Below are 121,896 nucleotides of genomic sequence, written 5' to 3'. Positions count from 1 at the left end.
ATTCGAGGATATTACAGATTCCTGGCACTGCTAACCAGATGAACAAAATAAATTATAGTAGATTTGAATCATAGTAGATTTGGGGAAAATACTATTGCTGATTTAGTTACACTACAGATATACTCCTTTTGTTGCTGTTGTTGATAACTTTGCAAAATATAGGAAATGGGAGTTGGTAGGTGTTTACAATTTGAAGTCAACTGTAGCAGAGCAAGGATGAGTTAAATGTCTTTTCTTGAAATAATGCATTTATGGGGTTTGACACAAAGAAAAATAGCTAAGATTCTACAACTCAGAAGAATCAAGAGATACTGCAGTAACACAAAATTGACTTTTAATGTTTGTTTACCAGTTCATTGTATCTTACAGAAAATGAAAACATTTTTTTTTTTTTTGTAATACAGATATGGTTCTTCTCAGATTTGTACTCAGTAGGTATTAAATGCCTTTAAATACTGACTTCCTTTTAATCAGGTGGCTTAATAATGACTTTTGTATTTTTCATTTCTTTCATTGTACATCACTGCTGTGCTGGCAGTAGTGAGCTACGATACAGTTAACTTCTCAACACAACTATGTCAGTTATCCACTGATCATTCTTTATGTATTCTATGCTGAGAATGAATAAGTGATTCCCTTTTCATCCTTCCCTCCTTAGTGGTCAACTACTCCTTGAGACCACCATATTCTTTGGAGCACTGAAATCAAGAAACCCAGTATGGCTGCCAGCAACCAAATTGGAATCTCCTTTGAGACTACTTCTAATTGCCAAAATAATAAGCGACTATATTTTTGCATAAAATAAAACTTTAACAGGTACCGGCCCCCTTTCTATGAAAGAAAGTTTAAATTTACAAATACCATAGTTGACTAGAAATTACTGTGATAAAACATGGCAGCAGTTGGTAAAAAATGGCTTCCAGTGTTAATGTAACTGACTTGTTTTCATTCTTATACTGCCTTTTATAGGTATCATTTCTTCTTGTCTATTTTTTCAAATGTAGGCTTGTCAGTGAAATATGCAGATATACTTTGTTCCTTAAATGGGCCAAGTGTTAATTATGAACGAAATGATCAAAGCAAGATTTCCTAACCAGACTCCCATCTCATCCCTCTGTTGTTCTTAGTACCCAAGTCTGAGTAGCAATTGTTGAATTAGCCAGTGTAAGCCAGTGTTGTACCAACTTTCCATTAGGAACTATGCTAGTATAACCTTTTTTTTCAGACACTCTCAGTGAAATATCTTGAGGAATGAAATAGGAAAATAGATATTTGGTGAAAATGGCAAAATAAGAACATTAAAAAGAAACTCTTATTCAAGGAGGAGTCCAAAAGGGTATGGGAATTCTGATCCTTTGGGAGAAGTCAGAAGATAAAAATTCTGCCCAGCAGTATTCATTCTGTTAAGATTTTTTTTTTTTCCCAAGCATGGAAAAATGGTGTGCAGTCAGTATAGACCTTAGTCAGCTAACAGTCACTCCAAAGATTATCAGCACCAATTCCTATACTAGTAAGTATTCAAAAGTTAAGAAATGTTACTATGCTTAATATTATAAAGGTAGAGTGTTGCAGCAATAACTGAAATTTGTATATCTGCTTCAGTAGAAATTTCTTTCCACGTGTACTTCCAATAATATTCTTGTAATGTGAGTAATTATCATTCAAGTATGGATTTCCTCCAGTGAGCTGACCCCACTTTTGAGTCACTGTTTTGGAGATAGTCCCTCTTTAAATAATATATTCATATTATCTTAGACCATTCAGGTATTTTTAATTTAGAAATTTGAATTCTATTTGTATCAGCAGTGTTTGAGTTAAACTACACAATCTCTTTGGATTTATATTTTTGTACAATTTGCATATCCAACCTACTGTAAAAATGTGCATGCATACATTCTCATCTTTTAATAGTAAAGCATCTGAAAATTTCCAGATATGCTTTTGACAGAAGAAATGATCTACTTTTATTTACAATATTCTGCCTAGATAATATATGAGTATAGTTATGGTTTCATGGACTTCCAATTGTCCTATACCTTCCACACACATAACTCTACATTTATAGAGTAAATTTATTAGAATTATTACAGAGCTTTGAAGGCAACCACAATCAATTCAGGAAACAGATTTATTTACTCATGTTCATGGGAGGAAAATCTACATAAAAACATTCATGAAAGCATATCAGCTATTTCATACTTGGATTATTATACTAAATCCCATTTATTAGAACTCATTGTGAAACAATGGGAAACCATGAAATGTAATTTGAATACAAATATTGGTCCCTGTGGGGTTTCAACACTCATAAAAATATAGGAAAACCGAGCTTTATTTAAGATTGGAGCTGCTAATGGGGAAAGTTGTTTTTTGAAGCTGGTCTTACCCTTTCATATAAAGCCCTGAAGATTTTAGTGTAAACTCTTTGACAGCTTCAGCATTTCATTTAAGCCTGATGATGATTAGCAAGAAAGTGACATCCATCACTGTTCACGTTTTCTATACGAGAAAGGTTAAAACTACTTTGTTGACTTTTTTACCCAAACACAGGCACCAGTTGGACTTCCTAGTCTATATACAAATAGGAATAATAAGAATTCTGAAAGTTGGGTTCTTATTTCTTGGTTAGGCAAGTATAGTTATTTATTCCTTCTATGATTTAAATTTTTGTCATGTCATGTAAATAAGAAGGAAATATTAAATATTTTAAAGTTAATTTTATAGGACAGTAACACTTCATAGGCTAACATAAAATCAAGCTGCTAAATTTTACAATTTTTCTGTCCAGCAGTTTATCTATATAACTGCCCTGAGTAGATGCTAAATGCTGCTTAGCAAACGGCCCTTAGAATTTAAATATAATTCAGTAAAGCTACTCAAAAGAAAACAGTTCTTCTCAGGCATATATAATTTTAATTAGAAGAAGGTAGGAATCTCTCATTGGTTAAATGTGATCTCCTTATTTTCATTTCATACTTCATATAAATGGGGGTCTTACGGGGTTTTAACTGTGCTTGTCATACATTGGAGTCCATCTGCTTTTTTTTTTTTTTTTTGGTCAGAAAGGCAGGATTTTAAAGAGTAAAATATTCTGACTATCGGAGCTTTGAAATATTTTAGAAAAGTGTAGATTGTTCCCTTGTGAAACTAAGTGTTGTGCAACCTCTCAGAACCTCAGTTTATGTAAAGAAGCCTATATTTCAAATCTCTTGTCTCTAATCTGTTTATTGTAGTGCATTTCAAAATTGTACAAACGTGTAAAATTTGTGCTTGTGGCAGCTGCTGCTCTGAGTAGCTTTACTTTCCTTAGTTTAATCCTAGCAATCCTCAAGCTATTGCATGCCCCGATCATGAAAGGATACTTCACTGGGATGATGTAGCCTAAACAGTTTGGCTCTAAAACCTCCATATGTAGTGCTTCCCTTAAAATTATATTAATTTATAATATATATTGAATGATAATAGCTTTACAAAAACAAATTAATGAATTGGTCTTTATGAAAATGACTTTTTACAGTAAGTAAAAAAGGGTTATCACAGTTTTGGTAACTTGCATGAGTTCATTTTGGAAAAAAAAAAAAACCTTTCACTTCACATGTTCTTAATGACTTTCAAACTGACGTGCTTTAGGGTCACGCTCAGTTGTATGCTCTGAAGCAGTAGACACCATACAGCTTATGCTTTTTATCTGGGAAACCCACGAAGCGCACTGCAGCCTCGCTAGGACTGCAGCGCCTTCTTGGCCTAGAGATGGGGTAGCGGACACTGCCGTCCGCCAACCAGCCTGCATCGCAACGGTCATATCCCAGAAGTTTCCAGGCAGCGAATATCTGGCCCACTTTAGCAATCTGAGCACCATCATTGAGACAAGCCTGCACCGCTTCGTCGTAGGTCAGCTTGGTGGGGTGGATCAGGTAGTAAAATCGGCCTGCAGAGAGAAGGAAAGAGGGTCAGTGGGCCTGTCTGGAGCTTAGCCCAAGAGAGATGGAAAGAGCCCCAAATGGAAGTGTTTCTCAATGCGAGGGGATATAGAGCAGTGTCTGTAGAGGTTCTGAAGCATAGGCTAGTCAGTTAAAGGCAGTAACCCTAGATCTCTCTCCATTAAATTAGTTTTTTCCTTGCCCCTTAATGTGTGTTCAGACATGCCCTTTTAGAGTGGTGAAAAAGAAAAGGGAAATGACAGATGCAGTCTCTGTTAGCCAATTAGTGGCTAAAAGGGCCCTTCTGTGGCATTAGAGAAGACAGAATTCCATGTTAAAAGCAAGAGCTATTTAAATTCTAGCTGTAGCAAGACTGAAGCCCAGCACAAGTTTCTGGAGAGGCAAAATTTGAATGTGAAAGGATCAAAAAACATTCCTGACAGAAAAGTCCATTTAAAAAAAATCAAAAGCCCTCAAGTCCTTTTCATTACAGGTATCAATAAGGCATTATTCTTATTCAAAGACTACAGTATGAAAATGCAAAACATACAGGAAGTCACTTGCCATAAATAGTGTGGACTTAGAATGTGAACCCAGTCTGTTCACTCACTAGCAGAGAGGAAAGGAGTAAGTTGTTTTTTCCAACTTCCCTCTGTGGGAGCTCTGACACCTAACCATTTCTTGATTTCACAAAAAAGAGCAAGATAGCCTCAACCACTTACCTCAGTAGTGTTCATGACCGAGATTCCTTCAATTTGTACTAAATATGCATAAAAAGTATAAAATATGACACCAACTAACTAAAGTCATAGTCACCTACCAGTGCAAACTTTTAGTTTCAGGTAGAATAGGGTCAGACTCTTACAGGTTACACATTGTCATGCGATACCCTCCTGAAAAGTGAAAGTCCCTCAGTCATGTCTAACTCTTTGGGAGCCTGTGGACTATACAGAATACTGGAGTGTGTAGCCTTTCCCTTCTCCAGGGGATCTTCCCAACCCAGGGATCAAACCCAGGTCTCCCACATTGCAGGTGGATTCTTTACCAGCTGAGCCACAAGGGAAGCCCAAGAATACTGGAGTGGGTAGCCCATCCCTTCTCCAGTGGATCTTCCCGACCCAGGAATCGAACCAGGGTCTCCTGCACTGCAAGTGATCCCATGGGCAGAGGACCCTGGTAGGCTGCAGTCCATGGGGTTGCTAAGAGTCGGACACGACTGAGTGACTTCACTTTTACTTTTCACTTTCATGCATTGGAGAAGGAAATGGCAACCCACTCCGGTGTTCTTGCCTGGAGAATCCCAGGGACAGGGGAGCCTAGTGGGCTGCCTTCTATGGGGTCGCACAGAGTCGGACACGACTGAAGCGACTTAGCAGCAGCATACAAAGCTACATGAAGTAGTTGCAACAGAGAGCATATGGCCCACAAAGCCAAACATATTTACTGTCTGACCTTTTGTTGATCCCTGATTCCTTTCTGTTTTCCCCATAGCATATCAACAGGCAACTAAAATGTAAAATAATGGGACCTGGGTCAGCCTCATGGGTTTGAAACCTGCACAGTTACATTGGGCCTCATGCTTGATTGAATGTTCTACTGTGTCATCTTAAAATTTTTAATAGTTTTTTTTTAACAAGAAGCCCACATTTTCATTTTGCACTAGGCCCCACTGTCACATCACTGGTTTTGGAAGAAGCAAGATAGGGTTGGGAATTGTGCTGAATTCAACTGATCAGTCATCAGTACTGATGCAACCTAGATCTCTCACTTCTGCTTTTGCCTCCAGTGTTATTTCTACTTAATTTTCTTGCAGAGTTCTCTTAATCAGAGCTCTCTCTTTATCCAAGCTCTCTATCCTGAGGTTTGCTGATGATCTATGAATAAATTGACATTGTAATTTAAAGAAGAGCATGACACTGAGGCCATCCTTACTTCAGTGGAGAGATCTATATCCTATGGAAGGCACACAGTGGCAGCACCATCTTTGGCAGTAAGAAAAAGACTCCATAAAACATGACAAACTATTTCACAGCAACAGTTGGATGCAATAAAACCAAAGAATCATGGAAATATGTACTTGTGCTTGGTATCTGTGTGGATTTTTTAAAATCATGACATTACAGAGCTTCTTTTATATGAAGCAATACTTCAAAGATTTTTCTTTTTTCAAGTAGATAAGATTAAAATTTTAATGTCATATCCTAGTATGTATTGGTCTCTGGGATAGTAAACAAGGTAGTGTGGTTAATATCTTACCATTGAAATTGGATGTAAAACAGAAGACATCATATCTGCTTTTATCTTTGTCCCAAAACCCGTAGTTCCTGACACCAGGCACTGTGTTCTGGCCTCCACAGGGTTCTCTGGGTTTTGTGATGGGATATTGCACAGACCCATCACTGAGCCAGCCAGCATTGCACCAGTCCAGCCCACTCCGCCAGGCATCATACAGCTGATCAAAGGAGGCAATCACAGCATCCTGGTCCAGACAAGCCTGCTGTGCCTCATGAAAATTGAGATTGTAGCGCCCCAATCTTGGAAAATAAGGGAACACTACACCTGTCCAAAGGAGAAAGCAAGGACTCGTTAGTGACACAAATAGTAAGAACTATAAGCAAATCCCACTTGGGTGGGGAAAACAGAATCACCATCAGATGAAATAGCAGCTTTTTGTTCAATTTGCAGTGTTTTCTAATGGTCCCATTTCCCTTCAAATAGACTCTCAGCTCTGAGCATTTCACAATGAGCTATTTGGTGTGGTAACTTCAGTGATTTACCTGTTTTGTTAAGCATTCAACTCAAGCCTCATAATTCTCCTTTCTGAAATGATTCATCTGCAAATTATAGTTTTCAAGTTGCCCGCCCGGTGAACTTACCTTTTGCATATCTAACAAAAACCTAATTAAGAAGTCTTATTTCATATTAATAGGGTAATTTTTTACAGTGAGGCACTTCCATAAAAAACATCCTGGCTCTCTTATTCATTTGTCTCAGCTTTTACTGTAGCTTAACTTAATCTTATTTTTTTCTCTCCTTGAACAATACAACTAAAATAAGAGCTTTCATTTTAAAATATTTCTATTACTATTTTTTCAGCTTCTGTATTCATGCATTGCAAACTGAAACTAAGCTTTTCTAAACATTGGTATTGGAAATAGAAAACAAAAGCCTTTAGAAGCTTGTCCTATACAAGGTAGGTACAAAACAGACATCTGCCAAAGAATTAAATATTTTAGAGGACAAAAACCCTTAGTAAATGTAGCACTTGGTGAAGATTTGGCGCTTGACTTTGCCTGGGAATATGCAACAGTTTTCCAAAGCATTTCTTTAGGTTGGTTCAAATCAGATTATTACGGGAGGTGACTGAGCTGTCTCACAACTTTCCGCACAGTTTCTTTAAAGAATAAGGGTTGCATCATAAAAATGCAAAGTTGTATCATTTGTTGGACTTTATGAAGGACCACTGAGTCAAAATGTCTCCTCCATGGTTACTAAAAGAAAATTAATTTTGCCTTGAATTTTTTATTATAATGAGTAATAATTCATATTTTAGCATGTGGAATGTAAAAACCTGTCTGACTCACCCAGTAATTTGGTGGATTATACCAAATGTGCTGTTTTATGAGACTGCAGACTCTGTGCAAGATGATGCACAATCTACTAATAGTGTAACCAGTTGCACAGGAAATGTTCTTTTCTATCAATTGTCCTGGAATATTCTACAGGAAGAAATTTCAAGAGCCTAAATCCAGTCATGTCCACTGAAGGCCTCTGCAGGACACCTTTGTCCCTGCAGGGCAGTCCAGCTGGCACCATCCACTAGAGGCAGAGATCCAAGAAGGCTTCCTGATCTCATCCTGCCTTCTCAGGTTCTTGGCTGAGAGATCTGTAAGCTGACTTGGAGCCAAAAGTAAGGAGGAAAAGACTCTCTTGGTTGCCTCTGCCCCATGTAGAGATGGGGGGATGGGGGTGGGGAAAGCCTGGAGGTGACTCCTTCTAAGAAGGGCTGTGCCCAGGCATCCAACCAAGAGCCCAGACAGCACTGAGAAGGAAACGCTTTAGTGTTCCCAGTCCCCTCATGCTTTACGTCCTCTTTTCTCAGCAAGCCCAGGAATGCCAATGGAAAGGAAAATATTTCATTTTTCCAGTAGAGCTTTCCTTGGCAGCTAGACCTTAAGTGAGAGAAAATCTCAACATATACAAACCTAGATTCAACCATTTAGGTTGAATTCCATTTCCCAAATAGCTTGAGATGGTAACAGTGGAGAAAGCAGGCTATTTTAATTTGTAATAGTTTTAAAGACCTAGGCAACCTCTCAAGTTTTAATTCACCAGACTGATTTGGTGAACTCCCGTAGGCATTGAGGAAATTTTTTCTTTAGTCGTTTGTCCTTGATTAACCATTCAATTATGTTTGATTTAGTTCCAAAAACAGTGTAATATATTTTTGAGTTCCTTTTACATTTAACATAATTTTACGCAATCATTTCTCAAAGTCAAAGTGTAACCCTATATTAAAATTTCACCCTTTTTCAATGGTGAGAGTAAATGGTCAACTTACAGTAACTCAAAAAATTTACTTAGCAGATTTTGATCAATGTTGATGCTGGAAAGAACAAATTCTGAGTAAATCAAGGTCAATTTCCACATCCTCACCAACATTTTAAAAGTTTCAGTTTATTATACACATTCCAACAATCAGATGTTTTGTACAAGTGGGGGCATTTCTGGAACTGTTTGTTAGTATTTATTTATTTACTCATTTTACTTCCAGCTAGTTAAGATTTCAACATCTAAGACTATAACTGAAGAAACTTTCTTGGTTCTGTGGAAAAATGTGCAATTCCTACAGTTGAATTATGGAGCAAATGGTGATTACTTTCATCCAGCATTACAAAAATAAGAAAAGTTAAACTTTCATGAGTGAGAAAGAGGGTATATGATTATTTTCCAAGTATGATTATTTTATACTTATATGTCAAAATATAATCAAAAGCTCTTTACTTTTCCCTGAAAGGCTGGTATGCATTACTACAAAGGGGATTAATAAGAAATATCCATCACATGGAAAAGGATAATATCAAGTGATGTGAGTAGTTTAGAGAATTGAAATATGTTTTAAAAGCACGTTCTTTAAGACTTATAGTTGCACAGTCCAGTTCATCTTAGTTGTTGGCAAATATCAATTTGTTGGTATGTGAAAGAGTTTCATGCCATGGTGCATATTAAAGCTAAAGGAAATTTCAGTAACTCCATAAAGTAAATATTTTTAATAATAAAAAGGTAGATGCCATGCAGAACAATTTTACTTTCCACTGTATCTCTCAGAATGCCTTTCAGTGTTACATACATATATGAAATTAGCTTTCTATTTCTAAAAGTTCTCAGATCATACTTTTGTGAATTGGCCCCATTTTCATCAGTGGAAGACCAATAATACAGTGGAAGATTGGAAGTACAAATATCATGTTTTTCATATCATTATCTATATATTTATCAATTGCTCAAATGAATTCTGTAAGCCAAGCTACTCATGAATTTCTCGGGACACTCTCCTTGTCATATAAGGCTTATCTCTTGCTGAATGTTGTTTCTAGCAGTGTGGGTAATTTGGTAGTAATCAGAGGGCTTTACCCTATCCAAGATTCTACATGAAAAAAATTATGCTTCCACAGCTAATTCCAACTCATATGTAGGCCATTTTTTCAAAAGAGTTTACTTAAAAAAAAAAATCAGTGTGATTTGAAAAACAGACTTTAAAATACAACTAACAGCAGGCATTATACTGAGTACTCTAGGATACCTTGAGTTTGGGGTGTGGTGTCTTTCTGCAAAAAGTCTATGACTGTATGTGTGTATACACACACACACACACACATAAAAATATGACTCCAAGACAGAATGCTGCTGCTGCTAAGTCGCTTCAGTCATGTTTGACTCTGTGTGACCCCATAGATGGCAGCCCACCAGGCTCTCCCATCCCTGGGATTCTCCAGGCAAGAATACTGGAGTGGGTTGCCATTGCCTTCTCCACCAAGACAGAAGAGAATCTTATAAATACAAACCATACAATTTTGGCATCTTGAAATAGAGCGATTTTTTTTTCTAATTGGGAAAATTCTTTGAACGACATAGCATTTAATCTGGTATTAAAGGGCCAATATGATTAAAGACATTGTACAATTACAGTTGGAAAGGCAGCTTAATTATGAGATTTAAAATGATACACTTCCTTGGTCTTATTTATGCATGTTAGAACATTGACAAGGAGCATAAGCAGAACTTGCCTGATTGCGTGATGACCCTATGTAAGCATGTAACTGATAGTGAAAAAAGGTCAGAACCTGGAATAAGAGCTAGTAAATGATAACCACAAGGTATCTCTTCTGCTGCATGTGGTTTACCATAGCCTTCCAATTCTTATGTATATAATTGCTGCACTGTGAGCAAGACTCAGATAACCATTATATCTACTACTGTGGGCAGGAATCCCTTAGAAGAAATGGAGTAGCCATCTGGTCAACAAAAGAGTCTGAAATGCAGTACTTGGATGCAATCTCAAAAATGAAAGAATGATCTCTGTTTGTTTCCAAGGCAAACCATTCTATATCACGGTAATCCAAGCCTATGCCCCACCCAGTAACGCTGAAGAAGCTGAAGTTGAACATCCTTTGAAGACCTACAAGACCTTCTAAAACTAACACCCAAAAAAGATGTCCTTTTCATGATAGGGCACTGGAATGCAAAAATAGGAAGTAAGAAACACCTGGAGTAACAGGCAAATTTGGCCTTGGAATATGGAATGAAGCAGGGCAAAGGTTGATAGAGTTTTGCCAAGAGAACTCACTGGTCATAGCAAACACCCTCTTCCAACAACACAAGAGAAGACTCTACACATGGACATCACCAGATGGTCAACACCGAAATCAGATTGATTATATTCTTTGCAGCCAAAGATGGAGAAGCTCTATACAGTCAACAAAAACAAGACGGGGAGCTGACTGTGGCTCAGATCAAGAGCTCCTTATTGCCAAATTCAGACTTAAATTGAAGAAAGTAGAGAAAACCACTAGACCATTGAGGTGTGACCTAAATAAAATCCTTTATGATTATACAGTAGAAGTAAGAAATAGATTTAAGGGACTAGATCTGATAGATAGAGTGCCTGATGAACTATGGATGGAGGTTTGTGACATTGTACAGGAGACAGGGATCAAGACCATCCCCATGGAAAAGAAATGCAAAAAAGCAAAACGGCTGTCTGAGGAGGACTTACAAATAGCTGTGAAAAGAAGAGAAGTGAAAAGCAAAGGAGAAAAGGAAAGATATAAGCATCTGAATACAGAGTTCCAAAGAATAGCAAGGAGAGATAAAGCCTTCCTCAATGCAAAGAAATAGAGGAAAACAACAGAATGGGAAAGACTAGAGATCTCTTTAAGAAAATTAGAGATACCAAGGGAACATTTCATGCAAAGATGGGCTTGATAAAGGACAGAAATGGTATGGACCTAAAAGAAGCAGATGATATTAAGAAGAGGTGGCAAGAATACACAGAATAACTGTACAAAAAAGAGCTTCACGACCAAGATAATCACAGTGGTGTGAATAACTCATCTAGAGCCAGACATCCTGGAATGTGAAGTCAAGTGGGCCTTAGAAAGCATCACTACGAACAAAGCTAGTGGAGGTGATGGCATTCCAGTGGAGCTATTTCAAATCCTGGAAGATGATGCTGTGAAAGTGCTGCACTCAATATGCCAGCAAATTTAGAAAACTCAAAAGTGGCCACAGGACTGGAAAAGGTCAGTTTTCATTCCAATCCTAAAGAAAGGCAATGCCAAAGAAAGCTCAAACTACCACACAATTGCACTCATCTCATGCTAGTAAAGTAATGCTCAACATTCTCCAAGCCAGTCTTCAGCAATACGTGAACTGTGAACTTCCACATGTTCAAGCTGGTTTTAGAAAAGGCAGAGGAACCAGAGATCAAATTGCCAACATCCGCTGGATCATGGAAGAAGCAAGAGAGTTCCAGAAAAACATCTATTTCTGCTTTATTGACTATGCCAAAGCTTTTGACTGTGTGGATCACAATAAACTGTGGAAAATTCTGAAAGAGATGGGAATACCAGACCACCTGACCTGCCTCTTGAGAAACCTATATGCAGGTCAGGAAGCAACAGTTAGAACTGGACATGGAACAACAGACTGGTTCCAAATAGGAAAAGGAGTACATCAAGGCTATATAATGTCACCCTGCTTATTTAACTTACATGCAGAGTACATCATGAGAAATTCTGGGCTGGAAGAAGCACAAGCTGGAATCAAGATTGCCAGGAGAAATATCAATAATCTCAGATATGCAGATGACACAACCCTTATGGCAGAAAGTGAAGAGGAACTAAAAAGCCTCTTGATGAAAGTGAAAGAGGAGAGTGAAAAAGTTGGCTTAAAGCTCAACATTCAGAAAACGAAGATCATGGCATCTGGTCCCATCACTTCATGGGAAATACATAGGGAAACAGTGGAAACAGTGTCAGACTCTATTTTTTGGGCTCCAAAATCACTGCAGATGGTGAATGCAGCCATGAAATTAAAAGACACTTACTCCTTGGAAGGAAAGTTATGACCAACCTAGACAGCATATTAAAAAGCAGAGATATTACTTTGCCAACTAAGGTCCGTCTAGTCAAGGTTATCGTTTTTCCAGTGGTCATGTATGGATGTGAGAATTGGACTGTGAAAAAAGCTGAGTGACGAAGAATTGATGCTTTTGAGCTGTGATGTTGGAGAAGACTTTCGAGAATCCCTTGGACTCAAGGAGATCCAACCAGTCCATTCTAAAGGAAATCAGTCCTGGGTGTTCATTGGAAGGACTGATGCTAAAGCTGAAACTCCAATACTTTGGCCACCTCATGCAAAGAGTTGACTCATTGGAAAAGACTCTGATGCTAGGAGGGATTGGGGGCAGGAGGAGAAGGGGATGACAGAGGGTGAGATGGCTGGATGGCATCACTGACTCGATGGACATGAGTTTGGGTGAACTCCAGGAGTTGGTGATGGACAGGGAAGCCTGGCGTGCTGTGATTCATGGGGTCACAAGAGTCGGACACGACGGAGCGACTGAACTGAACTGAAGTGAAGTTGCTCAGTCATGTCTGACTCTTTGAGACCTCATGGACTGTAGCCTACCAGGCTCCTCTGTCCATGGGGTTTTCCAGGCAAGAGTTCTGAATTGGTTTGCCATTTCCTTCTCCAGGGGATCTTCCCATCCCAGGGATTGAACCCAGGTCTCCCACGTTGTAGGCAGATGCTTTACCGTCTGAGCCACCAGGGAGCTGAACTGAGGTGGAAATTGTCAAGTCCCTCATAGTGTCTGTTCTTAGCAATCACGGTTCGTCAGATTTTGTTCTATGATGGCACTGCGGCTATCGTTAAAATTTTTGTAGTTTTATTTTTAAATGAATTCTTATCTCAAGTTGAAATATACAGATAAAATAATACCCTGGATTTTTCTTGAAAATTATTCAGTGGGTGTAGATAAAGCAGGCTAAAGTAAGATTGGCTATCTGATGACACTTTTTGAAGCTGGATGATTATATATAGAGACACATTATACTCTCCATCATAGTCTTTCTCCTCTTTCAAACATTTGAAATTGGTGATAATGAAAAGTAAAAAAAATGTATCCCACCCTAGAGCCTTAAATCAGTCAAACTGGATGCTAACTACCTGTGGCATCTGTTACTCACATTTTGGCCTTTGAAGAGTTTCTCCTTCAACCTGTGATGTTCTCTTTCCCATTTTGTCATGCTATCTATGCTATGAAGGTACAAAGTTCACCTCTCACGGTCCATATCAAGTGTCTTCCTTTAGAGTGCTTTCCATTGCATGGCCCTTCCTTTGCATGCAGACTTTTTTGTATTGAAAGTATAAACCCATTGTATCAAACATTCACTCACTTATAAACTATTTACTGGAGAAGCGAATGGCAAACCACTTCAGTATTCTTGCCTTGAGAACCCCATGAACAATATGAAAAGGCAAAAAATATGACACTGAAAGATGAACTCCCCAGGTCAATAGGTGCCCAATATGCTTCTGGAGAAGAATGGAGAAACAACTCCAGAAAGAATGAAGAGATGGAGCCAAAATGAAAACCATGCCGAGTTGCGGATGTGACTGATGACAGAAGTAAAGTCCAATGCTGTAAAGAACAATATTGCATAGGAACCTGGAATCTTAGGTCCGTGAATCAAGGTAAATTGGAAGTGGTCAAACAGGAGATGGCAAGAGTGAACCTTGACACTTTAGGAATCAGTGAACTAAAATGGACTGGAATGGGTGAATTTAACTCAGATGACCATTATATTCCATTTAGCAGGTGAAAAGTGAAGTTGGACAAATTTGTAAATATTTACCCAAAAAAATGTGATTAGAGTTACAGTAGAAATCTGTGGTCTGAGAACATCATAGCTGGGGGTGGAGGGGATAAGGCTTAGGGTAGCATTGGTCTTTGATCTTATTTTTGATCTTATTTTTAAAGGATTGCATTGTCTCCAGTTGTTCATAAATGGATTCATGTAAATAATGTTAAATGTGGAAATGTCAGTCACTTTAAGGCAGTTCCTCTGGTTAATGACTGTTTCTACTCTTCCTATAGTACACAAGAAGATGGAAAAACACTCTGCAATGAAGGGGATTTAGCAGCTGTAATAGACATACCAATTAACGCAGTATGACTAAAAGACAGTCCCTTGATCATCTCCCAAATAACTTTGGGGCCTTTAAGAATCTTTAGAAAGTTTCAGAAGAACTGAGGCTGTCAAACACCAATGCCTTTCTGAAACCTCTACTCTTTTACTGCAACAGAAACTTTCTTCTTACTGCAAACCCCCAGATCATAGTAGATAAAAACAATGACTTCATTGAGGGCCCTTGAAATCAAATTCTAGTCCTAGCTCTTACTCCTAACCATGTTACCTTTGGAAAGGAGTTTCCCCTAAGTTTCAGCTGTCCAGGGGCATTACTGAAAGTGAGCAAAATAAATATGGATATGATTAGAGCAATTTGTACCTACTTACTTTAACAAGTTCCACCTTATTTTAAAGTACTTACTTTTGAAAGTATCTTAGAATCTTTAATGGACTGTAAGATTGTTCAATGAAAGGAACCATGTTTTAGAATTTTTTGTTTCTCATGGTACAAAAACAGCACTTTAAAAAATATTTATCAATTAAATTGGTTTCTTGGGCACATTTACTTAGCTCATATGCATATGAGTTATATGGTAAAGAAGTATCCTGAAAACATGGAAAACATGGAGATTTGGGAAGGTGCAGGGCTTGTATAGGAAAAATTACTCTTACAATTCCCCTTCAACATATCTAAGTATGTCTTAAAGGAAGTCTCAGTTTGACTATCAAGTGTATTATCCTCTAAAATGTGCTAAATCTCTTTTTCAAAGGGACAGCAGGCTTCATACTCAAAGCCATCATCAAGCAGTTATAATTTAGAAAGACCTTATATTCATTGTACTTATTTTTCTGGTTTCCTTCTATTTCTGGCAAGTTATGTTATTTTCTATTTATTTAAAATTTATTTTTAAGTAAGTATAAGGAGATAACAAATATGGGCATAGGAGTTACTTAAGTTTAGGAAATACTGTGGTATATAAACATGGACTTTAAGAAGAAAAACTACCAACTGATAATATAGTTCAAGCTATTGTGCATAGATTGGAAGCCAATGTACAATACGGATAAGTAACTTGATCTGGTTACAAAACATATACTGACAAAGCTGGGACTAACATAAGCATCTTAGAGTTTCCATTGCCTGATGCCCCTTTAATAAAGAAAGTGACCCTCAATTAATATTTGATGATTACTGTCTTCTCTAAGCCAACTGCTGCTTTCATCTTTAATAATGCCAGTGTTCATGGATGGTAAAGTGAATCAATAAACACTCTAAGTATAAGGTGGCATGCAATCAGGCGCCAAGAACTACAAGTAAGAAAAGGTCACAAAAATGCACATTACAACATCAAGCAATGTATCAGACACACAAAGCTGATAAATCTGTACGCATGTAATGGTACTCTATCGGATTCAGAAAGTCACATCTTCAGTCGTATGCTAGTGGACAAAATAGATATTTTTCCAAAAGCCACAAATATGTCCTAGAATGTAAAGGAACTTATAGCAAACACACACCTATGGTTTACATAAGGAAGGACTATTCCATTAATGTAGTCAAAATTTGTTCTCTCATGTAAAGAAATGCTCAAATTCATGAATGAAGAGTGTCTAGAGATATATCATCAACTAAGGAGAAGTGTAGAGGGTTTTGGTAGAGGCAAGATGGCACATTTTATTGTTTAGCTTTGTATACATTTTGGTCTTTGAACCTACTAAGAGGGTTGAGAGTGTTAGTTGCTTAGTCGTGCCTGACTCTTGGTGACCCCATGGATGGTAGCCTGCCAGACTCCGCTGTCCATGAGATTCTTCAGGCAAGAATACTGGAGTGGGTTGCCATTCCCTTCTCCAGGGGCTCTCCCTACCCAGGGATCGAACCTGGGTCTCCCACATTGCAGGCAGATTCTTTACTCTCTGAGCCATCAGGGAAGCTGAACTTACTGAAAGTATTGCATATTTAGAAATAAAACTCCCTCCAAAATGCCTTGACCATTTGCTATTCAGTATCTAGGAGACTCTGGACCATTAAAAAATTTACTTCTTTACAAGAATATTTAAATAAATCTAGAGGTTACTTTTTGTTAAATTAAGTTTTCACAGTTATTTTATAGAATACAACTAAATTTATTTCAGTTAGCAGATGTCCTTCACAAACTTGCCATTATTTTGAAACTGAGACAATTTTAGAAACATAATAAAAAGCCTCCACTCTGCATTTCTTAATAACTATGTAATGAGATTTAAATTTTGAATGGCACAAGGCAATTCCTGAATATTGCTAATTCAGTTACACTGCACATTTCTTCTTCTTGCAAATAGCTTCAATTTTGCATATAACCATTGTGTATAAATTTCAAATGTGAAAGCTTGATTTGTAGACAGACTGCAAATTATAGAAAAACATGCTTTACATGGGCTTTTGGTTTCTCACATCAGCACTGGGGTAACCACTGGACATTACTTGTCATGAAAAAAAAAGCAATGATTGACTATCATTCCTAAGTTTAACACGATACTTACCTTGTAAATCTAATGCTACCACAGCAGTATCATCTTCTAATCCTTCAATCACCTCACACTTATATCTCCCATAATCCTCTAGAGTAAGGTCTGTGATCACCAGAGAAGCATCATTATCACTGCCTCCTTTCAGAAACACTCTACCATGGTAGCCTCCATAGGTTTTCTTGTGGTATCCCATGGAAACAAAGACATCCACTTCCTTGAGGTAATCTGAAGTTAGCTTGGTCCACTTAATCCGGATTTTGTGGGTTCCTGAGCCAAATGCTGTAGGGTCTCGGTAAAATTTACATGGCAGTGTAACATTGCCACCTCTACGTGAGAACACCTTGGCTTGTTCTGCTTCCACCAGTAGACGGGGGCCATTTTCTGCTATAATTGAAAAAAAAAGAGAAAAAATATGCTTTTAGACTTTTATAATATGAAATATACTACCTATACAGGGTATCTGGTGAAGAGTAGCATTGACGATAAGCTTCTCTGCCTTGTTGAGCAGTGACCTCCTTTGAATTACAGAGAAAGGTACCTCTAGTATGTAGTGGGGTTCTACAAGGTAGTCATGTTTTTTAAGCCACTGAAGAAAGGGAAAGTTGTACACGACAATCAATGAGAAATACTGGCTATAAGATTCTATGGTCATCTGAAGTTTGAGGATGTCATCATAAATTCTATTTTTCTTCTATATTTAAATATAAAAATGTAGAAATAAGACCAAGAGAAGTGATGGGGAACTGTAATTATTTCATCACTATAAACCCCAAAATTCAAACTGGATAAATTGATCTTTCCTTAGCTGAACTTTCTAATCCAATAAGTCTGTATTGTATTTAGGGAAAAGTTTATGGCAACATATTAACATTCACTGAACTTTTCTGACCAAAGAACTTAGAATGTTCTCCCATCTCTGCCTTCCGATACATATCTGTGATATGCCATTCTGGAGCATTTCAAGCAACATGGATGTATTTTATTTTCACACAAAGGCTAGACCTCAGAAAGGCATTTTTAGTGAATGTTTTTTAAAAAGCTCCAGATTTTGAAATATATTCCTCAAACTTTGAATGGCGAAAGTGTATCCAAAGTTATATTTCTTTTCTAATTAACCAGATAGTTATTTGTTTCTTTATTCCCTTAAATCTCCTTGTACTGTCCCTCTGCTCTTTCTGTGTCTTGGTTTACAGAATCTTCTCACTTCACTTCTGCCTTGACTTGCCCTTTAGTTTCCTTCCTCCAAGGACTTTATTACCTTCCCAAGAGCACCACGATATTCCTAGCCTGCCAAATCAGCAGGGCTGCCAGGCTCTGGATAGCCAGCTGTTATTTTCAGATCTTGGCTTTCTCTGGGGTTCCCCCTGGTTCGCTCATTGTGCTTTTGACCTTGATGAGCTCTCTTGAGAATGTGCAAGCTTTGAAAATGAGAAAGCGCTACAAGAACTCCTGGATGCACATACCCTCTCATCTACACACAGCTTTCAAAGGCTGCCAAAGCTGCCTTTCAGGCAGTCTTTCCTCCTTTAGGCTGGGGGTTCTGAATCAACCTTGGTCATGAATCATTAATGGTATACAGGTCATCAGGCAGAGTAGTTGGTCATCTCCAGACAGACCTCAAAACTTAGTTATTTAATGGCATATGTAACCTTCAGATTTTAAAATAAAGTGTCCAAGAATGGACACACTGGTTCCATTTTTATTATAAAGCAATCAAAATATTAAAAAAATAAGTATATTTAATTTATGTCAGCTCTAATCTTCAGAAACAGAATAGTTTAACCACTTTTAAAGCCATCAGTGCCCTATCTTGAATACTTTTTTAAAAATGAAAGGATAGAGACTTAATTATCCAGCTTAAAAAATCCAGCTTATTAAGCATTTCCTTTGATTCTCTTCACCTTCTTATTTAGGCCCATAGATTCATAAGGCATAACAGGTAAATCTATTCAGCTCTACTGTATGTATGATACTCTCCCTGCAATATCCTCAATGACCACACCCATGTTCTACTTAAATATTTCTAGTGTCTTCTTTCTGGGAGGAGGAAAAAGTGCTGTTTAGTAAGTTGCTCAGCAATGCCTGAGGCCCTACATGGATCTACCCAGTACCTTGGGAGGACACCTAGAGCTGGGTCTTTCCATGATGGGACTTGAGACATGACATGAAAGTGAAGTGAAGTCAAAGTCACTCAGTCGTGTCTGACTCTTTGTGACCCCATGTACTATACAGTCCATGGAATTCTCCAGGCCAGAATACTGGAGTGGGTAGCCTTTCCCTTCTCCAGATCTTCCCAACCCAGGGGTTGAACCCAGGTCTCCCGCATTGCAGGTGGATTATTTACCAACTGAGCCACAAGGGAAGCCATATAAGACCTTCAAAAAGTTGAAGTTACCTGATTATCTCGTTTTTTTTTTTTTAAATCTTTTATCTTATATTGGAGCATAATTGATTAACAATGTTATGACAGTTTTGGGTATACAGCAAAGTAATTCAGTTATATATATACATGTATCCGTTCTTTTTTCAAATTCTTTTCCCATTTAGATGGTTACTTAATATCAAGCAGAGTTCTCTGTGTGATAAATTAGGTCCTTACTGGTTATCCATTTTAAATATAGCAGTGTGTACATGTCAATCCCAAATTCCTTAACTATCCCTCTTCCCTCCCCTCCACCATAAGTTCATTCTCTAAGTCTGTGAGTTTGTCTCTATTTGTAATTAAGTTCATTTGTATCATTTCTTTTTAGATTCTTCATATAAGTGATATCATAAAGATAGTTCTTTGTCTTACTGTCTTATGACAATGTCTATGTCCATCCATTTTGCTTCAGATGGCATAATTTCATTCTTTTTAATGGTTGAGTAATATCCATTGTGTATATATACCACATCTTCTTTATCCATTCCTTATTGGATATTTAGGTGGTTTCCAAGGCTTAGCTATTGTAAACAGTGTTTCAGTGAACATTAAGTGCCTTTTGGACCATGTTTTTCTCTGATATATGCCCAGGAATGGGGTTGCTGGATCATATAGTAGCTCTACTTTTAGTTTTTTAAGGACTCTCTATACTGTTCTCCACAGTGGCTGTACAAATTTACATTCCTGCCAGCATTCTTTCCACACCCTCTCCAGTATTATTGTTTGTGGATTTTTTGATGATAGCCATTTTGACTGGTATGAGGTGATATCTCATTGTAATTTTGATTTTCATTTCTTTAATAATTACCAATGTTGAACATCTTTTCATGTGCCTCTTGTCCATCTTTATGTCTTCTTTGGAGAAATATCTATTTAGGTCTTCTGCCCATTTTTTTCATTGGATTGTTGATTCTCTCATGCTTTTTACTTTGAAGTCAAAGCTAATGCCCAAATGGATTGGGTTAAGGGGGTATTACAGTAGTTAGGAACAAGGGCTTTGATGCATTAGAGACCTTGTTGTAACCTCACCTCTTTAGGTTTCTAGCTCTTTAGCTTTGAGCAAGGTGTGTAACCCCCAAGCTTCAATTTATTTATATGTGAATTAGAGATAGTAATATCTACTATGTATAGTTGACATAAGAGACCCTGAAAGCACTTAAAATAATGGATGACCAAACTATTACTCTGCATAGTTTTTCCACTATATTTTTCCAGTATGATACTGCCTGATATTACATATAATTTTGACTTATATTAACCTTCCATGGTTCCATTATAAAGTTTTGAACCATGTGGAGTAAAAAAATATACACAATGCCACCTGTGTTATATAGGAAACTTGGAAATTATTGTGTGGTTTAGCATAATCATAAGGTATTCCAGAATGAATACAAGGCCTGAGTGTTTTATAAATTAAAGAGTCAAAGTACAGATCAAAAGTCTTGTCTAAGGGACTGAAACTTCTAATTTTTTTTCTGAGGTTAACTATAAATCATCTTGTAGTGTTTTAGAAGTATAAACTTCTGATTTTTTTTTTAGGTACTATTTACTTATACTCTAGCATTGTGAGTAGATGATAACTTATGTGGTATAATGGTGAGAACTAAGCAGACACCAAAAATAACTTTTCTAACAAGACTGCTAGAATATACAAATTTCTACCATTCTTATTTTTTGGACAGCTGGGGTGTTGAGGTAAAAGATGCCAGAAGCCCTGGCTGAAATTCAAAACACCCTATGAAAAATATGTAATGTATAACATGTTGAGTCACTGAAGGCCATTAGAGTTCATTAATCTAAATCCCCACCATGACCTTTAGAACAATGCATTTTATTAGTTTGCTTGCTTTTAGAAGTTCAACACTGCAGATTATAAAGTATTGAACACTGCTGGTGGGAGTAGCCTATTGCAGAGCAGGTAAGATGTAGGAAAGAGCTCTGGCCATTGAGTCAGGAACCCTGGGTTCTGTTGCAGGCTCTCGTAGGGCTTAGCTGTTTGAGTGACAGGTTTATGTCATGAGAACATTGAGCTTTAGATTTGTATCTAGCTGCCTTTGGCAGGTTGTCATGACAGGGATCAGCCAGGAAACATACTAAGCTGGAGATGGGGACGGCAGGAACAAAGGGAACCTATAATGCTGAAGACAAACTGCACAGTCGTGCCTAGAGTAAGATTTCAATCTGATTCTTGGATTCAAAAATGTGAACTAGTTTGAAATAAATGTTTAAATCAAAACTATTCAATCAACAGAGTACTTGAAAAGCAAATCAAATGCAAAAGGTAAAAATAAACCTTGATCATCAGAATGAGTATTGCTTATCCCTTAAAATTTTTCTTTAACTAGAAAAAACTAAGCAGCATATATGTGCTCATTTTAGGGGCACCGAATTTTTTTAAAAGTCTATCTGTAAGTTACAGGAACTTCATATTTTTATTAGTGAGTGTCAATGACATTGACTTGAAAAGATTTGATGACCTTCAAGACCATAGTTGTCTCCAGGGGAAACAGCAGGGCTTCATTATTATTTTATGAAGTCTGCTGTGAAGTCTAGAGGACATCATTCAATTTCATGAAATTATGAAAGCAATGGCATGACTGAACAACTGATCTCTGTGTCACTCTGTAATTTAGAGGAAATCTTTTAAACAATAGGACAAAAACAAATAGTTGCAGAAAAACTGTTTAGAAATATGGTATGGGAATATTACCTATTGTTCTTAGTTCTATTAAAAGTGTAATCATGGAGGGGGGGCAGTTCATTGCTAAGGAAATAGAGATAATAGAAAAGAAAAGGTGTTATGAGTCAGAGTTGGTCCTTTTAAAATAAATAACTTTTGGATTTTAGAAAACAACCAGTTTTGGTATCTGTTACTTTCTCACTGGTGTATAATGAAGGAGCCTCCAAACTTTTGGATTTTCTAGACCAATAAAATGTAAAAAGAATCCAAAGAGACAAATGGAGGAATATATTTCAGATGGCTAAACAAGAACAGAAAAACACTCCCAAGGAAAAATTCTACCACCATCATTTGATTTTTTATTTTTTACATATAACATAAAATTTGCGATTTTAACCATCATTAAGTGTACAGTTAGCGTTATTAATTACTTTCACACTATTGTGCAACCACCGCCACCATCTATTTTCAAAACTTTTCATCACTTCAAGCACAAAACTAATTCCTCCCTTATATCCGAAGCTAGTCGGCAGACACTCAAGTGCCAGCTCCACAATGAGTCATTTGAAAATGCTGCATAAGGGTTTAAAAATGGTTCCTTATTTTTGTGGTATTTGTTATCACTGTGATAGGTTGAGATGTGTAAGACAACACTTTGGAAACTGTTACTTCCCTTAGGCTAGCCAGCCTGCCCAAGGATGAGCAACCAGGCTGGATTTGTATCCTTATGCCTGTGCTTACCACAGTCTACTGAAAACAGTCATTCTGTCTGTTTAATGACAATCTCTCTAGTGCACATCTTGTTATATTGTTCCTCCAGCATCAAAATAGTGCCTGGCCTGTGATAAGTGTCTATGACTGAATCAGACTAGTGCTGCCCGGAGCCTGCACTCAGCTGTGGTAGTAATGGACCCCTGCACATGCTTTATACCATAATATAGCTCTAAGATGAAAACACTTTTATAAAAACAGCTAGATATATGTATTAAAGACACAGTATTTAAAAAGAATACATAATTTAGACATTTATCTCTCATGGTATCTTACACATTACATTTGAGTAGGATATATAATTTAGGAAAAAATTATCTTACTCATTAACCTTTAACTCTTTATAATTACAGTCAGTCCTCCATGTCTGGGTGTGCCTCTTTTGAGATTCAGCCAGTTGGGGATAAAAACTGTTTTTAAAAAAATGCCAGGAAGTTCCAAAGAGCAAAATTTGAATTTGTTGTGTGCCCAGCAAGTATTTACATCACATTTACATTGTATTTAGAGCTATTTGTCATGAATGGATTTGAATGTTGGACTGTGAAGAAAGCTGAGCGCCGAAGAATTGATGCTTTTGAACTGTGGTGTCAGAGAAGACTCTTGAGAGTCCCTTGGACTGCAAGGAGATCCAACCAGTCCATCCTAAAGGAGATCAGTCCTGGGTGTTCATTGGAAAGACTGATGCTGAAGCTGGAGCTCCAGTACTTTGGCCACCTCATTTGAAGAGTTGACTCATTGGAAAAGACCCTGATGCTGGGAGGGATTGGGGGCAGGAGGAGAAGGGGACGACAGAGGATGAGATGGCTGGATGGCATCACCAACTCGATGCACATGAGTTTGAATGAACTCCGGGAGTTGGGAATGGACAGGGAAGCCTGGCGTGCTGCGGTTCATGGGGTCGCAAAGAGTCAGACATGACTGAGCGACTGAACTGAACTGAACTGAGAGCTATTTGCATAATATTTATATTGTTTTAGGTATTATACATTATCTAGAGGTGATGGAAAGTATAAGGGGATGATGCCTACAGGTTAGGTGCAAGTACTGTAGCATTTTATATAAGGGACTTTGAGAATCTGAAGATTCTGGTATCTCAGGTGAGTCCTGGAACCAACCCCGGTGGATACTGAAGGAAGATTGTATTTTGTTTCCTTCAGACCAGAATAAACCTAATTGTTTCTGAAGTTGCTTACTGGGGGTCAGAAGCTCCCATCGTTTGGTCTTGATTCTGATCTGTCTAGTAAGCTTTGCATCAAAAACTTTCACAAGTTTCGCCCCCACTGTCGCCACCCTCCACTCCCCCACCTCCCCACCCATCCAGCCTTTACTGCCCTTTCAGAGGGCTAATTGCTTTTAGTTTATCAGAGACAGAGCTTTAGTTTCTTCCCCAGCTCTTCCTGACTGTAAGAACTCTGAGTCTCTATGACTCAGCGCTTCAGGAAGGACAACCTGATGAGGGAAAGAAAGAGGCTCTAAGGAAGATCATGTCTGCCCTCTGCACTCAACGAGTTGATCCGAGTTTGAAATCCGATTGGATTTATCCCTAGCCCATCTTTACTTTCATCTGGAGTTCAAACACTGATCTGAAGACGTGTAAGATCATGGGTATTTCTTACCATTTGTGTGAATTCAAAAGAAAAAAATATATATATTTGCCTAAACTAAACTATACCTGAAGGAAGCATTGGAAGCTCAAGAAACTAATAACCATGATAGCCTGTGGGAAGATAAGTAGCTGTGTGGGTAGAGACTCCTGAGAGATTGTCACGGTGTATACTATACTTTCATATTTTAAAAACTTTTGAACTGTGTGTGTGTATCACCTGCTCACACACTAAACAGAAATGGTATAAAAATACATAAAATGGCTGAGGGAATTTAATTAACAAAATAAACAAAAAACTTTGCCTAGAAATACACACAAGAAGCTGGTAACTAGAATTGTAGTATACTGTTATAATTGCAGGATTATAATTTTGTATAAGACTTATGGCTCTGTTATTTATAATGTTATCTTTAAACAGGTCTTCAAAATGTGTAAGTTTTATCTCATTTTTTCTCCTCATCCTTTAAGATGCTGCTGACAAAGGTACTGACTGTCATCTAGTTTCGACTATAAAGGAAGAATCCAAAGCTGAAGATAAGGTAAGTGAAGGTTACTTTTGCTCTGAAGTGATTACTGCTGTTTCTCACCCTCTGTAACCCTGCCTTTGGTCTCACAGGCTACAAGAACATACTCCTGTCAACACCCCTCCACTCTCTGCCAGTACCTACCTGTTCTCTAACCACTGTAGAGTCTTTGTGCCTTGCTAGTTCCTGTCACTCTACAGCTGAACCAGATTACCTAGAATTGTGTTTTCAGTTTCCTTAAATGCCGTGTGAGCTGTATTATCTGATGTGATGTGCTGTGGAGCATTCTCTTAGGTATTGACCACTTCCATCTTCCTTCCTGTTATGTTCAGGCCACTCAAGATGGCTGTTCTCTTGCTCTCTGTATATCCCCAGTGCTGGCTTCATCTACACCCTACTCCCATGACTGAGCCTCCTACATAGCTACCCCAGACCCCAGCTAATGATTGCTTTAGCTTTAGATCAGAATGTCTCCACCATGATAGCTTATCAAAGGGGAGGTGAGAGGCATTCCCCTCTGCTGGTTTCCCTGGTAACTAATGAACCAACCTGATTTTACTTCCCCGTATAACTGATAACCTTCCCTTACCTTACCCCTGGGAGTGAAGATTACAGCCAGGTCCTGTCCACTCTCTGCCATACACAGTGGGGTGTTGCTCCAGGACCTTGCTTCAGACATGTAAGCTCCCTCATCCATTAAACCATTGATGACTTTATTGCTGATTCTGGGCTCTTTCTTCAATCTTGAGGCTGGGCAAGTGCAGGGCTTATAAGCCTATGAAATTCAGACCAACACTTGCCTTAGAGCTAAAGCAATTCTGTGATGGGTGCCCAACACCAGAATATAGTATTGTTTGGGTGATGTTGATCATGTATGTGTACCACGTTATTCTCATATCCAAGTTTTATAGTGAAAAAATAACGGTTAGAGCCTATAGGTTTTTTTCAGAGACAGTGGAAATCCCACCCCCCCAAAAGGATAACTTAAACAAATTTTTGCCATAAAAAATAGGCATCAAGAGCCTCCAAGTAGCTCGAGGGCATCCATTGAACATAGTTCAAACATCTGTGTTCTGAAATGTAAGCCCAAAACTGTTACTATCTTGAAAAACATTGTCTCTTTTTAATTACTTTTTCTTCATCTGTTTTGACCAGGAGTGAGAAGTGTGGTGAGGGTGTTTAGCTCTGTTCTGCTGACTAAGTTCTTTGTGGGCTTTTGTCTTTTCACTTTCATTCTTGTTTCATCTGTTATCTCAGAAGCTGTAGTTTATTGATTAAGCCTATGAATTATGCCTCTTACATTGTATCACTTAACCTTTATGGCCTCAGTTTCCTCATCAGTAAAACAGAGTTAAGTCACCTTCCTCCCAGGGTTCTCATGAGGATTAAAGGTCATACACTGAGAGCTTAGCCTGGTACCTGGCACCCTGAGTGCCCAGTAAATGTTGGCTCTTAGTCGAAAACACTTACTTAGTGTCCCAAGTGTGCTAGGTATGCAAACCAGCTTCTGTCTTCAACATTGTCTTCTTTCCTGTGCTCTTTCAGAAGACAGTTCCTAGAAAGTACTGATTCCCAAAAACTTGCACCACATCAACTTATGGTGATTTTCCTAGTGGTTCTTAACAGCATAGGAGCTTAATTCAGGACCACCACTTTAAAGCCTTAAAAACAAAACAAAACCTATATCTATATAATCTGACTTCTTCCTGCCTCTTCCTTAGTTTTCTCTGGGGCTCCAGACATTCTTCATCTGGGAGTAGGGGTGGAATGTGCATATATGTAGCTGTCATCCCCACCTTGCTCCTCGAACTTCTCTTCAGAATTTCTACAGCAGCCTGTGAGACAAGTTTCTCCAAGGCTCGAGACCAGATCTTTTCTCACTGTGATTTAATTTCTCCTGGAACAGAGGTATATCAATTGAATGGAACAAGATGGGAGCCGTTTTTACCTACCACTTTGCTCAAAAGTTTTTAAGAGAAGGCTTAGATGGAGGTTGTATGATTCCTGGTGGGTTAGGAGCACAAGAATCAGCCTGCCTGAATCTGAACATCAGTTTTACCACTTAATAGCCAAATGACCAGGAGTAAGACGCTTTCTACAGACGCTACAGACGCTTTCTCAGTTCAGTGAGGATAACCACTTTTATATAGCATGGTGGGGAGGACGGACTGAGATGATCTAGGTAATGCACATTCTATTGTGCATTCTGTATTCTATATTGTGAATCACACACAGTAAGTGGTTTTAAATGTTAATATTAATTTATCAGTATTATTGCCATTGGTAACTTCAAAATAACCGGTCCCCAAACTAGGGACAGTCATGCTAGCTGTGTCAACCCAGAGCTGTTTGCATTTGTTAATAATTTTCAGAATTTAAATTTATCCATGTTATCAATGATTTATGGATAATGAAAGAGCATTTGATTTCCACTATTTGAGACAGAGTAAAACCAGATTGAGTTATCACATAGAGAAATTAAGAAATACATTATAAGAAAATAAAATTGATTGTTTCATTAACAGTGAATTACAATCTTTGAAGAAACCTGCTTTCCAGGATTTTAACTGTAATACAGGCTTATTTCAAAGGGTATGGAGAAACTGAAACATTAGCATGAGTCATTCTTTTTCATTAGGCTATAATTAACCACGGTCCCTAATTATTAGAAACATGTCTTCATGTGGTAAAGGGCCCAAATCTGCTTGTCTCTGCTTAAACTACTTCCATTTTGTGGTGAAATGTAAGGTCAAGTTCTCCATAATTTGCAGAAAGGACACTGTTGGTTTTCTACATTGCTATGGTTACTGTCTTCCCTTAGTGTGAAAAACATCAGGATAATACTGCCCAGAGTCAGTTCTGGAGGCAAAAGGGAACTGTTGATTCTTTACTTAATCAATGATCATGAATTAATAGCCTATAATGTATCAAATATTAAGTTTAGTGCTGAAACAAAATGAAAGGTAAATGGAACACAAATACGCAGGTGGGCAAGACTGAGAGAAGTGAAGGGAGCGCCACAGTCCCGAAAATAACAGGGAGTACAAGGGACAGTACTACTGCTGGGCACACATGCTCCATGCTAAAGGGAGCAGATATTGGTTCCCACTGATGTCCAATGAGAATGCAGCCTGAAAAACAGCAGGACTTTCAATTTTTCAGCAGATGCTAGAAATGTACATTTTAAGACAAATATCTCCTATTCTATTTTTAAACACCTTGCAATTCATTTAGATTTTTTAAAGCTACCTGGGAAAAAATGACCACACATCAGTGATCAGGATTTAGACTCTAAGAGGTGAATACGTGACCTTTGTAACCTCCTTCACCGCCCGCCACCACACCCCCCCCACCTCTAGTTGATGCTGAGGGATTCCAAACTTGAGACCAGGGCAATCTCCTTGTCTCTGCCTGCATTGCCTCCTTCTTCAGGTGATCCCATCTAGTCCTATGGTTACACATATTTATATACTGGTGTTCCCAATGCTTCCTACCAGAGTAATTTTCCTTGAGCTCTGAAACAGTAAATCCAACTACTTGCTGGTTATATATTGGATGCCAAACAGATAACTTGAGCCCTCCTCTCCAGTCCAAACTTGTTCTTCTCCCAGTCTTCCTCAACTCATTTTATGCCTACGTCATCCATGCATTTGTTCAAGCCAAAATCTAGAAAGTGTGTTTGATGTGACCCTTCCTTTCCCTTAATCTCTTAATCTCTACATCTACTCTATTATCAAGTGCTGCCATCTCTGTCTCCCCCCCGCTTTTTTCCCCTCAAATTGGCTCATCTTCATCCATCTCCACTGTTGCCATCCTGGTTCACACCACCATGATTTTTCATCTAAACTATCTCAAGACCCTTCTAAATGTTTCCTCACTTTTACTCTTCACCCATCATAATCCAGTATCCACTTGATCTTTTGTACATGAGATTGATAGTACATCAGCCCCTTGCTCAAAATCAAGCAGGCAAACACCACCATTACGAACAGAAGCCTCTAGAAGTGGAAATCTCCTCACTTCAAGGATATGTTTTCAATGGTGTTTCTATTGATATTTAAAATTTATGATTCTTTAGAAATAAGATAGGATCTTCTTTCTGTCAACCTCCCTCACCCCATCTGAACACTTTACTGGTTGCTCCTGGTTCTAACTTGCTTTGTTATTTTTGTTCTCAACGGACTATGATCTTCCTGAGTTTTTATCCTTAACGTCCTTGTCTTGCTTGAGTGGACAGTGTTTGGAAAAGGTAGGTAAAATTATTGTTTAACTCAGTATTGTTTAGCACACTTCACAGCACCACCCTCTAATATGTAAAAACAGACTACTTGGAGCTTATACGTGTGGTAATTAGTCTCTAAGTAAGCACTGAAGTTAACAACCAACATGTTTAGTTAAAACAACATTAAAATGGCTCCAGTTTGCACTGGTGATTTGATATTTTTGAGAACATGTGTATTTAGTGCCACCACCCTGCTGGCTTTTCAGGTGGGGCAGTGGTAAAGAACTCAGACGCCAATGCGGGAGATGTGGGTTTGATCCTTGGGTCAGGGAGATGCCCTGAAGAAGGAAATGTCAACCCATTCTAGTATTCTTGTCTTGGAAATCCCATGGACAGAGGAATCTGGCAGGCTACAGCGCATGGGGTACCAAAGAGTTGGACACCACTAAGCATGCATGCACATAGCGCATTGTATCAATACAAAATACACAACATGTTTTGGAGTGGTTTGTATAGAACTTTTATATTTCTTGTGCTTTCACTGTCTTCATTTTGACATAAAAATGCTCAGATGATAAAGATTCCCCCCCTCCACCAGATATTTTCACTTGGATATCTCTTAATTAAATATTTTTAACTTCTTAGCATTTTGACAGATTTTTGTATTCCAAGCTACATTCTGAAAAGAGTAGTTTCCATTTTATATTCAAAATAAAGAACCAAAACAACAAAGAAATCTAAATCTATTTTTTCTTGATAGCCCCTGCTAGCAAGTCAGAGAAACAAGGAAAGTCAGAGAAACATAGCATGTTGAAATTACTCTAACATTAAGCCATTAAGTTATAGGTTAGTACAACTTACAACCAAAAAAAAAAGCAAAAACAAAAACAAAAAACGCTGCTCTATTTAATTGACTGTTTCTGGGGAAAAAGAAAAAAAGCTTTGGGAAAGTTTCCAAATAATCATTGACTTCCCACATAATTTGCCAATTTCAGCCCCCAGAATGGAACAGAGAAAGCAATGACTGTTTTAATGTGAATTTGCTGCTACCTGAAAATATTATTAAATATAGATTTTTATACCTGGAAATATTCCAAAATTCATTGTTTTAATGGATGCCTTATAAGTAACACAGAATTCAGACTTTTAGGTTACTTAGTAACAAGATTAGAAATATTCTTAAAAGGTATTTTATGGGTTTAAAAGGTGAGTATGAATACAGTTTTATAATAAGATATTTTTGTTTGGCAACTAATTATTCTTTTCTTAATATTTCCACCTCTATATAACACTTATTTTAATTTTTTAATCACCTCTGATGCTCTAATAATATTGTCATTAAGCTCATTGAGGAGATGGTCTGTCCTACAAAGAATAACTCATTGTTTTGCACAAAGAAGGCCAATGTTTAACAAATGCCCAAATGAATAAATTATTTCAAAAGACACACAAATGTGAAGAAGACTCCGCCATGGGCTAGCAGATGCAAAGTTGGCATGAAAATATACATATATATTTCTGAATATAGATTAAAGGATTTATCAAAAGTATATATCAACCTACAACCGACCTATAGTTTTTGCTTAGTTGAACGGCAGTTATGACAGTCATATTCATAGTGATGTCTGCCTTTCTCTAGACCATAAACTTGATGAAGACAGACGGTGCATTCTGATCATCATTCATTCCCAATGCCTATTTAGGTGCTTGCTGTAGACTGAACATTTGTGCCCCCCGGCCCCATGCATATATATTGCAGCCTGTTTCCCAATGTGATGATATTTGTAGGTGGGGCCTTTGGAGGTGATTAGGTTGTGAGGGTGGAGCCCTCATGAATAGAATTAGTACCCTTATAAAAGAGGCCCAGGATAGGTCGCTTGTCTTCTTCCGCCAGGTGAGAGCACAGACAAAGGATGGCCATCGCTAAACTAGGAAGCCAACTTTCACTAGACACCAAATGTGCCAGCATCATAATTGTGGACTTCCCAGCCTCTAGAACTGTGAGAAATGAATTTCTATTGTTTACAAGCCACTCAGTCAATGGTATTGTGTTATATAGCAGGCTGAAGAGGGGTATATGTGTATTTGTCCATTATTTTGCAAATATATATATATATATATATGCCTGTATATACATTTTCATTCTTTTGTGTTTATTATATATATGGTAACATTCTTATTTTGATCAAATGATAAACCTGTTTAATGTAGTAAGTTCTTATTAGTATATTTGACCTTATATCCTAAAGCAAACTAAGAAGAAATTTTAGAATTAGGGCGTTGCTAATTTTTATCGTTTCATGATGAAATTCTCTGATTTTTTTAGCTAATAATTTCTAGATAGTATTATTAATAGTGTATGTATTTAGCTAAATGCAATTTGGAAAATGTAGTTGACATTCATGGATTTGCATTTGCAGCTGTAAATAGTATATGATACCTCAAAAAGAGAAAAAGAAATTATAATTTAACTCTTAATAACAGACTTATAGAGTCTGAGTCCAAACAAGTTTTAAGTGAAAGAGAGAACACATATCCAGTTCTGCCACTAAACTCTGGCTCTGTAGATAGTTTATGATCAATCATACATTATTAAATTCACTTTTGATCCTTTCTGCACCACCAGATCTTGACTCTGCAGATATTACATAAAGAACATGGTAGCATTGCGGTGACTACATGTAAATCAAATATTCTTCAAAGCTTCATGCCCACATTAGGAGGATTGCTGCATCCCGCCTCTGCTTGATTCTCCTGGAAGTAAGATGTTATGTGCAGTATAGGAGCTATAAAAGCAACCAAACAAAATTTGCTACCCAAACTCAGAATCCTCTTATCTGCTGCCTCTCATTCTACAAACTAAAAACTTCCCTGCAATTTGCAAAGACTGACTTGGGCTGGATTAGGAAAAGTTCCTGGATTTTGGTCCTGAATTTATTCAACAAGCATATTGATCAACTACTACATGCCCAGTGGTATTAATTTAGGTGACAGGGAGGCATTAGACAAAGATTCCTTCCCTCCTGGAGCTGATTTGTGTTCTTATGGCAGAGATGGACACAAACAATTACATAAAAATAAGTAAAGTAGATATCCAAGACTAGAGAGAAAAGGAAAAGGATATCAGAGATAAATTGGGATGCCAGAGGAGGGTAGAACATGGTAGGCAGGGTGAGTTCATTAAGAAGGTGAAAAGTGATCCTAAATTTGAGGAAGGGTAGGGGGTTAACAAGAGAAATTGTTCCTCATCAGCCATGCAACCTGGGCCAAGTAACATTTAAGCTCTGCGTCTTGATTTCCTCATTTGTACAATGGGATATTGACCTCGATGATCTATATTAAAGTCCTTTTAAGTTATTACATTCTGTTAACTATGATTTACTTTATGCCAACATTACAGAATGAAAGCTGCGACCCAGTTAATGTACACTAGGCCCACACAACATGTCATGTGTTGCTAAATGCCATGGATGCTGCAGGATTTAAGAGGGGCTTGTTATGATGAAAGTGAAAGAGGAGAGTGAAAAAGTTGGCTTAAAGCTCAACATTCAGAAAATGAAGATCATGGCATCTGGTCCCATCACTTCATGGCAAATAGATGGGGAAACAGTGGAAACAGTGTCAGACTTTATTTTGGGGGGCCCAAAATCACTGCAAAAGGTGATTGCAGCCATGAAATTCAAAGAGGCTTACTCCTTGGAAGGAAAGTTATGACCAACCTAGAGAGTATATTGAAAAGCAGAGATATTACTTTGCCAACAAAGGTCTGTCTAGTCAAGGCTATGGTTTTTCCAGTGGTCATGTATGGATGTGAGAGTTGGACTGTAAAGAAAACTGAGTGCCGAAGAATTGATGCTTTTGGACTGTGGTGTTGGAGAAGACTCCTGAGAGTCCCTTGGACTGCGAGGAGATCCAACCAGTCCATCCTAAAGGAGATCAGTCCTGGGATTTCTTTGGAAGGACTGATGCTGAAGCTGAAACTCCAATACTTTGGCCACCTCATGTGAAGAGTTGACTCATTGGAAAAGACCCTGATGCTGGGAGGGATTGGGGGCAGGAGGAGAAGGGGACAACCGAGGATGAGATGGCTGGATGGCATCACTGACTCAATGGACATGAGTTTGGGTGAACTCTGGGAGTTTGTGGTAGACAGGGAGGCCTGGTGTACTGCGATTCATGGGGTTGCAAAGAGTCTGATATGACTGAGTGACTGAACTGAACTGAACTGTAATGATAGTGACAATTTAGAAGTATCTCATTATACTCATTCATGTATTTATCACATATATTCAGCACCTACTATGTGCCAGGGACTACTGTCTAGCTGGAGTGTGACAAAGCCGACAGTCTAACACTAAGCTGGGATGGAGAGTGGTTTGGGACACAAGGAGGAAACAGCCACATTGAGTGGGAAGTGTCCACTTCTGCAAGGGATTCTAGATCTGCATTAATTTTTCTACTCACAAAGAGATGAACTTCTGACAACTCTTTCTTTAAAAAATCTAATTGCTTTATCTCTTAAGACAAGTGACCATAAATTTCACTTATGATAACGAAGGGTGTCACAGTGGTAAAGAATCTACCTGCCAGCGCAGGAGATACAAGAGACACAGGTTCAATCCCTGGGTCAGGAAAATCCCCTGGAGTAGGAAATGGTAATCCAATCCAGTATTCTGGCCTGGAAAGTTCCAGAGAAGCCTGATGGGCTATAGTCCATAGGGCCACAGAGTCGGAAATGATTGAGCACACCCTTGGGCACATTATAAAGAAGGGAACTGCTTTCATCTCCAAGATTTCCTCTTATTCTTTTAAAAAATTTAAAGGAGCTTAGTTATGTTTACCTGATATGTATATTAAGGGGAATATTACTTAAGTTTAGAAAAATTAAGTTTCTACAAGGAAAGTAAAAGTGATCAGATAATTAATACTATTGGGGAAATCTTAAATTGTACAATTTAAAAAGGGCAAAGCAGGCTACTAATAAAACGTTTATTTCATTAGAACTAACGTAAGATATTGTTCTTACTGCTAGCAAATGAATTTGAAAAGCAAGAGCTTTTCCCACCAGTGTTTGTGTTCCTTTTTTATTTAAAAATCATTTTTCCATGACAGTAAAGAAATAATCAACATGGCAATAACAACTTCCATCCACTGGGAGCTTATTGTATGCTGGGTACTAAGCACTTTCCCATATGTTATCTAATTTAATTCTCATAAAGCTTTATTGAATAAACAGTGATGATGTCCAGTTTTATAGATGAGATAACTGAGACTGAAAGAGATTAAGTGAATTGCCCAAGGTCTAAAGCCAGAAAGTGGCATCAGGGGAAAAAATCTTAAACTGGTGATCAGGAGGCCTGCACCTGAAATAGCAGAGGCAGGAGTCACTAGATCACTGACATGGAAAGGAACAGGCAGTTACATATTCAGTAACTGTTTTGGTTAATAGCAAAGTCATAAAATTTCTCTGCTGTCCATATAAATGTTTTCTTAAAAATTGTATTTTATAAAGTATATTCATCATCTCTGAACTTCTACTGGTATCTGAAAGTCTATAAAGAATTTTTAGACCAGATCTAAATATTTTTAAAATTGTTCTTTTGTGAGATTTAATATTCCATATAAAATTCTCCCTAATGAACTCAAGTTTCAAAGGATTTAGATATTGTTTGACTAGGCACATCATGAAATCAGGAATATAATCCATTAGTTGAGATTGTTATAGAGACAATATTAACAGTAGCTATCTCTTTCTGTAGAAGTATTTGAGGAAATTACACACTGTCAACAGTATATGATATATAAGCGAATAAATTGATTACAGATTTTTAGCAGACTCCATGGACAAGTAGTTTGCTTTCTCATTTTTATTGAATTAAAGGAAGCGAGTTAGTACAAGCACAATTTTATCTAAAACTATGCCTTTCTCCATGGAAAGCACAATTTCCTTTTTCATCACCAAAAAAGATACTTTTCAATAGAAACTCTTTGTATAGATATCTATACTTGCCATTTCCCCCTGGTATTCTGATTTTCTTTAAAAACCAGATTAAAAATTTTTTGGCATACATATCTATAGAATTTCCCATAGATAGAAAGAAATCTTCAGAAAAAATAATTAGGTAACTCTTATGCATACGAGTTAAGAACATGTTAACAAAGTGTTCAGCATCTCTATCAAGGCGGCCAATATGAATTTGAGGGTGATGTGCCTGGGGAACTTAACAGTACAAAAATTTTAAAAATTAATGGAAAATGAGAGACAGAAAAGGTGTTCTTGCAGTAAAATGAATTTTGAATAATTTTCTATTACTGACAGAAGCTTTTACTGCTTATCAGTATGATTCAGGACTTTGAGATTCAGATTACTAATATAATGATTTGATTGCAAAATTCTTATAAAACTTTTATGAAAGTTTCAGCTCCCTTAAATTCCTTCTGGGCCATGTTTGATTTAATAAAAGTTTCAAATGTGACAAAATAATCCAGTATTTCAAGTGAGTAATGAAAGATGTCTGCTTTAATGAATACCTGCTGTGCTATGAGTTTATTTTTGTGTTATAAAAGATGCCTGAAATTATGGCAGATATTTGAAAGTGTTTCTCTGAAGGGTGAGAACATGAAAGTTCAATCTGAATGCTCTAATAAAGAAAAAAGAAAAAATTTTATTGAATAGAAACTAAGAGGAACAAATAATTGGAGCAATTTTAAAATAAATTTCAACTATGGACATAGCATGACAATATCGACCCAAATCATATTTCAGTATTAACTTCCTCGAGTAAAATGTAGACCTTGTAGTTTTAATACTTGAAAGCTCAGGGCAACTTTCTAAGAACATTAATTTACAATTAAAATGAAATGGACTAGCAAGTCATTTTTGAAAAAATCAGATAGTGTAGGCAAATAATCTGGATACTTTTGATACCTTGTGTCAGCAATTCTTTTGCACTAAATTTCAATAGAGTATATGGGAATGGAAAGACTGGAGAAACAGAAGTTTTTCTTGATGAGAAAACTTGAATCTGACTTATAGGCTTCTTTCAGGAATAACTTTTAAAATGTTAACATACTTTAAAATATTTTTATACTCTGCATGAAATTTACATTTTGTGATTTATACATAGTTAATAATATAACAGGTATCTAGTCTAGTAATAACTTATAAACCATTGCTAAAGTTTATTCTCCATGAGATTTAAAACCATTGTTAACAATTACTAGGTATTACACTCTGGCTGAATTGACTTTGACTTGACATTAAGAGGATGTTATCCTTCATCAGAAATCTCTATGGGTAAATGTCTTAAGTCTCTGGGAAACAGCCTTGATTCTGCTTTTATACAGTAAAGAAAATAGCTGAGTCAGCAGTTTGCATAGTAAAATTTGTGATTATATAATTCCTTTTTATGGTCCAATAGTGAAAAATGTAAAGCTGTTAGAAACATAGAGGTCTGAAAGAGGAATGTCTAAAATAACTAGACATTGTCAAATTCAGAGTTCGATTTGGGTAGTCATAATACATACAGAAAAATGCTTCTAGCCAGATCTACACTATCATTTGACCTTCACAAGTCATACTTTTCAACAGTGGATGCAATTTTCTGAGACTGCACGTTTGACCTTGAAGATATTGAGTTATATCCTCTCAATGTTTTATTTGTCATAGCAAACTTATAATGTTTCTGGTCCCCAAACTGACTTCATCTAAAATTCTTATCATCATATGTTTAAACTGTTAAATTCTGTAATTCTTATTTTAAATATTCAGCATACAAGGGCAAAGAGAGAAGCTCCAGGTCCTTTGGAACTGTCTTTTTCTTATTGCATAAGTCTCTTAGCTTTCTTAATGCGGGATGTCCCTCATCTGAAGCTGGAGCTGAGGAAATAGCTGCATTGTACTGCAGCCTCATATCTTGCTACAGCTCCCAGGCTTAGGATTCAGCTGAGCTGAAAAGAAACATGCAGGGAAAACATTGCTCTGTGGAAACTAAAGCTTTACCGAAGGAGATTTTAATAGGGTAAGTTCTTTTTCCTGAAACTTAGCTTGTCTGACTTATTTTCATGTTGTTTTTCTTGATGACTCTAACAGAATGACCTTACATGTAAGTTTTACTTCCTATTTCTCCCTGCTTTTGCCCTGTCTTTAAATGAACTTTCTACCCTGCATTCTACTTAGAAGATAGCAACTGCAAAGCCTTGAACAATTGCATCAACTCCCTGCAGTTGGATATTCTTAAGCCAATCCACTTTAATTGTCCCTGATTCTTAGCTCTACCGTAATGCAATAGCATTCAAAAGCCAGGGAGCATGTTCACCAATTAGCAGAAAGGAAAAGAAAAAGTCAATGCAGCAGAACTAAAATTGAGAAGCACCAACATAAATGTTAAGAAATCACTTAACATTTCTAAGTAACTTGAAATGGATTTAACTTTCATAAGAGAAGCTGCGTTTTCTTACCTTGGATATGAATAACTCTGTCATGATCTACAGTATAGTTGTTTGAATGATGATCAGCCCAGCAGATTGAAATCAGCACCAGAAGAAGTAGACTCTTCATCTTTGTAGCCCAAATAATCTTCTTCACTGTGAGAGCATCACATACAAAGAGGCTTGTGAGATTTGGAACCCTTTGGAGTGTTGCACTGCACAACTTTTACTGCCTTATCATCCTAGAATGGGTCTGTAAAAATATTTAACCCAATCTGCTCAGAAAGTTACTGTAGCTGTCTTTGGGAGCTGAAGACTGCAGCTTTGAACAATTCCAGTTTCCCTTATGTAGTCAGAGTCCAAACAGTGTTTAACTCTATCTTTACAGAGTTGTAAATCTAAAGATTTATTTAGAACAGTATAGTTTTGATATAGAGAGTTACAGCAAGTTAAAAGAGATATGACAAAGCTATAAACAGACTTAAAAAAATTTAAACCTTTGAATTTGAAGTACAAGTTAATAAAACAATTTTATATAGCTACCTATGAATATTTATCACCCAGTTTAATTTGTAACTGAATATTAAGCCAGGGCAAATAAAGAATATTTGCATGAAACTTGACATCATCATTCATTTTACATATGGCTTTCTAAGCAGGTTAGATTTGCTTGTTCTAAAAAGAAAAGAGGACACACACAAAAAATGCCTGATTAAATAGAAGCAGCACATTTGTTACAGACTCACCATCTTAAACACTGCTTGGGTCTATGGTGAATAATTGAAAATTAGAGACAAACGAGGTTAGAATTGTGCATGCTATCACTGCAGTCATCCTGATTGATTTTTCATTCATTTCTACCTGAAATGCTGACGCATCAACTTGGAGTGCCAGGTAGGGTCTCTGCAGTCAGCAGAGCCTTGGCTGCAGGGAACATCCCCGCCAACCTCGCAGGGCAATTAGGCAAATGAAGAGCTGAAACAGACAGCCAGGGACAGCTCTGGTCCTAAGTGACAGCGGCAGAGCCATTGCCTGGCTATCCTCATTCGAGACCAATTTGAAAAAAGGGACACAATCCCTGCAAAACTTTGTCATTGTAAGGACCAAAAAGTGATTCCGAATAATACACACCAGATGACCTTTGCAGTATTTGCCAGGCAAGAATTTCAGTGTAGCTCCTCTATTTTTAATGTGGAATCTGAGGCAGATATTAAGAAGGGCTTTCTTTTCCTCTCATGCACACAGAAGCCTTAACAATACTTGGCTATTTTTAAAACTGAAATTGCACAGTACTGGCTTCTCACACTAATTTGTTTTTTCCAGGAAAGCCTGACTCCCTGGAATACTTATTAAAGAGCTCCGAGTCTGTTCCTGGAGGTCTTTGCAGGCCAGCCTCTTCTCCAGAGCCTAATGCCCTAATCACAGACGTCTCCAGGTCCCTCTTGGGACCTCAGTACCTCCCTGTCTCCTCCTCTCACAATCATTGTGAGACTTCAGGCTCTAGTGTTTGCTTTAACCCTTTTCTTTTTATTATGTCACAGAAAGAAGATAGTGGATGAGCAAATTGAGAAACTTACTTCCCCAAGAAACTAAAACTGTCACCTTCAAAATTCTATCTGATTTACTGATTTTATTTTCAGAAGTTTACTTGCTTGTTCCTCTGAGGCTTTTTGGGAAATGGTTTTTTTTGAAGCTACTGACTTTTGCCTATAGGAATACTGTTAACAAATATTACCTGTTTTCAGTCTGGAATAATGCTTTGGGTGAAAATATATAATAAAGGTGACCTTTTGGAATTTGGAATATAATTGGCACAATTACACACACACACATAAGCTAGTAGGCCAGCTGGTACATGAGGTGTCCTGTGTTCTCTTGCTTTACATGGGAATCAGAGAAGAGGGGGAGTTGTGGAAGAGAGGGTATGAGAAAAACATACAAGTGAGCATTTAAAAAAGACATTCAAAGAAGGGTCAAGATGAGCTGAGGCAGAGAATTTGCTATATTATCTTTCACATTAAATTGAACATCTACAGTATAACTTGTAGAGAGCTGTGTACTCTCCTCTCAAAACATACACATACACGCACACACATACACAGTCATGCATCCTACCACAGAAGTCATCCTGATTTGTTCTCATTTTTCCTAAGATTTATTACACACAAACTTGTCTCCTTTAATTTCATATCATAGTCTTAAAATTACATCACTAAGAATTCATTCCACTATGTTATGATATTAACTATCCAATGACCCAATTTAAAAATGCAAACATCCCTGGCAGGGAGGGTGGGATAGACAGTGCTGGGGATAAATAATAATAATAAAAGCAGTTCCTTTTCACTGAATGTCTGTTATCTGCCAAGTGCTCTGCTAAGCACTGTGCATATACTGGCACATGCAGTCCTTACGATAATACTGTGAAACACAAGCTTCCATTTTTCCTGACACAGTCACCTTGCTGGAGGTCACATATCTAAGAAAACAGCAATGTTTGTGTTTGCTTCAGGCAAAAGCAGCACCTGTTTTGAATTGCACTTATTTTTCTGAAAGAGAAATCTACTTACTTGTTTCATTACCTTTTTTTAATTTAGGCTCTTTTACTTGAATCTACTATGCTCTTAAACCTTTGACTTGTGTTATATGTGAATATAAAACTTTTCCCCCAAGAAGTATGAGGAGTCAGATGGCACTTTTTCTTAGCCTGCTTCTGCCTTGCCTCGTTTCCAATACCATGATGGTGCCATGAGCACTGCCACGGTGGCTCATGTGTGGGTACACAGACGTGTGGGTACACAAATATGTATTCATACACACACACCATCTTTAATTAAAATAGCTGAGGACATTTCACATCTTCAGTGATTTGTGATTAGAATAAATGCATATATCAGTGAACACTTGCAAGTACCCCACACTGGCATTAATGCAGTCCAGGTAGGAGAAAGTGGAAATGATCTTTGTTACTCTGCTGGTATAATGGCTGTCTTACCAAAAGATATGAAAATATAGAAGAAAGCTTTAGGGACACAATCTTCAGATGTGTAAGCAAACTGCAGGTACACATGAGGCTTTGCACGCTAGACTGAGGTTCATGAGGACGAGGGCTCTGCCAGCTATCTATGTGCTGATCCTCAAAGGAGACCTGCTTGTCTGCGTTTGTAATGATGTCTTCTCTGAATGTCTAGATATTTTTGGTTAAAATTTTTCAGTTTTTTATAGGAGCAAAATTTAGAAAATTTGGGAGCTTGTATACAACCAGTTATTGTTGGCCTTGATTTAGCATTCTTAGTTCACCTGCAACTCACACACTGATGGTCTCCTTTTACAGGCTACCAAACTTTGGAACCATGATGCTGCGGCCAGCTTCAAGATGAGTTCATATGGAAATGTCTGTGTTCACAGTCACAGACATCATAGGACTGTAAGTTTGCAGTTCTGCTTTGGTGAAAATTGAGCTACTATTTAGAAGCAATATATCTACCTAACTTAAAAGTCTCATATTTTTATAGACACAGAGATAAACTAATAGTCTAGTAACAAAGTGGCCAACTGCTATTTCTTAAATATCTACTATGCTAAAATTATTATTTAATTAGACAATGGAGAAATAAAACCAAGTGGAAAGCATGTATGCTGTTTTTTGTGTCTTGAGAGGTAATGCCACATATTTCCTGAACTACTATTACAGTGGGCCCTCTGTATCTGTGGGTTTTGCATCCTCAGATTCAATCAATGTCAGGACAAATATATTTGGAAAAAAAAATTCCAGAAAGAACTGAAAAGCAGAACTTTAATTTCAACTATTTTGGTAGCCTTTACATTGTATTAGGTATTATAAGTAATCTAGAGATTTAAAATTAGGGGAGTATGTGCCTAGATTATATGCAAATACCACTGCATTTTATATAGAGACTCAAACATCTGTCCGTTTCGGTATCCACATGGCATTCTGGAACCAGTTCTCACGAGGACACCTAGGGATGACTGTACATGCTAGGTACTGTCCTTGAAGCTTCACGCATTTAGCTGTTATATCTCAGAACAACCAAATTGAAGTCAATCTGTTTGTATACACATTTTACAGTTCTGGAAATGAGTCAGTGTGGCAAATTCCCCATCATGTCAAGTGAGAAGCTGGGGATCTGGGCAGTCTAATGTGACCGTAGAGCTTGCACAATCCACCACCATCACTGAGGGTGTCCTGGTACCCTGAGGAGTGCCAGCAGCTCTCACAGCTCTTTCAAGGATTCATACAAGCTGGAGTGCTTCTCCCCAGCCTTCTCTCACTGGGCTGTAGGCATAGCACTGATCACAGCACTGTTGGCACAGTTATATGTCCAAAGTCAGGATGCTTTCCTCACTGCATGCCCAGCACCCAGAACTATCCTTTGTGCCAAGAAGAAGGGTGAATTTAAAACTGGACCTGGGAGAAACACTTACCAAGACTAAAGGAGCTAAGAAGGGAGTTTCTATGCTGTTTATAAAGGTCACATGTGCTATTATGTGGAGGATGCTGAAGAGTTGGTTTGTTTCTCCATTGAGGGCATCATGAAACTGACCAGGTTTGAATTTAGCACTTGAAATTTGGTTTACAAATTATGAGAATCACTACAAAGGTTGCTAGAAACTGAACAAACCATAGAATCTCATTGGACAGAATTATTCTGCCATAGACTGAATCTCCTCCTCCTTGCTATCAAGTCTGATCTAGTTAGAGGTGGGTTCGTGGTCAGTGGTGCAGTGAAATGAAAACAAGGAAAGACAAGGGGGTGCAAAAGTACTTTTTTCATTAGGTTAAATTAATTCAGCTTTTAAAAATTGCTCTTTTTCTAAAGTAACTTTTTTGTTATCATTTTTACTGTTCAAATGGCCTTTATTTCATGGAATTACAACTTTTTGATTTTTTAAAGATATTTTTTCCTTATTTAGCAATATGTTTTTAATGACAGCCTTACACTAGCTCGTCGCTTGTTTTGTTGTGTTTGATTGGCTTTGTCTTCTGTTTTGACTCTGCAGGTGTGTAAAATACAGAAGTCAGACCACTGACCCAAATGATGGCTAAAGAACTCAGACTATTGATGCATTTGAATTGTTCAGTGTGTGGAGGAACCGCTGGGCTGTTACCTAAGCCTCAGGATTTATAGCACACAATGGAGCAGAATTCAGAACGGCTTGGAATATACCCAGTGCTCAAAAGAGAAGTCATGACTGAGAAAGAACAAACCAACAAAACAAAACTTTGCTCAATTATACGACAAAATCCCCCTCGGAGTTAATCTGTATAAACTCCAAGTGAACATGGCATCTGCTCTGTCATCTTGCATTGTTCTATGAAAGTGCAAATTACTAAAGAACCAGAAAAGAATTTATGATGCCCTGAAGTAGACGTCCAGCCACAGACATCACGATGACCTCCTACTCAAGACATCATCAGTGTACTGCTTCCAGAAGGTGGGGGAAGGTCCTCCGTCAGGAGGAAGGAACTTTTCCACCTTCTCAGGTTGTTCCCCCAGTGGCTCAGCGGTAAAGAATCTGCCTGCCCAGCAGGAGATGTGGGTTTGATCCTTGGGTTGGGAAGATCCCCTGGAGAAGGAAATGGCAAACCATTCCAGTATTCTTGCCTAGGAAATCCCATGGACAGAGGAGCCTGGCGGGCTACAGTCCTTGGGGTCACAAAAGAGGTGGACACAACTTTAGCAACTGAACACCAGGAGGAGGAAGGAAAGGTGAGTTCTACAAGAAGTCTCATAATCAAAACATCATGTCTCAATTTTTTCACCTACAAAGTAGTAATATTTTGTTTCCTAAGGTGGAAAGTTTTTGAAAAAGTATAAAAACTATGCAGCTTGTATTGTTATCAATACAAGTTCACCTCATACCTGATCAATTTTTACAGCGAAATGTAAGAAAAATAACAAACTAAAGATAATCTCCTTCTCAAAGACTGGTAAGTTCTAAAACGTTCACTATCTCTTATATGTGGAATCTAAAAAAAAAAAAAAGATACAAATTAACTTATATACAAAACAGAAATAGACCCACAGACATAGAAAACAAACATGGTTACCAAAGGGAAAGGTGAATGGAGGAATAAATTAGGAATTTGGGATTAACATGTACACACTAGTATATATTCAATAGGTAAGCATCAAGGGCCTTCTGTGTAGCATAGAAAACAATACTTATATATACAGAGAACTATACTGTAATAACTTATAAGGAAAAGAAACATAAAATATACATATATATGTACATATATACATATACATATATACATATATATATAACCCTGAATCACTTTGCTGTACACAACAGTGTAAATGAACTATATTTCAATTAAAAAACAAAGGTCGCTATCTGGAATGAACAGGAATGAAAATGCAGCAGAGGGCAGGAGCAACAGGAAGCCCATTAATGAAGCAAATTCCCAGGGCCCTAAACCAGGACTTCTGAATCAGAACTGAGGACGAGGCCCGCCCGCAGTGCTTGACAAGCCCTGCCCCCTCCCCCAGGTGAATCTGGCACAGGCTCAGTTGGAGAACCATGTGCCTAAGCCTTTAATGCCAGGCATTCTTCATCTGGTGGTTCAGGGAGCCAAAGCCAAGTTATCACGCCGAGGACAAGGAAGCAACCGACTGAACATGTCTGGACCACAAGGTCACCATGATGTCTGGTAATGTTACAGGTTTAGACTAATTGAACTTAGGGTCTTCACAATTCTCCAACTAAGCTGCATTTAAAATTTTATGAGTTTTTTTTTTTCCCTTCCTCCTCCATACTTTCAAATCAGCCTATTTAATTCCTATTTTCCCCTAACATTTTCATTTCAAATATGCTTTTATCTTTTCTCATTTTGCTTTTCTGCTTCTGTTTCTCTATTTGTTACCTACAGACTTACCCATACACTGTATCTTCATTTTTTTCTCTTTTCCCTATATTTATTGTATATATTACATTACTTGGTAATTGATGTGATCATAAGATTTATCATCCAAACTGGAGCACAGGGTGAACAGAAAAACTATAACTATATGGAAAAACAGTACTGTGTAAATTGGGTCTATCCTAGGGAGAAGGGCGTATGTTATGAGTATAATGGAGGAAAGGCAACACTTTAGATTTGTTCTTTGATCTGCCGTTTTCTAGTTGTGTGACTGTAGGTGAAGTCATCCAACTGCTTCCAAGTCAAATACTTTATCCATCAGTTGGAATAGTTGATGACAAATATCAGAGTCTTCCACATGTTCATTGTTGTTCTTATTGGTATTTAACTTTTTCTTACCAGAGATATTAGACCCTCCATTCTACTCACTTTGCATTTTAGGACTGTCCTCCTCAGCAAACAAATTCATGGATTTTTAAATGGATGACATCAATAATGCTTGTTTAAGTAGCATCTTGAATCACTTACTGCTTTTTGGCTCAGTGTTCTTTGCCCGCTCTTTCTTAGAGTATTTGGGACAAATTGATAAAATTTGGGACAAACTCAGCAACTCTTCACTTGATCAAAGCACATTAGCTCCAGCTGCTTGTTGACCCATCTGAACCTACTTAAGGTAATTCCTGAGGTGGAGGTTGTTGCTGCTGCTGCTGCTAAGTCGCTTTAGTCCTGTCTGACTCTGTGCAACCCCAGAGACGGCAGCCCACCAGGCTCCCCCGTCCCTGGAATTCTCCAGGCAAGAACACTGGAGTGGGTTGCCCTTTCCTTCTCCAATGCATGAAAGTGAAAAGTGAAAGTGAAGTCACTCAGTTGTTTCCGACTCCTAGCGACCCCATCGACTGCAGCCCACCAGCCTCCTCCATCCATGGGATTTTCCAGGCAAGAGTACTGGAGTGGGTTGCTATTGCCTTCTCCAGAGGAGGAAGTTAGACTTCTCCAAAACCAGCTTTATGAAAGGATTCCACAGTGCTTTTGTTTGTGATTGTTTTTCTAAAACAAACATAGAAGCACAAATTATATTTGGTATTTATAGTGTCAAGTCCTTTAATCTCGAGGGAGTAAGGGACAAAGCAATGCATATACTTACTAATTAGCACAGTGACTTATTTGGACTTGTTTCTGAATAACTAATACTGGCATTGCTGAACAAATAAGTGAATGAAACATATACAGCAAGATTCTGACACTTTCAGGTTATAACTATGTGAAACCCTAACAGAGTGATGCTAGGGAACATTGCTGGCAATGAAATGCTGGGAACATTCCATTCAATGTTTATTTACATGCAATACCTTTGGTTGGAATTGTATTGGAGAGTAGGTAGTATAAACTGTGCTTTTCCAATCTAGTGAGATAATACCAGTGGATGGATAGATATCAAAATCCACTCTTATGACAAGAAAGAAAAAAAACAGAAGTTGTTAACTATAGTAAGGCCTGTGCATTTACAATGGCAATGAGTAAACTCTCTTCCGAGGTCATGGCAAGGAAATTCCAGACTTGCTCTCAGTATACTACAATATTCTAGTCTGAATACTAGTGGATAATTCACAGGTTGCTGGAGAGAAAAATAATATGAGAGATGGGCAGTCTTAGGATACCAAAGTCCTGGAGTGTTGCAGACATTGCCTCAGTAGCTTGGGCATGTTCTGTGAACTTTCTTTATGTGGCTTCTGCAGAGTTCTCACAGCTACTCAAAAGCCATTTAGTTACATGAGATTTCTAGGTCTTCAGAGTTGGCACATGTCTTCTATAATTAATAGTCTGTTTCTTAACCGGAGAGTTGTTAGTAGAGGAAGTCAATAAATATATGCTTAGCAATACATTTTGATGATAACTGTGAGATTAAGAGACAATAAATCTTTTGTCTTCCTTTCTGTTTACTTTGGGGAAATTATCCTACTTTTGTTGCCCTAAAAAAATTATTTTACCATAGAACATTAAAAATTAGACTATAACTAGTATGAATATTACATTGCTATGCAATTAAAATGCATCCTTCATAGAATGTAGAAAACATTCATTTTCTATCATTAGAGTAAAGAAAATGTTCAAAAATCAAAACATCTCATGAGCAATTCTTAAATTTGTTGGTATATAAATTAGCAGTGCTATCATTTCACAAACTCACTCATAACTTCTTTTCTATTTTGATTGCTGTCAGGGTGTATTGGCATTATAATCATGATCAAATTATGGGAGTAATAAGTCTAAATACTAGAGGTTATTTTTATTAAAATTAAAATGTCACTAAAATTTTGTTTCTGCCCTGGAATAAATTCCTCAAAAACCAACAAGAAAAATGTGTATAGATGTTAGCATTGTTCTGAAAAATTTCTTTACTTTAAAGAATATACTTGACAGGCATACTTGTACAGGAAACACATCATTTTATATATTCATTCTTCCTTGAGTCATCATAAAAATTCTCAGCACAAATAACAAGCATTGCATTGAATAATATAAAGTTAGACCTTAAAATATTTTTCTTAATGTATAAAATCAAGTGACTGGCTGCCATTATCAGTAATACTGAATGATTTTTGAATACTGACAAGGAATTTGGCACTAAATTAAGAACTCTCCAAAGGTAGACGTATTCCCTAGTGAATTGCAATTCAAATAGGACTTGAACACAGGCATTTTAAAGAGATTGGAAGGCCCATTGGCCAAGAATAGTTATAGTTTTAGTAAGCAGTTTTTTTCTGAAGCATTGCAAAAGAATGAATATATATGAAGACTACTAAGAGTTTAGATTGCTATCTCATTGTTTCCTAACATATAACGTCCAAAAACAGACGAAAGTGAATAAAACACAACAGTTTCCGTTTTTAACTACTCTTCTACATCATTTTAAAGCCATGGAAAATAACTCTCTTCATATTTTAATGGGCAAATATGAATAAAATCACCAGTGTTCGGACTACTTTTAAATGTAGGTTACATAAAAATGAGTTAAACTCCAGCTTATATTCATGCAACTAAAGAAATGCAAACTTCTTGGCAACAGACTTATAATTTGAAACAAAAACTGTTTTAATTTAAACTAGAAGTAGCGTTTATATGGACAGAAAACTGATCATAACATCACTTTGAAATAAACTGCTTTTGAAAGTACTTCTAATTAAACTTGCAAAAGAGTGTTTTAAGAATATTTCATTTAAAATTTTAGCATTTCTTATAAAATTCAAAATTGCAACAGCTGTCAGTTAAACATCATATTAAAACTGAATCTAAAAATACAACTGCAAATCATCTACAGGACAGCTTTGGGGGATCACAGATGTGACAGTAACAAGTTTTCAACATAATGCAAAATCCAACTCTCAGCCCCCACTACATCCCGCATGGAATTCTAAACTAGTTAACAACAAGAATCAGGCAACTCACATATATTTTAAACGATGATCAAACTCTGAGAAGGTGTAGAATGATTTTAAATATATGTCAGTCCTGACTTTTTACTAAGTACCCCGAAGAGTTTTATGAGCAATGTTTTGCTGTGGTATCTTATCATACTAAGTCATGATAAACGCAAAAATAAATCCATTCATGATCTTTAGCAGCAAAAGCTTCTCTCCTCTCTGCTTGATGCAGTCGCCACCTCTTTTGGCTGCAACTTCTAAGATATCGTCCAAGACCCTGAAGCAGGTTTACTATTGGTCCACATCCTACGTCAAGGCATGATCTCATCAGAATTCAGTTCGTTGGCCTAGGGATAACAAAGGCTGTTCCAGTCCAAAAGGCTATGTCTACACAGAACAAAAAGGGAGTATCCAGTATTCTTCAATTAACTTGGCAAATATTGACAACTAAGCTCATTAAATCAAGTTTCCAAATTGGTTTTGTGATACAAGACACAACCCAAGAATACATCTTAATAGATTTTTTAAAGTTATAGTGATCTTTGAGTGTATTTTAAGCTTTTAAAACTAAGTAATCCTCCTTTATATCTTCTTGAGCTGAGGAATTTGTTCATTCTGAAAACAACCAAAATCATTTAATCAGCCTTCTTTATAGCACTGAAGCTTAGAACTGACTACCCTAGAATCTAAAATATCTACATAATTTATAATTTTTGTAAAGAATGCCATTTAAGACTTTTATGTTATATAAGTATTAGGCTTGCCATTGACTTAGAAGTAAATAATCAGCTAGGAGTATAGTGTACAAAAATGAGGGCAGTATTATCACAAGAAATACAGAAAGTGGATGCACATAAACCTCAAAGGTTTTTCAATGTCTTAAATACCATGAAATTACACTTCCACCCCTCTACAGACTTTCCCTTTCAGTTTTCTTCCAAATTCCCAGCATTAGAGTTGCCAGTACGAGGTTCTCCTAGGTCTTTTCTATTTCAAACTTGAACATGTTTTTTTAAGATGTTATGGAGAGCTCACATCCATGCTAGTGAGAGCAGTGTAACAGTGACAGAGTTCTGGGATGAGTACTGTTAGAGTTAAGGAATAAACGGCCAATCATGAACAGTTACATAAAGATCAGAATTCTCATCAATGCCAGGTAATGAGAGTTGTGTACTTTTTGTGTTCTAAGGCACAGTGGTAAAGAATCTACCTGCTAATGCAGAAGAATCAGGAGATGTGGGTTGGATCCCTAGGTTGGGAAGATCCCCTGCCGTAGGAAATGGCAACCCGCTCCATGGACAGAGAAGCCTGGTGGGCTGCAGTCCATGGCGTCGCTGAGAGCTGGATACGACTGAGCGACTCCACTTTCACTTTTCACTTTCATGCATTGGAGAAGGAAATGGCAACCCACTCCACTGTTCTTGCCTGGAGAATCCCAGGGATGGGGGAGCCTGGTGGGCTTCTGTCTATGGGGTCACACAGAGTTGGACACAACTGAAGTGACTTAGCAGCAGCAGCAGCAGCCAGTATTCTTGCCTGGAAAATTCCATGATCAGAGGAGCCTGATGGGCTACAGTCCATGGGGTCATAAAGAGTAGGACATAACTGAGCAGCTGAGCACAGTGACCTTTGAATAGTCGCTTTCACCCTGCTAACTTCAGGAAGTATGCAGAAATATCTCTATCTAGGTGATAAAATGTAGTCCTTAGAGTAAAGTACCTAGAAAGAAAGGGATATGGTTCAGTTCAGTCGCTCAGTTGTGTCCGACTCTTTGTGACCCCATGGACTGCAGCACGCCAGGCATCCCTGTCCATCACCAACTCCTGGAATTTACTCAAACTCATGTCCATTGTGTTGGTGATGCCATCCAACCATCTCATACTCTGTCGTCCCCTTCTCCTCCTGCCTTCAATCTTTCCCAGCATGAAGATCTTTTCAATGAGTCAGTTCTCTGCATCAGGTGGCCTAAGTATTGGAGTTTCAGCCTAAGCATCAGTCCTTCCAGTGAATATTCAGGACTGATCTCCTTTAGGATGATGGACTGGTTGGATCTCCTTGCTGTCCAAGGGATATGGTAACACTGTACAATTTCCAAAAATGAACTGCTATCAAAATTTTTTTTTAAACCCTCCAAACTGAACAGTCAGTCATAGCCCTTAGGTGTTGGTAATAACTGCACACCTGAAAATCATTTTTAGTGTACACAATACTGCAAGGAGATCAAATCACTTAATCCTAAAGGAAATCATCCCTGAATACTCATTGGAAGGCTGATGCTAAAGCTAAAGCTCCAATACTTTGGCCACCTGATGCAAACAGCCAACTCATTTGAAAAGACCCTGATGCTGGGAAAGATTGAAGGCAGAATGAGAAGAGGGAGACAGAGGATGAGATGGTTGGATGGCATCACCAATTCAATGGACATGAACTTGGGCAAACTCTGGGAGATGGTGAGGGACACGGAGACCTGGCATGCTGCAGTCCATGGGGTCACAAAGAGTCGGACATGACTTGGTGACTGAACAAATCCTGCAAATACAGAGAGAACCACTAAAGGTATAAATACCATAGGAAATAAAATGCAAATGACTGATTCAGTGTTCATTTGCAGACAGTAGTTTAAAAGGCAAAAGTCCCTACCACTGAGAAGCAAGCAGAAAGAACAAGAAAAGGAGGAGGGGGAAGGAAATGAGGAATTAGGGGGGAAAAGGAAGAGATGGAAAAGAAGGAGAAGAAGAGAAGAAGGAGGGGGAAGAATACATAGCAACTGGGCTGTGGACAAGGAGCAGTGTTCTTAGTGCTAATGGACCCCTGAAAAAGGCAGCCAGCAACACAGCCACTGGCAGTGGAGGGATGACTTGAAGGACAGATATCCCAATACAGAAAAAATTGCTAGGCTATGCAAACAATCTGAACAGATCCAGGGAGGGAAAAACCAACCTGACAGACCTTAAGGGCTCCTTAATTATGCGTTGTGCCATGTGAAGCCACAATTCAATTACCCATTGAGCACTATTATATGTCAGACAAGTAGAATTAAGGTTCAACTTCAGATTGCAAAGCATTTATTACCCTTTGGGGAGGCTGCGAAGCAGGAGACAGAGCTGGATGCTAAGTGCATAGAGGCATCTCTGTAAGATACTAAGGGAGAAAGAGGAAGAGCTCTCTGGTAATACAGTGGGAAGGGCACCTGGAGCTGTGAAATGCAGCAGCCTTGGAAGGCAACTAACCGTGGTGCCTGGGAGGGGATGGGAATGGTTTCACAAAGAAAGGGACTTCTCAGCTGGATCTGAAAGGCAAGAAGGAGATAGAGAAGAGGGGAAGGGATACTGCTGTCCATGAGAATAGCATGTACAAAGGAAGCGAGCTGTGAGAGACTTGGGCTGCTCATGTGACTGCATGTGTTAACAGCTCCCTGTGACCGAAGCGGAGGATAATCAGAATGAATTATCCGGAGATGACGCCGGACAGGCAGGCAGGGGCAGGGACAAGGCCTTAAATGTCATACTTATTTGCGTTTTTCCTGGTGCTGCCATCCTTTCTAAATGAAGTTCCATAACCACTAAGAGTTATTTACCTTATCCTTACACATCTCATAATTGTTATTTAGTCGCTAAGTCATGTCCAACTCTTTTTGACCCCATGGACTGTAGTCCGCCAGGCTCCTGTCCATGGGATTTCTTAGGCAAGAATACTGGAGTTGGTTGCCAGGGGATCTCCCCAACCCAGAGGTCGAACTTGCATCTTCTTCTGCTTGGCAGGTAGATTCTTTACCACAGAACACCTGGGAAGCCCACATCTAAAAATACCCTAAAAATACAACCTTGTTAGAGTACATTACTAAGAGGGATTTTCTCTTTTTCTTGAAGTATAGTTGATTTATAATGTTTCAGGTGTACAGCAAAGTGACTCAGTTATTATATATATATATACATTCTTCAGATTTTTTCATTATAGGTTATTAGAAGATAATGAATATAGTCCCCTGTGTTATATAGTAGGTCCCTGTAGTTTCTCTTATATATAGGAATATAGGTCTGTTAATCTCAAATTCCTTATTTTTTTCTCCCTGCCTTTCCCCTTTGGTAACTATAAGTGTATTTTCTAGATTTGTGAGTTTCTGTTTTGTAAGTGCATTTGTATAATTTTTTTAGATTCCACATATAAGTGATACAGTATTTGTCTTTCTTTGTCTTATTTCACTTAATATGATAATCTATAGGTCCGTCTTTGTTGCTACAAACGACATTTCATTCTTTTAATGGCTGAGTAGTATTCCCTGGTAAGTATATACCACATCTTCTTTATCCATTCCTTTGTTGATGGACATTTAGGTTGCTTACACATGTTGGCCATTGTAAATAGGGCTGCAGTAAACATTGGGGTGCATGTATCTTTTCAAATTAGAGTTTTCATCTTTTCTGGATATATGCCCAGGAGTGGGACTGCTGATCACATGGCAGTTCTATTTTTAATTTTTTAAGGAACATCTATACTGTTCTCCATAGTGAAAGTGAAGTTGCTCAGTCGTGTCCGACTCTTTGTGACTCCACAGACTGTAGCCCACCAGGCTCCTCCGTCCATGGGATTTTCCAGGCAAAAGTACTGGAGTGGGTCGCCATTTCCTTCTCCAGGGGATCTTCCCAAGCCAGGAATCAAACCCGGGCCTCTCGCATTGTAAGCGGATGCTTTACCATCTGAGCCACCTGGGAAGTTGGCTCCATAGTGGATATACCGATTTACATTCCCACCAACAGTGTGGGAGGGTTCCCTTTTCTCCACACCCCAAGAAGGATTTTCTTAATCATGTTATGTCATCTGTTTACAAAGGAAGATACAAACATAACACACTTTAATAATATTTCCAATTTTTGTGAAAGTAATGTGTTAACTTTTACTATTGGATTCTCAGTCTTTAGGGTGGCCAGATTAACATGACATTGCTATAAACTCAATGATTAGTGTAATTACGGAAGACATCAACATCTGAACACATTTTCCTATTGGGCTATAGCAAAAGGCTGTCAAGCCGCACACTTTAAAGTGCTTCTAGGAATATTTTATAGGATTTGAGAGCAGAATTCAGCCCATTTCATGGCCACATAAAGCTGGAATGCAAGCTCCAAGAAGGTAGAAACTGTTCACCAGGATATCTTCTGCACACAGGAGGAGCTCAAAGGCACTGGTTTTTCTCTGTGCACTGCAGGATGAATGGCAGTCCTCAGTGTGGATATTATACAATATGCACAACCATGTGCTATAGCGCTCTAGATATTAGACACACCACACACATACAACCTACCTATTGAAGAAATCATCACATTTCACACAAATTTAGAAAACAGTCATTTAATTTTCAAATGATAAATGAAGCACCTAAAAGTGCCTGGCTCCATGTTAATGTTACAAAAGTTTAAGCCCCCTCAGGACCAAAAAAATTATATTTTATTAGTCTTTGTACTCCTGGCACGTAATGAGTTTTCAGTGAGTATTGAATGAATGAATTAAAAACACTGGCATTTCTGTGTTTCTAAATGGAGCTGAGGGAGGGTGTCCTAGAGTTAACTAAGTAATTACTAGAGTCATTCAGTTATTCCATTTTTTGTATTGATTGTTGTGACCCTTTCTGGCCTACCTCAACCTCAACCTGTCCCCTTTCAACTTTGCTGCTTGTTTGAAAAGGTAATCTACATAATCTGACATAAAAGGACCACTTTTGGCCAAGAGCATATGACCACCTGTACCTTCTTCCAAGTACTTCCACACAAGCTCTTGAAGTCCATTTGTGGAACAACATAAGGCATGAAAGCTTGAAAAGCATTTGTATGGACTCTTATTGGTAACTGTCTACCTCTATCTGCATCATCAGTCCCCAGCCCATCTTGTTAATAGAACATTCTCACACCAATAGAAAATAAACACAGTACAAGCCATTGAAGGCCTCATATGAGTAGAATTATTTTTCATCACCATTTCCTATTTGATTTCTTCCAGATCGTTTAAAATTGTACTAGCCACCAATGGCAGAGACAAAACAAAATCTAGGTAAGTAAAATGTAGTCAAATAGGAACTAAAAAGGGAAAAAATAAGACATGAGGCCAAATTATCTATCTCATTTCCTCCTATGTGCTAACTTAAAATGTGCTTAAGGGTCATGACTTTTGATGTGCTCCTTGCATGATGGACAGAGGAGCCTGGTAGGCTACAGTCCATGGGGTCGCAAAGAGCTGGACACGACTGAGCGACTTCACTTTCACTCTGCATGATATCTGACTCCTTTCATGAAAAGGGAAAGGTATGACAAGTAAAACAAAGAAGCAGCTGTTGCTAGTAGTGAAAAAGTAGAAAAGGGAGCAAGGCCAGTCTGTCAAATATAATCCCTTACAGAGGTTCTCTGAACCCTGTTGTCCTTTTCTGCCATGCTAATGGAAGGCTCCCTGGGCTTAGAGGAGAGACAAAGACAGTGAATAGTCATTGCAGCCATAAAGTAGGAAGTTTCGATGTCTTTGGACTTCCGATGGCAATTTCCAGCAATGAATGAATTCAGAGGCAACTATGTCACCTCTTCATTCTGCTAATGCTGAAATGTATCAAATCTAATGCCAACACAGGCATTGCCCCAGCCCCCACTAAATCTTACCACTTTAGAGACAGTCTGTCAGTGAACTTAGAAATGCTCACTGAACCTGTGATGCTGGACCAAGGAGTAAGGGTAAGATGGTAAAGGAGGTGGGGTGCAAAGTGACTTGAAACAAAAGAAGGTCGTCATAATTTCAGGAAGTTCAAGGGCAGGATAATGTTTATTTTCTGCACATCTGGAAGGGTGTGTTATTTTTTCACTCATTCCTAAATTTCAAGGGAAGAATTTCATTCCGTCAAAATGCCATTGATTAAAAAAAAATAGATTAAGTTAGCTGTTTGACAGTTAAGCGAGTTAAGGGGACAGGTGTTTGGAATAAGATTTAAGATTAAGATTTCCTCTTCCAAAAGAGGAAATATACTTAAAATAATAAAATGTATACAAATAAACTGGTATGAAAAGGGCAATTTGTCATTAAAAAGAAAAAAAAAACCCACAGGAAAGAAAAGAGGAAAAGACTAATCTCATTGAATCATTAACTTCAATGATCTGGTTTAGGCAAAATCAGTTTTTAAGAAATGCACAATTGGCAAATATTCTCTCACATGTAGTGAATGGCCTAAGGATACATCTGCTGTTTCTCCCATTGAGAAGAAGAGCATGGCCCTCAGGAACCTCTTCACTATGATCTGCATTTTTAGTGATAGTTTTAGTGATAGTTCTCTTATTTCTTTGCAAAATAACACTGTTTGCAAAAGCATAAATTTCTATTTAGTCATGTGTATAGGCAGAATAAATAGCCACTTAATGGCATCATATGAAAAGCATTTATTCAAAAATACTTTAGAAACAAGTATATAAAATGTAGTCTATATCACCATTATGGAATCCAAACCAGGAAAGACCTCTTTAAATCCCACTGGATTGCATCTGATGTCATACTGATATGATTAGACACTCAGCTTCCCCAACTGCGATGCAACTGCCTTGATCAGAGAAGTGCCCACGCAGTAGTATCAGTCCTTGAATCTTCAGCATTTAGGCTAGAAGAATACCCTCCTGATTATCTTACAATTTGTATTTATCAGTTTTAATATTTTAAAACACCCTATTCTTTGATATACATAATGGAAAGAGAAAAAAGAAAACAGGAAGACTGATAAACTGTTAATTTGTGCTTTTTGGTGTTAGAATGTCTAAATTCCAGAATTGCGTTTATATAGAATATTCCCAGTTACTGCTCTTAAACACCCAAAGAATATTTTTATCCCCTTATCCATTTATCTCTATGCAGCAGCATAGTTCCTGCCATGGTTTATTTGGTTCTCTTCACAAACTTTCCAGTGCCCACAATGGATCTGGCATGAGCTCACTGGCACAGTCCCACTTTAAGAAGTTCTCATTCTCAATTGCAAAATGAAGCTGCCTTCAAAATACTAGCATAATTGGCAAATCAAATTTCCTCCAATAATTAAATGTACATGAAAAACAAATGGTTGTTGACCTCTTTAGTGGGCACCCATGATTTGGGATAATTTCTTGGGATGGTATTTGGCAAATGCAGATCTGAGTCTTTTTTTTTTTTCCTTTTGTGATAATGGGTATGTTAGGAAAGCTTATTTAAATGGGAGACATTAATATAGACTGGGGAGACAGCCCTAGAAAATGATGCATTCAGGGCAGTGGTAGACAGAAGTGGGAAACCTTCAGCTTATGGACAGGGAGAAATAGTTACTTATAATCCCACTAATAAAACCATGAGCCAAGGAAACTAGCCAAGGAGCTGAAGGCCACGACAATATTCATTTGCCAACCAAAGCCCACTTGGCCAATTTCTGATGAAGGTCGGCAGCACCATGAGGAATGTAAATTCAATGTTCTGTATCCAGGCAAGTACAATTTGTAGTACAGACATTGTATTTACACAGCAAAAAATGCCATTCACAGTGAGATTGCTTGGAGGACATGCAAAGTCTCCAACAGTCACATAGTCTACCTTATTTAAATTTGCTCAGTCCACTAGTCAACCACACAAATTATTGGGTCCCTATTTGTATAAGATTTTCTTTTCTCATGACAATTCATTTAACCTTCCCATTTGGGGTGAGTGGGTGGAGAGGGTTTGGGGTTGCTGGATTAGTGTGCATGCTAAGTCATTTTAGTCGTGTCCGACTCTCTGCGACCCTAGGGACTATAGTCCACAAGGCTCCTGTGTCCATGGGATTCATCAGGCAAGAATACTGGAGTAGGTTGCCATTTCCTCCTCCAGACCAAAATGGAATGATCTGAATGCTAAGTGGTGACTGTCTTCACTGTCAAACTGTTAGACTGATACAGACAGTGAACTACTGAAAATCAGAATCACAGGCATTTGATTAGTGACGATGACTAACATTGTCAGCCCGTCCTGTGTTTCCCTAGAAGGAATAGCTGCCTACTTAGATATTTTTCAGGGAAATAAAAGGCCTCAAGACTGAAATACAATTTTTTTCCCCACTGATTGGCCAAGAAGAGTAAAAAGGCAAAAGAGGTCTCTGGAAGAGAATGGAGTACCCATAAAAGCAACTTCAACTACTTTAGTATTTTGCCTAGGGCAAGCTCTAATAAGGGGATAATATTGAGAGAATACAAAGGGATGATTTCGAACCCCAAAGTGGAATCAAATGTACAGACTAAGCCTAAGTAATAACCAATTTTCTCAGAATTGCACAAGTTCTTTACTAAATGTCCCTAGATATTTTAAATTTATTACATACTGATTTTAATATAGACTGCAAGATGTGTGTGCATCATTTACATTTAAAAATAATCAAACCAAGTAGTTTGCACACACATACACATGTGTGTGCACAAACACAATTACAGTTGGCTAATTCTAAGTTCAAATGTATACACATCTTTTAAAAAAGTTTTTCATTGGATTCATACAGAATTTTTCCCTCTTAAAATCAGAGCTAGAAAATTTTATATGAACAAACAAAAAGCATTGAATTTCTCTTCTTGCTTCAAAGTTAAAGGACTAAAGTTATTTTACATTTACAGAATTATTAGTTTGCTAGTTTCTTCAAATAACTATTTTTTAAAGGACCACCCAGAAGATTCAACTAATTGAGGAAGCAATCTTCAGTTTACTTGAAAAGAAAGACTGCATGGGACACATTTCCTGGCACCAGTACTCTGTCATATGTTTGGACTGGATATAATGCAAAGGACAATCTTAAAATTTGAAAATAACTTGGTCTTTTCTTTCTGTTCCTAAAACACCCAAAGCAAGAAAACAGTTAAGAATTTCTGATACCTTTTTCAGAGAGATTATTTTATAATTTGAGGTTTAGCAATGCCAGGAAAAAAAAATGAACCACCCAAGGAGATCATAAAAGCCAAAGTCACAGATGTAGAAACAGGTTGTTAGCAGTGTGATGAGTTACTGAGTTTGGGGAAAGTGTAAGATGTTATTCAAAGTGAATTATTTAGGCCATGGAATTCTCATTAGGTCATGAGAGAAACATCTGTAAATGGGAACTAAAAGGTTTTATAAAAAATATTTGAGGAATACATTAGGACCTAGAATAACAAAAACGTAATGGTAGAATTAAATTGGAAATCAGTAACAAAAATATATGTGGAATATATCCATGTATTAGGAAACTAAACTATAAACCTCTAAACAACCCAAGGTTCATAGAAAAAAATCAAAAGGAACATTCAAACTGATTTTCAACTGAATGAAAGTGAAAACATTAAAATTTGGGGGTTTCAGCTGAAGCATTATGTAGTGAAAGTTGATAGCTTTACACACCTGCAATAGAAAAGAAAAAAAGTTTCAGGTCAATGACTTCAGATTCCTAGAAACTGAAGAGGACTTGAAAAGCAGAAGAAAGAATAATAAAAATCAGCACAGAAATCAATGAAGCAGAAAGCAGAAACAATGAGAAAATCAATGAAAACAAAAGACAGGTTCGTGAAAAGATCAATAAAATTGATAAACCTCTATCCAGGCTAACCTGATAAAAGATAAATTATTACTTAATAGGACTAACCGTACCCACGTGTTGGATAGGATATAGAGCAACTGGAACTCTCTGTAAGACACTGCTGGAGAGAATGTAAAATGGCAAGATCACTTTGGAAACTGTTTGGCTGTTTATGAAATAAAAACGTAAAATTACCTACCATATACCAGCCATTCCACTCTGAGGTGTTTACTCCAGAGAAATGAAGGCATGTGTCTATATAAAGACTTATGCATTAATATTCATATCTGCTTTATTTGTAGTGGTCTAAAATGAAAATACCCTAAATGTCCAATGGATAAAAAACTATGGTATCCAGATGGAAATACGATTCAGCATAAAAAGGACTGAACTACTGCTATCCACAATAATGTGAATGAAGTTCAAACAACTGATGCATGGATGAAGTCATATTTTTTTTAAGAGAACATAATGATTTTTTATATAAAATTCTAGAAAGTGCAGACTAATTTTCAGTGACAGAAAGTAGATAAGTATTTGTGCACAAGGAAGAGGGATAGGGGAAGGATTACAAAGGGATCGTAGAAAACTTTCTGGGTGATGACCATTTATATTAGCTTAATTGTAGAGATGGTTTTATAGGCATACACACATGCGAAGCTGATCTTTTGTGCACTTTGAACATGTCCTTTTTATTGTATGTTGATTGTGCCGGGAGAAATATCAATAACCTCAGATGTGCAGATGACATCACCCTTATGGCAGAAAGTGAAGAGGAACTAAAAAGCCTCTTGATGAAAGTGAAAGAGGAGAGTGAAAAAGTTGGCCTAAAGTTCAACATTCAGAAAACGAACATCATGGCATCTGGTCCCATCACTTCATGGCAAATAGATGGGGAAACAGTGGAAACAGTGTCAGACTTTATTTTGGGGGGCTCCAAAATCACTGCAGATGGTGATTGCAGCCATGAAATTAAAAGATGCTTACTCCTTGGAAGGAAAGTTATGACCAACCTAGATAATATATTGATAAAGCAGAAATATTACTTTGCCAATAAAGGTCATCTAGTCAAGGCTATTGTTTTTCCAGTGATCATGTATGGATGTGAGAGTTGGACTGTGAAGAAAGCTGAGTGCCAGAGAATTGATGCTTTTGAACTGTGGTGTTGGAAAAGACTCTTGAGAGTCCCTTGGACTGCAAGGAGATACAACCAGTCCATCCTAAAGGAGATCAGTCCTGGGTGTACATCGGAAGGACTAATGTTGAAGCTGAAACTCCAATACTTTGGCCACCTCATGTGAAGAGTTGACTCATTGGAAAAGACCCTGATGCTGGGAGGGATTGGGGGCAGGAGGAAAAGGGGACGACAGAGGATGAGATGGCTGGATGGCATCACTGACTCGATAGACATGAGTTTGGGTGAACTCTGGGAGCTGGTGATGGACAGGGAGGCCTGGAGTGCTGTGATACATGGGGTCACAGAGTCGGACATGACTGAGTAACTGAACTGAACTGACTGTGCCTTAATAAATATTAAAAATAATCACCCATAATTCCAACTGAGATTATGGTTGAATCTTATTGCATACTTATCCAAACATTTTAGTCAAATACAAATGCTTTCATTTTTGCTGAAATGGAACCAAATTACATAGCCTTTTTAAAAGCGATTTGTAAAACTGAATATATAATGGGCATCTTGTCATTTATTAAATCCTCTTTTACAACATTTTAATACTGCATGTTACATTATTATGTGTGTCATATATATATATTGTTTGTTTGTTTGTTGTTTTGAGATTTTATTTAACTTTTTATTTTATCTTGGGGTATCATGGCATCTGGTCCCATCACTTCATGGCAAATAAATGGGGAAAGAGTGGAAACAGTGCCTGATGAACTATGGATGGAGGTTCATGACACTGTACAGGAGACAGGGATCAAGACCATCCCCAAGAAAAAGACATGCAAAAAAGCAAAATGGCTGTCTGGGGAGGCCTTACAAATAGCTGTGAAAAGAAGAGAAGCGAAAAGCAATGGAGAAAAGGAAAGATATACCCATTTGAATGCAGAGTTCCAAAGAATAGTAAGAAGAGATAATAAAGCCTTCCTCAGCGATCAGTGCAAAGAAGTAAAGGAAAACAATAGAATGGGAAAGACTAGAGATCTCTTCAAGAAAATTAGAGATACCAAGGGAATATTTCATGCAAAGATGGGCTCAATAAAGGACAGAAATGGTATGGACCTAACAGGAGCAGAAGATATTAAGAAGAGGGGGCAAGAATACACAGAAGAACTGTACAAAAAAGATCTTCATGACCCAGATAAACACGATGGTATGATCATTCACCTAAAGCCAGACATCCTGGAATGTGAAGTCAAGTGGGCCTTAGGAAGCATCACTACGAACAAAGCTAGTGGAGGTGATGGAATTCCAGTGGAGCTATTTCAAATCCTAAAAGATGATGCGGTGAAAGTGCTGCATTCAATATACCAGCAAGTTTGGAAAACTCAGCAGTGGCCACAGGACTTGAAAAGGTGACTTCATTCCAATCCCAAAGAAAGGCAATGCCAAAGAATGCTCAAACTACCACACAATTGCACTCATCTCACACGCTAGTAAAGTAATGCTCAAAATTCTCCAAGCCAGGCTTCAGCAATACATGAACCATGAACTTCCAGATGTTCAAGCTGGTTGTAGAAAAGGCAGAGGAACCAGAGATCAAATTGCCAACATCTGCTGGATCATGGAAAAAGCAAGAGAGTTCCAGAAAAAACATCTATTTCTGCTTTACTGACTATGCCAAAGCCTTTGACTGTGTGGATCACAATAAACTGTGGAAAATTCTGAAAGAGATGGGAATACCAGACCACCTGACTTGCCTCTTGAGAAACCTGTATGCAGGTCAGGAAGCAAAAGTTAGAACTAGGCATAGGACAAAAAAACTGGTTCCAAATAGGAAAAGGAGTACATCAAGGCTGTGTATTGTCACCCTGCTTATTTAACTTATATGCAGAGTACATTATGAGAAACGCTGGGCTGGAGGAAGCACAAGGTGGAATGAAGATTGCCTGGAGAAATATCAATAACCTCAGATATGCAGATGACACCACCCTTATGGCAGAAAGTGAAGAAGAACTAAAAAGCCTCTTGATGAAAGTGAAAGAGGAGAGTGAAAAAGTTGGCTTAAAGTTCAACATTCAGAAAACGAAGATCATGGCATCCAGTCCCATCACTTCATGGGAAATAGATGGGGAAACAGTGGAAACAGTGGTTGACTTTATTTTTCTGGGCTCCAAAATCACTGCAGATGGTGACTGCAGCCATGAAATTAAAAGACACTTACTCCTTGGAAGGAAAGTTATGACCAACCTAGACAGCATATTAAAAAGCAGAGACATCACTTTGTCTATAAAGGTCCATCTAGTCAAGGCTATGGTTTTTCCAGTAGTCATGTATGGATGTGAGAGTTGGACTATAAAGGAAGCTGAGCACTGAAGAATTGATGCTTTTGAACTGTGGTGTTGGAGAAGACTCTTGAGAGTCCCTTGGACTGCAAGGAGATCAGTCCTGCGTGTTCACTGGAAGGACTGATGTTGAAGCTGAAATTCCAATACTTTGGCCACCTCATGTGAAGAGCTGACTCATTGGAAAAGACCCCGATGCTGGGATAGACTGAGGGCAGGAGGAGAAGGGGACGACAGTGGATGAGATGGTTGGATGGCATCACTGACTCGATGGACATGGGTTTGGGTGGACTCTGGGAGCTGGTGATGGACAGGGAGGCCTGGAGTGCAGCAGTTCATGGGGTCGCAAAGAGTTGGACATGACTGAGTGACTGAACTGAATTGAAACCACCAAAGGCAGGTAACCTTGAAGAAGATTCTTTTTTAACAAGAGTGTCCTAAAACTGTTTTGATGACTTTATATGGTGACTCTTATTAGAGCACCTTCCAGAGCCTGTTCACGCTGAATGACAAGCACTTTTCTAGCTGTCCTTAAGGACCATATATGCAGTTCAAACTGTAAATTATCAAGGCCCAGGGTGCCTTTGTTTTACTTCAAGGAGAAATACTGTGGGATGTGTAGAGCGTTGTTCTGCTCCTGAGCAGTCTTCCTTAATCAAAGGTTAATAGGTGTTACACAGAGCATACGTGCAATTATATAAAAATCTCAACTTCACAGGCAGTCAATACACTGTAAGGCATTTTGTATATGTGTCAATAATTTCCAGTAATATGTCAGGGTACAGATGAAGGGAAATATTTTTGTAGTTCATTCAAAATAAGTTTCCTACACTGTTCATGCATGCACCAAAAATTCAGATTTGTAACTCATGGGAACATTCTGTTACATAATGTAATGAGTAAGCAAAGAAATAACTAATTCCCAATATGTGAATGTGTGAATGTGAATGTGAAGTCACTCAGTCGTGTCTGACCTTTGTGACCCCGTGGACTGTAGCCCACCAGGCTTCTGCGTCCATGGGATTCTCCAGGCAAGAATATTGGAGTGGGTTGCCATTTCCTTCTCCAGGGGATCTTCCTGACCCAGGGATCGAACCCAGGTCTCCTGCATTACAGGCAGATGCTTTAACCTCTGAGCCACCAGGGAATCCCAATATATTTAGTACTAAATCAATCCTGTTCCACAGTGTAGGATAATAGGTTTAATTAGGAGTCAACTGAAATATTGATAATAACAAGAACATAATTCAACTATAGTTCTACTTTAAAATCAAGAGCAGAACACAGGAATTCTTGTGTTACTAGGTTGAAACAAATGCTTTGCTTTACTTAAGATGATAGTTTTCAGTTGCTATACTGTGTAGAAATAAGATTTTTCTTTTAAAGTGGGAAGCCTGACATTCGAGGTATTGCAGATGTGTTGTTTCCGAATGACCCTTTGCTTTCCATCAGTCTGAGGTGGCAGTTGCTGGCCTAGGGCAAATCCATTACCGTTCGGAATTTACAGTTACTATTCAGGAGTCACAGGTTGTTCACTTATCACCTTTAGCCTGGATATTGCAATACTGGTACAGGCAGGGTGGACTGGGGTGAAGGGAAGCGTTTTTTCAAAGAATGTACAGTAATGCAAATTATAATCATATTTTGAGTGCAGATTCAGTTGCTCAGCTGCATCTGACTCTCTGTAACCTCGTAAATCTGTAGCCCGCCAGCCTCCTCTGTCCATGGAGTCTGCAGGCTAGACTCCTGGAGCAGGTTGCCGCTTCTAGGTGATCTTCCCGACCCAGGGATCACACCTGTATCTCCTGTGTCTCCCGCAGTGGCAGGTGGATTCTTTGCCACTGTGCCACTTGGGAAGTCCCAAGATCACATTTGCTTTATTCCAATTACAATAAACTGTATTTTCTGTTAACATTTAGATCTCATATTCTTCAAGATATATCATTTTACCTTTGGGAAATTAATGTATTACCACTAATCATAACTACTAGACAAGCTAGATTACAGTTTTTGATATTCTAACAGTTTAAGGATACAGATATTCAGGGATGGTACAATGCTGTTTTCATTCTGCTATCTGAAACAGTAACAACGTGGCCACTCCAGTACTCTTGCCTGGAAAATCCCATGGACGGAGGAGCCTGGTGGGCTGCAGTCCATGGGGTCTCGAAGAGCCGGACACGACTGAGCAACTTCACTTTCACTTTTCACTTTCATGCGTTGGAGAAGGAAAGGGCAACCCACTCCAGTGTTCTTGCCTGGAGAATCCCAGGGACGGGGGAGCCTGGTGGGCTGCCGTCTATGGGGTCGCACAGAGTCGGACACGACTGAAGCAATTTAGCAGCAGCAGCAGCAGCAGTAATGAAATAAAGTTACAATAAGAGTGCAGATGATCAATGCATTCTGTTTTCAAAAGAAAGGTTTTTAACTCCACACTGACATTTATTTTCCATTTCTCTGGTGCACTGGCTATTTGTTTAATAGAAGGAGACCTTTCCAGTGACAAGGACATTATCTTAATCATTAAAATAATTCTGTAAGCACCATCAATCAAGAGGTTTGCTTAAGTCATGATAATATAAATGATTTTTTTTTTTTTAGTCTTAGAGTTTCAAGACTCAAAGCTTAGTACTTGCAATGTGGCTAAGAATCTAGAAGAAATAAAACGATCTGCAGAGTTTGGAACAATGTGCCCTAAATAACAAAATTTTACAGAACATAACATAATGTTTTGCATCTAGAAATAAATTGCTCAGATATGAACTGGGGAAGATATTGGACTTAATCAATGTAACGTCACAGGGCAAAATGAGAACACATGGATGGAAGTTAAGGAAGCCAGTTTTGTGCAGTGTCAGAAAGAACTTCTTGGTAAGTCCTCTAAAAGTGAAATGAATTTCCTGTGAAATACCAGTGCTTTTTGCTGCTGCAGGTGTTGAAGCAGATCAACAAACATCTGTCAGTTATATTACACAAGGGATTCCTAGAGTGGGTGGAACACTGGAACCGATTAAGTCCTTTGAACTCTGATTCCCAATCTAACCTTTCGGGTCAGAACCCTTTAGGACATCAGATGGATAAACAATCTACTAAGAAGAAAGACATTTCAACAATTAAATACAGTATAAGAAATAGAAAAGTATGTAAGTAATGATGCAAATAAAAAATTAAGGAAGAATTGAGAGAAAAGTGACAAATTCTAGCTAGCAGTACAATGTCAGATTGCCTAGAGGAGTCCTTATATTAAGGATTATAGTGGGTGTCATAATTCTGGTGGGAAGGAGAATGTGGTACAGGATTCCTGCCTGAAAGGAGGGCCCAAGCAAAGAATTAGAGGAGTAGATAGAACTCCATGAATATCTGAGAAGAGAAGAGAACAATTCGGGAGCTTTTAATTAATCAGAATCTTTGTGATAAATCTGTATTTACTTTGGCTGTCAAGACCTGTCTTTCAGCGCCTTAAACAAATAGGTATAAGGTTGTAAAATACCTGACATACATCAACAAGAATGAAATCGTGCCTTTTGAAGCCACATGGACTGATCTGGAGGTTATCATACTAAGTGGAGTGAGTCAGAAAGAGAAAGACAGATACCATATGATATCACTAATTTGCAGCACCTAAAATATAACATAAATGAACTTATCTACAAGACAGAAACAGGCTCACAGACACGGAGAACAGACTTTTGGTTGCCAAGGGGGAAGGCGGGTAGGGAAGGGAAGGACTGGGAGTTTGGGTTTAGCAGATGAAAACTATCATATGTTATACATAGGATGGATAAACAACGAGGTCCTATTATATAGTGCATGGAACTATATTCAATATCGTGTGATAAACCACAAAGGAAAAGAATATGAAAAAGAATGCATATGTGCATAACCGATCACTTTGCTGTATATATATATATATACTATACATGGTTTAAATCATCAACTTCTCAGTCATATTTATTTCTTCTTTGTAATCTAAAATAATATACAGTGATAAAGATAGATAGGAGCCTCCCAAATTCCTTCCAGAATTTTCTTAGATAGCAACAGGACTGTACAGCATCTGAACACAGACTGCAGGAACAGTCACCAGGTGCTAACTCTCTGGGCTTGAAGACTTTGCTCTCAGAGAAAGTAGGCTGAGCATGAGATCCACCCAGAATATGTTCAAGCCAAACCACTGATTTTGGGCATTTTCCTAAAGTGAAAAGAGAAGCAAAATTTCCAACCAGCTAATTTCACTACTTGTTAGTCTATCTAAAGCCTTTGTTTCTGGAAGCTTTTAATATTCTCTTTGTTTCTGTCAGCAGTTTTTCTGTACCATGCCTGGCTGTGAGTCTTTTTTATTTCTTTATTTTCTGGTTTTTATCCTGTTGGGCTTTGTAGTGCTCCTTGAATATTGAATCCCTGACAGGGATAGTCACAAGCTATTCTTTCGAAAAGATTGTTTCTGCCCTATTTGCCGACCTCCTCCTGGGACACCAGTCTATACCCCATATATGTTTTACACTTTTCTTCCCTCCAGGATCTTTCATCCTTTTTCTATAACGTCTCCATCTGGTTATTTTTTCAGAACTACTTTCCGGTTTATTAATCATCTCCTCAGTGTGTCTAAACTTTTTGTAAACTCATGTATTGAGTTCTTAATTTTGGTTATTACATTTTCTCAGTTCTAGAGTTTCTATTTGAATCATTTTTGGTAGTTTCCAGTTCTTTGCTAAAATTCTTTGGATCCAATTTCTTAAACATAAAATCTGCATCTGATAACTCTAATATTTAGAGCTACTGATCCGTTTCTGCTGTCTTCATTTTTCTGGTCGTTTGATCCTGTCAACTGGGGTGCTGGATTCACTGCTAGATGAGAGAAGAGGCTGGTAAGGGAAACTAGAGCTGGTCACTGAAGACCTTGCCAATCATATTAAATAACTTGGACTTAATTTTCACAGTAATAGAAAGTGATTAAGGAGATTTAAGCAGGCAAGTTTTTTCTGTTTACACTTTAGAAAGATGACTCCAGCTTTAAGGTGGGAGAATGCATTAGAAAGCAGCAAGACTAGAGATGTAGAGACCAGTGGGTAAGGTTTACAGGAATATAAGAAGAGAGGATGGCAATGAGGGATAAGGCTTGTACTAGTGGAGATTTTAGTGGGCTTCCTTCATAGCTCAGTCGGTAAAGAGTCTGCCTGCAGTGCAGGAGACCCAGGTTCAATGCCTGGGTCAGGAAGATCCCCTGGAGAAGGACATGGCAATCCACTCCAGTATTCTCTCCTGGAAAATCCCATGGACAGAGGAGCCTGGTGGGCTACAGTCCAGGGGGTCCTAAGAGTTGGACGACTTAGCAACTAAACCACCACCATCACCACCACCAATGGAGACTTTTTAAAAAGGGTGTATATATCCAAGAGATTTTTATGGGCTAGAGTCTATATGATGATTCCCATGTTTCTGTTTTTATTTTTTATTTTTTTGTTTTTGAAAATTGAAAGAAAAAATGGTGCCATTTACTAAACTAGATAAAATTCAAATAAAAGTAAAACTAAAAATAAAAACTAGATAAAGTTCAAATTTAGGAGAAAAAGAGTTGACTTCAGATTAGTGCAGTTGAGATGGCAGGCTGACTTCCTAGTTGTGAGATGTTTGTGGTCTGGACACTCAGGAGAAAATTCTGGGCCAGATATACAGCTCTGGGGTCATCTGCACACAGGTGACAGTGGTGTCACACAGAGGAGTAGATGAAAGGGCACAGGGAGGAGCTGGAGGTCAGGGTGGGGCGCCGTGGGCTGAAGCTATCAGAGCACAGAGCTGCCAGGAAGCAGGTGGGCTTTCGGAAGCCTGGAACAGACTGAGATGGAGTCAGAAAAGAAGTCTGTGGTAACTGGGCGAGTGCACTGTCACAAAACTAAGGGTAGAGATCATGGCGAGGGGAACATGGTCATCAGAATGAAATGCGACTAAGAAGACACACCGAAAACAAGCAAATCATTGGTGACCCTGGTGAGGAGCGTTTTGGTGGAGTGAAGGGAGAAAGCAGGTTGTGGTGGGCTGAGGAGTGGACGGGTGAAGGGGTGGACAATGAGCCCAGGGAGTTTGTGAAGTCAGGCTCTGAGGAGGAGAAAGATGGGTGGATAGGATGCATGGGAGACGAGGGCATGTTTTCTAAGTTTAGGACAAAAGGATTTGACCATGATCAAATGCCAATAGGAAGATACAACCAAAGTGGGAGAGGCTGAAGGATACGAGAGAGAGAGAAAAAAACAGCCTGCATGCATCCTAGGTTGCTTCAGTCATGTCCGACTTTTTGCAACTGGAAGGACTGCCAGGCTCCTCTGTCCATGAGATTCTCCAGGCAAGAATACTGGAGTGGGTTGCCATGTCCTCCTCAAGGGAATCTTCAAAAAATATAGCCTAATTAATAGCAAATATGGGGGCTTCCCAGGTGGTGCTAATGGTAAAAAAAAACAAACAAAAAAAACACCCACCTTCCATTGCAGGAGACCCAGGTTCGATCCCTGGGTTGGAAAGATCCCCTGGAGGAGGGCATGACAACCCACTCCAGTATTCTTGTCTGGAGAATCTCATGGACAGAGGAGCCTGGTGGGCTACAGCCCATAGCGTTTCAAAGAGTTGGATAGGACTGCAGAGACTTAGTACGCAGCACGCACAATAGCAAACGTCTGAAGACTGGAGGATTCAGGATCTAGAGCTCAAGGGGCAAGGTCTGCCTGAGATGCTTAGAAGCTAGGGAGAGAGAGCCTTTCCTGTTTTTTCCTAACAGAAGGGAAAAGTCAGGAGATTGTTTTGGTGGCAAGACAGGGAGACGGTTCTTTACAGATGGTTTCTCTTTTTAGTGCAAATTAGGGGGTCTTGGATATCTGCTGTAGGGAAAAAGCAAAAACTTTCAAGCAATATGGTAGAACAGCCACATAGCATTAATGATCCAGCTGAAGTCAGATACCATGAAGTTGGCTGCATTCTACAGGGTGATATGAGTTTGCCCAGCAGTTCCCAGCAGTTTGGAGCAGTTGCAGAGGAAGTCGACTGTTAGATGCATCCTGAAAAAGGGTTTGGGGCTCATGGGTCCCTCTGCAAACAGGACAAGGCTAATGAGAACGTTGGCAAGTATGACGGACAGTGGAGAGGAAAGTGACGATGAAAGGGAACAAGCAAGTAGAAGGAACGTAGAAGTGGGCATTGGAGGCTCCAGGACAACGTGATGATGCAGAGTCTGGGACTCCAAATTTCCTATTTTGGGTGACTTGGATTTGATGATTATTAATTTATGTATAAGAAGACCAATTTTCTTGAGACAGTCTTGGTTTATACCTGTTTTGCTGGAGTAATTGCTAAGTTTCACCCCGTTTCACTTTCAAAAGTGTCCTTGTTTGTATAATAAATTAAATGTCTTGGTATTTATATAGAGATTACATGGAACAGGCATGGAAGAAGGGAGATAATTAGTTTAATTTTTGACATGTTGAGTTCAAGGAATTTATAGGAAATTCAGGTTTAAAGATCACGTATATCAACCATTTGGGCAGATACAACCTATACTCACCCATAATACCTAAGTCAGTATAGTACTAATTGACTTATAATTTATAATATATAATTTATCTCAAGTGATATACTAATCTGCAGATAATACATTAAATTCCTAGAAAATATTTGCTTGAGGGACTTTCCTTGGTATTAAAATATGTGGTATTTGTGAGTGAAATGAAAAATATTAATCATGTGAGAAACAATTTTAACACTGACCACTTTGTCAATCTGGTGTAACATATTAATGGACTGAGTTCAGTTGGGTCATTCCTCAAAACGCCACAAGGTGGCAGCACAACTACACGATGATGTAATTAACAGAGGCAAAGATTCCTGTCAGATATTCGGCAGTTAGAACATTTAAGAGTTTATAGTCATCGGACATTACAAGTGCATGCATGCTAAGCCGCTGCAGTCGTGTCTGACTCTGTACGACACTACGGACTGTAACCCGCCGGGCTCCTCTGTCCATGGGATTCTCCAGGCAAGAATCCTGGCGTGGGTTTCCATGGCCTCCTCCAGGGGGTCTTCTCTACCCAGGGATTAAACCTGGGTCTCTCATGTCTCCTGCCTTGGCAGGCGAGTTCTTTACCGCTAGTGCCACTACATTGTATAAATTTTTCTAAAGGTATGCCTTTTAATTTAAAAGTAATTATTTGTTTTATCATTATTGCCAATTGGAAGATGTGAAAATTAAAAAGTTTGATTATGAAACATATACATTATTTTTAAATATTTTAAACAGGTTAAGACACATGATGTCCCTATTCCCTGGTGGTCAGTGGTTAAAAAGTCCACCTGTAATGCAGGAGACATGGGTTCGATCCCTGAGGGGCAAAGGTGCCCTGGAGAAGGAAATGGAAATCCACTCCAGCATTCTTGCCTGGGAAATCCCATGAGCAAGCCTGGTGGGCTACAAAAGTCCACGGAGTCATGAGAGGGTCAGACGCAACCTAGTGACTTAACAACAAAACACGTGATCACTGATCTGCATTTATGGGCATTCTTAAGATAGCTATTCATAGGGCCTCCCTGATGGCTCAGATGGTAAAGAATCCACCTGCAAGGCAGGAGACCTGGGTTTGATCCCTGGGTCTCGGATGATCCCCTGGAGGAGGCCGTGGTAACCCACTCCAGGATTCTTGCCTGGAGAATGCCTATGGACAGAGGAGTCTGGCAGGTTACAGTCCATGGGGTCACAAGGGGTCGGACACGACTGAGCGGCTAAGCACACACAGTATATCACACACTAGCTATAAATGTCTTATAAGTTTGCATTTTGATTGGTGTATTGTAGTTAGATAATTTTACTTACAGTATCTTTCTAATACATTTATCTCACTAGTGAACATACACTTAGTAACTTCATTCGTTGGCCTTTGGGAGGAAAGCATTCAGAAATCTCATGAAGAAACTCTTGTTTGCCATATTCTAGCTACAGCAACACAAAGGGAGGTAGGTGCGGTTATCTGATTTAGCCAGTGGGTAGTACAGGACACCTGGATAAATTTGAACTTCAGCTAAACAGCAAGTAATCTCTTTAATATAAGTGTGGTACTATACAATATTTGGGACATACATAGACTAGAAATTAGTCAATTCTTCAATATATTCTACGTGGCAACCCAAGCAGGGAGCAATAGGAGGGAGAAGAATTGAGGGGTAGGGGGAAAGCAAGCTGCGGAGAAATCCAGGGATTCTAGACTCCAAGTCTGATCTACTATTTAGAGGTCTTCAGGACTAAGGAAAAGAATCATAAATGGACTTGAACTAGGCTGCATTCTGTGGTGAACTCATTTATATGTTAAGCTAAACAACATGGGCTAGGGTTAATCAAGTACTCTGGTGAATTACCATCTACACCACACATTGATTACTGATTTTCAAACAACAAAATACGACAACATATATTTAAAGCTAGCTCAGTTTTGGACAAAATTGAATAAATAACTGCAATTCAGACATTTTGAGGTCTTACCCACATTCAGGGTTATCATTATGAAAATCTGTCATTAAAGCATGAAGGCTCGGAAAGGCCATTTTAATTTCATTTAATCAACAAACATGCCTGGCACCTTCTGTGTGCAGAGGACTGACTTAGACTCTGAGTATAAGGATTGATAAGACACTGATGTAATTCATCTCAGTAGCCATTTATCGTTGATAAAATAAAAGTACAATTTCCCCCCCGGGTTTTGGTCCTTGATCAATTGTTTCTCTTTGTTCCTCCCTAGAATGATCTCCCTACTCTTCTGTGTGATTTTCAACTACCATTTTAATACTCAAGACTTCCAAATATCTATTCCAGCCATGACTTCTCCGCTGTGCCTAAGTATGTACATTTAACTGATATGAGTTCCTGCCTGTCCCATGAGTACTTCCTAAATTAGACTCACGGTTTACTCCCAGAAAATTTTATTCTTCGTTTATTCCCAGTCTTAGTCAATTGCAGTTCCCTTCCTGTTCTCTGCCCTTCAGACATTCACACAATCCTCAACTTCTGTCCCCCATCCAATCAGAGTATGCTTACTAGATCATGTGTCTACTGTTCCATGTCCTTTCTAAACTCATTTCCTTCTTCCTGCCTCAATTGCCTTAAATTTAGAAATTTATTAAAATTATCAATTAATTTTATTTACATTATTTTATACCAATAAATATATTTTTAAATCTGAGAAGAGTTTATGATTTTAATGGCATTAAAAGAGAAGAATAAGACTGATAAGGAAACACAGGCAGAGTCAGAGAATAGCCTGGGGTTGGGAGGTGTTCAGATGTCTGAAATACAGATACTTGGAAGAGAAGGCAGGGAAACCCCTCAAGCTTCCCATTCAGCACAGTGCTAGGCACTGACGGAAATAACTGGAAGCATTTATAGGGTGCCCACTGAATGTTCTGCAGAAGACTCTTGAGAGTCCCTTGAGCTGTAAGGAGATCAAACCAGACAATCCTAAAGGAAATGAACCCTGAATATTCAACAGAAGGACTGATGCTGAAGCTGAAGCTCCAATACTCTTGCCGCCTGATGCGAAAAACTGACTCATTGGAAAAGACCCTGATATTGGAAACAATTGAGGGCAGAAGGAGAAGGAGGTGACAGAGGGTGAGATGGGTGAATGGCATCACTGACACAATGGACATGAGTTTGAGCAAACTCCGAGAGACAGTGAAGGACAGGGAAGCCTGGCAGGCTGCAGGCCACTGGCATGCTGCAGCCCACGGGGTTGCAAAGAGTCAGACACAACTCAGTGAGTGAACAACAACAGCATAACAACAACAACGTGGAACCTTAGGCATTCATATCCTGCAGCGAGGTGAATAATGCAGGTCAAAGATCACATTCCTCTAGACTGCAGGGATGCAGGGGAAGGAAGCAAAGTCTTTCAATCTGGGTCATTAGTCCTAGCAATTTAAAAAGTGGTGAACACATCTTTATAAGACCAGCCCAGTATCTTACAGGAGCATCAGCGGTGGCATAATCAAAGGAGTATAAATAAGAAAAACATACATAAATCTGAAACAACTAATAACATGACCACCCTTATGCCCTATATCAACTATCAAATGGGAAATATTTAAACAAATGATTCTGATCGGTGTTACTTTTAAAAAGCCAAGGCAAATTTTCAGTTTTATTTCCAATTAGTTTTCCAGAATCTATAATTAGCATCGATGTTGAAATTTCTCAAAACCCATTGGAAAGTATCTCAGCACACATTTTAGAAAGACGCTGGCTTTGATCCATTTTGTCAACGTGATGGCTAATACCTGTCCTTGTCTTAGAGCCTATCCCTGTCTTCCTCCTTTGTACCTTGACTCAGAGGAGTTCTGGACCACATATGTGGATTCTCACTGCTATGTCGCTGTATTTGGGGAGACATAAGGGCTCAAACAAAAGAACATGAGAAGCTATAAGTGTTTCACCTGTCCAGAGGCAGCCACCCAAGCATGGTAGTAAAGGGCCAAAAGGACTCAAGGAAAGAGAACAGGAAGGTTCAAAAGGAAGGGTCATGATGCCCCTTGCAACGGAGGAGGAGAGTTTGTGTCCGGGCAAAGCACTGAGGGGAGGTGGGAAGGACAGATTGATCAGGCCATGGGTTAACTGGACCCAAGATCCTGTGTGTTTCTAGAAACAGGCCTTGAGGGAATCTCTCTGGCCTCACATATGGAATGGGGATAACAGAGATTGAAGACCGTGGAGGCCTAAATCAGCTTAATTACACAGTGTGGTGTAAGGATGGGAAGGCCCCCAGATGCTTGAAATTCTTTCCACAGAAAACAAAACATTTACTTTACAGAGATAAAAGCCTTGAAATGTAAATGCATGAGTGAAACTCATTCACACTTGGGTGTAATCAGTCAGTCAAGAAATCAATAAACACAGGAGTATCAGATTCCCTGGGGGTCAAGGGGCAGAGAGCAAGGGTCTACGTTTAGGAGGTAGAGGCTGGGTAGAAAGGTAGGGTAAGTGCCAAAGAAAGAGGCCTAGGAGACTAGGAAGGCCAACTTCACCCACTTGGCACACTTTACTTGTGATTCATGAGGGGTGTCTTCTCCACCGGCTTGTGAACTCCTTGAGCCAATGACTCTGTAGCACCTAGCATTGAGCCTGGTGCAAACGGTAAGCGCTACATCATTCTGTGCGCGTGCTGAATTTTCGTTCCAAACTGGTGGACAGCAACTGTGTGCAAACGGACTTTTGCTTTTCCTGCCCATCCAAAGAGACAGATTACTGGAACCCTTACTCTCCTGGGGTTCTGGAGTGTCAGAGCTGCCTTCTCAGGCCCATCTGTGCCCACACAACCAAGAAACAAGGCTCTTACTCAGCTGGGAGATGGCAAACAAGGGAAAATGATTTTAAAGATGCCTGCTCAAAATTCCCCTAATATGAAAACTATGAGGCAAGGACATTTTGGTTGCTTCTGCTTATAATATACATCGGGATCTTGCAATGCTTTCCATTCATTATCCTCAGTGTGGACTTTTTGATTTTTTTTAGTATCAGTTTTCCTTGTATAGATAGAGTGAAGAGGCTAGCATGTGGTGCTAGCATGGTGCCTGGCAAATAGCAAGTGTTCAATAAATTTTTGTTGAATGAACAAATGAATGCATGAGTGATTGATTGAGGGTGATCCCCAAATTCCAAGCAATTTAGTCAAAAATGAGGAAAGTTCACTTCAAGTAGGTAGAGACTAAACTGAAACATTATGCATAAAACTTAGTGAAAAGTTGAGGAAAATCCAGATTTACCAGACAAACACTTGAATGTTATTAGCTTAATTGGATTTTATGTGATACAGTAAATGGAACTGGAATATAGTGACTGGAGTATAGGAACAAAGCAAGTCAATTTTGTTCACTTTGGGTTAAGCTAGGTTGAACAAAATGGGAAATTTCTGTTGCCCTTGCAAGACTGGGACCTAGTAATTTTTCTGTTATTTGGAAAATTCTGACTTTGTTTTGTTTGTTTTTGTTTTGCTTTACTTTACAAATAGCCTCCTGGCCCTCTAGCAATACCTCCATCTCAGATATCACTCCCCTATCAAGCGATAAAACAATTAATAGAAGCTCAAAATATTTGGGCAACATTTGCTATTTTAAACAAATCCTGGTTTTAGTCTGAACATAGTTAAGAACTTTTCAGGCCCAGCAAGCCCCGCTTCAGGTCTCCGTTACTGGAAAAAGCCATTATGTGGAACCACTGCAATTCAGCCAAGAACGTAGTCATATTAGCACATTTCAGAAAGCTTGGCTGATTTTCTCTTGTAGGTTGTTCTTCTCTAGTATCAGGTCACCTGAAATCATTAAAACTTCTTGTAGCAGTTTTCCAATCCATGACTAAATTTCCACTTTGAGGACCTCTGACTTTTTAGGCAATCTCTCACTAGAACGAGTCTACGATTCATGCTAAATCACAAGGATGATCAGATGAAACTGTTAACAGAATGCTATGTTTCTGGTGGATAATAACTCACTGGACATAAAAATTAAGATAATATGCTTTATTTTACATGATTGTTGATGTTGATTCCAGCCATTACCTCCAATCAAGTCAGGCTATAATTCTGTGGCATTAATGAAGACAGACTTAATGAGCAGCTCTCCTTTCACAGCGTAGGTCTCGCTGCTGTACACAAAACCAAAGTCCCCTAAACAGGAAACTTCCATTCCACACCAGCAGGCCTAACTCGATCTGTGGATTACACCTCCAGAGCTCAGCAAGCAACAAATTAATCATGGTTTCCCCCAACTGAGGCATTTTTCCCCTTTCCAATCTGAATTTCAGAACTCGTCTTGATTAATGCTGATGTGCTGAACACTGTTGCCATTAAGTCATATATCTTGCAAAGAGCCATTTGGAGTAATAATTCATATATCTCCTGGAGCAAAGTTTTTCAAAAGTCTCAATGCAATATTCTGATGGATCAATCTCCTATGATATCTTGATGCTTCTTTCCAACAGTGGCTTTCATTCTTCTTAAGATTTTTATATATCATGTCAACTTAATAGAAACAATGTTCCTGCTTCAAAACTACATATGAATAACAGGTATAGATAAAGTTGTCCTACATGCTGATTATTAGTCCCTGAGGAGCAGTATTTTGTAAAACTTACCTCACTACCCAAAAGCAACTTTTACTCTTATCCTTTTATATTTAATGAAAAAAAAAAATCTAAAGAATATGTGCTAGTATCTGTGTGCTAAGCTTTTAAGCTAATTATTATTTATCCACTTAAAATTAGTAACGGTAAATTTTCCATTTAGGAAAATCATTCAAGATTCAAACTCACCCCACACTTTTTTTAAGCTAGGTCATGACATCTCTGCAGAAGACAAATCCTGTATTAGCGATGAGTTATTGTTGTTCAGTTGTTAAGTCAGGTCTGACTCTTTTGTGGTTAGAAGTGAGTTACTGTTATCCTCAAAGAGGCAGAAAGTTGATGATGTTACTCAGTAAAGAGTAAACAAATTTTTAATGCAACCACCATGAGTTTAACCAACTGTTATGTGATTCCTTGATTTTTAAATTATACAGAAGTCACTTGCTGTATTTTCTACTCTGAGCACCTACCCCAACGTCTGGCCTGCAGTTGGTGTTCAATGTCAACTGAATAGAACTCAGGATTTTTTAACTGAGGCTGGTGAGAAAGCATTCTTCAATTTGTCCACTAGGTGGCATACAGGGACCATGCTTCCCACATGGAACCATCACAGACCTTCCCATTCATGGTGTAAATAAAGAGCTGCATTATTAATTTATACCATGGCATCCACTCGACACCTAATATTTGTTTAACCAGCTGTTTCCTGTAATCCTCCTTAAACACTATTGATTAAAATCTTGAGAACGTTCAAGTTTCCATCCCTTTCCATTTTACCCGAACAACATATTGTTGCTTTTACTTCACACTAAATACATTTAAATATCATAGGCTAAGTACTATGGTTACTGATAATGAATACAGGAGGTCGGAACATTAACTAGAGGCAACAGGAGACGGCAGTGCAAAAGTGTTTTCAAATTGGCTCTGCATTTCGCTGGAATTTTAACTGGCTGTGAATACCATTATTTTAAAAATGTAATCCGGAGAATAAAACATACATGGGGCAGAAGGAAATGAAAAGAAACCCAGTATTAGGGCGTTCCAGAAAAGGGAGTTATTTCCTGAATATGCCTCTTGTTCATCTTTACAAAGACCGAGGGCTGGGCTACCTTAAGAGTCAAAGCCTTCTTCAACTCCTCAGAAAATACCAACATTCCACACCCAAGATGCTAAAAGGCAGAACTGTTTAGTAGACCATCTACTCATAAAGCATCTTCGTTCGCCGAATATATTTATCCTGGATGTGTTACCGGCTCCCAAAGGAAGGAAAAGGAAGCGAAACCACTAGGGATATAATGAATTGGTTCTTCTCTGTCAAAGTATCTTCAGTTCTTTTAAATTACAGTGTCAGTCATTCCTCTGAGATTCAGGGTCTAGCTGACAATAAACGGCTCACTTTATAAGAACACCATGTTCTCTTCTTGCTTGTTTCTGATAGAAAGCCCAGGCCCACTGAACACTCCCCTTTGGAATACTGGCCTCTGGGTACTTTCTCTTTGGAGACCAGTGGTCTGGAGGTTGTTGGTTTTCTCTTGCTCATTAAGTTATGTTTAGACAAAATTAGTTCTTATCTAGTTTTTCCATTTTTAATTTGTTACCAGTTTTGTGAAGAGATTGCCAAAACATATAGCCATTCTCTTAGCTTAAAAATTAAATTATCAAGAACAGATAGCCCCAAAGTGACTGAAGACTAAGGTTTAAATAAATGCCCAACCTCTTTTGGCATACTTTCTATTTTATTGAATGAAAGAAAAACTTCTTTATTCATAAAAATAATGAAACTGAACTTAAGATACATCAAACTAAAAGTTATCCAAAGAGAACAAATGTGATGTATTTTTGGTAAAACAATATTCCCATTTTATGATTCCATTAAAATATTGAAGTCACTGAAGTGTGTATAAAATGATTGCAAATTTAGTACACTGAAATAATAAAACAAATGGTTACCAGAAACTACGTTTGTAATGAATAAATATTACATTTCATGTAGAAATTAATTCTCAGGCTTTATTTCTTGAGAACCGTTAGCTTCCAAGAAGCCAGCCAGTATGTTTGATTTTATGACATCACACTGGAACGTGAACAGGAACGCTTTCCATCCTAAAAACTCCCAAAGTACTGGCCGCTTTGTGTATTTTTCCAGGGATAAATGAAAATAAAATAACTTATTTTCAAAATAATAAACCATCTTATTTGGAACACAACAGTCATAGTCAATGGAAGAAAACAACTTCATTTCAACCCCAGAGAGTTCAGATTTACTTAGGGTGGTAAACAGTCTCACACAAATCATTCATTTAAGCAACTTTTAAAAGTAACCTTACCAACCATGACTTAAAAGGAATTTTTTCAGTGTATTAAAATTGTCCACCAACATCATTCTATATACAAAAAGCACCAGAATTCTGTGATCTTAATTTCACAATTAAGTTGAGAACCCTGGACCAAAATCAGTAACATCTCAAAGACTGTCACTCTTCCAGGTATTACCTATGTGATTACAATAACTTTCTTTTTCACATAAACTTACATAGTCTCTAAAAGAACACTCATAAATCTGGAATGGACATGGCCATTCCTCAGCATTTCCTTCTGCCTATACTATCCGTTTTTTCAGGTGTTATAAAAATGTTTGTTGAAATACAGATGGAAAACCTGCCACTTGGAAACCACGCATCCACCAGATTTATAGTAGCATCAGCAAAATCTGGGATATTGGACTTCCTCCTTGCCCCAGTCTAGACTGAGCTTGTTTATTGCTGAACAGTATTTTATCTGACAATATGAATCTTTTTTTTTTAAAGTTGAGATGCCATGTCAAACTCAAAATTAAGAAAAGTTATTTTAATGTATACATATATTATGTATTGCTCTCTGAAATCTTAAAGGAATCAAGGCTTAACCGAAAGAGTAAAAAAAAAAAAAAAGGGATTTTTTTTTACCTTGTCCTAAAATCCAGAAGTTCAGATGCTCTCAAGTCCTGCTGAAGTTGGAGCCTGGAGATCAAGTGAAGCCAGCGCTCTTTCCCCTCACCTTAAGTTTGTCTCTGGGCAAGTGTGTGTGCGTGTGTGAGTGTGTGTGTGTGTGCGTGTGCCGCTCAGAATGTCTCTTTGTGGCGCTGGATGGCAGAGGTCCTGCTCCTGGGAAGAAGGAGGCACTTTCTCACCAAGAGCAGAAGAAAAGCAAAGCAGCGTCACCAGGAAAGTTCTCCTCCCAGATCCCCTAATTACAGCCTAACGTGCGCTTCATGCAAACTTCAGGGAGGAAGGGAGGGGCAGCTATGCCCAGACCTTGTGGAACAGCAGCCTCTTAGATGACTTTCCCTCTGCTCAGATCCCAGAGTTACCCGCTCAGGGGTTCAGGCAAAGCGGGAGCTACAACCACAAGCCCTCACCACTGCACTCCTCCTGGGTCTGTCCAGAGGATGGGGCAAGGGGCTGTGGAATGATCCTGGGGCAGCGGGGTGAGGCAGGCAAGCCAGGACAGTGAATTTGCACTTTGTTTCTTAGCCTCTGCTTAAAATTAAGATCCAAAAGTAGGGGAGGTCCTCGCTTTCCCGTCTCCCTCTCCCCAAGGTATATCCAGGGTAATCAGGTAGACAGGTAATTATGACAACCGCGGATAAAGCTTCCAAAATTTAAGGTGCCCTTTCACCCACACTGCCAGAAGTATGCTTTCTTGTTTACTGGACGCAGTATTGATACTGAGTTTGATTCTCCTTTAACAAACAACTGCTATTGTATCCTTGGATGATAAAGCTCAAAGAACCTGGGTTTATTTATAGAGTGAAGAATGCGAGGGGCAGACAGGATGGGTGGAGTTGGCTTATGGATCCATACCCAGGATTAGAACCAGATGGATACAGAGCGCGCGCGCACACACATGGAGACAGGCGCGCGGGCGCGCGCAAGCACCCCTAAAATAACCACTGGAGAAGATGCTAGGACACGCGGGAAAACGCCTCCTGAACAAACAGACATTTATTTATAACTTCTGGGACAGTATATAGGTCCATTGATTCCCGCCTTGAGTAACCAAGGGTTTTGGAGAGGAAACGGCTTCATATTTCAATAACAGAGCCACCTTTGATGGAGCCTAGGAGGGGGAGAAAAAAAGAAACACACCGCAGGAAGCAAACGGCTGTTGCAGCCGCCGGGAGGAGGGAGCGGGGCTGGCCCGGGGATGAGGACAAGCAAACAAGCCCGAGAGGCCCCTAGGCAGGGAGGAGGCGAGACGCAGGCCATTTCGCTTGAGAGCCTGGGGTGCCAGGGCACCAGGGGCGCTGGGCGCTCGGAGGCGTCCCGGGGATCGCGGCTGCGCTCCCCTCTCTGGCCCGCGGGCTTAGAAGGCGCAGGCTGAGCTGCGGGCTCTTCACGACCGCCGCTGCTCAACGGGTGCAAAGGAAGGGCACAGCGTCTGGGGAGCCCGAGGACTGACGAGCAGAGGGATAGGTGGGGCGGGGGAGTTATAGGGCGATAAGCCAGTGGGATGGGGCATCGGTGGGACAGGGCTCAGGTGAGCCACGGGGCCCAGTGGCAGGGACGCCAGTGGAGTTGGCGACTCCTGGGACAGTGCAGCTGGTGCGGCGGGGGGACAGGGCGCGAGGAGGGCATCGCGCGCTGTCGCAGCGGCTCAGTAGGCGGCGAGCGGCGCTATTGTCTTGGAGATAAACCCTAAGCCGGGTGGCTGCTTCCTCTTACGAGAGAGGCGGGAAAGAGGTCTTAACAAGATAATAAGGCTTCGTTCCAGCTTCCCCCCCTCGCTGTATTTCACCGGTTCCTGCCCCCAGGTTCACCCTCGCCATTCGGGTCTTCGGGTAAATTAATGTGTGCCTCTTGGAAAGATTTTATTCCGCAGCCAAACGAAACACCCACAAAGTCTCATAAAGGAAGACTAGTTATATTCGCCACGAAATACTTAAAAACGAATCCTCCAACAGACAACTCAACACCTTTCCTGTCATTTCAAAACCTGGGCATGGGCGCCCCCTTTTCAGTTTTTCTCTTTGTCCTCACCGGGAACAGGCCGCTCAGGACTTGGCAATTTTATATCATTGATTTCGTGGCTATTCGAGACAGCTGTTCTGCTGTAGGTCCCACATTAACTGCCAATAAAAATAAGATACATCTCTGCCTCTCAACTGTGAAAAGAGTTTTTATGCTGTTTCTTGTAAATGTTCAGGATGGTATGCACTTTGAGAAACATAAAGGATTTGGACTTAAAAACAAATGTACGGCCATGAAATCATATAAATATGTTTGAATACTGATCTTGTTCCCTCAGTTTAAACACCTAATTTCTGGGAGTTGCCTGGGCAGTAAGTTAGATCAGCTGGTTCATCTCGGGTTCATCTCGGGCACTTGTTCTTTATTTTGCAGTCTTCTCCAGCCATATACAGGTATTCCAGCACAGCATTAAGAGAACATAATGCGTTCTCTTCAGAAATTGCTTATTAACTACAAAAAAAAACAAAACACCCCACCCATTATGCAATTTAGTCACTCCACAGTGAGTTAGAATTTTGTCTTTTTTCAGTTTCAGGTAAAACCCTACCATCTGAGCTAGCTTTCAGAGTTATCTCATCTATCCTTCCCCATCCCTAGCTCCTACCTTCTCTGCTAGGCTAGTTACTAGTGTGGTCATTAAGATGGCTGTTCTCCTGCTTTCTGTACATCCCCTGCTGGACCAGACTCTTCTTTACTTAAACCTTACTCACTGGAGAGATCCTCCTACAAATTTGCCTCTAGCTCCAGCAAGTGATTGTTCTAATCTTTGGATCAGAATATCTCCACCAGTAGAGCTTATTCAAGGGGTAGCGAGGGGCACGAGCCTCTGCTGGTTTCCCTGGTAACTAATGAGCCAACCTGATTTCAATTCCTCCTATAAAACTAGTGACCTCCCCGTCCCTCCCCTGCTCTTGGAGTGAAGACCAGCACCATGTGCTGCCTGCTGCTTGCCACCCATGGTGTTGCTCCAGGACCTTCCTTCTAACATGTAAGATTCTCTCTCCCTAGCCATTAAAAGCTGATATCTCTGGCGCTGACTCTTGTTTAGGTCAAGGCTTGGCATGGACAAGACTTGTAGGCCTGTGGGGTGCAACCCCAAACTAGCTCTTGTTAAAAGATCCCCAGTACAGTGTTTTTAGTTTCAAGTACTTAAACCTGTTAAGTTGTTGTTTAGTCGCTAGGACGTGTCTGACTCTTGGTGACCCCATGGACTGTAGCCCACCAGGTTCCTCTGTCCATGGGATTCTCCAGGTAAGAATACTGGAGTGGGTTGCCATTTCTTCCTCCGGGGGATCTTCCCAACCCAGGGATTGAACCTGTGTTTCCTGCATTGCCAGCAGATTCTTTACCACTAAGCCACCAGGAAGCCTAGAAAAATATTAGAAGATCCGAATGTTTTTTCAAGGAAACTCATACCAAAGTCTACTGTGTGTGAAGATTTTTTTCTAATTATTAACATCAATAATTCCTGTGGAAATGTTACCAGATCCTAATTTGTGTGCCCCATGAATGGTGAGGCCAAAAAATACTGGGGTTTGGAGCAGAGAAGGTTTTTTTGCAGGGCCAAGCCAGGAGAATAGGTGGTTCATGTTCAAAACCCCCAAAGTCCCTGATGGTTTTCAGGGAGAAGTTTTTATAGGCAAAATTTGGGGTGAGGGCTGCAAGGTGTGTGACTTTTGGGTGACTGGTTGATGGTGAGGTGACAGGGCTTTGCTTCCTGGAATCTGGTGGTCTCCCTAAAGTTCGCAGGTTCTGCCTTGCTGAAGGCCTTGGTTCCTGAAGAAGAACTCAGACATATTACGCATATTCCTTGGGGGCTTGGGGACTGGGCCTCTGCCCCATTGCTGCACTATTGCTTCCTGACTCTTGCTCCCTTGCTTCTGCATTCCCTCATTCCCTGGTTAGCTATTGCTTGAATCTGCCCTTTGGAACTCAGGTAAGATCCAGGAGGCTAAATGAAACCTATTTCCTACAAACAAGAAACTGGGGACAGTGAGAGGATTTGTACCTAGGAGGACCCCCCCCAGGATCCTGCTCAATTTCAGAAACTTGTCTTTCATGGCATAATGAGGTGTTTTGTTTACGTTTGGAAGATAAGGAGACCAACTTTCTTAAATTACAAGGAAAAAGCCAAATATCTTCTTCAACATTAATTTTTAAAATGGCTTATGTGCTTAAAATTCCTGTGAAGTTTTACCTTAAATTGCTTGGCTAAGTGCTCAAGATACAGTCTAGAAATTCAAGTGGAAAATCAAAGTTCTGGAAAAGTAAATACCAATTTAGAGCTAATGGATATTGAAAAGACCTTGTTTAGCATAAAGCAAAAATATTTTTATAAGAATGAAAAATAGATCAGAATAGTGTTAGTAACATCTAACTTTGCATTTTTTTTAACTAATTGTAAGACAATTTGAGTAATTGGATTGAACTAAATAAAATTGAATATTCAACCATTTTTGGACCTACCAAAAAAGGCAATTCAACTGGTTTAACCTAGTGCAAATTTAAATATGTGCATAGTATAAACATAGCAGGAACATTTTCAACATTTAAAAAATACCGATATAAAATATCATGAATCTTTAATATGTGATAAATTTGCAAGCAGAGTGGTATTCCTCCTGGCATATTATACTGCCAGTGAAATATACATTTATATTCAAATGGAGATTATCTAAATTCATCTCCTTTTCAAACTCTGAAAGAGGCTGCTCTATTATCTACTGAATTTCAGAGAACTTCTTCTCCATGAATTTGTGTCTCCTGGAATTTTTGCCTCAGGCTAATATACCTGGCTGAACATCTGCTAGGGGAAAGGGTGCACTCTGGATGGGGGTGGGGAGGAAAGCTGTTTGACCTTTCCTGTCTGAGGGCTCAGAACTTCATTAAAGCATCTCTTGGGATTGTGGGATAACCATGAGAAAGATATCATTTGTAATTAAGTCCTTCCCACTGGCTATATTCCTGTTGAACTCTGTGATTAAGATACAAATTCAATATTTTAAATGGTCACAAAGCATTTGATAAAAGGTTATTTGGCTTTTAATTCAATGGGTGGGATGACTTTCCAAGGGCCCACTTTTTGTGCTCTCACTCTCAAAAAGTGTCCTGCGGAGAGACTCTTCAAAAGGGCAGATGAAATAATTAGGCAATAAATTGTTCAAATGTTAAGAGCAGAGCTGTTCCAGAAGCTAGTGAGGCTACATGAATATCATACCAAGTGATAAATATCCTCAGCTCCGGAGAAGTTAAGTGCCTACGTGTTCTATTGCTTGCCTGGTGGGTTGGTTTTGGCTTCACAGCATATTTCTTATAATCTATTCTTCCTTCAGTGTGTTTCTCTTGTCCTGAACACAGAAACTCTTTCATTAGTTTTTTAATACATTGAAGTCTATTTCATTATTAACTAAGTTCTATTCATTTTGCAGTAGGGCCCAGATTTAGTCTCATGGCCTTTGTTCTGTATTGATTGTTAAGAAACTTCCCTCACCCACCCTCACAATCCCATATTACTCTTTACAGCATCACTGGCCTATTTTATACTGTCTTGCATTTTACTTATATTTTCATGTATTTAGTTTCTTTTTTTTTAAATCAGGTGTACTATAAATTCTCTGAGGGATGATATTATATCTTTGCACTTGGAGTTGCTAGCACACAGCCTTTCTGGTAGAAGCTGATCAAAAAATATTTATTGCTGTTGTTGAAGATGACAATGTCATCTTTTATACTCAAGAGGGAAAAGAACAACAAATGAGGAACGCTAGTTATTGAACAAGCTAGTTCAGAGTATTTTGCATCTAACTGCCAGTGGCATAAATAGTAAATCACCAGAGGTTGATTAATAATTTGTATCATTGTTATTGATCTCATAGAATTAAAGGAAACATAATACATATTTTTCTTCCATGTTCAGTTGGTGAGTAATTGTATAAAAGATAACAAAGGTAAAATATTTTACCCTTTTAAGAAACTAGGTTGCTGTTAGTGGCAAAATAAGGTTATTGTCTTAGAATTACAGTATCAGTCACTTGAATATTGATTGTTTTGCTTATTTTTATAGTTAGTTTAAATTTAGACCAATTATGACTATCAATAAATCTAGTCTTTATTGTATTTTCTTCTTGATCCTTTTCTCTAAATGTTATAAGGATGTTAAAGTCTAATTGGGCTGGACTGGTTTATATACAGTTCTTCTTAGGGTAAAATGGGTGAATTAGCTATTGCATCAAGGTTGGCATAGGGCAAGACTACTCAGGAGAGACTAAAGCGTAGTGTGTTGATTATTGGGAAATGAAGGAAAATAGTCCAGCTTTGTTAGAAAAATGGAGAAAGACAGTGATATTTTGTATCAGAAACCTATGGAGAAGAATTTCAAAAGCAAATAATTGGTGAAGTGCCAAGCTTAGAGACAGTACTAAGACTAGAAGAGAATATTAACCAAAAAACTTAAAGCAGCATGCCTGTTAGTAAATTTTGACTTAAGTGTTTTGGAATAAACATTTGGATGTTTTTAAAATTATCTGTACTGGTCAATGCTAAACTAGGTAGATAAAATATATTTCATTCATAGTATCACCAGAAATACAGAATTCTTTATTTACATACAACTTTTAGGCAGGTACTAGGCAAGGCAGTATTTAAACTAATATATCTAGCACTATCTATATATACATGCATCTATCGTATGGATACCCTTTTTTTTTGTTGTTAAGGTCATTGGAAAGCTCACTTGTTTATTTTAAGCAGTGAGGAAGTAAAAGGATTTTGGAGGGAGCCTTTGAACCACACATGTGGAAATAGGCTTACATGTATTTATCTTAAACTTCCTTTCACAGACTAGCTTAGCCAATTGATTCTACTGTAAATAGGAAATCTGCCCTTCTTCCTCAACCACAATCTAGTTGTTCCAACATATGGCTAAATTAAGGCATGAAAGGGTAAATTGGAAGGAAGATGTTTATGAGTAAACAAAGAAAAGAAAAAGAGGAAATATTTCTCCATTTTGTGTCTAACTGACACTTCCACTAGACTTGTTGAAAGCACCGCAATTCCTCAGTAATTCTGCCCTGATGTCAACTCAAGAATATTCTCTTGCTGGTCAAAAGCCTGGAATTGAATCTCTTTTGAGCTTAAAGGCCAGTAATTTTGGAATATGAAAAATTCTGAAAATTTGCAAAGTTGAGACTGTAATTTCAGCTTGTACGTGGAAAAAAATGTCAATAGCTTTAGTATCTGGTGATCTCCAGGAATTTTTTCTCTATTAATGTTCTCTTTTCCAAACTCTCCTGCCCCTTCCAAAAACACTTAAATAGAAAGTATTTACAGTGAATAATCCTTTGCTTTCTGAATAAGTAAATCAAGTCTTCTGAGAGTCACGGATTGTCCCCGTAGTTACGCTCTTATCCTAAGTTAGATCTGTGAATTGTCACAGCCACCATTTCTGCAAATCGGAGTAGTTCTTAGGATGCGGTTATGATTAATGTACTTCTCCTAGGGCATAGCTAAGAATTAATTATTTTTTCCTCTCCATTTATTACCTTATATCTCTTATGGAACTTTGCACAGTTCAACTCATTAGTTAGGTATATATCTATCTCATTATACTGTGAGCACATTGCTTGTTCATGTCTAATTCATTCTTAAATCTTCCGGTGTTGCCTCCCACCCTACCTCAAGCTCAGAGCCTTGTACATGTAGGCATAGAGAAAAGCTTGCTGAATTGAACCACATCAAAACCACAGAGAAATTGTATTAGCAGGGAGAAATCTAAAAGTGATTTCTAGTCCAACTTTTCAGGTTTATCTTTCATAAAAAAAGAATAGCCATACATTTTGATTTAAAACCCAACTTGACTCATTTTTATGCCCTTTATTTCTTAGTTTCTGTCTTCAGCATCTTAGTTCCTCGCCACATAAATGCTTGATCTTTTCTGCTAGTTGGAAATGACCGTGTCAGGAGTCTGACTCTGGAGGAAGTCTGAAATGTTTCTCACACCTGTAACCTCTTTTTCATTTTAAGTGTCCCTATCTTATTTGATCTTTACTCTTGTAGTAGCATCCTGGTGGCCTCTCTGACTCAGCTCTCCTTTGCGGGCGTCCGTTTCTACATGCCTATAATACTACTTTCTTCTGTCATTGCTGTGAACACAGCACTACTTTTGTCAAAAACTTTTTGATGAGGCTTGCTGGATAGCTGAGCTCTAAAAAACCTAAGATGTGTATTTAGTTTTGTGACCTATACATTAAAATCTATACTGCTTTACTCTGCTTGGCCTGAGAGTGGCATTCTTAACTCTTTTAATTGCTTTGTTTGGAGGCTATAGAAACTGCCTTGGGTCAAGCTGAGTAAATATAGCTGTTCATCAGATGCTGGCAACTCCCAAAATATATTTTTATTACTAAATTACTATGCATGAATGTTTCTTAAATAGACCTCTGCTGAATGGAATTTTGGACTCCAATTTCATAGACAGTCACTATGCTCCATTTCTGTAAATCTAGGCTCATAAAATAATAGACAAATATTTGTAGAGCAAAAAATTTCCTTGATAATTTTGTATTATGATTTAATCACTTTGTGGATTTTCTTGTGGATAAAAGGCTTTGTGTTATTTGAGTACTACTTATTATGTGAGTACTACTGTTAGAATTGCATGCAGAGTTTAGAAGCCCTCTCCCTCAACTGGAATATTTGTAAAAAATGAAGAAGCTAAAAACTAGGTGCAGTGCCCTCTGGAGACTATTTTGTTTAAAAAGATAATTTCTTAGAGCAGTTTTAGGTTGAAAGCAAAATTGAGAGGAAGGTATAGAGATTTTCCAGATGCCCCTCCTCTCACATCTGCCTGCCCCCTCCCCGCCCCCCACCCCATCCATACCTCCTTCTCAGAGTGGGATATTTATTACTCAGTGAACCTACATTGACACATTCTTATCATCCAAAGTCCATAGCTTATATTAGGAATCACCCTTGGTGTTGTATACTCCATGAATTTGGACAAATATATAATGACATGTATCTGCCATTTCAGTATCATAGAATATTTTCACTGCCCTAAAAATCCTCTGTATTCCACTTATTAATGCCTCCTTCCAGCGAACCCCTGACAACCTCTGACTGAGTTTCCACTTTTAATGCCTCTAGATAATTTAAGAAGCTAACAGTGAACATAGGATTCTGTGGGATCCTATACAGAATGAAAATTTATAGTCCTACAAGCCACTTAAAAAAGACAAATTAGGGAGCTTTTAAATACATGTTACTTATGTCAAAATATGTCCTGCTGCTGCTGCTGCTAAGTCACTTCAGTAGTGTCTGACTCTTTGCGACGCCATAGACGGCAGCCTACTAGGCTCCCCATCCCTGGGATTCTCCAGGCAAGAACACTGGAGTGGTTGCCATTTCCTTCTCCAAAATATGTCCTGAAAGAAAGTGAAAGTGAAGTTGTTCAGTCGTGTTCGACTTTTTGCGACCCCATGGACTGTAGCCTACAAGGTTCCTCCGTCCAAGGGATTTTCCAGGCAACAGTCCTGGAGTGGGTTGCCATTTCCTTCTCCAGGGGATCTTCCCAGCCCTGGGGTCGAACCCGGGTCTCCCGCATTGTAGACAGATGCTTTACCGTCTGAGCCATGTCCTAATACTATCTAATTCTTTATGGAAGGGGAGGAATAAAAGTTTTGAAGTAAAATAATTCAGTGCATCAGGAACATTTTCCTGGCTCTTTAATGAGAGTGAAGCTTCATTTCTGCCTAGCAGATTGGCATGCAGGCTGCCTCACTACTAACTCTCTTTCGATCTTTATGAATGGTAATATTTTCTATTTGTAATTTTGCTATAAAAATCATGAATTATGTTTTAATCAACTGTACAACTTAAAGGGAAGTTAAGGGTCATAGCATTGTTTTCATTTCAGTGTAAAATGTGTGTCATTTGTGACTACCCTTTTAAAGGTGAACTCTGAAAATGACTTCTTTCTACCACCATTTTTTTGAGTAATTAAGCCTGAAGCATCTTTTGTCTTACTGATTCTTCAAAGTTCTGGCTGTCAAAAGTTATATCATTTTCCTTAGAATTTAGAAGAAAAAGCACTCTTAAATAATAAAATACTTAATTTTAATGCCTGAAATCCTTCTGTATGCTGATATCTCAAAGAATAAGAAAGTTATCCTTATGGCTGTAACATCCATTCTTGACCTCTAGGAATGGAGTAATTTGAGGCAATCCATGCTTGTTGTTTTGATGGCATAACTATTTTAGTTTAGGTTTTGTTACTTTTATTCCAAAGTGAAACAGATTTTACTCCAAACCATGGAATAAGAAACCACAGTTAATTGATCAACAAAACAACTATAGGACTTCCCTAGTGTCCAGTGGTTAAGACTCTGTGCTTCCACTGCAGGGGGCAAAGGTTTGATCCCTGGTCTGGGAGCTAGATCCCACATGCCATGGCCAAAGAAATTAATAACTAAATAGCAATAATTGTTCTTAATGCTTTAAACTGTCTAGTCTGCATTATATCAAAATATTCATCATCAATTCAGGCTATTTTCATTTTTTTCAGTCATCATGTAGAATGGACATAGTCTTAATAGAGTAAAAGCTTATGTACATGTATGCTTTTATTCTGTGGTGGGAACTGGAAAAGGGTTCATTACAGGAACTCTGTATAGGTTTGAGGTCACATGCTTAACTTGGACTTGTGCTTTATATATTGGCAAAATGATTGTCTATAAAGGTCTCTGCATCTTCCTGCCCAATACAGCACATATTCTGTCAGGGAAAGTTGTATAATTGAGTCTTTGGTTGGAAAAATTCTAATTGGGCAGTTAATTTTGTCAATCCTAATTGCCTTCCCAGATAAATTTTTTACTTTTTTCTCAAAGATATCTTATGATTCTCTTCCTGAAAAGTGTTTACCAGCACACTGATAAAACGGGCTATAATCACTGCTGGTTTTTATCGGTACCTAAGGAATAGACCTTGGGAAAAGTCACCCATTTGATCTGCCAAAATACTGAAAGACTTCTACTTAAGCTGTCTTGAAATTACAATCTCTATAAAATGTTCATGATCTGAGCCACAGTCAGCTCCTTATTACCAAATTCAGACTCAGACTGAAGAAAGTAGGGAAAACCGCTAGACCATTCAGGTATGACCTAAATCAAATCCCTTATGATTATACAGTGGAAGTGAGGAATAGATTTAAGGGCCTAGCTCTGATAGAGTGCCTGATGAACTATGGACGGAGGTGCGTGACATTGTACAAGAGACAGGGATCAAGACCATCCCCATGGAAAAGACATGCAAAAAAGCAAAATGGCTGTCTGGGGAGGCCTTACAAATAGCTGTGAAAAGAAGAGAAGTGAAAAGCCAAGGAGAAAAGGAAAGATATAAGCATTTGAATGCAGAGTTCCAAAGAATAGCAAGGAGAGATAAGGAAGGCTTACTCAGCGATCAATGCAAAGAAATAGAGGAAAACAACAGAATGGGAAAGACTAGAGATCTCTTCAAGAAAAGCAGAGGTACCAAGGGAGCATTTCATGTAAAGATGGGCTTGATAAAGGACATAAATGGTATGGACCTAACCGAAGCAGAAGATATTAAGAAGAGGTGGCAAGAATACACAGAACTGTACAAAAAAGATCTTCACAACCCAGATAATCATGATAATGTGATCATTAATCTAGAGCCAGACATCTTGGAATGTGAAGTCAAGCGGGCCTTAGAAAGCATCACTACAAACAAAGCTAGTGGAGGTGATGGAATTCCAGTGGAGCTATTTCAAATCCTGAAAGATGATGCTGTGAAAGTGCTGCACTCAATATGCCAGCAAATTGGGAAAACTCAGCAGTGGCCACAGGACTGGAAAAGGTCCGTTTTCATTCCAATCCCAAAGAAAGGCAATGCCAAAGAATGCTCAAACTACCACACAATTGCACTCATCTCACATGCTAGCAAAGTAATGCTCAAAATTCTCCAAGCCAGGCTTCAGCAATACATGAACCGTGAACTCCCTGATGTTCAACCTGGTTTTAGAAAAGGCAGAGGAACCAGAGATCAAATTGCCAACATCTGCTGGATTATCAAAAAAGCAAGAGAGTTCCAGAAAAACATCTATTTCTGCTTTATTGACTCTGCCAAAGGCTTTGACTGTGTGGATCACAATAAACTGTGGAAAATTCTGAAAGAGATGGGAATACCAGACCACCTGACCTGACTCTTGAGAAATCTGTATAAAGGTCAGAAAGCAACAGTTAGAACTGGACATGGAACCTCAGACTAGTTCCAGATAGGAAAAGGAGTACGTCAAGGCTGTATATTGTCACCCTGCTTATTTAACTTCTATGCAGAGTACACCATGAGAAACGCTGGACTGGAAGAAACACAAGCTGGAATCAAGATTGCCGGGAGAAAGATCAATAACCTCAGATATGCAGATGACACCACCCTTATGGCAGAAAGTGAAGAGGAACTAAAGAGCCTCTTGATGAAAGTGAAAGAGGAGAGTGAAAAAGTTGGCTTAAAGCTCAACATTCAGAAAGCGAAGATCATGGCATCCGGTCCCATCACTTCATGGGAAATAGATGGGGAAACAGTGGAAACAGTGTCAGAGTTTATTTTTTTCGGCTCCCAAATTACTGCAAATGGTGACTGCAGCCATGAAATTAAAAGATGCTTACTCCTTGGAAGAAAAGTTATGACCAACCTAGATAGTATATTCAAAAGCAGAGACATTACTTTGGCGACTAAGGTCCGTCTAATCAAGGCTATGGTTTTCCCTGTGGTCATGTATGGATGTGAGAGTTGGACTGTGAAGAAGGCTGAGCGCCGAAGAATTGATGCTTTTGAACTGTGGTGTTGGAGAAGACTCTTGAGAGTCCCTTGGACTGCAAGGAGATCCAACCAGTCCATTCTGAAGGAGATCAGCCCTGGGATTTCTTTGGAAGGAATGATGCTAAAGCTGAAGCTCCAGTACTTTGGCCACCTCATGTGAAGAGTTGACTCATTGGAAAAGACTCTGATGCAGGGAGGGATTGAGGGCAGGAGGAGAAGGGGATGACAGAGGATGAGATGGCTGGATGGCATCATGGACTCGATGGACGTGAGTCTGAGTGAACTCCCGGAGTTGGTGATGGACAGGGAGGCCTGGAGTGCTGCGATTCATGGGGTCGCAAAGAGTCAGACACAACTGAGTGGCTGAACTGAACTGATAAAGTGTTATTTTAAACTGGATGAAGCTGTTTTTATAATAGATAAAATTGCTGCCTACCAAGGTCTAACCATTTTTAGAAATTGAGTATGGTTATATATGAACAAGAAATAGAAAAGGGTCAGAATTAAATTCTCTTTTCCTCCCATTATTTTCTTAAGGTATTTTTTCATATGAGAAATGATAAACTATGAAGAAGCAATATATTTGGAAGTAATTGACATCTAAATTTTCCTCTTAAAAAAATTTCAGCTTTAGCTTCTCTGTCATATACACTTTATCTCATATTTTTATGACTTGTTTGGTATATATCTTTCTTGGTAGTGTTTAAACTACCTGAGGGCAGAAACTAAATCCATTTTATTCTCTGCTTTATCTTTAATGACTTACATGTGGTAAGTTATTGACAAATATTTAACAAGTATTTTAAAAATAAAGTTTATTTTAAAAGTAGTAAAAATAGAAAAGAGCAGAACCTCTTTAACTAAAATTAGGTCTCATGTCTAGGGTGTCTTTAATTGAAGCTTTGAAGTACATTGACACTCAAGAGAAAAATGTTTCCCTACCCTAATTTATATATTCTCACAAATATTCCAGATCTATTAATAAGAAATAGTATTAAATTCCTTTGAGCTGGGATGGTCCTACTTATAAACAGAGTGGGAGGCAATGTCAGTGGTATAATTTGAGGGACAGTAAGGGGTAGGTCTGTTCAAAAATAGCTCCCACCTGGTAGCCACAGTATATGGAACTCTATCGTTGGAGTTGTTTTGTAGCTGTTAAAGGGTCTCTGGGAGGACCATTTCAAATTTATTTATTTGGTTGTGAAAACAAGATGATATGCTACCTCCTTTCTGGGGCAGGACTTGTAATTAGGAATTATTATATGAAAGGTAACAAACTTTTGATCAGTAAAATGAACATAGAGTGTGCTATCATTTTGTTGAATAGGCAGAGAGTTTTCCAGCTGAAAATACGAGAGAGAAAAAAACAATCTCTGAAAATATTGTTAAGTTAAGCTTCAGGTGAAGATTGGAAGCTTCTCCTCTAAGGAAGGTAAGCAGAAATTAAACAATATCAGATACAAGATTATTTGTGCAAAATTTAAGGAAAGAAAGAAAAATGACACATTCCTGGAGCGTGGAAGAACCTGTGGAATATGAGTTCATCCAATGTATTGTTTATGTATTTGGATTATGGATTGAATAGGATGGTAAGGCCAGAGTTTGAGGGGCAGTGATTATTAGGATACATATAGGAATGAGGGAAAGAAAGTTGCTTAGCAACTCAAAGGCAGGTAGACCTCGTCAGAAAAGATGCCTTGGTTTCTGGAATCACCATTTGCACATTCACTTAAGCCAGGAAATAAAGGTGGGAGATTTTACTGAAGGTTGACTATGATATTGGCATTTATAATAGGGTGGAAATAGTTACCATATGATTCTGCAATTCCACTCCTGGGTATATATCCAGAGAAAACTAATTTAAAAAAGATACATGCAACCAACATTCATTGCAGCATTATTTGCAATAGGCAAGATGTGGAAGCACCCTAAATGTCCATTGGCAGGTGAATGCATAAGGAAGCTGTGGTATATATATACAATGAAATATTTATTGTTGCTTAGTCTCCTAGTCATGTCCAACTCTTTGTGACCCCATGGGCTGTAGCATGCCAGGCTCCTCTGTCTATGGGATTTCCAGGTAAGAATACTGGAGTGGGTTGACATTCCTTCTCCAGGGGATCTTCCCAAATCAAGGACTGAACCTGTGTCTCCGACATTGGCAGGTGGAATCTTTACTGCTGAGCCACCAGGGAAACCCCATAACATAATATACTAATACTATAGAGGCTAATTAAATTTTCTATAAAGTTTAATACAAGAAAATTAGTTCAAATTTTCAAAATCACTTCCTTCATATACTTTCATTCTTCCAAGACTATACCCTAACTTGAAAAATATATTTGTGTAATGTGTCAGTAGATTAATTTTATTTTCTTATTTCTATATCATTAATGCCTTATCGCCCAGCTAGACCATACATTCTCTCATTCTAAAGCATACTCCAAATCCCATTGAGATGCGATTAGACATATGGAGAAGTTATTTGTAAACTTTACCTGGTAACAACAATTACTCAGCCATAAAAAAGAATGAAATAATGCCACTTCCAGCAATATGGATAGACCTACTAACAACCTGGACTTGTGGCCGGAGTGTAAAGAACGAGAAGGGGATCATGGGAACCTCTGATCTGCAGTCAGTCTGTCAGGAGCACAGATAACCACTTGGGAGAGGGGGCAGTCTTGATAAAGATATAAGTGAATAAGCCAGACAGAAAGACAAATATCATATGATGTCATTTATATGTGGAATCTTAAAAAAAAAAAAAAAAAACTTCCCAAACAAAGACTCACAGACACAGAAAACAAACTTATGGTTAAAGAAGGGTAAAGATAGGGAGGGATAAATGAGGAGGTTGGAATTAACATATACATACTACTGTATAAAAAAGATAACCAACAAGAATCTACTGTATAGCACAGAGAACTATACTCAATGTTTTGTAATAACCTATAAGGGAAAAGAATCTTAAAAAGAATATATTCAACGTGAATCACTTGGCTGTACAGCTGACATTAACATGACATTGTAAATCAACTGTACTTCAGTTAAAAAAATATAAATATATATAACTGATTACAGAATTTATAGAATTAAGATATTGCTTATTATATATTCATTAAAAATATACCTTTGTATAAACAATATACCAATGCATCTATACCATAAACAATATACCTGGCTCCTAAAACCCTTGGGATTCATCTTGTCCTCAGGTGGTAAGAGAAGACAAGCTGTCTTTTGCTATATTAATGTGGTGACTTCTGGACCATAGGGATGGAGGCTGGTTGTCAGTGGAATCGGTCATGGGATTAGAGGGTTTTGACTTTCAGTCCCATCCTCTCAACTCCTGGAAAGGCAGAGAGGGCTGGAGGTAGAAGCAATGAGTTGCCAGTGGCCAGTGATTTATTGAGTAAACCACGGAGTTTATTTAGTTAATCATTTATTCAGTTTTATGGAGGTAATGAAGCTTCCATAAAATCTCCAAAGGAGAGAATTTAGAGAGCTTTCAGTTTGATGAACACGTCGAGTTTGGGCAGAGCGGAGCATTCTGAGAGGGTGTGAAGCCCCATGATCTTCCCCTACACCTTGCCCTGTGCATCCCTTCAGCCTGGCTCTTTCTGAGTTATATCCTTTTAGAGTAAACCATTAATCTACTAAGTAAAATGTTTTCTCTGAGTATGGTGAGCTGCTCTAGCAAATTAGTCAAACTCAAGGGGGGCGGGATCTTGGGAACCTCTGATTTATAGTCAGAAATACAGGTAACAACCTGGACTTGTGACCGGAGTGTAAAGAACGAGAAGGGGATCATGGGAACCTCTGATCTGCAGTCAGTCTGTCAGGAGCACAGATAACTGCCTGGGGCGGGGCGGGGGCAGTCTTTATAAAACTGACCTCTCAACCTGTGGAATCTGGTGTTCTCTCAGATAGTGCCAGAATTGAGTTACACTGTAGGAACCCCTGCTAGTGTCCTGAGCTTTGCTTGGTCACGTGGGGGAAACCTTCCACCTCCTCAGCCACCACTGAACTGGGTGTTCTCTGGTGTGGGGAAAGATGGCCACACATTTGCTACTGGAAGTGTCCTGTGTCTGTAGGGTGAGAGTAGAAAAGAAATACAGGGGGGTGGGCTGGGTTTCCCCTTCATAGATAGACTGAATGTCATTTTTTCCATTTATTGACTTTCTTGTTTGGCATTTATGTTTTTCTATTTCCTGCTCTCTCTTTGGCAAAGATGATACTGTTTTCTGGGGTGGGTAAAAGGCTAACTCAGGGAAGAGGGAAGGAAAGTAACTCATGACTTATTCTCATAGTAAATAGGCTCCTGAATCATTGAGAATATGAGTCACTTCCTACTTGTTTTCCTAACCCGATGTTTCCTCCACTGAAAGAATCAATGGTATACAAGTAGAGGAGAAGCCACAGGATGAAGCCACCACCTGCCTTCATGTTGTGACTATTTATAGTCAAATCTGGGCTTTCTTCCTCCCCAGCAGCATCCTTGGGCAGGTTATCTAACCTTTGTAAATTGAAATTTTATCTGCTATAAAATGAAGGTCTTCATGGCGGCTGATTGCAGGGCTATGTGAGGGTTAAATGAGCGCAAAGAGATCATAATGTGAGTCGTGTTCACAAACTGCTCAGTAAATGTCATCTGTTATTCCTCCCAGGACAGACCCCCAAGCCTGCTCAGGCTGGAATGATCTCCAAGTTAAAGATGACCCAGAAATTCTTGACGTATTTGGAGATTCCAATTTGGACATTTTTCTAACCAAATGGTGGGAAATTATACAAAACCCCCCCAGGGCTCCAAATCACACCAGGAAGTAACTGCCTCTGTCACAAACATGGGGAAAAGGAAACCTTTGATCTGTAACAGAAGTGATATTTCATTGAGCCAGTTTTCTCCCTAGAAGATGTGAATCACAGTTGGTTGATGTTTCACAGGAAGTTAATGCTAACTTGTAAGTAACTTAATAGAGAAATACTATGAACTGTAATCACAGAGAATTTAAAATACTACATGCTGGATAATTTACTTGAGAAACAATTCATGCCAGGCAGACGAATGAGTCAACCTTTTGCACTTCCCTCTTGTACATTATAGCAGACATACTTTTTGGGGGGGGGGGCGGGGGGGCTAAACTGTATCGGTGTTTTGAAATGTTACTGGAGAAGCTTCTGACAATGTCTACTTTCCCTTGCTTTTGATGCCTGATGTAAGTCTGGCTGCTATCTTATCTGCTTTACCGCTCTCCTAACAGCATCCAGTGTCAGCTTTAAAACCAATGGGTACTACTCGGTCTTTATAAGCTACTCATACTATTGCCCACGTAACATGCTTTTCATATCATTTATTCTTTTCACTTTGGTTTTCTCTCCTTGTTACCACAAATCTCTAACCACTGCTGTGTTTTGCTGGAGTTTTCTCTTCTGTCATCCCTGTAGTGTTTTCAAGGTTGAATCCTTGGTCTGTTACTCTTTTCTGTTTTACTTATTCTTCTTGGATAATTTCATTTATCTACCATCAAGGTGTCAATCATGCCTAAACCTGAATCTCCAGAGCTTAGACTCTAATTTTCAGACATATGTCTGACTACACATCCAGAGTGAACAGCTGCATCTGAACCAGCCCATCAGAAATACACTCCTTCTCTTTCTTTCTTGTCTGGGCTTATGGACTCACATCTCCCCATTCAACTGCAGCAGAAAGCCTAGGAATCCTTCACTCCTCTCACATCTTCATCCATATCAAAGGCCAGTCAGATTTACTTCCTAGCATTTTTTTCTTTTGATCTAAATGTCTGAGTCTTTACTGGCACAGGCCTATGTCTTTATTATTTCAATAATCTTCTAAATGTTTTCCATTCTTACATTTTAAATAATATCAAACCCTGAAATATCAGTTACTACGTTCCAATCTCTGTTCTAAGTGCTTTATTTATATTAACTCATTTAATTCCCAAGATAAGCCCCCAAAGCAGGTATTCTTCTTATTGACTTTTTACAGATAAGATCACTGAGGTGCAGAGAGGTTAAATAACTTGATCACAGAGCTGGTGGAGGCAAGCTGTTAACCCAGGCAGTCAGGCTCGAGTCTATCCTTCTCTCTGCTATCAGAATAATCTATGCACACGGAAGTTTATGTTGTTTGCCTGCCACCCATAGCCCAGAGAACAAAACTTAATCTCTTCAATGGGGCATAAAAGCTCTGTCTACCTGTTTTTATGGCTTCACTTGTCACTTCCCTCTTCACACTATGTTCTAACCACACTCACCTCATGCTGTACTCTGGCATCAATCTCAGCAGAAACAATGGATTCTCTGTCTTTGCATAGCCACCATGCAGACTGGCATTCATTTTCTCTGTTCTCAAACTGACATATTTCTTAAACACACACTTACGGATGCTGTAACAGTTCAGCCAATCTGTAAAAAGGGTATTGTGCCAGACAGAATTCCAAGATGCCTCCTGTTTCCCCCAGTTCCTGACCCTTGGTGTACATGTACCTTAGTTATTCAAATAAACACTAATCTAGGTATTACTACGAAGGGATTTTTTTGCAGATGTAACAAAAGTACCAAATCAGTTTGACTTTGTAATAAGGAGATTGTCTTAGTGGGCTTAACTTAATCACATGAGCCCTTCAAAAGCAGATTGTTTCCCCCTGCCTCCCAGCAGGAAGAAGTCAAGAGATTCAAAGCATGAGAAAGATTTGATGTGCTATCACTGGTTTGAAGATGAAGGAGGCCCCAGCAAGGACTGAGCAAAGCGTCTAGGAGGTGAAACTAGCCCCTAGCTGAAAATCAGCATAGAAACAGGAACCTCAGTCCTCCAAAGGCAAGGAACTGTATTGTGCCACCAAGAATAAGCCTGGAACTGTTTTTTAAATGCAAGATCGCGTCATCTGTGAGTAAAAACTGCTTTACTTTAACTTTTTAAACCAGAGTGAATTTTATGTCTTTTTCTGTCCGATTTCCTCATCTAGAACTTGTAGTACAATGTCGAGTAGAAGTGACAAGAGTGGAATTCTTATGGGGAGAAAGTTTTATCTAGTCTTTCTCCGTTAAGTATGAAGTTAGCTTTGGGTTTTTTGTAGATGCCATTTTAGTGGAGGAAGTTCCCTTTTCTTCCTAGTGTGCTTGTGTTTTGTTTTACTATGAAAGGATGTTGGATCTTGTGAAATGATTCTTCTGCATTGATTGAGGTCACCGTGTGTTTTTGTTGTTTCTTGATACAACAGTAATTGATTTTGTGAAGTTAAGGCTATTTATTTCGTTGCTGGGATATGCCTCCCTTGGTCATAGGGTCTAATCCTTTTATATGTTGTTGGATTCAGTTTGCTGGTACAATATTGTGATTTTTGTGATTCATAACGAACATTGGTTTGTAGTTTTCATGTCTTTGTCTGGTTTTGGTATGATGATAGAATAGACCAAAACAGAATTACATTAGAAATCAACAAAAGAATGAAATTTCGAAAATTCATAAATATATGGGAATTAAAACAGTCATAAATAATCACTGGGTTAAAGATGAAATTGCAATGAAATTTCATTAAAGATGAATGAAAACAAACACAACATGCTAACCATATGTGATGCAGCTAAAACAATGCTTTGAGGGAAATCAATGCTTTAAACACATACGTGAAAAATGAAAAAGAATCTTAGATCAGTACCCAAAACTTTTAAACTTAAGAAGCTACAAAAGAACTAGACTAAACAAACCCAAACTAAACAGAAGAAAGGAAGTAATAGTGAATGAAAATAAATAGAAAAAGGAAATTAATAAAACCAAAAATTGGTTCTTTGAAAAGACCAGCAGAATCTGTAAACCTTTATTTATAGACTAATGATTTTTAAAAGGGTTCAAATTAGTGAAATCAGGCTGAATAAGAGAGCATCACTATCTGAGCCCTAATTTCCTCATCTGTAAAGTGAAAATTATAATATATGCTATGGACAAGTTGTTATGGACATTAAATTACTGACCACTGTGCTTGAAAATGTAATACGTATAATGGGTGAATGTAATACGAAAGGTTGTTTCTGCCTTCTTCTTTTGTACTTCTAGTTTATTTTTTTGCCATTTTATTCTTTGCAAAGTCTAGTTTAAAAATCAGAAGTGATTATTCATACTTGTTTAAATCTACTTCACTGCTTATCTTCAGTGCCTTCCATATTCTAATCCCAATTTGCCTTTCCATTTATAGTCCTTCCTACAGCCTGGCATTGATGCTTAGCTTTGGTGAAACTGTTTCATTCACTCTTCCTTGAGTTGCAAATGATGTAGGGATTTGTTTTCATGTATTTATCTGCTTATTTTCCAGCTCTAGCTTTTTTATTTTTGTTCTCTCATTGGTACTCCGTAGACAATTGTTTTCCCCTCTAGCCCATACCAGAGCAGAATGAATGAGTCAAGGCATTTCTATTGTGAGCAGAAGGCAGAAGCTTTTGACTTCTGCTAGATCTGTTTCCTTACATAAATAGCTTTCAAACTTGTCTCTGTCCCCATACAACAAACATGTACACTAAGGTGTATATACCTTTTAGGCCCTTATCCTGCATTCTCCTTCAACTTTTCTTTCATATCCAGTTTGAAGCTCAGTCCATTTCTGCATACGACTGCAATCAATTTATTCAATTATTTTATCTTTGATTTGTTTAATTCCTTCATGACCAAAGCCTTGCCAGGATGTATGTACCAGCATATCACTACACTATTACCTTGGATTGAATTACAAACACCAAAAGAAAATGCTCAAAAATTTAAAAGGTGTAGGTATAAAAGTAAACAATATTTCAGAGAGGGGTTAATAAAAGGAGTTTTTATGCAGTTTGTTCCTGCATCATTTTGCCTACAGCTTCTAAAATAAAAGTGAGTCATCTTTAACAATGCCATTCAGAAAACATTAAGACAACATCTACAGAATACCTGCTGTGAAAGATTAGGCAATCAATGCACACACACATTTTCCCACTTCCTATCAAACAACTTTGTCCTTTTTTTTGTCAGGCATATTGCTATTTACATTTTTGAGGTTTATAGTGTTGACCTAAAAATAGACTGCCAGTTATTTCCGCAGTAAAAATGGGTCTATTCAAGATTTTAAAATTGCTTTTCGGAGTCTGTAACCATAGAAGGCCATGTGCAAGTCCCCAGGCAACTAGGAGAGAGAACTCTTAAAGAGGGGAAAAGGAAGTTGGGAGGTTTGTAGTAGACAAAGGGTCTCTTGGTGGAATTGAGAGTCCTAGGTATAGCAGCTTTTCCTTGGCAGCACTGTGAGTGTCTCTCATTGGCTGAGCTCTTACCAGGCAAGAAGAGGCAGTCTTTCTTCTTCCTGTTAGCCTCAGCTATCACAATAGGGTATGAGAGCTCCTCCTTCTAGCCTCCTGACTTTATTTTAATTGAGGTTTCTGTTTAATTTTTACAGAACTATATACCTTCTTAAACTGGCCTTTTTAAACCAAGCAACAAAATGTCTACATCCCTTTGAGATGATAAATATATTGTTCAGCGTTTGTTCTATGGATGTATAATATGATGTTATATATATATGATCTGTTGTATGTATGTTATATAAGCTGTGTGCTATTATAAGACATGTATGCTATTTTCCATTTTTCTTACATAAGCAATATTCTGATCAGTTTTATAGCCAAATTATTGCTCAAATACTTATTTTTTTATCCTTTCTTTCCTAAGTTCATCAAAATAAAACAAAGACAAATTTAAAAATTTTAAGTCTAGGTAGTCATTGGCTATCATATTGACCAAGCACATGGGAATTTCGATTAATGTATACTAATACTATAGTTCACCTGTAGCATTAAAATATGATGTCTCTTCCCTCAGGCTTTTGAAAGTTCCATTTAGATAACATCTGAAAAAGATATGCTATCAAACAGTGCAGTATATTACTAACTTTATTGTTGAGGCGGTTTTATGAAATCACTGCCCCCACAACACTGCTTTTATGCTTTATTACCTTTTGACATAAATGACTACTTACAAAAACTGAAAACGCTATGAAAATGTCAGCGCAGTCCTGGTTTCTACACATCCCTGGCTTTATGGACTCTGGCAGATCATGAGGTTTCAAAGTATGCTATCATTAAGAATTCCTAACACATATCTTTTTTGAAAAAATACATAACAATGACTTTTCCAAATAGTTCATTTATTGACTATGGTGTCAAAATTCTAAATCTGAACTTTTAATATGCAGATTGTTGTTCCCACAATTGCAGTGTAATCCCACCCATTTTAGTGATGGCATTTTGTGTGCTTAAGGAAAACATGATTGGAAGGCTCTGCATCTGCACTGTGAATACAGAGATTAGAAGAATCGCTGTTAGCTAGTTAGTACCTTTCATAATATTTCCAAATAATAATGACTTCACAAAATTGGCTGAAGTGGGAGTTTATTTTTAAGTCTACCTCAATATGTGCTTAGGTTAAGAGAGGTAGTGTGCATTAATAATTCAAAATGCTACCTTTCATACTTAATTAAAAAAAGCTCTTCACTGAATCTATCAAGTGGAGTGAAGTGTCTGTTTGCTACTACCGTCTCCACATCATTGGCTTTCCTCTTCTATTGCGAAGAATTTAACAGAGAAGCAAAAGCTATTATAAATATGCCATGGTTTTGCAAGGGATAGTTAAATAAACATTCATTGACATCCTACTTTGTAGTGGGTGCTGTCTAGGTATTAGAGGTTCTGAGATCAATGTTTTGTGGTTTCTGTCTTTTGAGTTTACAATTTAGAGGGAGAAATATTCACACAAACAGGTCATCTCAATATGATAGTTTAAAAATAATATTCAGGCAGAAGGATTCAGAGTATTTGGGGAAACGAAGTATTGACCCTGTCTGGCAAGATAGGGAATTCAGTGCCTGAACTGAGTCTTCAAAAGCTAGCTACGTAGAGGGCAGTCTATGCAGCTGGATGGACAGGAGCATTTTCCACCTGGTTTTATTTAGTCCCATCTTGGCCACTGGGCTGAGTGCAGTTGTTCAGACTGTGCCTTTATATTCAGCCCATGCTGCTCTGACTTGCACTCTTATACCATTTTGCAATTCATCTGCCTAGTGGAGGCACTTTTATGTAATTTCTCCATCCACAGAGGTGTCTTTTTTATGTTTGTTCAATCATAAGACCTGCTTTTCTTGTGATTTTACAAAGGTGTTATATTTTAGCTTTGTACTGTCGGTCAGAGAGCAAGGCTTGTTCTTCATATCATCTTTAACTCATAAGTTTGCTAAGCACCTAACAGTCCCTTGTCTTCTCTTCTGAAAGCTTCCAGGCATCCTGAGTTTGCTCCCTGTGGGTTGTCAACAGCTAGCGAACTGGATAAGCAAATGGAGAGGCTGGTCTGTACCCCAGGCTGTCTCTCTGGTCTAGATCAAAGTCAATACAAACCAAAAGAAAGGTGGACAACTGGCTGACCACTTAGGGAGTGGATCTCAAAAGGAAACAACTGCACACTGAGTTAGTTTCCGGAAAAGTGAGCTCCCAGGGGCTTGAGTTTTCTCTGCTATCTTCTCATTTCTGCCTGATGCCTCCCTGTCTTTTTATTCTTTCCTTCCATCTGGTTGCTTCTATAGACTCTGCTAGTGGAAAACTTACACCATCATAGGCTCCAAATCTCTTTCTCTAGCATTGTTCTCAGGTTTTGTTTAGCTTTCTGTGGTAAGTGATTTATGTCTACCTAACCCTGTACAGACCTAAGAGATGGAAGGGACCCTCTGGCTGGGGGATGGAAGAATCCACCAAGTTCAGAGAAGGTGAGATGGAGGGAAAAACAGGTTAAAATCTAGAAATACATATGTTAACACATGTGTATATGCTGGAAATCACTAAAGAACTTTTAGGGAATACCCAGGGTAGTGGCCAGTTTATATAGCTCCTTGTTTTATGACTCCTTGGTTCAGGTAAACTCAATCTTTGAGAACGAGGTTGAATACTGGTACTGATCAGTGTCCCAGTACAATATCAGAACTCCAATAAGGAGGGAGATGCGCTTGGTCAGCTCTTGACTATCTTTGAAGTCACTGCGCAAATATTAACTCTGTAGATAGTAAAAGGTGATGGTAAATAGTTTAAATTCCTTTAAATTCCTTTTTCTCCTCTTTGGGGGAGAGATAAGGAGGACTTTAAGTGTATTCAAAAGCCTTTAAAATTCTTATTCAGTATTTCTGAGGCTCTCTGAGGAAAGATTGCAATCTGGGAAGCATGACTTTGAACAGAAGTTGTGTGATCTTTGGGGAAGTCCCAGCCCAGCAAAGTCCTGCTTTACATAGAAGTTAGAAAGAAAATCTGATCCCTAGCCAAGAAAACCAGCAGTGATTGTTCAGCGGCAATCAACTGACAAAATACATTTTGGAGAGGAAAAGTGCTGGGGATAGAATTATCTGGACAAATTGGGCATTGAGTTAATTCGATGAAGTCTCTAGGAAGAGGTGGGTATTGACATGTAAGCATGACCTAGAGAGATTGCACCCACCTACTCTAAGGAGCAGTATCTGTTCAAAGTAATATTTGGCAAGGTGATCAAAAGTCCACAGACACTCTGCCATTACCCTGTACACAACCTTATGGCAATGTTTCATAAGTGTAGGCTGAGGACCACTGGGATCAGAGACTCCTGGGGTACTGTAAAATGTCCAGTTCCTGGATCCTACCCTGACTTGACAGCATCAATATCTTAGAGTGAGAGTCAAGAAACTGGCTATTTTCTAATGACCCTGAAATCCTAAATTTCTAAATCCTAGGTCTATCATTTAAGAATCATTGATTTGTAGAATACTATGTGTTGTATGTAATACTAATAGGCAAAATTGTGGGAGTCTTTCTACACAGAGAAGCTGCAGAAGTAAGCTTGAAGATGTAAAATTCCATGGTACGCATGTACCTCTTCATGGGAGGTCTGTCGAGATATATTGCTACTTAAGAGTACTCCTACCAAGCCAATCTGCTTCTCATTTAGGTTTTTCTTCCCTTAAACATAATTAGGTTTTGTGTTTTTTGTTTTTTTTTATGGATGAACTGGAAGTGGATAGGTGAGAAGGGAAGGGGAAAAAATTCTGATGTTCACATAGTAGCCTGTTTATACTTAAAGTGATAAATGTGGGTAAGTAAGCTGTACTGAATATTATGATAGTATGCTGTAAAGTGTTGAAGCACTAGCTCTTTGGGGAAAAAGTCCTGATTTAGAAGTTGCTTACTTTTGTGTTATAAATGCTTTCAGATTCATCCATTTCAACCTACCAATGCTTTAACAACCAGCTAGCAAAGTTCCTAAAATTTTAATATCAGTTTTTATGAACCATCCCTGGTGGCTCAGTGGTAAACAATCTGCCTGCCAATGCAAGAGATGTGGGTCTGATCCCTGGGTGGGGAAGATCCCCTGGAGAAGTGAATGACCACCTATTCCAGTATTCTTACCTGGAGAATTCCATGGACAGAGGAGCCTGGTGGACTACAATCCATGGGGTGGCAAAGAGTCAGACATGACTGGTAACTAACACTTTCACTTCACACCAGCCTATCAGCCAGCTCCACTGATTTTATATGTAAACTAGCATATTTATATATATTTTTGCAAAGTGGATTTTGTAACTTATTATACTGAATAGTACATAGACTCTTCAAGTCCTAGTCAACATTTGTGAGGCAATGCACTTTTTCCCTTTTGATGTTCTTTTTGTGACATTATGACTTTGATATGTTAACATGGGTTTCCCTGGTGGCTTAGATGGTAAAGAATCCACCTGCAATGTGGGAGACCTGTGTTCGATCCCTGGGTTGGGAAGATCCCCTAGAGGAGGACATGGGAACCCACTCCAGTATTCTTGCCTGGAGAATCCCATGGACAGAGGAGCCTGGCTCTAGCTACAGTTCATGTGGTCGAAAAGAGTCAGACATGACTGAGTGACTAAGCACAATAGCGCATGTTAACATGGCCAGTGTACTTTCATTCAATTTGGTTTTCTAGAATTATACATTGCTCATGTGCTTTGAAAAGGAACAAAGAGACTTTATCATTGTAGTAGAAAATGAACTACAACTACTAGATGAAGTAAAAGTTATTTTTTTAGAAGTATTTATAAAACAAAATGGCACCAATAGATACCAGTCTGATTAGTTTTTTAAAAAATTTTCTCCTTTGTAAAATGATTTGTTTATAGACTTGGAAGATAAAGAGGTATCTGGTTCAACTGTTGGAAAACTCTGGCAGTGAGTGGGTCTATCAGAGAAATATTTGCTGTATAATCTTCTGAAAGGGAAAATAAAGGTATGAGAGAAATCTAGGAAGATCTTTTACTAGTACCTACAGATACCCAAATATAACTCTTCATAATGGGAGAGATTATTGAGAAAGACAGGTATATTTTGAGAAAACTTCCTGTGATAATTCTAATTTAGTTGTTGTGTGACTATGGTCTGACACAATGATCCCTGCCTTTGACCATCTCATTTTCCAGAAATACTTTGAAAAGTGAAAATGTTAAGTCTTTCAGTTGTTTCTGACTCTTTGTGACCCTATTGACTATAGGCCCACTAGGCTCTTCCATCCACGGAATTCTCTAGGCAAGAATATTGGAGTGGGTTGCCATTTCTTTCTCTGGGGGATCTTCCCAACCCAGGGATCGAACTTAGGTCTCCTGCATTGCAGGCGGGTTCTTTACTATCTGTGCCACCAGGGAAGCCCCACTTTAGTAGGATATAAGACTTCCCTGGTGGCTTAGATGGTAAAGAATCCACCTGCAGTGCAAGAGACCCAGGTTCAATCCCTGGGTGGGGAAGATCTCCTGGAGGAAGGCATGGCAACCCACTCCAGTATTCTTGCCTGGGAAATCCCATGGACAGAGGAGCCTGCCAGGCCACAGTCCATAGGGTTGGTCAGAGTTGGACACAACTGAAGCGACTTAGTGTGCATGCAAGCAAATACTGGGCTAGAGTTAGGATTATAGTAGCTTTGTTCTACCTGACAGTGTTATTTTTAGAGAAATTAGGAATTTAATATTTCAGAGTAGTGGTCCAGTGGTTAGGACTCGGTGCCTTCATTGCCATGGCCTGAAGTTCAATCCCTGTTTGGAGAAATGAGATCCTGCAAGCTGCACAGTGGGGTCAATCAATCAAATAATTGAGAAAATAGTTGTTTTACTGAGTAGTACAGCTAAAGTAACTAGAAGGGAGGAATTTTGTAGGGACATTGATTAAAAATGCTAAACATCTGGATTGTATGTTATGGACTGAATTGTCGCCCCATATTCATATGTTGAAGTCCCAGCTCGCCAGTGACTATATGTCTTCCTGCTTTTGATGACATGTGTAGCTGAACACGCAAAAACATCATTACTTAAGCAACAACATTTTTAAGCATCCAACATTACCAGGTGGGACAAGTTAATAATCAGATAAAGTAAAATCTATTTTCAGTGAGTTTTCCATCATAGTTAGTGAGAAAATTCTAACACACCTTGGAGAAATATATAATTTCTTTAATATAAAGAAAATATAGTTCAAGATTGGGATATAAATAATTTAAGGTAAGACTCTATTGTTCAATAATATGTATTTTATTTTAAATATAAATTTTGCTCTTGCCAAAACAACTTAAGGTGGATTTTAAAACAAACATTCATGTAACTGTGGTTAAGTTCTCATGTCTATTGCTATCTGTGGGAGCATTAAGGATAAAAAGTGAAGTCAGGAATCACATGGTAAAGGAAAAGCAGTTCTGCTCACAGGGGATAACATGTTCTGCAGGAGTACAATTAAATTGGCTCTGGGAGTCTTGGTATTTCAAGGAAGGAATAATCTAATAGCTTGCATAGATCTCCTTGTTGGTATTATTCACTTTATCACTTTGCAGTACATTTCATTGTCCAAACTCTGCTTAACATTCTGCTGTAGAACAAAAATAGCTATTTTCGAAGATTGAATAACGATGGATTTGTGGGGTTTCATCAGTTCACTTCAGCGCAGTTTTTCCTAGTGGCTCTTCACTTTTCCCTGCAGCTGGGCGATGACAGTATCCCACATATTCTGGCTTCATGAACAGGAAGAAGGGCTTGCTACGGCCCTATTTTTTTTTTTTTTCTTTAGTATCTATATCTAATACGTGTGTATATTTCCTGGCTAAGACAAAGGGTGACAGAGATCCTTCCTGTTTTTTCTCTTTGGGCTCTTCCTGCCTTCTTCCCTCTGGTTCCTTTGCTTCTTCAGATTCCCTGTTGTCCATTTGTTTGAACTTTGACCTCCCATCTTGCACCCTCGGCAATAGTCTTGCTCTCCTCTCTGATTGTGTAAGATCTTTCCTATCTTTGAAGACTCTTCTTCATTGTTCTTTTTCTTTTCATAGATAAACCACTTACAGCTTAATTTTGAGTTCCTATAACTAGAATTCAACTTATTAAAGTCACAAGTACAAAACTTAGTATTTCCTTAAGAACAAATTATTGTTTTTAGCTTACAAATCTTACTATTGTAATTTCTAAGTCCAGCAAGCTTTTGACTACCATTTTTGTATTGTTTCAAACTTAGTTAACTAATAAACACCTTTAAATATATTTAGCCGAATTTATAAAATATGTTTAACATTCTTCTTAAATATTCAGTTGTTTGAAAGTGATTCAGACATGTCCAAAGTGATTATTTTTTTGCATAGTAAATGTTTCCAGTTAATGTGACAAACATAAGTTCTTTAGATTTTATTAATGTTTATATAAGACAGTTTTCACTTTAATTGAACTCGATCCTGTGACACCTCATTTTCAGAGTGAAGCTTTCTGCTTGATTCTACCCTGCTGTCATGCGCTGTTGAGAATTTCCTTTAGAGGAAAAGCTGTCTAAATATGCATGTCTCTCGGTGTAGCACCTGCTTCTTTGGTTTCTGCCTGGTTTTGGTCCCTCTCAATTGCTTTCAAATAGTTTTCCATAATTTATCCTAAATTTTCATTGTTCTCTGTGGCAGTGTAAGTCTGATATCAACTAGTAATACTTTGTCATTACCTAGACCGGACCTTTTAAAGCAGAGGTTTAAAAGGTTTGCTAACCTGTCACTGAATATAAGGTGAAGGCAGGGGAAATAAAGATACAGCAGATAGTTACACAACAAAAAATGTCTTTTATAGGCAAAGCTGGAAAATTAAATGCAGAATTCATACATGTCTTCTATCATACCCAAAAGGTAAAACGTCTGAAATTCTATGCTGCTGCCGGCAAAGCTATCGAGGCCTACTAACCAGCAAGACTAAGGAGAAGCTATCTTTTCATTAATGTGACCAGCCCTGCTCTGTATTTGGCAGTGGCTTGCAGCTGGTCTTTCAAAACTGTGCCCTAGAACCAATGTGCTGTGCCGTTCTTCCTCAAGCGCTTCAGATATCTGACAACGGCAGGGTGTTGGCCTTTTAGCTTGGGAGAAAATGACGGATATCCCTTTAGCATATTGAGACACTTATGCAGACTTCAATAACTAAATTCTGTGAGTCTAAACCCATAAGAGAATTTGTCATCATTCCATTTGAAACCTGTGCTATTAAAATGCCTCATTAAATGGTATAGATTAAAAAAAAAATAGCTTGGAGCAAGTACAGAGAACGATAGTGGAGGAGAGGATAATTTTCAACAAAACATTACACATAAAATGTATCAGAGAAAAAGGAAAAAATAGGGAGCTGGGATAAGCCATCTTAAGAGTAGCCCCTTCTGTGAACTAGTCTAAACCAATTTGGCTGGCCAACAATATCACCTCCAATGAATAGGAATATGTGAAGGCTACATATTCCCACCTTTGTGTTACTAGGTTATATTTTACGATAGATGCAAGTCTGAACATCAACCCTAATTCTGCCTAATTTTAGCATACAGGAGCAAATAGAATCATATAATCTTTTCATGTTACTTCTGGAATATCCACCTTTCTGTCCTCAACACCTCTGACAGGCATCTAACTAAAAGATTCAACCAGAGGCCAGTTCAACCAACACTTCCTGGAGTCAAATGACAAAGCTGTCCTTGAAACAGTGGCCCAAGGCTGTTAGATCCTTAAGTTGCCAGTGATGCCCAATTTAGATTTGTTAAACTTTAATGCTTCCTCTATTTAGTCTTGTATACTCTCTAGCCAATCACGTGTTTCAGAAACCATTCATTTCAGCACCAAAACCGTTTTTCTAAAGGTGATACACATTTGCTATTATATTTTTCAATCATGTGTCTAGAAGTTACAGGAAGGATATTGGATAGGTGTTCTACCAGAAGCAAATTACTTTCTTCAATTTCAAGTTTAAGAGTTATTTATTACATTTGCTACCTGCCCCAAATAAAAGCTGAAAACAACTCCCCCGTAAGAGATATTTCAAGCTTTTTTTGCAGATGATTTATTACATTAATCAATGTCTGTTCATTCTTTCTTTGAATTAATTGTATTGAAGTATAGCTGATTTACAACGTTGTGTTAGTTTCAGGTATATAGCAAAGTGAATCAGTTATACATATACATACACCTACTTTTTTTTAGATTCTATTCCTGTATAGGTCATTGAGTAGAGTTCTTTGTCAGCAATGAAAATGTACTAAGATTTCTCTGTGATTAGTAAGATTTCTTGTAAAGCTTTTGATAAAATATTTGAAGGGCTTAAGTGCAATTCCAGTGTATGAATTCCTCTTTAATCTACTTCAAATGGTAGCTGTATGCCCCACCTTGAGGAACAGAGTTAACTATACCTGTAGATATGACACTGCTTGCTGCTAGATTTTAAAAGGAATTTATTACACAGATAATAAAACACTCTCAGTGACAATCAGATTTGTCTAGAATCCATTAGCCCAAATGAATAGATCTGAATCACCACCCATGCACTGTGAGTAGACACTGCTAATAAATAATTAACTGCTTTTTTTTCTAGGACACATTTTCTAAATGCAGATTCACAATCTTCAGGAGAAAAGGCAACCACTCTCAGTCAGAATTTTCAATCAAGATATAACTTGTCATCTTAGCCTTAGTCTTCCTTTAACTTAATATCAAACATTTATCTTATTTAAACATCAAAGTAATTTCACATATTGTATGGCAGCAGCTTCAACAATACACATTTGATCTTTGCAGTCATTAAGCTCTTTTTTTTTTTTCTAATGGAGACAAATAAAGTGGGAAGCAGTTCAGTCCTGAGCATCACAGTTTTAAGAGAACTCAATATTGTAGATGACTGCTTGGAAGCTGTAGCAGTAAGAGACCACCTATGAGGAAAATGGAGATAATTACAAACAACAATCCCAGCTGTTAACGGCAGCACCCATAACACATCCTCAGCATGGAAAGATAGCAACTAATGCGTCAGATGTTCAGCCACACTCAGTCACTGTGATGGACCCTAAGTGAAGATGATGTATAGACAAAGCCAACAATAACAGCAGGTGAGGTCAGAATTAAAGTCCAGAGTGTTCCTTGTATGAGAAATTTTTAATCATTTCAGAATTAAGGCTTAACTTATTTTGCATATGAAATATATTACTTAAAGGTTATTTATCATTCAAAGCTGCAAGGTTTCTTACCATATTTTAACACTTCCTATAGATGGCACTTGAATCATTGTTCTTATTTTTCCCGACTGCACAAAGAACCTCCCTTCATGCAGATATTGTGCTCTATATTCTTTAGTTCCAATGCCATTTAGGAAACACTTCATAGCTCCCAGACAGGGACATATAACTTTCAGTAACCAAGGACTAAATTATCTTGGGTTTTTCTCCAGAAAAATAATTATGACTTATTTAAGAATATTCATTTTTGGAAAAACTTACTCATTTCATTTCCTGTAAACATATTTAATATCAGAATTATTTAGTGTCTTTTATCCTCTAATGTCTTTTGCTTAATATCTTACCAAGCCCACGAAATAAGCAACAACATGACAAGTCAAGTAATGCAAAAAGAAAGCCATGAATAAAAATACTCATAGTCTAAGTCCCATAGATGAATTCAAATTCTGATAACCACATATAATTTAAAGAAACATGGTTGATACTACTTTGAAATAAACCAGAATAATCAGAATATATTAAGACATAAATCAGAAGAAGATGATATTACCATCATCTCTTTGGGTCCAAATCATATCCTGTTACTGTGAATTATATGCATTTGAAATGTTGATTGTCACAAGAAGGATGTTTTGCTTTTAGCAAAATGTTAATATAGATGTGTTTGCTTAAGGGACACTGAAATGTAGAAAACTACTGATGAATTTAGGTTTTGTTTGAAATGAATGATTGTTAGCTGGTGTGTAGTGAGATTTAGTTGGAGGGGCTTCCCTAATGGCTCAGACAGTAACAAATCTGCCTGCAATTCCGGAGATATGGGTTCGATCCCTGGGGTTGGGAAGATCTGGAGAAGGGAATGGCAACTCACTCCAGTATTCTTGCCTGGAGAGTCACAAAGAGTCAGACAGGACTGAGTGACTATACATACATACATACACACACACATACACACACCCTATTTGAGAGATAGAATCATGCAAATTAGTTGTAGCCTCAGCTAGAAAAGAGCTTCTACAGGGAATGCACAGAGGACCATCTACTATCCGAAGTACACAGGAAGGCAAATAATGACGTGTAGTGTTCAGTTCAGTCGCTCAGTCATGTATGACTCTTTGCAACCCCATGAACCACAGCACACTGGGACTCCCTGACCATCACCAACTCCTGGAGTCTACCCAAACCCATGTCCATTGAGTCAGTGATGCCATCAAACCATCTCATCCTCTGTCGTCCCCTTCTCCTCCTGCCCTCAAGCTTTCCCAGCATCAGGGTCTTTTCCAATGAGTCAGCTCTTTGCATCAGGTTCAGTTCAGTTCAGTCGGTCAGTTGTGTCCGACTCTTTGTGACGCCATGAACTGCAGCACGCCAGGCCTCCCTGTCCATCACCAACTCCCGAAGTTCATTCAAACTCATGTCCATCGAGTCGGTGATGCCATCCAGCCATCTCATCCTCTGTCGTCCCCTTCTCCTCCTGCCCTCAATCCCTCCCAGCATCAGAATCTTTTCCAATGAGTCAACTCTTTGCATGAGGTAGCCAAAGTATTGGAGTTTCAGCTTCAGCATCAGTCCTTCCAATGAACACCCAGGACCGATCTCCTTTAGGATGGACTGGTTGGATCTCCTTGCAGTCCAAGGGGCTCTCAAGAGTCTTCTCCAACACCACAGTTCAAAAGCATCAATGCTTCAGCACTTAGCTTTCTCCACAGTCCAACTCTCACATCCATACATGACCACTGGAAAAACCATAGCCTTGACTAAACAGACCTTTGTTGGCAAAGTAATGTCTCTGCTTTTTAATATGCTGTCTAGGTTGGTCATAATTTTTCTTCAAAGGAGTAAGCGTCTTTTAATTTCATGGCTGCAATTGCCACCTGCAGTGATTTTCAGTTCAGTTCAGTCACTGAGTAGACTAGATGCCATGATCTTCGTTTTCTGAATGTTGAGCTTTAAGCTAACTTTTTCACTCTCCTCTTTCACTTTCATCAAGAGGCTTTTTAGCTCCTCTTCACTTTCTGCCATAAGGGTGGTGTCATCTGCGTATCTGAGGTTATTGATATTTCTCAGGGCAATCTTGATTCCAGCTTGTGCTTCTTCCAGCCCAGCATTTCTCATGATGTACTCTGCAAATAAGTTAAATAAACAGGGTGACAGTATACAGCCTTGACATCCTCCTTTTCCTATTTGGAACCAGTCTGTTGTTCTCTGTCCAGTTCTAACTGTTGCTTCCTGACCTGCATAAAGGTTTCTCAAGAGGCAGGTCAGGTGGTCTGGTATTCCCATCAATTTCAGAATTTTCCACAGTTTATTGTGATCCTCACAGTTAAAGGCCTTGGCATTGTCAATAAAGCAGAAATAGATGTTTTTCTGGAACTCTCTTGCTTTTTCCATGATCCAGCAGATGTTGGCAATTTGATCTCTGGTTCCTCTGCCTTTTCTAAATCCAGCTTGAACATCTGGAAGTTCACGGTAAACATATTGCTGAAGCCTGGCTTGGAGAATTTTGAGCATTACTTTACTAGCATGTGAGATGAGTGCAATTGTGTGGTAGTTTGAGCATTCTTTGGCATTGCCTTTCTTTGGGATTGGAATGAAAACGGACCTTTTCCAGTCCTGTGGCCACTGCTGAGTTTTCCCAATTTGCTGGCATATTGAGTGCAGCACTTTCACAGCATCATCTTTCAGGATTTGAAATAGCTCCACTGGAATTCCATCACCTCCACTAGCTTTGTTTGTAGTGATGCTTCCTAAGGCCCACTTGACTTCACATTCCAGGATGTCTGGCTCTAGATGAGTGATCACACCATCATGATTATCTGGGTCGTAAAGCTCTATTTTGTACAGTTCTTCTGTGTATTTTTGGCACCTCTTCTTAATATCTTCTGCTTCTGTTAGGTCCATACCATTTCTTTCCCCTACTGAGCTCATCTTTGCATGAAATGTTCCTTTGGTATCTCTAATTTTCTTGAAGAGATCTCTAGTCTTTCCCATTCTGTTGTTTTCCTCCATTTCTTTGCTTTGACCGCTGAGTAAGGCTTCCTTATCTCTTCTTGCTATTCTTTGGAACTCTGCATTCAGATGCTTATATCTTTCCTTTACTCCTTTGCTTTTGGCTTCTCTTCTTTTCACAGCTATTTGTAAGGCCTCCCCAGACAGCCATTTTGCTTTTTTGCATGTCTTTTCCATGGGGATGGTCTTGATCCCTGTCTCCTGTACAATATCATGAACCTCCATCCATAGTTCATCAGGCACTCTGTCTATCAGATCTAGTCCCTTAAATCTATTTCTCACTTCCACTGTATAATCATAAGGGATTTGATTTAGGTAATTCCTGAATGGTCTAGTGGTTTTCCCTACTTTCTTCAATTTCAGTCTGAATTTGGCAATAAGGAGTTCATGATCTGAGCCACAGTCAGCTCCCGGTCTTGGTTTTGCTGACTGTATAGAGCTTCTCCATCTTTGGCTACAAAGAAAATAATCAATCTGATTTTGGTGTTGATCATCTAGTGATGTCCATGTTTAGAGTCTTCTCTTGTGTTGTTGGAAGAGGGTGTTTGGTATGACCAGTGTGTTCTCTTGGCAAAACTCTATTAGTCTTTGCCCTGCTTCATCCACATTCCAAGGCCAAATTTGCCTGTTACTCCAGGTGTTTCTTGACTTCCTACTTGTGCATTCTAGTCCCCTATAATGAAAAGGACATCTTTTTTGGGTGTTAGTTCTAAAAGGTCTTGTAGGTCGTCATAGAACCATTCAACTTCAGCTTCTTCAGCATTACTGGTTGGGGCATAGACTTGGATTACTGTGATATTGAATGGTTTGCCTTGGAAACAAACAGAGATCATTCTGTCGTTTTTGAGATTGCATCCAAGTACTGCATTTCAGACTCTTTGTTGACCATGATGGCTGCTCCATTTCTTCTAAGGGATTCCTGCCCACAGTAGTAGATATAATGGTCATCTGAGTTAAATTCACCCATTCCAGTCCATTTTAGTTCACTGATTCCTAGAATGTTGACGTTCACTCTTGCCATCTCCTGTTTGACTGCTTCCAATTTGCCTTGATTCATGGACTTATCATTTCAGGTTCCTATGCAGTATTGCTATTTACAGCTTTGGACCTTGCTTCTATCACCAGTCACATCCACAGCTGGGTGTTGTTTTTGCTTTGGCTCCATCCCTTCATTCTTTCTGGAGTTATTTCTCCACTGATCTCCAGTAGCAAATTGGGCCCCTACCAACCTGGGGAGTTCCTCTTTCAGTATCCTATCATTTTGCCTTTCCATACTGTTCATGGGGTTCTCAAGGCAAGAATACTGAAGTGGTTTGCCATTCCCTTTTTCAGTGGACCACATTCTATCAGGCCTCTCCACCTTGACCCACCCGTCTTGGGTGGCCATACACGGCATGGCTTAGTTTCATTGAGTTAGACAAGGCTGTGGTCCATGTGATTAAATTGACTAGTTTTCTGTGATTATGGTTTGTGTGTCTGCCCTCTGATGTCTCTTGCAACACCTACTGTCTGACTTGGGTTCTCTTACCTTGGACGTGGAGTATCTCTTCACGACTGCTCCAGCAAAGCGCAGCCACTGCTCCTTACCTTGGATGAGGAGTATCTTGTCACAGCCGCCCCTCCTGACCTTGAACTTGGAGAAAATCCTCTCGGCCCTCCTGCACCTGTGCAGCCACCACTCCTTGGACATGGGGTTGCATCAGGCTGAAGTGAAGTGAAAGTGAAGTCGCCCAGTCGTGTCCAACTCTGAAACCCGTGGACTGTAGCCCACCAAGCTCCTCCATCCATGGGACTCTCCAGGCAAGAATACTGGAGTGGGTTTAGGTAACTTAAAAGAGAGAAAGAAAGTGAAAGTGAAGTCACTTACTCTTGTTTGACTCTTTGAAACCCCATGGACTCTAGTCCACCAGGCTCCTCAGTCCATGCAGTTTTCCAGGCAAGAATACTGGACTGGGTTTCCATTTCCTTCTCCAGGGGATCTTCCCAACCCAGGGATTGAACCCGGGTCTCCTGCATTGCCGGCAGATGCTTTACTGTCTGAGCCACCAGAAAGAAGAGGGATATTAGGAGAATTCCTATGTCTTATCTTTTATTTTCTTTCAGAAGAGAGGTGAGATCAGTTTAAAAAATGAACGTGATCATTAGAAGTCTAGAAAGTATCTCCATTTCTTTTTCAAGCCTTGTTTCCCCCCACCCCCGAAATCTGTTTTCCCTCCTGCTAATGGTGCTTTTGGGGGGAACCTTAGAAAACCCTGAATTAATATTAGTATGGAGATACAACAGTGAGAAAACTGGTGTCTTGCCTTCCTTAAGAGATCTTCTGTGTTAGTAAATCAGTAAATTAAGCAACTTTTGAGTATATTTAAATGTATTCTCCATATAAAATAAAAATTTTCAAAGCATTGTCGCATTTAGTATTTCACTTGATCTGAACAACAGTCTTAAAAGTAGAAAGTGAAGACATTTTTGTTATTAATATGACACTAATGGCATCTCATATTTATACGTCATCTTATAATATGCAAAGTGTTTTCATATAACTTTCTCATTCCTGCTTCGAACAAATTATCAGAGTACCAGAACAATTTGCAATAGAATAAATACAAGTAGTTAATATTCATAAAAGTTGTTCAAGGTTACTTAAGACCAAAGAAATAAGAATTAAAATTACCAAAAGGCATTTTTACTTGTCAAATAATTGAGGGAATGGCATACTCAATTTTGTCAAGGGCATGTGTTGGCAAAATAGGTACTGTTCCGTGTGGCTGGTAAAGCTGTAATTTGTTACACCTTTCTGAATGACTGGCACTAGGAATTTATTCTGAGAAAAAATGAGAGATATAAACATAAGTTTACTTGTAAATGAATTCATTACAGGGTTATTTATAACACAGAATACCAGAAACCACATTTTTCTGGGTAATTGTAATTTGAGGCAGTCATCTTGGAACATGAGATCTTGGGAAGGTAGACTCTGTAATGTAAAACAATAATTGGAAGAAGGCTGGGATCATAGCTGCCCTATCTGCACTGACATCCCCGGAGTTTAATGTGAGAAAAATAAAATGCTTATGTAGGGCACTATTCCTTTTTTGTTGTTGTTTTTCTTTTTTCTTTTTTAAATTACTAAAATATGTTAACACATTTACAAGAGACTTGGAAAATACAGAACAAAGTTACATGTAGTTCCACTATATTTTACAATCATTTTTTTAAGTAGATCAATTAAGATTTTTAGTCAGAGTTTCAATGTCAAAGTCTCAAAAATTAATAGGGTGAATATACAGGAAGAAAGAAGGATGTAGTGGATCTGAAAAGCACTATGAACCAATTCCATCGTTATGGACCAAAGCATATTAAGATTTACACAGTTTTCACACAACAGTAGGATACAAATTCTATTCAAGTTCCCCTAGACTATAAACTAGAAGACCCTGGAACATATCCAGGGACATAGGACAAGGTGCAAAAATTTCATTGTCTAAAGGTATTGAAATCAGTAGGGCATTTCTCTGGGGGATTCATTGATTATAGCCCAACCTAATTTTAACTGGCATAGGGATACTCACTTGCTTGCATATATATGAATGCATTTATTTAATCCATAAAATATATCTTAGGTAAACTTTCAATCTCTTTGTTACAAGCATAGAGTCTGTATTATTAAGGAAACTGTAGGAGTGAGTTTACATGGTAATAACTTTGCCCATTGCAAAGCCAGTAGATATTGGAAGCCTAAAGTTATTTTAAAAACTATTGAAATGTATGTCTCTGATTAAACTGGCTTAGGTAATATCCTTTATTCTGATTCTAGGACTTGATGATCCTGAGATTTCTTTTAGCTTTATGAGTCTATGGCTGATTTAGCAGCCACATTTATTATTTAAAGAAAGTGAGAAAGATGGTGTTAAATGTTCCTCAAAGTGGAATTGAGGTTTTAATTATTACAGGACATATGGGTGAGAGAGACACTGAACAGCTCAATTCTGAGCCCAATCATTTTTCTGTGAATATTTTAAAACACTACAGTGTGGCTATCCAATTAAAACACTCTTGGTTGGCATTTGTTTGCTTTCACTAGGCACTAGTCATTCAAGTCATTACAGCACTTCCAAATTAATGAAGAGAAATCTTTTTGCAAAGTAGTGATTAAAACTTCCTTAATTTTCACTCAAACAAAATCAGTGCTACAAAAACTATGCAACACTTTTGGCTATGGCTGCAAATTTTGTGATGTAAATTAAAGGCCACCATTAACAATGAAATCTGCAAAGCTGAATTCAGTGTACTGAGCTGTAGGAAATTCTCCAATTTCTTCTCTTTCTGAATTATTATAGTAAAGATGCCAGACTTTTTAACTATTATAACAACTTTACTTAAAGAAGGCAGTCTCTTCTCTTTTTTTTTTTTTATGGTGACAACCCTCATGTTGTTTAACTCTTCTATAGCATATTATGTTATTTATTGTATCTTTTCTCCCTCTCTCCAAGCCTTTTTTCTTCTTTCTTAATTGTTGAAATCAAAGTGTTGGTGCTACTATGGATAAGGAGAATATAAAATACCTCTTTGAATAAATGTTCCCCCCAGACACTGACATAGATGAACGTCAGGGCAGTGAATCTGTCATGTGTGACCCCAGGTCATGTGTCTGCAGAGGATAGCTCTGCGCTTCTGGAAGCATCCTGGGCCCTTTTAGTTTCTGTCTTGCCCCCTGTCCTGCTGTGTTCTGCCCTCTCTCTAGCTCTTGGATGAAGCTTCTTTCTTCCCTGCTGCCTCTTTTTCCTTTACCGTGTTATCCTGGGGCTCGAATAGTCTAAAAGGTTCCATCTTCTTCCACACACCCACTTCTTTGGGGACCTCTTTTTATGCTTGTGGTTTCACCTGTTATGAAGACAGACACCAAATATATTTCTCCCGTTCCAGCTTCTGGGCTCCTTACTGGACATCAGTACTAAAACTTGTATTTAAAGCTCAACTCCTTTTCTTTCCTCTTTACAAACCAGTCCTTTGATGTCACATTTTTACAACTCTATCAGCACTTTTCCAGTCACCCAGACACTGAAATTCTGATATCCTTTCCTCTAATCAGGCATTCCTGTGCCGTATCTCCTGCATCCATCCTTTCCTTTCCATTCCCTCTGATACCAGGCTGGCTCCATTTGCTGTGAGATCAATTGCAGGGAATCTGAAAGGACTACACAAAGATTAGTTCATGCTCTCAGTGTTTTCAGCCTCTCCCTCATCATCTCCTTTGTCTTTGGGATTAAATCCCTTTATATTGCATTGGAGGGTTCACACAGTTTACTTTCTAAAGACCTTTGGAGTTAATCTACTTCTCTCACACAAACCTTCCATTCCAATCCAACTTAACTAATCACTATTCCTTTAATATTGTTTCTCTTTGTTCATGCTGTTCTTTCTACCCAAACATCCTGAGTATGTTTCTCCAGCAAAAGCCCACCCTTTCTTTAAGGTCCAATTTAAACTTTAACCCCCTTTCATGAGCTTCTGTTAACATGAAGTTATATATGCTGCCTTTTGAGCTCAATGATGAGCTTTAAAAACATTTCTTCTTATTTATCAATTTTTTATAACACTTTGTTGCTTGGTATATTTTAATACATTTTATCTCTAGTTTTAGATTATAAACTACTTGAGGGCAAGGAGTTTATTTGTATTTTCCACAGTTAATAGGAAGGTTCAGTATATCAGATGACTGATTGCTGCCTGGAGGTTGTGTTATCTATTATAAAAAAATATTTACCTCCTTTCTTTCCATGAATGATGAATGATTCTGAAATTATTCATAATAGCTACCTACATAATAGGAACTGAGTTTGTCTTGAAGACATATGTACTTAGTTTCATTACCACTTGTATACCAATGTGGGTTTTAGTCTATTATTAATTATATTCTGCCCTTGGGGGGTTCTCAGGGTCTTTAGAGCTCTAGGGCTTTATTTATCCCTGGTAAATAATACCATCATGCACAAAAGGAAATCAGCAAAACAAATTTCCCCATTGTATAACTACACACAAAACTGCCAGATTTAAACTATTTGAGAACAGGAACTGCCCCATAAGATTTCTCTGTTAAAATCCAGAAAGCTTTGAAGACATTTCCAAGGCTAAAAGTAACACATAGTCAAGTCAGGAGTCCAAAAGAAAAAAAAAAAAAAACACTAAGGAAAATACTTATCCCCAGAAAGATACTGTAGTTATTGTTGTCTGGGGCAAGATCCTTTTCTGCCCCCCACAAAATAGTGTGTGCTAACAATTAAACTAAGAATAGATTCCTTTTCAGCCTTTGAAAGCAAGAGTTGGTAACCAGCAGTAAGAAAACTAGTATAATGACAGCAGCTTTCTAAGATAAAAAGCCACTTGCTTAAATTTCAGCATGAAATCAAAAATTTTAAGTAAATGAAATTCATGTTCGGAAAGGCAGTTCACATAATTTGCAATACTTACAGTATTCTTTCACAAAGAGGTGTAGGAGAGCATGACCAGAAAATGATTCAGTTGCTGACAGAGAAAGTCCTTTGTTCTCAAATGTGAAGTAATTTTGATTTTTTTTTTTTATATATTGAAAGTAGCATTGAGTTATAGCCACCCTGGAGTTATAAAGATCTAGAGAGTCCTCTCTTTAAAATAATTTTTATTGTTTCATCTATAAGTAGAAATATTAAAATTCAATTTTCCATAAAATGCATTCATCAAGTATTCATTAAAATATTCCAAGCATATTTACCATGGCCTCTTTTTTGCATTCTCTTTTCCAGGCAAACTAAATTAGTAAGTGTTCACATGATATAATTCCCCACCTCTGAATCTCTGCTTATATTGTCTTTCCCACAGAAATCTCAGGAGATTGCAGTATATAGGCAACCCAGTCTTGAGTCATTTAAGATATAACTAACCACACCCTTTCTTATAGCAGGCAAATATGGATTCAAATTCAACCTTAAATTATATCAAAGTTGTCTAGCACATACTCAATTCCAGCAACTGGATGAATATCATCTTATATCTAGCAAAGAGAGGACTTGTAAAGAGTTAAAATAGTGGGTATATAAACCACACTGGCAGTTTGAAATGGTGACCTTAGAAAAATATCACAGTCTCTAATTTTTGGATCTTAAGATATTTGCTGAAAGAGCAAGAGCCTAGAGTTTTTAACATCTAGATTTCATTTTCAGGACTCCATAGAGCATTTTTATAGCACACCAAGTCTGCA

At 38.5% G+C, this 121,896-nt stretch overlaps 1 protein-coding gene across 1 annotated transcript; it reads right to left on the bottom strand.

Annotated features, from left to right (window-relative positions):
• Window positions 1-395: 395 nt before the first annotated feature.
• HAPLN1 (hyaluronan and proteoglycan link protein 1) lies at window positions 396-79,449 on the bottom strand. Its single transcript, XM_040239419.1, has 5 exons — window positions 79,203-79,449; window positions 37,811-37,936; window positions 17,138-17,509; window positions 6,177-6,479; window positions 396-3,928 (listed from the first exon to the last, which is right to left on the bottom strand). Exons 2-5 carry the CDS (start codon window positions 37,908-37,910, stop codon window positions 3,639-3,641), a joined length of 1,065 nt encoding a protein of 354 aa, XP_040095353.1. The 5' UTR covers window positions 37,911-37,936; window positions 79,203-79,449; the 3' UTR covers window positions 396-3,638.
• Window positions 79,450-121,896: the final 42,447 nt, after the last annotated feature.

The sequence above is a fragment of the Oryx dammah genome, unplaced genomic scaffold, assembly GCF_014754425.2.
Source record: "Oryx dammah isolate SB20612 unplaced genomic scaffold, SCBI_Odam_1.1 HiC_scaffold_5, whole genome shotgun sequence".
Taxonomy (NCBI): domain Eukaryota; kingdom Metazoa; phylum Chordata; class Mammalia; order Artiodactyla; family Bovidae; genus Oryx; species Oryx dammah.
Note: the sequence above shows the minus strand (reverse complement) of the source record. Positions and strands in the feature narration are given on the sequence as shown.

Coding starts and splice junctions, on each gene's coding strand:
- HAPLN1 (XM_040239419.1), bottom strand. CDS start 37,910: ATGAAGAGTCTACTTCTTCTGGTGCTGATTTCAATCTGCTGGGCTGAT. Junction 6,480..17,137: donor GGTAGCATTAGATTTACAAG/GTAAGTATCGTG, acceptor TCCTTTGGACAG/GTGTAGTGTTCCCTTATTTT. Junction 3,929..6,176: donor TTTTACATCCAATTTCAATG/GTAAGATATTAA, acceptor TTCTCTCTGCAG/GCCGATTTTACTACCTGATC.